This window comes from Vidua macroura, chromosome Z (assembly GCF_024509145.1).
Source record: "Vidua macroura isolate BioBank_ID:100142 chromosome Z, ASM2450914v1, whole genome shotgun sequence".
NCBI lineage: Eukaryota > Metazoa > Chordata > Aves > Passeriformes > Viduidae > Vidua > Vidua macroura.
Genome location: NC_071611.1, coordinates 52,505,994 through 52,650,172, shown reverse-complemented (window position 1 = coordinate 52,650,172; position 144,179 = coordinate 52,505,994). Strand labels below are relative to the sequence as shown.

General features: G+C 37.9%; 2 protein-coding genes and 2 long non-coding RNA genes across 15 annotated transcripts; 3 read left to right on the top strand and 1 right to left on the bottom strand.

The window, feature by feature from the left end:
* The first annotated feature begins 25,981 nt into the window (after window positions 1–25,981).
* Window positions 25,982–64,149, top strand: PTBP3 (polypyrimidine tract binding protein 3). 8 transcript variants are annotated; one of them, XM_054003693.1, is made up of 15 exons: window positions 25,982–26,158; window positions 29,729–29,820; window positions 40,893–40,964; window positions 43,569–43,732; window positions 44,603–44,749; window positions 47,718–47,882; window positions 51,374–51,454; window positions 53,631–53,799; window positions 56,538–56,615; window positions 57,262–57,392; window positions 60,020–60,053; window positions 60,688–60,780; window positions 61,305–61,521; window positions 62,555–62,632; window positions 63,315–64,149. In XM_054003693.1, the coding sequence occupies exons 3-15, from the start codon at window positions 40,940–40,942 to the stop codon at window positions 63,445–63,447; spliced, it is 1,515 nt and encodes a 504-aa protein (XP_053859668.1). In that variant the 5' UTR covers window positions 25,982–26,158; window positions 29,729–29,820; window positions 40,893–40,939; the 3' UTR covers window positions 63,448–64,149. The 8 variants fall into 8 exon arrangements, with proteins under 8 accessions (XP_053859668.1, XP_053859669.1, XP_053859664.1 ...); XM_054003694.1 differs by having other exon boundaries at window positions 51,344–51,454; window positions 56,571–56,615; XM_054003689.1 differs by having other exon boundaries at window positions 51,344–51,454.
* LOC128822115 (uncharacterized) lies at window positions 35,565–39,967 on the bottom strand. 2 transcript variants are annotated; one of them, XR_008441359.1, is made up of 4 exons: window positions 39,828–39,967; window positions 36,910–36,975; window positions 36,444–36,546; window positions 35,565–35,717 (listed from the first exon to the last, which is right to left on the bottom strand). It is a non-coding gene; the product is annotated as an uncharacterized LOC128822115 (long non-coding RNA). The 2 variants fall into 2 exon arrangements; XR_008441360.1 differs by lacking the exons at window positions 36,444–36,546; window positions 36,910–36,975.
* Window positions 64,150–67,519: 3,370 nt separating the features above from the next.
* LOC128822598 (uncharacterized) lies at window positions 67,520–76,893 on the top strand. Its single transcript, XR_008441507.1, has 5 exons — window positions 67,520–69,465; window positions 71,264–71,346; window positions 71,530–71,595; window positions 73,492–73,661; window positions 76,741–76,893. It is a non-coding gene; the product is annotated as an uncharacterized LOC128822598 (long non-coding RNA).
* A 3,871-nt stretch (window positions 76,894–80,764) lies between these two features.
* Window positions 80,765–124,963, top strand: SUSD1 (sushi domain containing 1). 4 transcript variants are annotated; one of them, XM_054003767.1, is made up of 17 exons: window positions 80,765–80,965; window positions 82,826–82,957; window positions 84,431–84,586; window positions 85,227–85,379; window positions 85,544–85,612; window positions 86,705–86,881; window positions 89,438–89,617; window positions 91,618–91,797; window positions 97,181–97,275; window positions 98,925–99,114; window positions 100,102–100,196; window positions 101,249–101,435; window positions 112,179–112,272; window positions 113,370–113,625; window positions 117,196–117,235; window positions 119,318–119,411; window positions 124,620–124,963. In XM_054003767.1, the coding sequence occupies exons 1-17, from the start codon at window positions 80,887–80,889 to the stop codon at window positions 124,651–124,653; spliced, it is 2,211 nt and encodes a 736-aa protein (XP_053859742.1). In that variant the 5' UTR covers window positions 80,765–80,886; the 3' UTR covers window positions 124,654–124,963. The 4 variants fall into 4 exon arrangements, with proteins under 4 accessions (XP_053859742.1, XP_053859743.1, XP_053859740.1 ...); XM_054003765.1 differs by having other exon boundaries at window positions 80,766–80,965; window positions 122,172–124,963; XM_054003766.1 differs by lacking the exon at window positions 85,544–85,612 and having other exon boundaries at window positions 80,768–80,965; window positions 122,172–124,963.
* The last annotated feature ends 19,216 nt before the right edge of the window (window positions 124,964–144,179 follow it).

The window sequence follows — 144,179 nt, the reverse complement described above, 5'->3', positions numbered from 1 at the left end:
TAAGTTATGAGAAAAGTTTAATCGTTCTTGACCTGAACACTTATGAATCAGGTCAGGAGGTTTAAGCTGAAAATATTGCAGCAATTCCAAGGAGAGAACATCAAAGTCTCTTCCTTTTTTCTTATTAATCAGTAGATAAAGGAAAGCCTTCCATTATTAAAAAAACAAAAACAAAAACAAAAAAAAAAAACCAAAAACTAGTGGGAAACTTAATTATTATTAATTTGAAGCCAGGAGACAAGTCATACATTCAAGAGCTAAAGAGTATGACTTCGATAAAGCAGTTGTGAGTATGTAAGACGTAATCTTTTTGGTAAAATCTTGTTACACTCATTCAGCATGTGTTGGCTGAAGCCAAGAGAAACTTTTAAGCAAGATATACTGATAAGTGTTTTGGCTTTCCCTCTTGTTTTTAATAGACTAAATCCATGTAACCTGTAGGGAAAGAATCATACAAAACTACTTCTTATTTAAAGATTGCATGGCATTTCTCAGGAATTGGTATTGGGACCAGTGGTCTTTGAACCTCCTTTTTAGTGCCACAGAGTGGGATCAAATGCACTCTCAGCAAGTTTGCCAATGACTCCGAGCTGTGTGGTGCAGCCAGCATGCTGGAGGAGGGGGATGCCTTCCAGAAGGACCTTGACAGGTATGAGAGGTGGGCTTATGCAAACCTCATTAAGCTGAACAAGACCAAGTGCAAGGTGCTGCACCTGGATCAGGGCAGTCCCAAAGACAAACACAGATTGGGCAGAGAATGAATTGAGAGCAGCCCTGAGGAGAATGGCTTGGGGGTGTTGGTGGCTGAGAAGTTTGACCCAACAGTTTGCATTTCAGCCTAGAGAGCAAATGTCCTGGGCTGCATCCAAAGCAGTGTGGGCAGCAGGGTGAGGGGGGGATTCTGCCCCTCTGCTCTGCTCTGTGAGACCCCACCTGTAGTGCTAAATCCAGCTCTGGGGTTTTCAACAAAAGAAGGAGCTGCTGGAGTGAGACTGGGCCACAACCCCTGCCAAGGCAGGGGGCTGCACTAGCTTTAAAGTCTTTTCCAGCATAGACCATTCCATCATTCTGTGATGAAGATGATGATTTGCTGTTTTGACAGAGTAAATAAGGAGTAAATAGTTTTGACAAAGTAAATAAGGAAAGTCGAAGTTGTACTAGTCACTGAAGACTATATCCATGTGTCTAATCCTTCTAGCATTTAAGTGTGTCTTTTCTTCCAGTGTTTCAAACATCTCACAGACACTCATAAAGCTGAGAGTTTCTATTTTCAAGATTATAAGAAAAGAAACATTTCACCAATATGGCAGAATTTTTTGGTTCATAGAAATTGTAGTAGGATAAGCTGCTATAAGACTTAGAAATTTGACAAATTTATGCAAATTTGTTTTTGTTTGTTTCTAAATTAAAATATAGGATATTCTTTGGTTGCATTTTGAAAAAGCATTACCATTTGTCATTTCCTATGCAGCTCTCTCAGGCTGATTTGTAACAATGTTGTAATTCCACTAGGGAAATGGACCGAAAAAATGTGCTGCATAGCAGAATGCTTTTGTTTTCAATGTATAGCAAGAAATTTCTGTGAAATAAAAACTGCATTAACAAAGCCGGCACTTGGCCACAATTGACTCCATTCTGTTTGCTGCAACCTGCATCACCTGCAAGGTTGTTTACTTATGGAAAGAGGTGGAGTACAACTTGTCCCACTGCTTGTCCTCAGGAGCCTCTGGTACTGGTACAGAATATATAGCCTAATCTCAGCTTCACACTGCAGATTTTTTGTGTCATTCCTACTTGTTATGAAAGGGTGACTCTTACAAGTGTACTGCTGTATCAAATTGCCTTAATACTTAGAGAGAATTCCAGTTTCCTGCTTTACCTCATCTGCTCCTCAGCCTCTTCATACAAAAGCATAACTCCCAGCTATGTCAGAGAAAAAATCCAAGTGAGGGAGTGAAGTGGTGAGGGAAGGCTATCTCCAAAACATTCCACTAACATTTATAATTAGAGTCTACTTTTAAAAAGGCAACAGAACACCTCCTTTGTTTATATCTTGAAATAAACTGTCAATGTAATGCTATTAGAGTTGCTGCATCCTTGGTCTTCAGGCACATATGCAAGGAGGAGGGTACAACGCCTTCCTCCCTCATTCCTTGGACAAAGGATTAAGACTATCTAACTTTTGTGTTAAAATTTAGAAAAGCAAGTTATAATGACACTTACTATGCATCCTAAACACAGAGAGCAAGTGAGTATTTGGTTCATTAAAGGTTCTCTGTATGGTTTTCTCTTTGATAACTTGCAAATCAAAACTTCTAATTTATTAGAAATTGACAATAAAAATGCAATACTGTACCTTTCACAGCAGTGGAGAAGATAGGTACCAGAATACTGAATTAATTAGTCATTCCATGGGGTTAATATATCTGAAGTATGGGTGAGAACCACAATTATAATATGAGTTATGAAGAATAAAGGTTTGAAAATGAAGATATTATGAATAATTTACTTAAAGAAGACAAAGTCAAATTAAAAGCTAGAACCAAAGAGAAACTTTATATATTATGTGCTGTTTCTTTTGCTAACAGGTGGTTTATTTCTGCAGTGCTGGTATATAAGTTACAAACTCTTAAGCAGAGATATTAAAAACAAAATATTTTCTGTGCAGCATTTCCAGCATCAGAACCAGAGATACCTACCTAATTGCCACCTTAAAACTTTAGCTCATCTCCTTTAGAAAAATGATTTGTATTTTACAGTTAGCACACAGTTTTAACCATGACCTGGAAAAGAAGGAACAATGGAAATAATCTGTAAAATGTCACATAGAAGAAATACTGCTGTATTTATCAAATGTTTTTGAGACCTGACTGAGAATTCATAACCTGAGTGAGAATACTTTCTGGTTTCATTGACTATGGTCCTCCTGAAATATAACTATGGGTAACATTTGAAGAGTTATAAATAAAAAGTTAATGCTTCACCTGAGAGCTGAGCAACAGAACAGAGACTTGTAGCTGAGTCTCAGTCCTTTTCTCTGCAAGTGTGTTTGGCCCCAGTGGAGAAAAAGAAAATGTAGTATGTTTGTATAATTTCATGTTATTTTTGGACTTCCATAGGGTTTATTCACCCTTGGTAAGTATGTTAATAGAAATGAATGTGGATTAGTTAGTCTATTTGCACTTTGCTAAAGGCTGAGGGTGAGAAAAGGTAATTCAGATGTTAAAGGATTTTCAGTAGAAGAAAGGGTTAATACAGGCTGAGTGGTGTGCCTTGAAGAAAGGACTTTGAAAAAGAGTGCAGCAAAGACACTGCAAACTGTGATTCTTTTGGCAATCACTACCATGAGGCATGTTCCAAAGGAAAGATTTTTCTAAAAGAGGAAACTAACAAGGAAATTGCTCCTGTCTGCCACACCACTGCCCTTCTGATGAAAAATAGCATTAATGGTAGTTGGAGAGATTTATTGCCACACAGATCTTGCATTGAATCAAAGCATGACTGTCACATTTTTTAAAAAAACCCACACAGACAATCTCATTGTGGTGTTTCATAAAAGAAGGGAGCCTCTGAAATAACCCTTTGAGAGGCTTCTGGACAGGAGAGCTGCTTTTCCAGTTGCTCCAAGTATGCCTACCACTGGGGTCATCATCCATGACTGACTGGGTGTCTTGTCTATAGCAGATTTGTTACTGCAGGTGTTCACTGGGGTTTGAGGAGTCTCTCATAATCAGTCAAATTTAATTCTAATATAAACCACTGGCCTCCTGAACTCAGACAGATGTACTCTCATCAACCTTGCTTTTAGTGTAGGAAGAATTCTCTCCCTTTGTTGCCACAGTGGCGTGGGTCTGTGGCTGGAGGCATGGGCACCTCCACATGTTCAGGTGGCAGCAGGATCTAGGATCTCTGCCATGAGCACCTGACTGAGCAAGCAAAAAAGGGCAAGAGAAAGCAAAGAATAGGCACTGCTTGTAGAGGTATACAAATAGGTTGGTTTCTACTGAAACACCAACATTAGGTAATGATAGTTTATGTAAAGACTAACTACACACATTGTTGAGGGGTAAAGGCAGCTGCCACCTTAGGGTGGATGTTTCCAATAGCTGTTCTCAGTTACCTGCATTCACTGATTATTTATTTTAAAATCTTCCTTGCAATAATTTCTCTCTGATAAGAAATAAATTATCTCAGCTTTCAAACTTGTTCAAATATTGATTAACACCTGCAATTTCTGTTTCCTAAGCTTGTATTGTTGAGAGGGTTCTTATAAGGAGTTACCTTCCTCACGTCTTCTGTAAAGAGCCAGGGACTTTTCCTGTCCTGCTTGCAGAGCAACTGCTGAACCCACACAGTTTACCTTCAATATACTGGGCCTTGTACTGCAGTAGTTGCACATTAGCTGATGTGCCTTCTTACCAATAGGGATGCAAATGACCGCAGGCAGTGTTTTAGCTTAACCACAGCTCCCTTACTTCAAAGCTGATCACAGCCCATGTTCCATTTCACTTTCTGAATATCAATAGAATTTTTGGTCCTTACCCTGCTAGGAATATAAATGAAAGGAATAGTGCATCTTTTGTTCAGGCAACCTACCCACTGAACTTACTTACCGCTTACTTCTGCACGTTTCCTAAATGACAGACACAGCCCTGTCTCACACAGCCTCTATGATGACCTAGGAAATTATCATCCATGTGTACATCTCTATGTAGGGCATCTCTATGAACCATAAAACATGGTCTCATATATTGAAGCAATACACTGAGATAAATATAGCACTGTTGAGCAACTTCACAATCTTACTACTACTGCCTGTCTCTGTCTGTGTGCCAGTCACTTGAATTAATATCCCAAAACAGACATGTAAGGATTATGCTTCAGTCTGTGACTGAACAAGTTGCTACGAGCATCAAGCGGGCTGGAATTTTCCCATGTAGCTCTTAAATCCTTAAGCAGCAGAGGGAAGATCAACCCTTTACCATTTGATACTGAGCCATTCACTAAATACAAATGTACATGGTAACTCAGAACAATTCGAAGTCAGTCATCTGTGAATGAGAATACTTGTGGCTAGAGGCTTAGCTCCTACAGTAACCCAGTCTTTGTCATTCTGGCTTTTCTTGTGTCTCCTTGTACTTCTGCAGATTTGTACTGATAAGACCAGATGCTGTGCAAATAGCAGAGTGCAGCTTCTTTCTACCTTTCCTCTCAAGATGCTGCTGCTAAGACTTTCATTCTGCATGTCTTGGTTCAGCTGATACATTTTTTCAAAGCTTTATTACTCTATATAAAACAGCAGGGATCAGGTAAATGCCAGTTTTCAACTTCTTTTTTTTTCTTTTAACTTCTAATTATTAGTGATTAGTAATTATCAGATTATTGGAGTTTTCTGTTGCTTATACTGCTTCAAATGGAACCTTGTGAAAGGAAAACTCTTTGCTAGCTACTAAATCATTCAGCCTTTTTAAGATCCAGTCCTGAATGTTGTTGATAATTCCTCATTGAAATTGAAACTCAAACTTGAGTGCAAGTGCCCTGGAAACTTGAATAAGCCATCAAACTCAGTGAAGAGAAAGATAAACTTTTGCTTGGTGCTGTGCATTATATATGTATATGTGTATTTGTGTTTGTCTTAAACTTAGTCTTAAAAATAATGAGAATGAGAATAAAAATATCTGCACAAGGAAAGGCTGCAGGATCAGTAAACTAGTCTATCTGTAACACACTTTTTTCCCAAGTGGAATCACTCCTTTGTAGCACTCCTGCAGATTCTGAATATTAGATCTTTCTTATTTTTATGTGTCAACATATGTCTTGTTCTTGCTCATACTATAAAAATTAGGAGCAATACTCCATGATGAAAAGGCATCCTATGTAATCCTACTGTTGTGTAAATCAACCAGTGACTCAATTAGTAATTGCATTCAGCAAAGAACAGGGCAGTATAGGATTTATCCTGACATTTGTCACTTAAACAGATAGCCTAATTTTATTCTGAGCATGCAAAGCTGAATAAATAAAGCTAATTACCTCAGTGAGGTAAGGCATCTGGCAGAGAAGGAATCTGTGCCCGTACCAGTTTCATTTTTTTCCTAGAAGAAAGCGAGAACAAATTACTGCAAAGAAAAACTTCCCCCACCACACACACACAGACACATAATGATGTGTGTGAAATAACCACAGCTATTTGATGCACCATGCAGCACCATTGCAGAAGGTTAACAATGGTTCACCAGGAGTGGGTGTTTCTAAACTAAGATATGTTCTTGTTAATACCAGACAAAGTTCTCCCAAATAATAACCAAAGCACTACTTGATCAGCCAAATGTTTCCTGCTACTATGCATCCACACAGCTGTAAACTCTTCCAGCTACAATTCCAGGGAAAATTCAGGCTGTGAACACTTCCACTGGATGAGGCCAACAGCTTCAGCCTTCTGATCCATGTAGAAACCTCTCTAGGTAAAGGCACACTTTCTTTACAAAGAATTGCCTGAGAGGCCATCTTATAGAGCAGTTATTTTATAGATCAAAGGGAAAAGACAGGAAATCAGAATTACTAACTTCTGATCTATATGGTATTCTAATGAACAGGTTAAAGAAAAATTGTTAGAATATGTTCTAAGATGTCTAAAGCACTTATCTGAACATTATTTAACAAACAGTAATAAACCAGAAAAAATTTAAAAACCCAAAGCAACAGACCCACAAACAAAACAAGCAACACAAAATAAAATAAAGAAATAAAACTTTCCAAAACAGGGACATAAGCCAAGCCACTTGAAAAAATATCAATTAGAAATTCAGGAGGAGAGGAATTTAAAACAAATTAAGAAACCTTGTTTTTTAGAATAAACATAAGGACAGCCCTACCACAGTGAAATAATATCAAATACCAGCAGGACTGTCAAAAATAAACAACATGATTATTTTTGACAAAGGAAGTCAGTTAATAATAAGTCACAGTGAAACACAGCGAATGAAGAAAGATGTGATGCTAATGCTTAGAGCAGTGAGTTAGGTTTATGAATATTCTTGATGAACAAATATTTATTGAAGCATGAGAAATATAAGATAAGCATATTCAAATACATGGGATCAAGACTGAAGCAAACAAGTTCAAAGAAATATTAGTAATTAAGCTTATTAAAATAAAACTAAAACCTTACACAAAATGATGACACAAAACTGTGGTTTTTGGATGTGATTGGTTGAAAAAAGTCAGTCTACAACCAGATATAATACGTGTTAAAACTAATCTAAAATAAGGGGACAAAATACAACACAACCCCAAGCCAGGAGAAGCTGGTGAAACAGTTTTCTTTGTTATCTAACTGACACTACAAGATCATAAAATATTACTTCTCATTAAACCAAAAAGAATCTGAAGCCAGCAGATACAGAAAGGGAAGTGAAAACCATTAGAATGACTCTAAACTTCTTTTAGTGCTGTGTTCTTCCTTAAAACTCACTGGAAGCTGAATTGCTTTCTTCTAAGAACCAGACGTCCCTTCTCTCCATTCACACTATGATAAAAATTGTCTAAGAAAGCAAATAATCTGGGTCCTTCCTTTTTATAACAGTGCATTTCCCTTCTCCTCAGGTGATTGATAGGGTGTGCTTACAGATCTCTTCCACAATTTTCTGCTAGTGAACATGTGTTCTTCAGAAAGAGTTAACTTGTTCCTGTCCAGCATATATTTTGTGATATTGAACAGGAATCAACAGATTTTTATTACCAGTACTATGCCAACAGCTATGTGGAGTTTTACTGTGATATCAGTATGAGGACAAAGCAGCTGAAATGGGATTGCAGCTGAAAAGTTTTTTATAAAGCAGTATGCAGTGGCTCTCTTTGTAAAAGCAATTCAGACCAGTAGTGGTACAACTAAAAGCAAGCTTCTTCTCCTTCTTGCAAGCAAGACATTTCCATGATAAACCTTTTGTTAGTCTCTGTTACCTAATTTTGTATAGTGTCAAAAGGATTATTTCTTTTTTTTTTTGCCAGTACAGCTACACTTAACTGAGCTGTGTTCAGCTATAGGCGTAAGTAATCTTCCAGATTCCTTAATCTGCATCATTCATGGCAGCAAAAGCTTTTCAGTGTTGAGCACAACAAAATAACAGGCAATCTCATGGTTGGGTTATTTCTATTTTGACTGTGTTTCCACTTCGCAGCAGTGGTGAAGACAATGCTCTTTGTTGACTTTGTGGATTCTGCATGCTTTAGCTTATGTATGCCAAATACAGAAAACCAAGAGGAAAACATAGAAGGAATAGCTATGCTATAACTTCATAGTAACATATCCCAAAATTAGTTGATATATGGGGAATACTGATTGCAACATCTGCACAACTAAATGCAGATGGCTAGAAAAATTTGTGACTAAGCCAAGTATCCACGTGTAATTTCTTATTTCTGTTTGATATCTCACTGATGCAGATCTTAAAATTGTTTTTAAGAAAGCCAAGCCCACAGAAAACCAAAACAAAAAGCTGAAATAGAGTCATTACCTTCTTCAAAGTGAAGTTTTTAATAAGTCTGTAATAAATTACCAGTGAGTACAGCTAGCATAAAGGCCAGGCTGACAAAATCTCACTACATAACATATTAACTAAGGTGCAGCCTTCCCTTTGTACATTCACATACTTGAGCATACAAAGAACTGAAGGGCCAATGTAAACATGAAGATTAATTAAAAAGATTCCTGCTACATTCTTCCTTCATTTGATATGCTGAGGCTAACTGCAGATGGGGGCAGACCACTTGTGCCAACCACAAAACTCACTGTTTCCATTTCCCAGTGCCTTTGAAAATGAGACACTCTTATTTCTACCAAAATTGTTTGTACAGCTTTAAACCATGCAAGCTCTTACTAAATGCACCTTATTTTAATGCAGTCCAAAGCATCAGATTATGAGTAGCCATTTATGCAGAAGAAATTACACATTCTTTAAACATCTTGTGAGCCATCTAGTGTTCCTGGCCCTGTAATTTTCTTCAGGAAGCTCTATTTAGCTGGTGTTCTCATAACTATGGATCTTGACTACAGGATGGGCAAGGAATGCAACAAAAAAAGCATTTCTATCGGGTGAAAAACACCATAGGAAAAGGGACTGGATTTCAGCATTTGTCATGCTATCAGCAGCAGGGAGAAATTAGGGCTGTAATATAACAATGTACTTCTTTATGAAGGATGTATCAGAAAAGACATTTTAAAACAGGTAAAAATAGGGTATACTCTATTTCAGTGAGACTAAGCAAAGCTGGCATGCAAGACAGTGCAAAGGACACTGCTGGTTTTCAGCTCCAGCTCAGCTGTGTCACCTTGGGCAATTATTTCTATGCATGTTCCTCTGCCATATTTTATCTTTCTGTATTGTGAACTGTAGCAGGCAGAGGCCCTGCAAGGCCTCCATGGTGATCACTCGCCTAAGATAAGAAATGCAGAGTCACGATGACTGGACCAGAGTAGCCTCTCTTCTGCCCTTGTTATTTCTCTGTAAGGCTATAGGTCGTTTTCTCCTCAACCCTGGCCATTGGACAATTTCCAGCACCCCAAAATCCTACATAAACTCCCATCTCTGCCCTATTCGGCAGAAGAGCTGTCACTGGAAACCTTTGCAGGAGCTGCCAATAAAGACACCGCTGTGGAACTCCATACAGACTTCTCTCTCTATCCCTACGTCTGCCGAGGCACTTGCGAGCACAGAGCGAAATCACTAAAAGCTGAATTCACCAGAGCTGAAATTACTCCAGAGTTGCTCACTAAGTTGCCTGTGGCTGGGAGCTAGCCTGAGGGCCCAGACACGCTGAGCTGATCAGCACAGCTCTATCCAGGACACCTATGGCAGTGGCTGCCCAGGGGGCTGGACAGACCCCTGGGACCCCAGGCTGCGATAGTGAACTCCACAAGATAGACCTTTTCCCCCACTACTTTCAAGATAGCTGCGAAAATGAGCCATATTGCTAGCACAGGATAGGAATACTCTAAAGTACCAATGATCATTGATCATACCAGCTTTAATTTGTCCATAGGAAAAGGGCCTACATCTTGGGGAAAAGTGAGTATTCAACAAAGGCTGAGAAATAGTGTCTCTTTGGAAAAAGAAATTTTAAACAGAAATCAAGGTACCATTAAAATCACGTTTCCCTTGCTTTAAAAGAAGGCTTGTAACGTCAAATACTATGTTCATTCAAACGTGCATAATTATCAGTAATAATCATCAAGAATGTTGCTGCTGTCTTGTACAAGTGTTTACAGAAATTAGCTGCAGCAAGATTTACATTGGCATGTTATTAGTTCCCACATGCACGGCACTGTTAAAGATCATGCTAGGGGTTGAATGTGTCTCCAAATACCTGAGAAACACTTCAGAGCCTAAAGCGTGCCCACTCTGTGGTGCTGTAACCAGAATATGACCCTTCAATTTTACAAGTTACTTTCTATAACATTTATCTTGTAATTCTGACATCTGTGAAGAAGGCAGTGTAATGCAGCATAATTGTCCATGGTTCAGCGTTTTGCAGATCTTTCAAGACAGAATATCTGTTACTCAAGTAGGTGAAATACACTTCAGATCTTCACAAAATTATTATTTCCCTTGCTTGGTGTGCATTTAAACATTTTGAGGTTGAATAAGGTTTCTCCCCAGTTGCCATGATGCCCTCAACAACTTCTGACCCCAAATGCTACCACATTTAAAGCTTGTGCCTTGGAACTCAGCATAGGCTTTGAACCTACAGAAGGATCTGCCACCTAGATGAAACCTCAGTTTCTCTCTTCTGTTACGATCTCTTTGCTTATGAGATGCAGACATGCAGCTTTATATTGAATGGAAAGGAAAAGGAATGGCTGGAGGGCAGCTGTGAAACAAAAGTTGCCTCTCTTCCATCCTTCAACAAGTGTCACTTTTGTAGGGCAAGAATGAATGTCTGATTGTGCTCTCAGTGTCATACTGGAGATGAACGCAGAGCAACTCTGCCAAAGCAGCAGGAAATTTGAATGTCCTATCACTGTTCATACAGATAACAGACTTGAAATAGTTTTATTCACAGCATCCTTACAAACTCTTTCAAAGAACTCCAAAACAGTACTAGTGTTGGAAACACCCTGAACAATTTGTTTGTACATGTCTCTGGCAAAGACACATACGCCCATCTATAGTGCTCTGTCCCAAGGAACCACTGAGACTGGTCCAGCTCCTTTCTGGGAACTTGGCAAGAGTTAGACAAAAAAAGTAACAATTTGGCACGCTCTGGGTTTTGTTCTTACTCAAGGTTGTGCTAGCAGGAATTAACAAGGGTGCTTACTACAGATAAGGTCTGACTTTGTTCTGAAGTCTGCTAGAGTGAGGTGAAGCACAGACCACTGTGGCACTCTAATCATCTTGGAAGGACACAATTTCATAGGTAAAGGAACAGGTCAGCTACATGTTCAGTCCTGTTCATGTAAAATGTGCTGGAGGTCCCACTGGGTTCTGTAATACTGACTGAACATTAGGAAAACTGGACTTGACCCTAAGTGCGCATTGTTAAAAAACATTAACTTTTTAACAGGGGTTTGTTTGTTTGCTTGTTTGTTGTGAGCATGTGTGCACGTAAATCTACTGGAGATTTAAACAAATGGCAAGGTAACAAGAAATAACTGACTTCAGATGAACAGTGAATCTGTTCCAGGCATGCAAGATTTACCCTGAACACATCTATGACAATTCTTGCATGCACAAGGGTCTGAATATGTGGACTTACTAGATTTAAATTTTAAAATACACATAAATATGAACTGAGTAAGACACAACCATAAGGATTCTCTCAAAACCTCATGTATTTAGTATTTAATATTCTTCAAAATAGTATTATTGTTAAGAAAGATTTAAGTAGTTTCCTTAATATAATGACCTCTGGCTGGAGTTTTTCAAGAGACATTTTCAGGTGCTCCCCCATGAAGATAAGAAAGTAAGATAAACCAATTCTCTTTGTCTCTCTGAGTTTACAACTACGCTACCTTGGTTTTAGCTACCTTCCCTGCCCACTGCTGCCAAGTACTTCTTAGTCACTTTTACAATAATAATACAAGAAAAATTTATGTTTAATTAACTCCTCTCTGACACAATACCCCTTCAAGATTTCTCATAAATCATTCTTATTGATACAACTGATCACATCTTCTATTCTACAAGTTCTGAAAGCACAGCTGGAAAATAGAAGTAGAAATAGAAACACACTTAAGATTTTGCCCAGTGTCCCCAGCACAGAAATTAACTCTTTGCAACTTTGATCCAGTATCTCATAGAGCCTGAATTAAGTCCTTGAATCTCAGTACAAAAGACTTGCAGACTTGCCCTTACCATAAGTCAGATTAAAATGACTGCCATCCAGTGCATTGTATAAATTTAAGTTCTATTTACAAATATTACATTTTTTATTCCTTCAGACTGTAAAGAGCTCTCAATATCCCAATATATTATAACTGAAATAAGGCACATCCTCTAAATCTGAAGTCTTCATACTATGGTCAAAGGATATTTGTACTTGAAAATAATAGGAAATAAATATTAACAAGTATTCCTACTCCAAAAGGAGTCCAAAAGGAGGAACATAAAAAAAAAAAAAAAAAAAAAAAAAAAAAAAAAAAAAAAAAAGAAACATAAAGAGACTGTGTACTGCAACTGCTTGACAAAATTTCTCAGTTGTCAGACATTTCTGAGGAGAAATAGGATGACACTGGTGAAGGGGAGTAGAAATGGGTCCCTACTCAGGGAAGTAATAAAAATTCCTCCTGACCACCATCACCTACCCAGGTGCCACTTCAGAATAGGTATGAGGCCCTGGATCTAGAGGGTCAGCCAGAGGACGTAGAAGAAAACTGATCTTCCTAGAGAGCCTCCCAATTATGCTTAATCTGTCAGATGGATCACCACCTCTGACATAAAAAAAAAGAAAAAAAAAAAAAGAAAAAAAAAAAAAGAAAAAAAAAAAAAAAAAAGAAAGGTGGTTGTAGTGGGTGACTCCCTTCAGAGGAGAACAGAGGGTCCCATATGTTGACTGGACCCACCCCACGGAGAGGTGTGCTGCCTCCCTGGTGCCCAAGTATGGGATATTACCAAGAGATTCCCTGGGCTGATTCAGCCCTCTGATAATTACCCACTGCTGATACTCCAAGCTGGCAGTGATGGGATTGAAAAGAGGAGTGTCAGGGCAATTAAAAGGGACTTCAGGGCACTGGGACAAATAGTTAATAGGACAGGGGTACAGGTAGTGCTCTGCTCAGTCCCTTTTGTGCAAGAGAAAAACAGTGAAAGGAAAAGGAGAGCCCACACTGTTAACAAGTTCCTTAAAGGTTGGTGTCATCAGCAGAATTTTGGATTCTTTGATCATGGGGCAACTTTTTTAGCACCTGGCCTGCTGGAACTGGATGGGCTCCATCTCTCTGTTAAGAGCAGAAGGATTTTAGATTATGAACTGGGGGAACTTATTGTGAGGGCTTTAAACTAGGTTTGAAGGGAGAAGGGGATGCAGCTGGGCTGCCTGGAAGCAAGCCCACAGGTGATAAACCTGAGTTAGGGGGTTGCTAGGGCATGTAGGAAAAAAATTAGAGGCCAAAGCTCAGTTTTCACTAAATTTGTCAACTTTTGTAAAGGATAATAAAAAAGTTTTTACAAATATATTAATGGCAAAAGGAAGGGTAAGACCAACCTTTGTTTTCTGCTGGATGGGAAGGAACTTAGTAACTGCAGATGAGAAGGCGGAAGTGCTTAACACCTTCTTTGCCTCAGTCTTTAGTGGGAAGACAGCTTCCTCTCAGGGCAACTGTCCTCCTGGGCTGGTAGATGGTGTCAGGGAGAGGAACGATTGCCCTATTATCCAGGAGGAGGCAGTCGGAGAACTGCTGAGCCGCTGGATGTTCATAAATCTATGGGCTTAGATGGGATCCATCCCAGGGTGATGAGGGAGCTGGCAGATGAGCTTGTGAAGCTACTCCCCATCATTTACCAACAGTCCTGGCTCAGTGGTGAGGTTCCAGATGACTGGAAGCTGGCCAGTATGACCCCCATTCACAAAAAGGGTGGGAAGGAGGATTCTGGTAACTGTAGGCCAGTTAGCCTGACCTCAGTACCCAGTCAGGTTATGGAACAGTTTATATTGAGTGTCATCGTGCAGCACTTACAGGATGGCCAGTGTATCAGACCCAGCAGTCTGGGTTTAGGAGGGCTAGGTTGTGTTTGACCAACCTGATCTCCTTTTATGACCAGGTGACCTGCCTGGTGGATGCAGGAAAGGCTGTGGATGTTGTCTGTTTGGACTTCAGCAAGGCCTTTGACACTGTCTCCCACAGCACACTCCTGGAAAAGCTGGCAGCCACGGCTTGGACAGGAGCACTCTTTGCTGGGTTAGGAACTGGCTGGACAGCCGGGCCCAGAGAGTGGTGGTGAACAGTGCTGCATCCAACTGTGGCTGCTCACCAATGCTCAGGGTTCTGTGCTGGGGCCAGTTCTGTTCAATATTTTTATTGACAACATGGATGAGGGTATTGAGTATTTCATTAGTAAATTTGCAGATGACACTAAGCTGGGATCGTGTGTCGATCTGTTGGAAGGTAGGAGGGCTCTGCAGAGAGACCTGGAATGGTTGGATGGATGGGCAGAGTCCAATAAGATGGTGTTTAATAAGTCCAAGTGCCAAGTCCTGCATTCTGGCCACAAAAACCACCTGCAGTGCTACAGCCTGGGGACGGTGTGGCTGGACAGTGCCCAGGCAGAAAGGGACCTGGGGGTACTGGCTGACAGCAGATTGAACATGAGCCAGCAGTGTGCCCTGGTGGCCAAGAAGACCAATGGCATCCAATGGCTTGTGTCAGGAATAGTGTAGCCAGCAGGAGCAGGGGAGCAGGAGCATCCTTCCCCTGTACTTGACACTGGTGAGACTGCACCTTGAGTGCTGTGTCCAGTTCTGGCCCCTCAGTTTGGGAAGGATGATGAGACGCTTGAGTGTGTCCAGCAGAGAGCAACAAGGCTGGTGAGGGGCTGGTGGGAATGCAAGCCCTGTGAGGAATGACTGAGGGAGCTGGCATTGTTTAGCCTGGAGAAAAGTAGACTCAGAGGTGACCTTATCACTCTCTACAACTTCTGAAAGGTGGTTGTAGTCAAGTGAGGGTCGGTCTCTTTCTTCAGGCAGCAACTGACAGAACTAGAGGACACAGTCTCAAACTGCACCAAGGGAAATATAGATTGGATATTTGGAAAAAAGTTCCTTATGGAAAGAGTGATAAATTACTGGAATGGTCTGCCCGGGGAGGTGGTGGAGTCACCATCCCTGGCTGTGTTTAAAAAAAGACTGGATGTGGCACTTGGTGCCATGGTCTAGTTGAGGTGTTAGAGCTGGGTTGGACTCAATGATCTTGAAGGTCTCTTCCAACCTAGTGATTCTGTGTGTGATTCTGTGTGTATGATTCTCCAGAAGGAGCAAAGTAAAAGTCTAGGAGGATGGTGGATTGTTTCATTAGTGTGTCTTATCTAGTCAAACACTGGCACAGGCTTCCCAAGAGGTGGTTGATTCCCCAAGCAAGAGCCATTTGGAAAATGCCCTTAACAAAATGCTTTAACTTTTGGTTAGCCTTGAAGGGGCCAGGTAGTTATACAGGATGATCTTTGTAGGTTCCTTCCAAAGATTCTATTCTATTCTATTCTATTCTATTCTATTCTATTCTATTCTATTCTATTCTATTCTATTCATTATCTCTTGTTGCTTATCTGGAATATACTAAAGACTGAGTCTTGTGGGCCAGTTGCTGGGCAAACACAGAGTGCATGAGTCGCCCTGCCCTAAAGAATGGGCAACCCAAAGAGAAGCAAGAGGCTGGGTACATGAAAGAACAGACCAACAATGCAGTCATTAATAGAGCTGTTAATCTTATAAATTATGATTTTGACAGATGTTCATCACCTTTTGATAGCATTATCAGAGATATCCAACTTCCCCAAATGAGCATCTTCTCCCACCTGTGTTCAAGTACAGTCATACACAAAGTTGATTAGTCATTCCTTAGAACTAGATGAGTAAAATGAGAAGAAAGAAAGAAGAAGAAAGAAAAAAAAAAAAAAAAGAGGGGAAAAGAAATTCTCCTAAAAGCTGTGCCAAATCTCTATTGGTCAGGTCCTATTCCCCACACTCACTTCATCTTTTGCTAGATTATCACCTTTTCTTTAGTGTTACTAGGTCAAGTGTTTGTAAGATGGGACTAATCTGAGCTGGCAGAAGCCATCTTCTTAAATAAAACTAAGGGCACCTTTTTCATATTATTTTCTAGTTCAGCCTAAAAGGAAAAAAAAAAAAAACACAAAAACAACTCCACTTCTCATATTCATTTTGTAATTTTCTTTCTCACCTGACAGTTAGTTAATAAAGCAGAAGAGAACTATGAGTGGAAATACATCTTCACACAGGCAGATGTAGCCTTGTAAATCTGGCAGGAGTATGGATGGCTCCCTGAGCAGAAAGGACAGAGCTTATCAAAAGATCATTCAGCAGAGTCTATGAACAATTTGATTAAAGAAAGAAAGGTTTAAGTCAACAGTACACACTGTTACCAGCAGCAATTAAAAGCTCTTCCAATGGAGGAGGCATAAGACCAAGACCAAAATGACCAGATTTGGTCTCAGTCCTTCAGCACTTTTCTAACATTTAGACCATGACCCAATAAAGGCACAAACAGACACTATGCTACAGCCTAAGAAATTTTGGCATAAATGCTTTATGCTTATACGGCTTACTTATTATTTAGATCCACAGGACTGCAAATAGAGAGATTAATCTTCAGAAATCACCCATATGCCATGACCTGTTTGTGAGCACAAATGACCAAAACACATGAGCAAACTTGAGTTCAAACTCTGCAACTCTGTGAATTCTTTGGTACCAAGTAATTCCAAAGAGTTGTGGAACAGAATTGTTAATTGTAGTCAAAAAATACATACAAGTAACACTGTAACACAAGTAACATTCAAGTAACACAAGTAACACAAATTATCCTTATTCCAGGCATCAAGAAATTAAACATACAGCAGCTGTTTCCCTGGTTTAAACTCCTCACCCAGTCATGTGTATGCCAGTAAACTTAGCTATTTACAAAGTTCATTTGAGCTAGTGCTTCTGTATCTGTGAAACAAAGCCTATAGAGCTAGAAACAGTAATTTGCTAAGTATAATGTGTGAATGAACTCTAAAACCACACTAGACCATCCTAATGGACAACTAACTAATGACAGATGTATAGAAATAACAAGTGTGAACATGATACTCTTTCAAAGTATTCAAAGTCTGTAAGGAACAATATGAATTCTAAGAAAATTCAAATTGTCAGTTATCTACCAAAACCAGATTATTTGAATATTTGGAAAGAAAAAAAAAATAATATAAGTAAGCTACATACATAAAATAAAGATCTGTTCCAATTGTTAGGGCCATGCACTGATAGGAAATTTGGTCCATTAATGAAACTTGCTTCCATAAACACTGTAAGAATGTCAAGAAAATTCTTCAGGGAGAAAAAAATGTACTGTGTGATAACAATATTCCACTATAACAGTTATTAGCTAATTGGCCATCTTGGAAGCTCTGCTATTTCCCTGACACTTCCCAATATGCTACAAACAAACAAAGCTTACTAGTGGAGGGTATTGTTATGTCAAGCTGTAGAATAAAGGCACCTGGAGGTGCTAACAAATTTATTACACAGGTGTTATGTCAAGATGTAGCAGAAAGGTACATGAAGGAGGCAACAAACCTGTTATACCCATGTGGTGCTGCTCACACAATGAAGTACAAAAGCTTCTTTACAGAAAAGATGTGATCATTTCTCCATTATTAGGCACAGCAGTAGCCTCAGTTGAATAAAAATTGAGAAAACTTATAAAGCTTTACAGAAGATAAGTTGTACCAGAAATCCATGTCACAGAATGCTGAGATGCAAGTACAATAAATTAGGCTGTGTCCTGAAAAGCAGATGGTTAAAATAGGCAAGATAGGTGTTTCTCTTCCATCAACAATCAAGTCAGCTAAGAAACCCTAGGCAAAATGATTTCCAACATTCACAGCTTCATTACCAAAAATATTACATCCTGAAGATATTCTCATTAGCTACATTAGCTACCTCATAACTGTAAGTACTGTTAAAATACGAAGCAACTAATACAGGCAAGCCACTTGCATCTGGGGAAAAAATTGAGTGAGAAAAACATGAGACACAATGTTTTGATGTTATCCAGAAGGCTTAGGGGAGGAATCTCTTTCAACAGAAGATTATATCACTAGTCTGTGTCCCATCAGGGGAAAAAAGGTAGGAATAGTTCTTCATCCAAAAGCAATGTCTGCTTTTCCAACAGACAGTCTGCTTAAAGGAAACTCTGACCATTAGTTTCCTTCCAAACAGCCCTTTACCACTAGTGAAGATGAAAACCTTTCTTCTGGTTTCTCTTCATCTTGATATCCCATCTTCTTTCTTTGAAATAAACAGAGTCAACAGGAGAGCCCATACCCAGAGCGATCCTGTCAGGTGCCTTGATGACAAATAGCCTCCAGTTGCCCTTACAAGCCTCTCTCGGAGCCTATATCTACACCTTCTGACTGGAGCCTCCATTTAATCTCACATCTGTGCCTTCAGTCTGTGCTTAGCTACATCATAGGTGCACTTGCCTCTACTGTGCCTGAATTATTGTTTGGATTCACCTGCCTCTGGTGCCAGGGGACAGCACTGTATTGCCAAGGTCACTGCCTGGCCTGCCTCGTGGCTGCTGTCCTCAAACCTGCTTTGGGAAACAGCCTCTTCTTGCTGCTACCTGACCTTCCCATGATGAAAAGACACTTGCTTTCCTAAAAGAGCTCCACTTGTCCTTACAAATATGTCTATAACTTCTGCCTCTGGAAGCCCTCCTTAATAACAGTCCTTAAATGCTTCTCTGATCTGTCACATCCAGTAATATCTAACAGGTCTGTAAATGGTGGCAGTGAGTAACTCAATTCAGCATAAAAAATGCAATGGGAAACAAGATATAATATTCCCATATAATTTCCAAGTATGTATTATGAATTAGATTGAGAACATACCAAAATTTTTGATGCACCCTCAAAACATACCACCTCATTAGGAGATAAAACACCTCATTAGTGATGCATTACATACATACCTGATTCATACTGACTGGATCCTGGGAGAAGGGCAATGAAAAGGACTAAGAATTAGATCTTTGTTGCCATACTCACTGCATGGACTCCTATTAAATTTTTCTACTTTTTTTGTCTCAAGGACAAAGGGTGTCTCAAAACAGTCAGATACAACAGGAAGTGTTTGGTACTGTCTTATCAGCATTGAAAACTGGTCATCCTGAGAGTTCACACAGCAAGTACTCCTCTTGCTCTATGCCTGTTGTTTGTCTCCTGATCCTCTGCTCTGCGATTTAAATGGCTATTTGTCCTGGTTTAGGACAAATTAGGGGAAAACACCTCCAAAGGAGCCCCTTATAGGAAACCAAACCCTCCGCAACTTCCCCCCACCACCGGGTTCAGGAGGAATTCCTTCAGAGGGGAAGTGGAAAAAACTTGTTTATTAAGGCACAACAAAAAACACTCCCCAGCACAAGAGAATTAGCCCAAGATGACTACAGATGTTTTCACCAGTCCAAGGGGGTTGAGCTGTATCTCTCTTCGTCGCAGAGGGTACGGAGCTTCTTTCGCAGACCCCGGGGGAGCTCCTGCCCGGAGTAGGTCCGATGTCTTCGGGGGGGGGGGGGGGGGGGGGGGGAAGAGAACAACGGAAACCGGGGAAAAGGAAAAAAAAAATGGCAAAAAAGCAAGCCAGCGAAAAGCAGAGAAAAAAGAGAGGAAAACAGAGCCAGCAAAGCATGCAGCCAGCAGCAAGCAAGAGCAGCAAGCAAGCTAAGCAGCAAGCCAGCAGCCAGCCGCGGGGGGGGAAGGAAGACAAAACAAACTGAGAACAGGGAGCAGAAACCACGATTGGGATAATGAGCATGAAAATGTCCTGTCCCCACGACACTACTTTTGAGTTTAAACATGGATTTGGGGTGATCTTCTGTGTTTTCTCTGAACTGGCCAATGCCAAATATTTATTTTAAAAACAAAATGTATTTACCTCACTGGGAGTGGGGGCTGTATGTTCCAAATTTTACAGATTCTGTCAGTTCTATGCACAAACACTGATTTTGGAGCATAATTTTACATCCCAAATTTGCTACATTTTGCATCAGCGTTTTCCTTTAAGGTCTAGCAACAATCTAAAATTTTATATCAACAATCATAAAAAACAATCATAATATCTTTCCATTTCTGCCATTGTTAAATATTACACACCATTTCAATGCTCTTGAAACCCAAACTCTGCCAAAACCTTCTGTTGTTTTCACCTGACCTTTTGCCACCTTCTAAAGCATCCAAAGATCTTGCCAGCTCTGGACTAATTTGAACAGGCTATAGTTAACAGGTTAGCTATGCTGTTTCCAGCACTGTTAATTTAGTTAGTACATTCCATGAGGCAGACATATATTAATTTGTTGATATTTGCCAATAAATGCTATTTAGGTTTAGTGCGATCTTACAATGATTCTGCATTGAAATCAGGAGATAAAACATGGTCTCAAATGGCATGTGAGTCTTAACTAAAAAAACATTTTCCTCATGCGAGGTTATTACAAACTTTATAGGGAAACAGTGTAGCTAAATTATCTAATGATATCTTAATGCATGACTATGGCAAGAGCACATATGTTTTAACACATTCTCATGCTTACCTGAAAAGAAATTTCCCAAGTTTATCTCAGGAAAGAAAAACAACAAACCCTCTCCTTGTCCCACCACTCCTGCAAAAAAAAAAAAAAAAAAAAAAAAATGATAGCTGCTGCTGAACCACAGCCACACAGTGATTTCAGTCTGATCAAAACTCAGGTTTTTGATAAATACAGCTTTTAGTACCTTACTAAAACAATTTCACCTTTTTCTTCACTGCCAGTAAAATTCTGTTAAAATTTGCACCCAGTTTTCTGCAATGCATCAGACCTCTGAGTGGAAGACACAGAATGGTAAATTTCAATATGTAATTGTCACTTTGTGTGGTTCCCTTAAAGGAACTGATTTAGTCAGAGAAAGCATCTACTTACATTTCACTCTAGAAGTGATCAGCAGAGTCAAAGATGCATCTTCTATTTCTGACGCTCAGCGCAGTAAGCAGTTAGGTGGTGTAGCCATACCCTACCAGGACTTGCCAGCCTGTAGAGTGCACAGTAAACCTGAGAGGGGCTGGGCCTTGGAAGTCCTTGGCTGCTCTTTACAGATGTCTGCTCTGCTACACTACTGTACTAATCCTAAAACCAAAAAAGTGGAGGAAGTTACATTTTTAAATGCAGTTTGTGGAGTTACTTTGCAGTTTAGTTGCACCAAAACAGCTGAGAAGCAGGTAAAATTGCAGTGAATTACAAGGTTTAATCAGGACTGTTATTTCTTGAACTACAGCCTCTAGCTGAAAGCCTTGTGTTGTCAGGCTGGAGTAAGTCAAATGACCTAGTCAATGACTACCCTGCTAAGAAATCTCTTAGTTGTTTTGGGTTTGTGGTTTTTTTTTTGTTTGTTTTGTGGTTTTTTTTTTCCAGGAAACTAAACAAAGGAGTTCCTACTAGAAGTGGTACTGTATAGTAATCTCAGAAATATGATGTATCTGGTTATGTAAACATAACATATTATAAAGAACTGGAGTTTTACTAGAAGAGTTACCTGAAAAACAACAATGTATCAAATTATTCCGGGTAAATAGGAGCTACATGAAATGGATAATAGGTCCTCATTGAATAGAGAGAGGCTTAGAAGACCTTTTAGCTGCCAAATATTAATTTATGTCATAAACACTCAAAACCATGGAATTACAATTACAACTCCAATACACAGAAACAGGTAATTTGGTTTTGGTTTGTTTTTGTAGTGTAAGCAAGTGTTAGCAACATGGACAACAACAATATCAATAAGAGAAAAATACAGAAAGTGCTAATTTCTTTAAACTTGATCAAATAATATCAAAGACATGTAATTTTTAGTAAAATATGGTGTTGCTAAAACCAGATAAACATAGCTTGTTTAAAATAGATCAGGTTGACTAATTGCATCTGTCTACTCATATTTGTATGCTGAGCAGACAAAATATTGTCCACCCAGGCCCTGATGCTATAATTGGATCTGTGCATACAGATACCTGTTCTTCCTCAAAATTCTATCTAATTAAATTACACTACATACCTGTTTAAAGTAAACAAGACCATCATTCAGTTTATATGTCCATATAAAAGAGGCAGCTGGAAACAACACATCCATTCAAGACAATCATACACACCTAATTTATAGACACCACAACTCCATGGACTTCCCTAAAGTTGCAAGAAACATGAGTTTGACATAGGTCAGGAAGAATACAGTTTAAATTAATGAGAAAAAGAGAAAAAGCAACAGACATAACCAATCAGAGAAGCAAGCCGAAATTAATAAATAGAATAAGGAGACCAATTAAAAACAAACAAAACAAAAAATGAACAAAACCTCCAAACTGAAAACAAACAAAAAACCACTAAAAGTGTGACAGATGAAGTATGACTAGAACTCCCAAAGCCCAAGTTTGCTTCCTAGAAGTGTTTTCCCTCACATTATCTTTATCTCTCTCTCTCCCCTTCACTCCTTGCCTCCCAGGAAGGGAATGATCAAAGTTTTCTTCCTTTCTGTTGTTCCCTACTTGTGCTAGCAACCAGCTCACAGGCCCTATCACAAAGGATTTATTTTCTTTTTCTATTATAACAATCTATCAAAATTTCTATTGGCTTTGTGAATTGCAGTTGAAAGTTAATTTAAAAGCATTCTTCAATGGCAGCAAAGTCTAGATTACTGGCAAAACATACTTCTTTCTATTTTTATAGTGTACAGAGCAATTACAGGAGAACCCTTATAGTATTTTTAAATTACGTTGTATATTTAACTTGTAACAAGAAACATGTGTGCTAAGGGATGAAACTGTATGTCATTTTTCACAATCTGACCTCTAAAGAAAAGTTCTTTCAAAGGACTCAAAAATCCTTTATTTTTAGATTTATATACATATAAAAATTTAATTACTAACACATATAAAGTATATTCCAATACATTGGAAATATTGAATATATTAGTATATTCTCATATGTGTGTATGTATGTTCTCATATTAGCATATCTAAAATAGATACATTGATATTTTTACTTCCTTTTCTCATAATACCTGATTCAAACATAATAATTTCTGAGTCTGCTGTTATGTCTAAAATTTATTTTTGACCCTTATGTTAAGACTAAAATTCATTTTTTTCAAACAACTACTCCCCAAAGTACTTCTTTGATCATGGTGACTTATCTTGTTCCTGTAGTTAGTGGGGGAACAGAAAAGCAAACTTCTAGATACTCCTGTATTCTTAGGAGTGAAGTCTATCAGACTCACAGGACATCCAAGAACTGTCCTGTAATTGTAATCCATTTGATTGAGGCTATGCTTTTCTTTAACAACATAGCCCAGAAAAGGAGTTTGCTCAGGGAAGTCCACCCTACACAGGACATAACCAGAGGAACACAATTCCTTGCAGTTACATGAAACACAGATGCCACTATCTGGTATCTCCAGGGCACCTCTTGCCCTTGGGTGCCCACTTATAGGGAGCATGATGTAGACACAGCACACAGACCTTGCCCGGCATCATCCAGCTTCCCACTCTACTCTCCAGTCAGGAGATGAGACACCTGTCCGCTGTCCCACCTATGGATCTTGGAGGCAACAGCTTGAGCTGTTACTTTGTTTTTTAGTTATTGCACCCAGGGGATATGGATGTCTGAAACTCTGCTCTGGGAAACCTAGGGTGGAGGTGGTGTGGAAATCTGGTGTTACTGTGTGAGTAGGGGGGTGTAGCTGTGAAGGGGCCTGATCCCAGCTCAGGTGGTGCAAGATTGACTGCCAGAGTAGCTCCTGGTCAAGTAGGGAACTTTTCTTAACATATGGCTCAGTGAATTTACAAACCCACACATCCAGTTTTTACATGGATGTGGCGGACCACCTTTTAACAGCGTGGGGCGGAAAACCTTTTAACAGTGTAACAGCCAGAGCAGAGGCTGTGCCACATGGAGGGATGGCACAACCAGCATCCAGGTCAGGGCTGTTATGAACAGTTTCCAGGTGTTCCCCAGAGACGCAGGCAGGGCTTTCCTAGTTCCCATGGCAACACTAAAAGAAAACTACTAACTCTAGCTAAGTACCGATATTGAAATGCTAATTAGCTAATTGCTCTGTTTGTTTTCTCTAAACTACCTGGCCTCCCACCCCTCCACCTGCCATTCTGGGACTAACATGCAAATAAAAACCCCTTAGGATCATGGGAGTATTTTTAGGAGATAAAAATGAATATAAATCAAAAACTGAACACAATAGAGGAGTCTAGATAAATGCCCTAGCTGAGGAAGAGGGAAACACATCCCCTGACTGGCTTTTAACCATCGCCATCACCTAAGAAGGAACAGACTATATTAGGCTCTGAGAAGCAGGGAGATAGAGACAGAGAGCCCTGGTGCTGCCACCATGGAAGGAGTGGGGACAGCTGTTGTTCTGGACTTCAGCAACAGACTCTGCACACCACGCCTCCTCATCCTCGGGCCACCGGTGTGCCACAAGGAAAGGAGAAAGGACAGCTGCTGCTCGGGACTCCAGTGACCGGCTCTGCCCGCCGCCTTCCTTTCGGCTGCCTGGGAAAGCTACGACCGCGGGGGCGAGCTCTGTGTCGAGCCCCCTGCCCAGCTGATCTTTTTAATAAAGAGCTGAACATTAATAAAGGCATTAGCCCTGTTCATTTCAAGGGCTGGTACCTGAATCTCATCTGGTGGTGTCAGCTGAGTGGCCGGCTTTCTCCCTCTGTCCTGGCTGCTGTAGGTGCTCTGTGGGACCCAAAGGGCAGGAGGATACTGGGAACCTCAAGGGATGGCAAAGTCCCTGACCCGTGTCTGCCGCCCTGAACCTTGCAGCGCTACAGGCTGGGGGAGGAGTGGATAGGAAGCTGCCTGGCAGAAAAGGACCTGGGGTGTTAGTTGACAGATGATGGAACATGAGACAGTAGTGTGCCCAGCTGGCCAAAAAGGACAATGTTGTCTTTGTCTTGGCTTATACCAGCAATAGTGTGGCCAGGAGGACCAGGACAGTGACCATTCCCCTGAACTGGGCACTGGTGAGACCATGCTTTCAGTCCTGCTTTCAGTTCTGAGCAGGAAAGACAGTGGGGTTCTGGAGAGAACCCAGGGAAGGAAAACGTAACTGAGGAAAGGTTTGGAGCCCAAGTCTTCTGAAGAGTGGCTGAGGGAGCTGGGGATGTTTAGCCTGGAGAAAAGGAGGCTCAGGGGAAACCTTATCACTCTCCTCAACTCCTTGAAAGGAGAGTGTGGCCAGGTCAGGGTCGTCCTCTTCTTCCAGGCAGCCAGGGACACAACAAGAGCAAAAGTGCCAGCGGAGGACATTAGGAGAAACTTTTTTCACAGAAGGCGTGATTAAAGTTTGGAATGGGGCTGCCCAGGGAAGTAGTAGAGTCACCGTCCTTGGAGGTGTTTAACGAAGGACTGGACGTAGTGCCATGGTCTAGTTGACATGGTGCTCGGTCACAGGTTGGACTCGATGACCTCAGTGATCGATGCCATGCTCCCGCGCTCCGGGGCGGGCGGTCGAGGCCGCGGCACAGCCCGACCGCGCCCCACAGCGGCAGGACCGCCGCACTGCGCAGCCGCCGCGGAGGCAGGGGCCGGGGAGGGGCGCGGGCCCTTGGTGCGCCTGCGCCGCGCTCCGCTCCGGGGCGGCCCCGCCCGCGGGCGATCCCCGCCCGCCCGCCGGGCTGTGCACGGGGATCCCGCTCCGCAGCCGCGCCGGGGCCGCGCTGAGGGGCGGGGGGCGGCCGCTGGCCGAGGGGAGCGCCCCGAGAGTTCCACCTGGTGCCGCCTGCGGCGGGGCGGGGCGGGGCGGTGACCAGGACATCCCGGCTCCTTCTTCCCCGGAGCAGCGGGGGTGGAGAGAGAGCGGCTGGGGGAGGTCCTCTCCGCCCCCGTCGAAGGAGAGGAAAGGTGGGTGTCGGGGAGGGGCCGGGCTTGGGGTGGGGATATTCCCGAGGGCTGCTCCGCCAGGTACTTGTGGAAGGAGGAAGCTGGCGGCCGTCGGCGACCTGGAGCTGAAGAGCCGGACGCTGCCGCGGAGAATTTTGTGGTACTCAGTGCGTGCGGGTCTCGTTTGCGTTCACTTCCTCTCTCTTTTTCTCCCAGGGCGGCCGGAGTCGCGTTTTCCCCACGGCCGTGGCCAGGGCAGGTTTCCTGCCCCGCGGGGGCCGTGGCCCCGCACCCGGGCCGGGATGCGCCGCTCCGCGGGGCTGGACGCGCTCCCGTCCCTCCGCGGGGCGGAGGTGGCGGCCGCCGCTCGAGGCCTGTGCTTTCCCGGGTTTTAAACTTTATTACGGAGTTACCCCTATTAAGGTGGTAAAAAAATCCTTTGGAGCGCAGGTTTCTTAGCGGTGAGTTTTTGGGTATTTGCGGTTTCACGTGGTAGTTGAAGTTTAGTACCCCGAGTTTGGGGGGTGCTTGTCTGTAGCAGAGAAAACGTGGAGCCGCTGCTATTTGCCTGGTCGCTGGTGCCTGGTGGAAGTGCATATGTGGAAGCGAACTGATTGACATCTATTCTGCGGGATTAATCAATAATCAGAATGGTTATTCATGTAATGCATTTTTATAGACCTTACTGAAAGCCTTAACTATGTAGCAGATTGTTACAGGGGTGAAGTTTCTACAACTTTGTCGTCCTCAGAAGATAAAAATATTTTTAGCAACTCTGAATTACTGTGCTCCCATTGCTGGGATAGTGTGACGGTAGCTGGCTGTTGTATGACTTGAATAAAGTTTCTCAACTTGAAACTAAGTAATAAACCCAAGTTCATTGTGTGTACTGCTAACTTCCCTTTTTGCTTTTTAAGTGAACATTTGATTACTGATATTTTTCCTTTACATATTGATATTTCAAAATCCAAAGTCTGAGTAGCTTGGTGGGAAATTCAACTGTCCTATGAAACTAACCATGCCTAATGTTTATTTTTTTCATTGTAACCATACGCAGAGGTTAAAATAGAAATGTTTACAGGAATCGGCACTTACAACTTCATGCAAAGATGTAGCTGTTACACTAACTTAAACGTGCATCCTGCATCTCGGTAACATGTAAAACCTTTGCTGTTCTTAAAGTCTAGGTATTGTGATACAGAAGTTACAGCTTCTTTTTTCCTTGTGATGCAAAAAAATTCCTGATATCTTTTAACACACTGTGGTAGTAGAAGCATTTATAGGGAGACATGTCTTTATAAAAGACATGCCTTTTATAAATGCTGTGTATGATTAATCAAACAGCAAATAGTCTTAAGAGGTATCTTTTTGAAAAATTGAATTAAAAAATTATACTGAGTAATTCTGCTATGATCAACATTTTTTTCACATTTGCTTTAAAAGTGCATGTTTCAGTATTTCAAGAGAAAATTAAGAAAGTTCTCACTGGAGTGAAATTTTTTTTATTAATTTGTCAAATGTGTTTGTGCAGGAACTTGTAATTTTGTTTTTTTCTTTGTTCTATTTAAGAATACAGTTTTTTTTTTTCCTCCTTAAGTTGTGGAATTGCTGTCTAATGTGGGTGTATGATTCCTACGTTGTCATACAACTAGTACGATGACCTCTTTTCCCAAGTATTTTTTTTTTAATTTTCATAAAGGTTTTATTATTTCAGTTGAGAAAGGAAGGAAGAAGAGTCATATGTCAGTTTGTATACTGCCCTGAAATACTAATAAAGATAAGTTAATGTTGACATTGTTTCTGGTTTGGGTGATGTAGGTAAAATATATGTAGTTCTTAAACTGTACAAATCTAACATTGCAAAGTAGAACTTCCATATTAAACTTTCTTTTGAGACAGTGAAACAAAGACTATAGACAGATTAAAGGTGATTTAGCTGAGTTTTTTTTTAAGAAATTTTCTGAAGTAGAGCCTTGATATGTTTCAGTGAAGATACAGGTGGTTGGTGATAACTGCAAGTTTGGGTATGCTGTGAGATGCTAAGTGCTGCCTGTGACACTACAGGAGGATCTGGGTGATGTGGGAATGTTCTTTTTTTTTGTTAGAAGATACTAAATACCTTCTGAGAAATGTATGCCATTGGTTGATCTCCAAACTGCTAGTTGAAAATGCAAGCTATTGAGATGTTGGTTAAAACTGCCCTAGTAAACCTAAAGTAAAACAATTTTTCATAAGCTGTCTTGTGACTTTTTAATTTCAAGGGCATTTAATAATAAAAAAAAACTGTAAAAGAAGAAAAATTACACTTTCATGCTGCTTTAATACAGAAATGAAATAGAGGCATCAATTTCTTTCTGTGGAATGCTGAGGCTAATTGAGATCCAATCCTTATATTTAATAAGGGTGAGAATATGTAAAAGTAAACGCAGAGAAATAATTTTTATTTGAATCAGAAAATTTCTGTAGAGTGCTGTGAGAGATTAAGTCTTATGGCAAAGAAATTGATTCTTTATTTAACCTTATTATGTTAGCAGGAGTATGTGACTCAAGTTAAACTTATAAAATTCAAAGGAACCAGAGTGGTGTGAACTGTAATTTTTTTGTTGGCTATGAAAAGCAGACCAGATATGTACCTAGACCTATGGTTTATAGTTGAAGTTAGTGGCCTCCTTGTGGGTTAGTAAGAGGGAAGCTCAGAAACACTAAACACAGCAGCGGTATTTTATTTTCAAATAAAATTCAATCATTCTGGTACCAGATTAAATCTTCAGGTAACAAGACTTTGGAATTCTGGAAGATGATGCTCAAGCTTTTAAACCACTTCCTTAATTATTATCCATAGATTTCTGGCTCAGAAGCCTTTTTAAAAAATTTATATTCTACATAGAATTACACAGGTTTTTTTCCTATAGTTGCTTCATAAATACCTGTTTTTAACCCACTTTGAGTTATGTGCTTGTGGAAAACATGTAGTATAGCCTAGTATGAATGAAGTTATCTCTCCATCTGAGCTTGCTGTTCACTCCTAAATGTTGTTTACTACTACTGTCTGATATAATCAGAAATGGAAATAATCTGTCACAATCAGAAACACGAAAATAGCACAATATTAATAAGTCTCCTAGTTTCCCTAGCAGTTGTCAAATTGCTGTTCATTTGATTTAGTCTGTAGTCAAGACAATTAATCTGCTTTGTGTACCCTGTCTGAGGAGATAAGCAGTTGATTTGGGTTCTACAAGAGAGTATTTATCAGGTTTTCTGCTGAACTAATCATGTGTTAAGTGATAAGCACAAGTGTGTGTTTGTCAACTTTCTTTTAGAGAATATCCTGATTAAACAAAATCTTGTGTCAAAACATGAGGATGAGAGTTAGTTATATCATAAAATTACGCCTGCAGCTCTTGTTTTAAGTTGCAGTTCTTAATTCTTTTACACTCATTAACTGTTGCATGTAACAGCACTTTTGCTTTTGGTTTTCCTGCTTTTGACCACTGTATATATTTTGTAATTACAGTTTCATTTGGTGCTGCATATTTTTAATGAAAAACTATATTTAAGAGCCTTTTTTTCCTTCTTCTTTTCTCATTTCAGCATGTGAAAATTGTGCCTATTTCTTCAGGTCTGTGGATGTGAGTTTTACATTGGAGCTAGAAGCAGCATTTTTGACACTCTTTGCAGAGTGGGTAGGTGAAAAAGTATTTTGTCTACTCCTGTTGATACCATTCTTCCCTGCTCTTGCTGTTTTCCTCTTGGCTGAAGTTGTTGAAACTCAGGTCTGCTGCCAAAAGAGCAGCACCATCCTCAACAGTGCATTACTGCACCTCCTTCATAGTGTGGCAACTGCCATATGTGAACTGCATGGTAAAATAAATTATTCTGGTACCATGCTGCCTTGCAGTTGTTAGTCACTGAAGTGAGAGCTGTGAAAACACAAGGGTGAGGAATGACATGACTGCCTTTGCTCGCTCTAGCCATAGATCAGCTTAAACTGATCAGGAAACCACACCCTGAATTTCTTGTGAAAGCCAATGGAATGAATGCTCATATGATTCAATAAACCAACCATTATCTTTGCAATTAATTTCCTTAATCACACTGAACTACTAGTAATTTAACTTGTTGCCATTATTATTCATTAAAAGACATGGTCTATTACAAGGGCATTTAAAGTCAAGGAGAAGATATATTATTCTTTCTGCACAGTGAGTAGTAGAAGCAAAGGAATCAAAATTATGTTTGCATATGTGCTCTCTGTGAAAGTGTGCATACTTCACAGAGCTGCAGAGGTGTATGGTGGGCTCAGTGCTCTCTGTTATGATTTTACGATTTAAATGAGACGGTACTATTTTCATGGAAGATGGAGTGCGTTAGTCACGGGAATAAGGATGATCCAAAACCAGTTCACATATAGGCAGAAATCAAATCTTACCACATCATCTGCTTTGGGTGGGACCAGACTGTATGGCAAAATCAGGGAGTGGTAACCCTTTCCTTGTCTGTAGGTTGCATGGTAGCTACAACTGAAGTGGCACATGAGAAGGATGTGACAAAATTTTAGAGTATTGCTCCAGCTTTTGATCCATCTTACTAGGTGATTCCTAGACTGCACTACTTTGGAAAAGACAAGAAACATTTTTAAGGCAAGAATTCAAGGCACATTTTTGAACATGTCCAGAGTGATAACATACTTCAAGGGCTGCATTTGAATGTGTAAATTATGCTTCAACACTTTTGAGATACAGACTCCCCTGTCTTAAAGATCTTTTCCAATCCAAATGATTCTATGATTCTCTATGTCTTCAGGCTTTTAACCATAGTGTTTTCTAGGCTATAATGCTGTTTGGGAGTCAGCATGAAATGCATGATGGTGCAGTGATCCCAAAGACCACTGAAAATGAGAAGAATATAGCATCTAAGTATTTTATTGACTTGTAGCATTAAGAGGTGATGTAGTTTAATTAATAAATTGCATGTAATCCCTCTTGCTACTTTTAGGCCTTCTTTGTCTTTCTGATTGTACTCCGCTTAATTAGGTTTTTTTTTTTTTTTTTCTTTTCCCATTTCTGTAGGTTTTTTGCTGGTTGACTTCCTCACTTTATTACACGTGATAATTAATTTTCTTACTCTTTTGATTTGTCAATTCATCTGTTTCTATTTTCTAGTGTCTAGTTTGTCTTTCTTGCTCCGTGTATACAGGCAAGCTGTTTGTTCTGGTCTTGTGTTACCAGGAAAACTACTCTAGCTTCACGTCTGGTCCTTCTTCATCTCAGTTATCTGTCCTTTCCCAAAACACTATCAGTGTTGAAGTAATTATTGTGAAGTTATTTAGTGCACAGTATATGACCTTGAATATGGTGGAAACTGTAGTGCAAAACTTAGTTTCTGTGGAGGAAACTTCTTGAACTCAAAAGTAGGTGATATGCTCGTTTTTAATTTGATTTCTGTCAGTGCTAGAAACTTCTTTCTGTGTAATAAAACCTGGTAGAGATACTGAGTTGTCTTAATTGTCATTAGTTTGAAATTCTGTCATAGAAGAGTCTCTTTCTATATAATTTTCTTCTGCTGCGTACAACCCTGTTTGTAAATGTACAACAGTTTTCTAAAGTAAAAAACAAATGTATGGAAGTAAAATTGAGTGCTTTAAAAATGTGAAAGTAACTTGAAAATAACTCTTTATTGATGAATCTTTCCTACAATGCTTTATAACATACTGTCTGTAGTGAAATCAGTTTGCTCATGGTAATTTTTGTCTTGCTGTCACATAAGTTTCAACTGTATGTGTGTATATTTATATGTATGTACAGTAATGCAACTTCTATGTATTTGAAAAAGTCACTCTGTCTATACTGGTGCTCTGCAGCATCTGCTCTATATAGCTTGTTTTTGGTGTATAATGGTTGCTCTCTGTAGGGCTGAGGATTGGACAATAAATGCAGTCTTTGGTGTAGAATCCTGAAGTAACAACATTATAATTCATTAGAATTTTTTTTTATTTTTGTGAACTTTATTTTGGACACATAGGATTCAGCTATTTTGTATACAAAATTGGTATTTTTAGTGAATGTGTGTAACAAGTGTAGCCTACCATGTTGTGAAGGGTGTTATACTCTCTCAGAGGAGCTATTTATCATGGTACTGGTTGCTGTTTCAGTGTGTACCTTTAAATGTAAGGAGAACAGCTCAGAACAGACACACAAAGCAGTGTTTCAGCAGGATCCAGGGTTCTCAAAGCATTCAATCCAAAGACTAGATTTGAACTGTCCTAGACTGGAAAGTGTTAGTCATTCAAATTTCAACCAAACGGTCAAATTTAAAACTGTAGACTTTCCAAAGGTGAAGTTGTTTTATAACCAGTCTTTTATAAAGCACAGAGTATTAATAGGGTGCGTGGATTTAATTATTGATAAAATTCATGAGTTGTATTTGCTTCATAGGTTTTCTTCTCAAAATCATGTTTCTTGTGTAGCTGGTTGTATGTTTTACTGTTAAATCACTTCACAGTATACTTTAATCAGGGAAAAATAATTTTTTTACCAACTAACTTGTGTGTTCCATTGAGAGGTAGAAGAAATGAAGACTGTTAGAGGATATATCACTGTGAAGTAAAACTGAAGGGAAAAGTTCATGTTGTGTGACTGGTGTAATATTTAGGTGAAGGAATGAGCAAGGAGAAGAACTTGGCCTTGTCCATGTATACTGAAAATATGAAACATTGATTTCAACAAAAGATGCATGTTTTCTGGGTATGGTGGAGATGTAAACAAAAATAGGGGTTTGTCGATGCTGTGCTATCTCCTGCATCTGCCAACAGGCTTGAGATTATGACTTTCCTCTCATTTGTGCAACTAGTGTATTAATACAGAAGTTTTCTTTTAAAGTATGATCCTTACAGGGACTAGTTTATTACTAATTTTTTCCAAAAGATGAAGTGAAGGTGGGCCCAAAAGCACAGACCACTGCATGAGAAAGTTTCTTAGAGTAAGAAACTTTGCTAAGGAAGCAGAGAGGAAACCAAATACACATGAGATAGAAAGGACAAGAACTGTGGGGTTCATAGTTGTGACTGTGTTTTCTTTGCATACAACACTCCTAGAAAGCATTAAGGAGTAATTAAAAATTCAACTTGTGAAAAGAAATATTGAATCTGTTGTTGATCTTGAGCATGTGCTAGAACACATATTCAACTCATAATTTGTGATATGCATCATCAAACAGACTTTTATTTCTTTCCAACCTCTTTAAGTGTGCAATTCTTAGAGCTTTTAGTCTTAGATTTAAATGAGTGTTTGTGCATATGAATTTTCCTTAAAAAAAAAAAGTAAAATTTTTTCTCTTTTGGATGAAATCTTTAATTGTGAAGCAAAAAATTCAATAGTCAAAAACCATACAGTCAAGAATTTGTGTCTTTAGAGTGTCACAGTTAAGTTGAGACTGGAAAGATCATTTTTCAAACAATTTGTTGGGTTCTGAAAATTTGTAAGTTAAAGTAGTTGCATGCTTTTGAGTTAAATGATTGATCAGTTAAGAGTCAAATATTTTTGGTATCTTCCTATGAATCTGTGATGGTTTTTGGATACATGGGATGTGAGTTTCCTTCCCCCCATCAATATTATTTTCTTAAACTAAGCTGTGTATATTTACTTCTGCAAAACAATAGTAATCAAGTAACAAAAGTAGATGTCTTTTATGCTGCAAGGTAGAGCTGCTGCTAAACACAGTATCCTGGAATCTTTCTGTTTTCAGAAGGAGCTAGAGTTAAAAATGAATGCTAAAGGGGATGCTGCAGGTAGCAGTTTTGCAGAAATTTTGATTGCTTTTATTTTCTTTCTCTTTCTTCATGCTGTGCAAGTTAAACTATTTCCTTTGCAAGAGGAAATAAAAGAATCCAGAGTTCATCACATTTTTACTTTTATCACAGTGGGTTTTTTTTCTTCCTTTAAGCTATTTACCATCACCTTTGCGTAATTTGGTAACACCTTTCGATCTTTTTTTCAATTTTTTTAATATATGTCATTAGATAGCATAAGTGTTGTTACAGATCTGTTAGCAGTTAATTTAAATGGAAGAATATAGCCTTTCTTTTATAGCCTTTCATAAAAATGGATTTTTTTTTTGAAACCCCTCCTGGGTTTTGCTGCTACCATGTTGTTTGGCATTGGTGTCATGGTTTCTTTCAGCTCTTCTTCTTTCTTGATTTTAACCTTTAATAATAAATTAGAAACCAGATTGTCAAGTTATGGTACTTTATAAGGCTATGTAAATTTTCTTCTGGCCAAATTCAAGAGCTTATTGGTGGTTTATTTGGGATCCTGGATATTTATGGCATGACTTGTGCATAGTGAAGTATAAAATGATGCAAAACCATACACAGTGTGGCATTGTATACATACATTTGTGACTTGAAGTGTAAAACCTTTAAATTTAAAGCTTAGTATCTTCATCTTTACATCTGTACACTTCATTCATTATGGTGTTTATTTGTAGATATGTTCCCATATTCACTTGCTTATTAAGAATTAGAATGAAGACTTTTAGTAAGGATTGTGTTGAGTGTTCTATTGATAATTTGAAAAAAAATATATGTGAAAGGAGTGTATTGCAGTAACTTAAGTAAATTTTCTTTGCAAAAAACCTGTGTTAACTCTTAAGGAAAACTTCACATATTTAAAGCTTAAGCTAGTTAGGAAGCATAGACATCAGTCTTTGTTTTCAGTAAAGTTTGTACTTATCCTGTCAGAAAACAATATTATTGGAAATTTTAAATGAGTGATGATATCACAAAGAACAGCAGTCATCCTTGACAGTTTCAAAGAAAGCTTTGCCTCTGTATCATGATGCCTGCTAGATTTCTGGAATATTCAGTATGGTATATGGCTTATTGTTCTTTTGGATGAGTTTAAGGCTTTTACACTAAGTAGAGGTATTTCTGACTTTTAGAATAAAAATACGTATTTTGTATTAATTAAAAAACTAAACTTGTTGCTTTTAATTTTACAGCTCTTGATAATCACACGCTCAAGGTTGCTTTTGCATATTTTGCATCTTCAAGAGGAAAATGTTATTGCCTTATGTTCTTGCCCTGTATCTAGCATAAATGCAAAGTGCATAATATTTTTCTCTTAACATTTTAATTACTGTTACATAACTCTTTGAAGGTGTCCTGTACCTTGTTACCAGTACAGGAGTGAGCTTCAGTAGTTGACAAAACAGGCAGTGGAGCAAGCTGTGTTGCTGGCAGAGCCAATGAGCATTCAGGCCTACAGAAGAGTAGGCGTCAGTGCTAAGACAGTGTTTCTACGGTGACTGGTGATCAGTAGCTTGAGCCTGTGTTTGGGGAGGGAGTCTTTATAGCAGAGTAAAAGAGGCTTGCTTATTTGTGATCATTGCCTATAATTTATTTCTTCTTCAGCTTACTGAATTGGTAGGCTTTATCTATGTATGGTCAGTTTATTTTTAGTACAAATACATGGTTTTGAAATTTCCTGTAGTTTGGCTCCACTTTCTTTGAAATCTTTATTTTGGCACCAACAGCATTGTACTTCATATTAAATCCCCATTTTGGAAGTAGGAGCTGCATCTCCTTTGCAAACATGAAAGAGGAAGAAAGAGTAAATAAGTATAGTAATTATCTAAAGACATGCTGCAGAAATAGAAGATAAAGGAAATTTTTATTCTTCTCATGACCCTTAGCTTTTGTTTTCACAGTCAGATTCTATAAAAATTAATAAAGTATGCAGTAGAATGGTTAGTTCAAATATAATTATGGTTTATCACTGGTATAGCTTTAAATTGTCATGTTTTGAAATTTACCTTTTTTGGACAAATTTCAAGTAATTAATTTGTTCTGCCATGTAGAATCTTGTACAAAAATGTACAGTTTAAATTTACATGCATGGAGAGAGGTCCTTATTGAAAGAATTATTTTCCATTAAAATTGCCCATGCTCTTTTTTCATAATGATGATCATATTCCTTCCTTATTGTTGACATAAAAATAATAGCATAGAAAGATGACTAGCTAAATTCTAGGAAAACCATAAATACAAATATAAGTTTCTCTGCAATTATCCCATTTTAATTAATTGAACTGTACTGAAGAATTTGTGGCTTCTAGAAAATGAGGGGGGGAAAAATACAGCAGCTGAACACTAAGGGGAAGGTAATAAGGGAGTTATTTCAAGCTTTTTTAGAAATGAAAAGATTGTTTATAAAATTCTGTAATTCCAGAAGTAATGCTAAATAGAAACCTGCCATAGTTTTAACACGTGGACATGTTCTAAAGAAGGATTTTGCAGTACTATTCTTACCCTTGTGTTTCCAACTATATGTGACTCACAAAGATTTTAGGAACTTAGCCTTGCTGACTTTCAGATGTTTATGTTTTTTGCTATGAATGCAGTGGGTTTTATCCTGTAATTGCAGAATCATTAGCATAAATTATTATCAGAATTTTAAAAATCATAGAACAGCTGAAGTAATTTCAGGACAGGTGCCTGTTGCTGTAGTCAGTTGTGTAATATGCCTTATTTAGTCAGGGAAATTGATCTGGTAGGTACAGAAGAATACTTTCTTTCATTAACCTATCATTGAATGCCACACTTTGTGGTGGCCTCTTACTGAACTGTTTACTTGGCACTATAGATTACCTGTTTTTAAAAAAATTTCCAAGATCAAACTGAGCTTTCTAAGCAACTGGTTTCTAGTTCTTACTCAATAATACAAGGAAAGAATAAACTTAATCTAGCTGTAGCTGTTCTGTTGCTCTTGCCTTACCTGTTGCCAAGTAATAATCCTCAAAAAATGTAAAAATGCTGCCTTGAAGTAGGAGAGGTGGAAAGTCTAATGGTGTAAAAAAAAAAAAGTCTTAAGATGTTTGGAGATGATTAATGTGTTTGGAATGATGGAATAGAGGAGGATGTTGCAGCCTTGGTTTGGTAGCTGTCCTTGTTTTGAACTATTCCATTTACCTTGTTTACCACAGTATGAAAGAAGGAATATTTCTCATGTAATTGGTACAGTCCTGGCACTCAGAAGGCAGGTGCCGCTTTCTGTGAGTTAGGCTTTGTGCTGGAAGAAGTGTATATCGGGGAAGAGTTAGGCAGCATGGTTATTTGTCCTACCTGCCTGTTCACTTTCACTGTGTGGCCTCATGGAGAACTGGTGCAAGTAGCTTGCTGAGGCTAAGCAGCTGTCTTAGCCCACATAGTTGTGCTTTGAAAACTGAAATGGATGTGATGGCACAAGGGCAGTGTGAGCTCCTGTCTCTGCTTAAAGAAGTGCTTGTCAAGTGTCTATGAACTGTGGACAAGGAAGGATGTCAAGGCAGCTTTATAAGCAGGATTTGGCTGTTCTTTTGACTGTTTTTCAGCTGGACTTAAATAGTGGATAACTAAGAAGTAACCAGTATACAGAGAGATTAAGGGCATGGTAGGACTCTCTAGCCTCTGTAGAAAGATTCAATTGGAATCCTGTAAGATATTATCAAGGGCACACTACCCTATTGTGTGGCCTTTTTCAGTGCTAAAGACCTTGCAAACCCAGAGCAGCCTGTAACAGGTCTTTGTCACCACATTAAATGCTTCATGTTACAAAGTATTTTAAAAATATCTCTTTCACTTCTATGTGGGAAAGAAAGATTGGACAAACGGTCTTTACAGACTGAAGTTTTGAAATTCCTTTGTGTATTCTATATGAGCAGAGTTGTGAAAACACTGAAGAAGTAAATGTCTTTTTCATTAATCCAGAGTATCTCAAACATATACATTTTCTACTTCAACTTGCACAACTGCCATGGTGTCAATTTATCTTTGCAATTTTCTAGAACGTTTTTACATTTGGTTTATTTTTGCTTTCAGTCAGTGACTGAGAAGGCTTATCATTTATAAGCTGGCTAAATAAGGAGATGATGAAAAGCATCTTTTTAGTATTCTTATACTTGAGAAATACCTTGGTTAGCCACCTGCAAAAACAGTGGAATTCTTAGCAGTTTTCATATACTACATCCTTCTAAGGGGCATACTAATGCTATAGTTAATAAATGTGCTATAATTGGGTGGGTATGTAACTTGGTATTGATGCTAAAAGTTAAAAATTGGAGTAGTGTTTCAGTGGAGCATTCAGACAATAACAAAAAGTATAACCAAAATAATCAAGTAAGATTCTAAATTCTTCTGTGAGAAACTAAGTTTTGTATTCAGGCTCTAGAGTTAGCAAGCCTAGGCCAGGGCAATTATTTTACAGTGTCTTGATTTAATGTTTAATTGTTTTGTTTTTTAATGCAAACATAGTTAAAAGTATGTACATTTAAAAATACTCCTTACATCAGGTTACATACGAAGACAGTTATATATTTGAAATTATGATGGTTCCCTGTATTGTAAGAAGCCCAAAGCTTTGTTGATTTTTTTATAAAACAGTTACTTAGGTGATGAGCTTGGGGTTTAAAGAGTTCCTTTGTGTTTTGGCTGCTGTATTGGGTTAACGGTTGTCAGTGTAACAGCAAAATCTAGGGAACTGTCTTAGGATATAGTGACTGAATGATGTGTCAGTTTTAAGTACCAGCACATATCATGGATGAAGGTTGTAATTTTGGTATATTTTTCTCCTGTTGAAGCTGGTTTAGTCCACCATCCTGGAGTAGCAGTTCATTGTGTGCTGCAGTGAGCTACAGCTTCAGTTTTACAGATACAGGCCAGTTGCACAGAGAGTTGTAAAACAGGTCACTGCAGCCATCTACATTGTGTTTCTTTTTGTGTGTGTTAAAAATGGAAGAGGTTGAAAAATATTTTCCTCTGAAAATGTCTGAAGTGTTTTTTTTTAATACCAGTGTATATAAAATTAAATATTAAATTGTAAGAATACATGTTGGACATGGTAATGCACCACGTTTTTTTCACAGCCTCCTGGAAATATGCTGAGGTTTCTTCTGTTGAATAAATGCTAAATTAAAAAACAAATTAAAGCCTCCACAACAGGAGTTGTGTCAATAACAGTTTTTCTTCCTGCCCTCCAGTAAATAAAGGGAAGGTTTGGTGTAGCAAAGGACTATCATTAATACTTTCTACTACTTTCTACTGCACATGCAGCTTTTGTTTAATTAGTATGATATGCATTTTACAATTGAAATATGCTCTTTAGATGTGCAGTACCTGAGTGCTGGTATACTTAATGTAGTGCGAATAGGTGAAAATTAATATCAGTACTGCATGTTAGTTACATTCTAGTATCTGTGCAAGTGCAGTGTGATATGCATGACATCTAGTAACCATTTAATTGACGTTTCTTTAAAATATAATGTTTATATTTTTTAGTTCTCTTAATGTAAAAATGATTTTGTTGTTTGTCACAATTAGATGTTGTATTTAAATATACTGTTAAGATGCAGTTTCATGGTTAAAAATAAGTCTCTGCTGTTGCTGGAGAGGAATGAACACACTCATGTTTTCTTCTATCCACACTATCACCTATGCTCCTTCACCAGCAGCTAAATTTGGCTGAAAAGGTTTTTAAGCACCCTAGCCTAGTTGTGTCTGTTGCGAATGACTTTCCCACACTAGGGAAGCAGCAGGAATGCATGATTAACGAAGATGAGGAGAACCTAATTGCTCCTTTTAGCACAGACCCCATATAAGCCAGTACTCTGAGCAGTGTTTTTGCAGCTGATGCAAGCCAACATGATAGCTTATCCTTACCTCTTTCTTTGCAGTGGATCCTGCCACTTCTCTACGTCTCTTTCAGCTGAATAACTAATCTAGCTCAGCTTAGAATGCTGGTAGGCTGGAGAATTGATTAATCTCATAGGAAAACTCTTGGGCACTCGACTTGATGCAAAATAAACAGTTCATGTGCATGTGGGAATATTGCACCAAGGACAATGGGAAGTTCTCTTCCCATTGTGAAGTAGTGATGATCTCATTGTGATGAGAAGCTGTTTGGATTAACTTATTCCATCTTGTAGAATCATTCCCTTGATCTCTATTTTTCATTAAAATGCTTTTATGGAAGAGAGTGGTGAAAGTTTCAGGAAATGTAACTGCCTTTCAGAGGTGTTGTGGTACCTTGTTTCTTGTTGGTGTTTTGAAGCTGATGCTTGGCTGGGATATTACAGCAGTCTTAATGAGTAAATGGGCATAACTGGAGCTAGATGCTGATTTTAGAATGAAAGACCTGTAGTACTCAAACTCTTTTTTCTGTCAGTAGTTCGAGCCTCAAATTGTTAACATTCTTAAAGCAAATACTTTGATCTTTGTCCTAAGAATTTGATGATAAGTCATATGTATTTTTAAAAAAATGTACTGAAACCAATTTGTTTTTTTTTTTTTAATGTGCCATGGGTGTGTTTAAATATGTCACAAATTAGTTTTGCTTACGGTGCCCTGTGTCCTGTTGCAAATGCAGACTTTACCTGTGTGGCTGTGCATTTGTGGAAGTAATGTTGTATTGCAGACACAAAGCCTACAGCCAGCTCATTTCTTTTCTTAAGCATTTATTATTCTTGGTATTTTAAAAAGTGAACTGTAGTGGGATAGATTTAAATATGAAGTGTAACACAACTGAATTTGCTGATTTATTGAGACATGGGAAAAAGTTAGGTTGTTGGCATTTTTTTCCTGAAAAATAAATTCCTGACAGATGTGGGTATTGCATATAGGAAGCAGGTGTTCTTGGGAAGAATAAGTAAAGGGAATTGTTGCACTTTTATACTGAGCTTTCTCTGTAACAGCTTTTATTATTAATCTTGTATTTTATTTCTTTAGTGTGGTCCTGACAAGCTGCTTCTGGTGTCAGTTACAGACCTTCTACCATGAGCAATTCTACTCCAGCTACAGGTACACGTTAAAAAAAAAAATCAAAGTTCTTCAACTGTTCTTTCTCTGTGTTGTTTCTTTTCCCTTTGTTTTGTGTGTGTGTTGAGGAAGATGCAGTAAGTATATTTGTTTGTTTATCTGTGATTTTAGATCAGACAGGAAGTTGAAAGTGAGAGAAACTGGTACTAGTTTTGTTACTATTACTTCCAGCATTAGGTGTACATGGAGTGTTAATGACCTATGGTTGCATGAAGTAACTTTATGTCAAATAAATTAACTAAATTATGACATAGACAGTTGCCTGTCAACAGTGGTTTCCAAATAGTTTATTTTATATCAGGGCAAAGGATAGAGCAGATCACCTTTTGGTAAGTGTCTGAGACTTGCTATATTTTCGGTGGGGAAGAAGGAGGAGTCTGAGGAGCTAACTTGAAGATTTTTCTTTTTGATTTCTTTGACTTGCACATGTCAGGTTGTTTATACTTCTGCTGATCAAGTCAATGTGATGTCCAAATATTTCTGCTTGGCTTGAAATAGGATTAGATTATAGCTCAGCAATGTAATAGCTGAAATATGTATTATTAATTAACAGTGCAATGACTGATCCTTCACAGTGGTATCCAAGATGTCTAAATGATATAGAGGTTTTTGGGATATATTAGTAGGCATTCTCACTAATAATTGTAGAAATCTAAAATTAAATATGATCTCTATTGAAATGCATGTTTTTACCTAATACGGCTGCTCCAGCTGCAGGACTTGTTTTTTGTTGTTATGTTTGGGGTTTTGGGTTTTTTTTTGGTCTGGTGGGTGACATATCTAAAATGTGTACCTCTCTACCTCAAGCTACTCAGGGAATACATTTGTACCAGTCATGAATTGTGATTGTAATGAACTTTCCTTTGTACATCAGGAACCAATTTTCACTTTGTCCATAAGGCTTCTTTTAGTCTGTCTAAAAACATTTTTTACTTTCACTCAATTGAGAGTACAATTCAGAAGGGTGATCACCTTTGGCATGCTTTAAAGAAATGTTGAATCAATTTTGAAATTTAGATGTTGGACGATACGGATGGTTATCACTCTGCATCAGAATTAATATCAAACCAGAGCTGGAGAAAGAAGCATGGTTTAAAAAACTATGAGGTTTTATATTTGAGATGTGCTAGCTTTTATTGCCGATTTAGTAACTTAGCTAAGTTTTGCAAGAAAATAAACACTTCAGTAGTTTGCCAGTTAGTTCCATTTTGTCACCAGAAGGTACTGCTTCTCTCATATAAAACTAAAGGCAAAATTCATACTAGGCTTCATTTCCTGCTTTCTTTGGTCAAGCATTCCTTGACTTAGTATTAAGTCAGTGACATCTTGTCCATTTTAAACTGAAAAGTAATAAAATAGGTTGTTAGAGTTTACTCGTAATATGTCCTGTCGTGAGTTGGTACCAATATGTGTTTAATATGGTCATGTTTGTCTCAAAGTTCGCATTTTTCAGAATGCATCAGAGCACATGAAACTGTTTAAAATTTCTTGATGGAAAAATCAACGCACAACAGACTTTTCTGTTTTGCAGCTGGGAGAATTGTTAAGTGTGGTATGGCTGGGGCTTTGATCATCCAACTTGAAATTTTACAGGCTTCCATTAATAAAAACATAATATATAATAATAATAATATATTATCTGTAAATATCCTTATGCAGAATGACTTGTGTGAACCAGTTCGCAGCCTTAGACTGTATGCAAAACCTACAGCAAAATCTGAAATTTCTTATAAAGCTCATACAGAAATTTCTTCCCAACCTTTTGTGTTTCTCCTTGGAAGGCTAAATGCAACAGATTAGTTATTAAGGCTATCTCTCCTGCCTCCTTTGCAATTGCTTCTAGAACAATATGCTTGTTCCAGATATGGTGTTCTGCTTTAAAGTGCTCTCAAGGATACTGAGTAATGTTCTTGAAATGTAGTCATTGGTCACTTACCAATCCAAATCGGTCCCTTACAGGATCCAAATAGGCATATGTTCAAAAAAGCCTCACTTCTGGCAGTATATCAAAGTGGAAGATGTAAGAGTTTGTATGGATTTCATGCTGTCTACCTTTTTCAAACTTTTTTTAAAACTTAAAATAATTTGGAACAGCAGGCTTTCTTTAATAAAGTAAAAACAAACCCAAAACCTTGAGTTAGCAATTCAGTCACAGAAAGATAAGTTGGTGATAAAATGAAAATTAATGTATTACCTCCCAACTGGGACTTTCCCCTCTTTAGTGCAGCTAACATTTTGTAAATATCTTCTGTAGGCATTTGGGGAGAAGTTACGGACCTCCCATTAAAAAAATCAAAACAACAGCAAATCAAAACCAAATCTTCAAGAAATAAACAAACAAGTCCAAAGCAAAGCCAGACATACCCCACCCTCCCCTTACTATCAAGATTTGGAATAGCTGATGATATCTTCTTACACTGTCCTTTTGTTAGATATGAAATATCCTTTCTTAGGGTTCGAAGAACTAAGTACCTAAGTTAATGTCAGTGCTGAGGCAGCAGTTTCTCTCCTTTAGGTTTTGATATGTACACTGTGCAATGGATTTGTCTTGTTTACTTGTTTGTTTCCCTCCCTACAATATTTTAGGTAATGAGAAGAAAAGAAGTAAAGGAAAAAGATCGCCATGTTCCCCTTCACGTGTCCTTCATATTCGTCAAATTCCAAATGGTGTTACCGGAGCAGAAGTTATTTCATTAGGTCTCCCTTTTGGCAAAGTAACCAATCTCTTGATGCTAAGAGGAAAAGGTCAGGTATGTAGTTTTCAATGTTTCAATAACAAGAGCAAGACTGAAGATGTGGTTCATGTTATGATAATTTTGATCTTGACCTTGAATGAAATGATTGCAACAATGTCTAAATATTTCATTGATAGCAGAAGACTTTAATATTTTTAAATGTGAAAGGATGTTTTGAAATTTATTTTAAGTTTTTAATATGCTTTTGGATTACATAATAAACTAGAAATTTGTTAATGATATTGCTAAACATTATATCCACTTTATGTGAGAATATATAGATGATAAAGAACTACATTGTCACTGTTAATGACATATGTCTTCAAAGAGCCTGCCTGCTTAGAGTTATTAACATGCATGTAATTTTTTGACATCTGCTTAATCTTGTTAGTTGTGGCAGAGTAGTTCGTGCCATGAAGAAACACAGAAATCCTAAAAATAATAAGCATTCATTCAAAAAATTGTCAGGAGCACTGAGCTGGATTAATACAATGCATAAGCTAATGGATGTTTTAGTGTTCTGTTCCAGCTTTTTCAATCAGTTTGCATTTCAGCTACCTAAATAATAGTGCTTGATTTCAGGAATTTAACAAATTGATTAACAGTGTAGTACTTTTAGCAGCTTTGCTTCCCATATATCATACTTATTCCATCTCTTCTTAAATTACATAGTGTACTTACAATGTAAAATTTTCTAAGAAAACCCACAAATTGAATAAAACAGCCTCATAAAAATGCACACACAAATGCATTCTAATACTGGGTAAATCAGTATTGTACTTTCACATAATCTTTTTCTAGTGAGAGTGGAATTGGGAAAAAATGATGCTCTTTTCTCTCCTGTAAACAAAACCAGCATTGAAATCAGCTATGTATTGGTTGCAGGCATTTTTGGAAATGGCTTCCCTAGATGCTGCTGTTTCTATGGTGAACTACTACACTCCTGTTACACCTCACCTCCACAATCAGCCAGTTTATATTCAGTATTCCAATTACAAGGAACTTAGGACTGACAATCAACATAATCAGGCTGTAAGTACAATATTTCCATTTAGCAGGATATAATTGCATGAGTTGTGAATGCATGTGTTAATGCAGAAAGTATTAAGGTGTTTTCTGCTTCTCACGTTACCCTGTGAGTGATAGGGCACAAGAAGATGGAAAGGGTCTCAACTAGGACAGTTGATTCCAACTGACCCAAGGAATGTCCCACACTGTGTGATGGTGGGCTCAGCACTGAAAGCTGGGGCAAGGATGAGGATGGAGGGATGTTCAGAGTTGTGGACTTTTTCTTTCCAAGTAATTGTTACTCTCAATGAAATTCCTACTTTCTTGGAAATGTTTAAACACTTCTCTGCCATTGGGGGAGGTGTTTAAACACCTTGTTTTGCCTTACTTCCACATGCAGCTATTGCTTTGCCTGTTCAACTGTCTGTGAATGAACCCATGAGTTTTCTCACTTCCATGCTTCCAATTCCCTCTCCTATTGTGCTAAGGGAAAGTGACTGAGCCATTGTGTGGCACTTTGCTGCATACGAGGGTTAAACCACAACACTAGTAAATAAACAGGCTGCTCTTTGCTATATCAGTAGACAAATTCTGATATATATAATTTCAGTAACTTCTTACAGACAGAATCTTCTCAAAATCTGTAAAATTATTGTGAAGGAGCTCAAGTTCAAAAGTAGTTCATCATAATGACAATGAAATCAAGTGAAGGTGGCAGGAGGACTGCTTGTATGAACAAGGAGCTCCTGATTGGGCTTAAACATAAAACAGAGGCATAGGAAAGTTGGAATCATGAACAGGTGCCTCGGGAAGATTATAGAGCATTAGCTAAACATGCTCTATAATTAGAGCATTATCTAAACATATGGTTAGGAAAGTCAAAGGCCACATGGAGTTGTCTCTGATGAGAGTTGTGAAAAGCAGTAAGTTTGGTTCCTTGAGGTGTATCAGCAGTAGAAATAAGATTTCTTTTTTCTAAAAAAACATGTAGGCCTGCTGCTGAATGGGGCAGGGACAAAGGAGATGGAAAAGTCTGAATTACCGAGAGCCTTCTTGGCAGCGTGGTGGTTAAGACTTGCCTTGGTATTACCAAGCATATGAGAAGAGTGGAAAAGTCTTGATGAAGGAAGTAGGGAAGAATCATATTAGAGAACATTTAAACTAATTTGATAAACAAAAAGTCTATGACCCTAGTGAGATACACTGTTGAATGCTGAGGGAGCAGATCGATGTCATTGCAATACCAATGTACAATCTTGAAAATGTCATGGGAGTTGGAAAAAGCTACTGAGGACTAGAAAAAAGAAAGTCCTTCCATCTCCTATCTTAAGGAAGGACAACATAGAAGATGAAAAGAAAGACCTGGGGAACCACTGCTTGATCAGCCTGACTTTGGTCCCTGGATAAGGAATGGAGCAACTCATTCTGGAAACTATCTCCAAACATTCTAAGGAGAAGAAATTGGTTAGTCATAAAAAATAGATTTTTAAAAGGACGTTATGCCTGACCAATGTGATGGCCTTTTATGGTGAGATGGCTGGATTGGTGGACAAGACAAGAGGATATTGTTTATCTTGACTTTGGCAAGACTTTCGGTTTTGTTTCCAATAACACCTGAATAGATGAAGTGATTAATACAGTCTAGTTAAGTGAACTGTGAAGTGATTTGAAAGGCTAAAATGGTTGTGACCAATGGCATAAAGCTGGGGTCCGGTCACTGACAGAGTACCCTAGGGGTTAATACTGGATTTTGGATTCCTGGATGAATTTCAATTGACCTCACATTTAGATACATAAGTTATATACTGTGATGTGTACATCATGATTTTTTTTTTCTCTGTAAGAATGTTGACATTAGTGATTTGGGCATAAATCATTCATTTGTGCTGGCACAAAAGTCACACAAGTCTTGCAAGCTTGTCAGTCTGGTAAATATTACTTGTCTCTTTCCTCATCTAAGATTGCTGTATTGGTTTGTTATCTGTGAAACCAAATAAATAACAATATTTTTGTTTTAAGGATGTGGTTTGCATAACAGCCTCAGGAAAACTATATGTATATTTGCAAATAAGACTCCTTGGGTCTCTTTCTAAGTATTTTCAACTTGATATGTGGCACTTGCTTTCTTCAATAACAACATTGTCCACTTTTAAAAATAAGCTGTTTGGCAGTTATATTTGAATTTTATCTAAATTTTAAAGAGAGCCTAGTAGGGTAGCTGAATACTGTTACTGTTCTAGTCCCTAGGCTGAGCCCTGAAATACAGATTATTTTGCAGGGTTATATCTTTCTGAAACTAGGTAACATGTACCATGTGCCCCATTTAATCTGTCTTCCAAAGAAACAGTGTAGCTGAGACATGACTTTAAGTCACAAGACTGCATCTGGAAAGGAGCATCTCTCCTAGTCCTGCTACTCACAGGAGGTATGAAGACCTCTTTGGGGAAAACCCATGAAAAACAAGTAAAGAGACTTGTGTAATCACAGAAGTCTAGTTTAAGGAGTGAGACTAGAACCTATTTTTTGTGGTTGATAGTTTTGCTCTGAAAGAAAAGTAGGGTGTGCAGGTTTAAGCTTATCCCAACCAAATCTTAGTTCCTGATGAGAATTAAATCCTAGTAAAGCAGAGCAGATAGTTTTTGGTATGCTGACTGGTTGTATGTCTATCACAATATTACAATATTATCATCTATAATATTGCTAGAAAAACGTCTAGAATGACAATAGTTTACTGAATCAAAGAAAAATAGTTACAAAGTAGTAGCAGTTTAACAAAAAGAAAAGTTGTAATTCTGTGAATTACAACACAGGGAGGAGCACAGAAAGTAAGAGTTATGATTTATTTATTAATGTGGGATTTGAATCAATAATATGAAGGAATTATGGTTTTATGTAGTTATTTTTTATGTCCTTTTTATTTAGGAGAACTTTATTTCAGTATGAATAATTTGTATGTAAAGTAACTGCACTCTTTGCTATGACTTAATTTCAGAGACCCCAACCTGCACCGCAATGTGTGAATGCTGTGCAGCACGGAAACCTGGGTATTACAAGTGCTCTTGCTGCTGAAGGTGGGGTCCTTCCAAGTCATGGTTCTGTTCTTCGAATCGTTGTTGAAAATGTTTTTTATCCTGTCACTTTAGACATACTGTATCAGGTAATGAGGACTGCTTAAAGAAGTCAAAATCTGTTCCAATGTTGCTATTGTAAATAAATAAATTCATTTTTTTTAATACCTGTGGTTCCTGAATCTTCTGACTGAGGACTGTCTCTTTAAAATAATTTCCTGAATTTGGGAATCTAGGCTTGAAATAGTTGTACCTAAATGATATTCAAGTAAACAGGACTTCAGTACTCAGATTTTCATGTTGTCTCATTTAGTTCCTTGCTGTGGAAGTAGCAACAAACTTGAACTCTTAATTCTGCTTTCATGATGAGCTAGTGAATACCTAACTGAATGTTATGAACTTGCAAATCCATATTTTAGCACTCTTTTAGCTGAGTAACCTTTGTAGTTTGCTTTATATTTAGGGTTTTATGTTCATTTTTATGCCTCAGTGCAAGTGATGTAATATACAAATTGCTTGTTCAAATTAAATGTTTTTGATTGTTCATCTTTAGAATGGCATTTGTCTACCTCTGAAAGCTTAGAATAATGGTAGGCTGTAGTTATGAAAGACATTGCTATAAATTCTGCTAGGTGTTTGAGCTATGCTGTTGAAAGCTCTAAGTTTAAAAATAATAACTTTAAGACCACTTCTTTGTGTCCAAAATATTTGTTGATACTTTGCAAATATTGCAAAGTTTTTTATACTTGAAACTTTTGTAATTAGTAGTAATTTATGCAGTAAAAACCATGGCCCACATATGAATTTCTTAAATAATACAATTTAGAACAACTGGGATGATTTTTTAGGAACCTGCAGTCCTTTCCTGTAGGAAGATTCTTTTCCTGCTCTGCTAAGGTCTCAAACAATAGTTGTTTTTAGCAACACTATGTTTTTCCTCTTACCTCTTAAAATTTTCTGTTTCTCTGTATCTCCTTACCATGATATTGATTAACTAGCATACATATTAGTTGCCATTTGGATCTAAACCTTTGTATGTGTCTTGGAGTGTTGCTCACTCATTACTGAACCTGTGCAAATACTACATCAGCTGTTTAGGATTATTATTGCATTCAGAATAACCTCAGAACAAGCTCCTGTGATTATGGGAGCTGTACCAGTTCTAAGAATGCAAAAGCAAAGAGGAAATTAATACTAATTTACTGTCATTTGATTTTAGTCTACTTCAGTGCAGCGCAACTATATTTTCAGTATTTGAATTCCTCTCACTCAACTACTTTTCCAATATATCTTGAAAATTTAGCAGTATTTAAAAAGGGATCTTATTTGGAGTTCTTAATAGAGGACAATCTCCTCTAATTAAAACAGCACTTTGTGCCCAATAGCTACAATCTAACTTTTACTTTGTGTGGTAAGGTTAATGAAAATGAGTATTTTCACTGACCAGTATAGCATCTTATGGAACACTAGTAGGCAAGTTGTCATCCCATACTTGGATTGTATTTTTTAAGTTGTCTTACCTGTCAAAAAATTATTTTTTTTAACCACAATTCACCTTAAAATATTTATCATAAGAAGCTGAAAATTCAGTGTTATTTTTGCAGAAACAAAGTTGATATATATATAGTGTGCTTAGGCTTAAAATCAAACAGAAAGGAGTACATTAAATCTCATTACCTTAAAAAGGTCTATTAAGTTTTCTGGATAAACATGGAAAAGCATATGTTGAGAAGCTGTATTTAGGCATTTCTTAAGAGGAAGTGTTTTATCAACAGGAACTCAAAGACTAATTTTAAATTGCTGTGAAAAGGTTTTTGTTCTGTTTTCTACAAGTAAATGATGACTTCAGCATTAAAATCTTGTTTCTGAGAGATGGAGAAACTGGGCACAAATGGTTGGTACATTAGTCTTGTATCACTGATTCTAGGCCTAAGAGGCTGGCAAGAGACACTTATACTCATCTTAGACTTTTCTTTCCATTGCAGGTTTAATATTTCTCAGGGGTTTCTGCTTTCCTGACTTTGCATTGATTCTAACAGTTTGTTTGAAAACTAATAGTATTTCTAAAATTCACCTTTCCTCTTTGACTGGACATTTTTTTCCTGCACTGCGTGATATGTCCTAGCTTTATTTTTGTCCTCACTCTTTGTGGCATTGCTTTTGTTTAAACACCTTCATGTAATGCACACTCTCATTTTGAATGTATATATATTTAAACTCAGCCTTTAATAGTATTTCTGCAGTGCTTATGTTTGCAATAAATCAAATGCCATTTAAGTATAAATTATAGGGGTAGGTTCAAATGTAGGTCTTTGTCTTGCTTCTTTCCTCGTTGTTTTCTATGTAAGTGGTGGGTCTTAATAAGCACATCAATTAATTAAATTGTATTTTATTCAACAGATTTGCAGAATTTGTCTAATGTAGAGAACATAAATAAATAAAACTTGACATGCAGTTTGCAGTTCCCATCTCAGCTGACTTCCAGTAACAAGGAATAATATCAATAGAAATAGATCCATCAGGTCAACACATGGCTCTCTTGTGTACTTGAATAAATTCTGGGGGTTTTGACCATGGGATAATCTATTCAACACCTGTTCCACTGACATCTGATGTGATGTACCTTTCTCAGAGGGGAAAAGGGTTCTAGTGTAGGAGTTAGTGGGGCTTGTTGACAGCTTTAAACTAGCTTGGAACAGGGAAGGGGAATGTGTATAAGGTAGAGAACAAGAGGCTGGAGAGCAGCTCTGTGGAGAGAGACCTGTACATCCTGGTTAATGGCAACTTGAATATCAACAGTGTACAAGGTCTGGAGGGGAATCCTTATGGGGAGTGGCTGAGGGCACTTCATCTGTTCAGCCTGGAGGAGACTGAGAGGAGACCACCTTGCAGTTACAGCTTCTTCAGAGGAGAAATGGGAGACGCGGGTACTGATCTCTTCAGTGTTGTGACCAGTGACAGGACTTGAGGAAATGGAATGAAACTGAGTTGGGGAATGTTTAAGTTGGATTGGAAAAGGTTTTTCACCCAGAGGGTGTTGGGCTCTGGAACAGGGAAGTGATCACAGCACCAAGACTTACAGAGTTCCAGAAGCCTTTGGACAATGCTCTCAGGCACATGGTGTGACTCTTGGGGTGTCCTGTGCAAAGTTGGGAACTGGACTCAATTGATGATCGTTGTGGATCCCTTCCAACTCAATGTGTTCTGTGATTCTATGACTTGCGAAGTCCATTTCTCAAACCTCAACTCTGATTTGTGTTATCCACAATTTATCTGCAGACACTTGGCAAATGCCTGTTTGGACTGTCCTTCCCTGTTTAGTTGATTAGACACTGCTAATTCTTCAAGGAAATTTTATCCTTCTTTCCCATCTTTTGTAGCCTTTCTTTAATTTTTTTTTACCTGAAACAAAATTCTGAGTTCACACAATTTTTGTTCAGCTCTCAAAACAGAAATATTTTTCAAAAATTTATTTGGAATATTAAATGCTAGTTTTTAGTATGCATGAATTACTCACTGCTTCTTAAAGCCCATATTTTTTCCCTAACAGATTTTCTCTAAATTTGGCTTTGTCTTGAAGATTGTCATGTTCCATAAGAACAATCAACTTCAATCTCTGCTCCAATATGCTGAGGCAATGAATGCATATTATGCCAAAATGGTAAGTATAGTGTATTCAGCTTGATTTTGTTTGTTTGTTGGGGGGATTTCCTTGCTAAGGGACAGGGGAAGCATTAGGAATATTTTGACTGTTAACTTTGTGATTTCTCACTATTCTAACACTCTTGCTGCGCATTAATACATTTGAGATCTCTCTTTAGTTAAGATGACAGCACTCTATCATCAACTGCAAACAAATGTATAGCATATACTCAGGACTTGAATGAGTCTGTCAAAACAAAAATCATTGATGATATTCCCTCTCAGTCTTCTTGAGGCTGAACAGGCCCAGCTCCCTCTGCTTTTACTTATGAAAGAGACGCTCCAATTGCTTAATCATCTTTGTAAGTCTACACTGAACCCATTCCAAGAGCTCCATGTCTCTTTTGGACTGAGGAGCCTACAACTGAACACAGCAGTCCAAATGTGGCCTCACCAGGGCTGAGTAGAGGGGCAGGATCACCTCCTTTGATCTGCTGGCACTGCTCTTCATAATGCACCCCAGGATGCCACTGGCCTTCTTGACCACAAGGAAGATTGCTGGCTCACAGGCATCCTGTGGTCCACAAAGATACACAATCTTTGTAAAGCTGCTTTCCAGCAGATCAGGCCCTAGTCTGTGATTTGCATTTGCCTTTGCTGAATTTCAGAAGGTTCCTTTGTGCCCCCCTCTCCAGGCTGTTGAGATCCTTCTGAAGGGCTGCACAGCCCTCTGGGGTATCAGCCACTCCTCAGCTCCGTGTTGTCAGTGAAATTGCTGACGAGGCCTCTGCCCCTTCATCTAAGTCATCTTTAGTTCTCATATAAAGGGAGCAGGAGGTAATAAATAGTCAGATGTGTAGAAAAGCTTTAGCAATCCTTTCATGACACCTGTGATTCAAGTCCCAGAGAGGCAGACTAGAGACCTTTTTAGACCAATGGTCAGGTCAGCAGATGGGTGCCTCTGTTCACTGTGGCAGGGCATCATCTACAACAATTATACACTGCTTCTGGGTGTTCTTGGGCACAGGATCCATCTGCTCTGTTGTTTCACTTGAAATCATGCGTAGGTCTGGGACTTGTATTGGAAAAGACCCTTAAGGTCATTGAGTCCAATAATAAACCTAATGCTCCTAAGTTCACTTCTATACCATGTCCTGAAGCACAACATCTGCACATCTTTTAAATACCTCCAGGGTTGGTGACTCCACCACTTGTCTGTTCCAATGCCTGATAACCCTTTTGATGAAGAAATTTTTCATAATATCCAGTCTAAACTCCCCTTGCAGAACTTGAGCCCATTTCTCCTTGTCATGTCATTTGTTTCATGGGAGAAGAGACTGACTCCTACCTTGCTACAGTTTCCTTTTAGGCAATTGTATAGAGAAGTAAGGTCTATCCTGAGCCTCCTTTTTCTAAGGGCTGTCAGCCCCAGCTCCCTCCAGCACTTCTCACGGGACTTGTGCTTCAGATCCTACATTAGAGTCCCTCATGTAAGGGTCAGTTCATGGAGTTAAAATTTACAAGTTAGTATTCCTATTACCATCTGATATTGTGTCTTGAATGGGAGAGAAGTAAGATTAGAGAAATAGGAAGTCAAGTCATGCTTAAAGCTGTGTTTTATCCAGTTGGCACAAGGTGATACTGGCACAAGGTGATGTTAGTATTACAAGGTGATGTAATACTAACTAGTGGATTACACTAGAGGTTTAGGTAACGATAATGGCAGCATAATTGTCTACTTGGTGTTTAGAAAGAGGGCTTAATACCAGAAGGTGAATTACTGCTTGGGTTCAATTGCAAGGTGAAAACTTCATAATGGTGGAGTGGTTTGGATTGGAAGCAACCTTTAAAGGTCATCCATTCCAAACCCCTGGAGTGAGCAGGGTCACCTTCAATTAGATCAAGTTGCTCAGAGCCCTGTACAGTGGGCATCAGCCTCCTCTCAGGGCAACCTCTGCCAATGTTTCATTACACTCATTGTAAAAAAACTTCTTCCATGTAGCTAATCCAAATCAACCCTCCCAGTTTAAAACCATTACCCCTTGTCCTATAGCAACCTGTCCTACTACAAGATCTGTCCTGATCTTTTTTAGAGGCGACCTTCAAGTACTGAAAGGCTGCAATAATAATATAAACTTGTAGTGATGGCTGCCATAATGTATTTTATCTCTGAAAATGTAATTATTTTTCTTCAGTCTCTGGATGGCCATTGTATCTACACTGGATGCTGCACTCTGCGTATTGATTTCTCCAAGTTAACTAACCTAACAGTGAAGTACAACAATGACAAAAGTAGAGATTTCACTCGCATTGACCTTCCTTTTGGTGATGGCCAACGAACCGTGGAGACATCCTTACCCTTTGGTAAGAAACCTTCACTTCTAGTGCTAAATACACGCTGAGATCATAATTTTTGTGTCACATTTATGCTTTGGCATCATATCAGGTTCATAGAGGGGTACATTTTTGTTTGCTATGTCCAGTAAAATTTGTGTGGAAAGCATGAAGTCCAAGTCATGGTAAATGAATACCTGAAACAATAACATGAGGAATACTAGTGGGCAAATTTTAAAGTGTTGTAAAAAAGCTACAAAATACTACTAAAATGCTGTGAAATTGTATCATTGGTACAGGTAATGTAGTAAATATTGCATATCAGAAATTGACACTGGCTGCCTAAGGCTACTTGAAAATAAATGTTTTAAGGGTATAATCTCATATTTGTTGATATTTTAGGATAATTGAGTGCTGCAAGAAACAAAACTGTAAGAAAACCCAAAATTCTATACGTATTTATACATGTCTATACTCATCTTTTAAAATATAAAATGTAAGACATTTTTTTTAAATTTTAGAAGTCATTTTGGCATAGAGGAGACAGTGTCTGCTTGAAGTGAAATGCTCACAACACAATTTGAGCAGTTTTAGCTATTTTTCTCTCTAATGACAGCCATTAGCAGTAATACACAGCTAAGAACTGTCTTAGCTGTTGAATAGATATCCAAGTGCTGTCCAATTGATTATCACAGTAAGAAATGTGGGAGAATAATTCCCTATTTTCCTTTACTTTTTTTGTGGCAGCTAGGGCAAATACTGGGTTTAGTTTGATTTTTGGATAGTTGAGTTAGCTTAGATTAGAATAAGAAAGCGAGTTGCACTCACTACTTTCTTGATTTTTGTCTTTACTGCTCCCCTTAAATGCAGGCCTTGGATCTTTATGTAATGGACAAAGATCATTGCAGTGTGGGGCAGAGGAGAATGGTGGAATTTGCCATACAGCATTATAGAAATGTGCTGTTACAAGTCTAATATATTCTAACTAATTAGGCTTGCACTATCTGAAATGTCAGTGGAAGGGAAAAGTACAATTAGAGTAGTTTATTTCTGTGCTTCCATGTTCATTGGCATGTTCTGAGAAGCTTTAGTTACAGAACATGAAGAAAAGATGTTCTAAGTCATGTGAATACCTTCACTACTTCTTATTACTAGCGGATGTAGTTTTGATGTAGAATTATAAGACAAAGCTGGTAACTTTCAGAATAATATATCTGTTTCTTATTGCAGATTTGAAGTTACCTTAATAGCAAAACTAAACTGTTCTTGAAACTTGTTTTTCTTCTTTTTTCTTTAATTTTCTTTTGCTTTTTGTGGAAAAGATACTGCATCATAAATAAACAGATTTTGCACATATTTTGCATTTAAAGAGTTCTTGCATCCAGTGGGCATAAATGCATGAATTGGCTTGCTTAGAAAGCTAGGCTGATAGCCATGAAGGAAATGAATTAAAAAAAAAAAAAAAAGGCAACAAAGAATTCCAGATCTTTCTCCATTAGCTCAGTTTGACAATTTTTACATTCTTATTTTGGTATCAGGGTGCAGTATGCAGGTCTTATTTGGCAGAATAAAATCTATTTCTTCATTAATATTTCCATTACCGTTCTTGTATTGTGAATAAGTGATTAATAACTATATTACCAGAACTTGTCTGTATAATTTCAAAAATTTATTTACTTGCTTTGGTGTGATAAATGTGTTCAGTTTTTTGTATGAAAGATACTTTTTTTTGCCACAGATAAGAGGTGTGATGTGATTCAGTATTCATGAATACTTGGTCTATAGTGTCTGTTACATTTCTTTTTGTAATTCATAATAGATACTTCTTTTGGTATTGTATTATCCCCATTGATAACCATTGATAACCATTGATAACCATAACTAGCTCTATTTTAGTCAGTGATGTGGAGGTCTGAGAAGTAAAACAGACATATTACCAGATATTACTTGAAGAATGTCTTCTAATTATACATGCTCTGTTTGAAAAAATTAAAATCTGGTATGTCCTTACATATGAATGAATCCACAACTCAAGCTTGTATCTAACTGCTTAGAACACAACTTTGTGAGCTACCCTGGGTAGCACTTGACTCCACAAACTAATGTGGAAAACACTGAGCTATCTTTGATGCTGGGACTCTGTATATGTTGCTATTCCAAATCTGTTTAATGCTTGTGATTTCCAGGGAAACTATAAAAACCACTGATTATTTATAAAGTTACACAAACTGGAAAAGTACATCTCCTTAAAAAGCAGGATATATATGCTTTATGCATTTCAGCAGCTAGTAAAATTCAGAGATTAGTTGTAGGAGTTGATATTGTTTACCTTATACAGATCTTAGTATTCAGGAGTTGTATGTAATCATTGCAAAACATCTTTGACTGTATTTACTTGCAGAAAATTTCTAGAATACATATCCATTGTATGAATAGAAACCATTGAACACAGGCTTTAATGGATACTAGTCTCTGCTGTGCCTTCCTATTCAAACTTCTCTATTTTACATTTTGCCCTGACTCCTTATTTTAGAGAGGAATGTTGAGGCTGACCAGAATATTTGCCTTTAAAAGTGGCTGAACATTGTCTTTGTAAAACATAGAATCTTGGATTTCAATGAGAGTTTTAACCCAAAAGTTGTATAAATATCTGGAATAATGTATAAAGTCAAAATAGCAACACTGATAGCTGATTCTGATTACTGAAATCTCTTCTGTTTTCTAAAACTTTAAAAATCTGCTTTAAAAAATCTGTCTGTTCTCTCTAGCCACCCAAAATATCATATTTCCGTCATATACAGGGCCTCCTGGGTTTGCCCCAACCTTGGGCTTTCCTCAGGGAGCAGGTAAGTTTGTTTTCTAAAAATGTGGTGTTTGTAGTTATGGCTCATCTGAATACATCTATTCAGAGCCATTTGTTTTAAAATATAGCAATCAGAACACAGTATTAATTTGAGTAATTGTAATTCTTTCTCATATAAATACTCAATAAAATAAGTTTCTGTAATAAAAACTATATCCTGATACAATTGTTCAATAAGCAAAGAACCTAAATGCCATGATAAAGATTACCTGCAAGAGAAGAAATTAAGCATTTATTGTTTCTCAGAATCATAAAACTGCTATGACATTCAAAGCAAATTGAGGGAACTCTCTGCTTTTCTGGCTATCAAGTGAGAAATAGATAGTTTTTTAGACTGTGATCTTTCCCTTTCTAGCACAGGACAAACTTGTGTGCTGAATTATTTTTTTGCTTTCTTGGGCTGCAATTTATGTCCCCTTTTGTTTGGGTCTAATTGTGTAGCTGAATATTTCTTTTTTCTCTGAAAGGGAGGTGCTTCCTGCTTTATTGGTCAGATACTAGTAATAACTAAATTCCTTAAAAGTATTTTAAAATTGGATATTGATGCTTTTGCCAAATATAACCTGCTTGTGTGTTCTTCCTTATCCACTTTGAGATATTGTCAAGTGATGCTATTTATACCTTTCCAGGTCCTTCTGTTCTGCCTGTTCCTGGAGCACTTGGTCCTCTCACGGTCACCACATCAGCAGCGCCCGGACACATGACTATTCCTGATATTCCAGGAAACTCCGTTTTACTGGTCAGCAACCTCAACCCTGAAGTAAGTTTGATTGGAGGAACTGATGTGTCACCTTGTACCAACTGCCAGAATCCTTGCAAACTGACATTAGCTGAAGGAGTAAGAGAAATTCTCTGTGCTGATAATACAAAAAACAGGACAGATCTATACTTGTTTTAGGTAGTTGGCAATATTGGTGAGGTTTAAAAACTCCTGTCGTCAATGAAAAGCTTCCTAACACAATTTACTTTAGGAACCCTATGTTAGCAGGGCAGCTAGTAATTAGAGGGTAGTCTATGGTCAACTGTAGGAAATGTTTGAAGATGTAAACAACATACGTATGATAATTTATTGATATCTCTGTTAGTATGACTCCTCTGTGTGCTTTTTTATCTGTAAAGAAGGCAAAGGATTTTTCCTTACATTGGTTAAAAAACAAGGAATTAAATGGAAAGGAGGAAACTGAAAAGGAAATAAAAGCATGCCAAATCAAATACTTTTTTAAACATGTGTAGGATCTTTCTAGTTTTGCAACTTTTTTGAGATTGAAAAAAAAGAACACAGATACATTATGTTATTGACTTCACTCTACATTTATTTAAAAAAGTTAATAAGTATCCATGTTCACTTTTCATAGTACCACATAGATGCTGTTTCCTATGGTGGCAGTAAAATTACCAAGGACAACTTAGAAAGTTATTTTTGTAGTGGAAATGACGTAAGCTGGTCTATAATCTTCCTCATGTTATTCGAACACTGATCAGTTCTTAATTAAAAGCAATAGACATCTTTGTAAAAAATTAAAATCAAGCTTTACCAGGGCCATGACTTAAAACACAATTCTTTTTGACTATTGATAAGCAGTTCTATTGCAGCAATGTAAAATTCTTGTTGCGCACACTCCATACATTTACTTAACTGTAAAACTTCAGGAGTTATTGGCAAAATTGAAGTTGCCTTCATATTCTGAGGTTTAAAAATCTGTTTACCAGTTTCTTTAAGTAATTGTTCTATTTCTGGTTTTGTACTAATAGCCAAATTCACAGTAAGCATCAAAAACCCAGCTGTAGATAGGGCTGTGAGACAAGTTACTTTTTCTTTGATTTTACAATGTATCAGGGAGTTTCTGATGATGGCTGCAGATGTACTTTCTGCAGTTGACAATTTAAGATTATTTTCTGAATCTGAAAGGAGAGTGCCTCTTAAAAATAAGCATACGTGAAGCATAGGTCAGAGCTCTTTTTAGGACATTGATGCTTTACATAGTAAAGCGAAAGAAGTAAACGAAAAAGTAAAAGTAAAACGAATCATAGCTAAGAATTCATGTAGAACTTAGTGCTGTAATGCATGATACAGTATCCATGTATTAAGAAATGCTCAACTTCTTGAAAGGATAAGAATAAGAATGTACTACAGCATTAATTGTTGGAAATACATTTCTTGGCAGTTCTGTAGCGCTTGTTCTTCAGTATTGGTTGTCTGACCCCTGTCACTCCTTTTTCTCTGTATAGAAAATCTGGTTGACCTTATTGTGGTTCATATTTCTCTCCTGTTGCAGGGTTTCAGTGTGCATTTTAACATTCCTTCATGACTTTTAAATTATCTGGTTTTGTCTTTCGTTTTCCTTCGCCCCCTTTTTTTTAAGTAGAAATATTTCAGTCTCATTTGAATAAAAAAATTCTTTTTAAAAACAGAAGTCTCCATCCTGAATTTAAATATTTCAGCCAGAAGAATAAACTCCTGATGAATTTAGATTTTACATTGATAGTAATTGTTCTCTATCACTAAATGCTGATGATAAATGGGTATGGCCTTACACTTAGGCTGCAATATCTTCTATTTTTGAATAATTTAGGTATGTTTGGTACACATTTGAGAAGTTGAGTTGAGGAGGAATAGGGCTAGAGAGTGTGAGTAGTGCTTCTCATATGCAGATATTTTTAGAACTCATTTCTGGCAAAACCTTTGCCTCAGTTGAAAAAATTTTGGCTGCATTAGATTGTAAATTATCTTATTTGGTTCTTGGCACATAAGATTTGTATTGAGAATCACTGAAGAGAAATTTCTTTCAATGTTTACCTTTCTGTTCACAGCTTCTAATTAAATACAATTTAAGTACTACTTTCTATATGCTTCATACATAAAGTTAAATTCTCTGTGTCTCCCTTTAGAATGTCATGGCCATGTAGAGGGATGGGGACAAAATTGAAGACAAAGCAAACACATTTTGAAGCAACTGGTTTTAGTTTTGTTGGTATTGTCCATTGTTTACAATATACAAAAGAGTTCTTTAATGCTTTATTTTTAATTTAACAAATGTTTTTCATTCTTTTCATGGAATGAGCAGGTAGCTTAGAAAGGATAAGGTCAAATAATGAAGCTACTTAAAAATTAATAGCTTCTGCAGCATGACAGAATGAGTCTTGAGTGATGAAAATGCATGAGCTGCAGTGTTTGCTTGTTTACATATTTTACATGTGCATAGCAAATGTGTATTAACAAGAGTGCCATACACTGTGATTATTGCAGGGAATAGCTTTTGGAGAGACAGGTTTATGTATTAGTATGCAGCATCTCTTCCATTATTTTTGTTTACCATGCACTTACAGAATAGATGTTTTCATTTGCATGGCTTTAGAAATAATGTACTCATTTTATCATTTAAACAGGCCATCACACCTTATGGACTTTTCATCCTATTTGGTAAGATATGTCAAATATACCTTGACAAACCACAGGGCTAGTGGTTATTTTTATTTATCTGACCCATGCTGGTTAATTCAAACTCCATTGCTCTGTGCATGTCCAGGAAATGCACTGAGAGAATACACTGGTTTTAAAATGGCAGTAAGTTGAGTCATTATTTAAAAGCCACAGATGCCAAAATGGCAAAACAGTTAGTGTCAGAAGAATTTTGGTGTGTGGTCCAATTTGTTTACTACAAAAAATGGGAAAGCAAAATAAGATGAAAAAACAGAGGTTGCATGAGAGGAAATGCTGTACAGAATTGGCTCATACATTAGTTGCAGGGGACAGTGTTGGGTAGAGTTAATATTTTAATATGCCTCGTTTAAGAAGACTTGGGCAACTATTGCACTACTTAAAAACTGAACACAAGCATGCAGTAGTTTGACTGGGATCTGGGGAATTTTCCTCCACTTATGAGCCCCAGAATATAATAAACAAACTTTGAAACTCTCCTTGTACTAATATTTTACCCAACCTGTTTAATGAGGTATTATTCTTTGTAACACTAATGTTAGTCAAAAGAATTGGACTTGGCCTTGTGCTTTTCATAGTAGTACTCTGAAAAAAGTTCCTTTCTGGATTTCCGCAGGTGTGTATGGTGATGTGCATCGTGTGAAAATCATGTTTAAGAAAAGAGGAATTGCTTTGGTTCAGATGGCAGATGCATCCCAAGCTCAATTAGGTATTTATTGATTTTTAAGGCACAGTTATGCTTCAAGCTAACATGAGTTTAAAATAAAGGAGGAGTTTTTCATCTGTCAGTGACAAGCATAAACAAAATTCATCATTACGCTGCATTACTACATGCAAGCTTTGATAATACTCTTAGTGGTTTAAAAAAGTAGTACTATGAATCTCAATCTAGTAAATAATAGAATTAAAGTATACAACTCTCCTGTCATTTATTTTAATAATACATGATATTATTTTCCTGTAATTTATCTTACATCTACCTATTTAAGAATCATCAACTGATCTGTATTGAAATGCTGTTTTGCATTTTTTTGGCAGTTGAACTGGAGATTATATTATATCCTATACCTTTTTAAAATGTAATGTTGTGACATAGCCCACCTGGTAGATGTGGAAGTTGCAGTTTAAATTTAGAATGTGAAATCTGACACTAAGTAGAAAACAGTTATTAGTAGTCAAAGACTTTTCTTCCCCTCCATTAATTCCTGTTCAAATTACATTTCCACTGGTTAGCTATCAACTACTTGAATGGACAGAGGCTTTATGGAAGGGTCATGCATGCTACTCTTTCAAAATATCAGACAATTCAACTTCCTCGTGAGGGACAAGAGGACAAAGGTCTGACAAAGGACTATAGCAATAGCCCTTTACATCGCTTTAAGAATCCCTGCTCTAAGAATTTCCAAAATATCTTTCCTCCATCTGCAACCTTGCATCTGTCCAACATCCCGTGAGTATCTGCATGTGTCATCTTCTTGGAAAGATGTTTTTTAGCAACTGTTTGTCAAGTTAAGAAGTCTAATATAAGTTTTGGTTTTCTTTCCTTGGCCTTTTACAATTCATTCTGCTGTGGATCATTCTGTAATTCATGTAATTAGCAATAAGTGAATCCTTTAAATGTCCCTTTATTATCATTAGCAAAGAGGACAACTGAAGGAGTTATCATCTTTGAGTTTTGATCAATTTATATTTTCTTGAGAGCATGCTTTTGGTTTTTGACATACTAAATCACATGTCACAAATTTTCACAAAGGTTAAAGTTGTGTTTTTTGAGGTAATGTACATGACAACAAATTCATCATTGACATTGTTATTTAATATAGATACAGTATTTAATAATTCTAACACTTTTTAAAGAACAGTTTCTACAGAACTCAGGTGTCTTACATGAAGGGCAAGATGTGAGTAAGTAAAAAGTATTTAGTGTGCTCTTTAAGAGTGAAATAATCTTTTTATGTCTAGAATATTATCAGTAGTATGTGGAATAACAGCCAAACATAAGTTTTACAGGCTTCTCTTGTTTGGCAGCTGTGCAAGGAGGAAAAAAGGAAACTATGGAATTTTGCCACAGTAAGAAAGTAAATTGTAAGACACTTTGAAAACAGCTTTTTGAGTAAAATGAAAATCTTTCAAAATTGAAAATATGTGATGTGCACTTGCACAAATTGCAAGATGAAATGTATTCCTTAAGATTTTAGGAGATTTTCATGCAATCTGAATTTTACTGACAAAGGAACAGGGTTGGATGAAAAACAATAGAGTGTCTAAAATATTTTTGTAGCAAAATGTAATACTAAAATGTAGAGTAAATGCAGATGTTTTGGGCTGAAGTGTGTGAGTTGATGGAGATAAATTTAAACAGCAAAAACTAGTTTAGAAGCCAAAGTTGAGATCTTGATATTATTACAGAACTCTGTGCCCTTCTACAAGTTAAGAGGAGTATGCTTTTGGTTTGTTTGTTTGTTTTTGTTGTTTTCAATTAGGCCTTCTGTTACTGTTGATGATTTGAAGAACCTTTTTACAAGTAAAGGATCTACTGTGAAAGGCTTCAAATTTTTCCAGTAAGTTCTCTTGTAAAATTGCTAAGCAAGCTTTCATCCTAGAAAATAGCTAATTGCTTTTTTGTGACTTTGTGTGTACACAACTACAGGCAAAATTCTATGTATATATAGCTATAGGCAAAGTGGTACACCTACCATGATTTTTATGATACTTTGCCTTAAAATTTTAAATTGAATGCTTAACATAACTAAATTGAAAATATGTAGCATTTTGACAAATTCCATGTGTATTCAAAGTAAAACAAGTTTAAGGAAAGTAAATGCTTACTTCTTGAAAAAATACAAGCTTTGTGAATGTAAAATGCCATATAAAAAATGACAGTGATGACAATGTATCTACATGAATTAAGGTTAGTTGGCAGTATTGTTTTAGTACAATCATACCTGCTAGAATAATCCCATCTTTATGGACAATACAAGTATTTCTTAGAGGTCTTCAAGCCTTATTTTGACCTAGCTTTTTGAAGTCCAGTGTAATGAAAGAATGACATGACTTTAAGCCACAGATTCACAAAATTTATGTAGTTTTTTTATCTTTGCATTTTAGCACATGCATAAACACTTGTACTTGCTGTACAAGTGTGTGTGATATAGCTGAGGAAAAAAAACCACTTATGCCACTTTTCTGTTTTGGCTAGTGAAAATTTAGTTAGGATTAATAAGTGTTTTTATTGTTCTTCAGGAAAGATTGCAAAATGGCTCTTATCCAGCTGGGCTCAGTGGAAGAAGCAGTTCATGCTCTCATTGAGCTTCACAATCATGACTTTGGAGAAAACCAACATCTCAGAGTTTCCTTCTCAAAATCTTCAATCTGAATTTTCCCTTTATGGCTGCATAATGTTTTAGTAAAATCTTCAAATAGAGACTGAGACAGCTCTGACCAACTCTGTCTCTTAAAAGAAAAACCTCATTCATACACAAAGAATTAAGTGATGATTTTTTCTGATTCTAGCTGCAATTATGTCATCCATAGAAAGATTCTTCTGTGAAATCATTCTAGCAACAATATTTATCAGCAAATTTCCTACTTAAAATTATATTTTGAGACCATCCTTTCAGCTTTTGTTTGAAATCAGCCTTACAAAACAATTTAGAGTGCTTTTACAATGTACCAAACATGTATGTTTAATGAAAAGGTAAATCTACTCTGCAGATTAAACACTAATTTGAAAAAGTGCTTGGGTTTCTTGAAGCAAAACAAACAGTAACTGTGAGTATCCTCTAAATAGTTTATGTTTACCAGGGTGTGTCTTCATACTTTGGTGAATCTTTACAAATAACTTGTTTATAAAAATAAAAAGTCTGTGCTGTTCTTATAGATTAAATTATTAGAGAAAAGGCAGTGCCTTCTCTCTGTGAAATAAAAGTATTTGACGAATTTCTTTAAGGTGTGGTATTGGAGAATTAGTTTGGCGTGACTGTGGGTTGGAAGTTTGATGTCTTATTTCTACTATGAAGGGATGTGTAACAGTACCTTGGAGAAAATAAAACAAGAAAATGGCCTTGATTTAAAATAATTTTTTACATTTCTCTAAATAATTAAATGTTTGCAATCTTACGGAAAATATTCAGGTCTGTGATGGTTTCTCAAGTTTTTAAAAAGTTATTTTTGCTAAGGTCATCTTTCAGGGCAGAAAAATTAAACCTCGAGGTTTTTTACCACTCTACAGTCTAATACTTAAATTACTGTGCATTTACCTAATTTCTTATTTTGTGCCTTACTATATGTGTATTAATACATTAGAGTGTTACCTGAAGTATCTTGCAAAAATATTGTGGGCTTTGTGAAAATTCTCCTCTTGGTCTTTTTGTAAATGTTTTCCATGATAAGTCAAGATATATATTTTTTCATGAATTAATATTTTGAATTCTAGTTTCTTGTGCTTTCTTATGGAGATTGGATGTAGATGGAAATGAAGTTTCATTTGCTGTGAAATCACATAGAGATTCTTTAAATTTACCTAGTTGAACTTCTCTGATAGTAGTTCTTCACTGATAAAAAATTCAGACCCAGAAAAAATATACAAAAAACCCAAACAAACCTATATAGGAGGGCCAAACAGCAAATCCAGTTAATTTTCTGGACTTCATCTGACTTTTTGAGAGGCACTGGCTTTATCAGAATATTCTTTTGGGTGTCTGCATTTCTTTATTTTTAATACTTTACAGTATTAAACTTAAATTAATAGAATGCTATCTTTCTTTCCTTTGTAAGTATGAAAAAATGTTTGATACTGAAACTTGATTCCTCTTTGGGGAATGAGCTGAGATGCAGTTAGAGTTTGCCATGAGTATACAGATGAATACAAATGACTTCTGATCGTATTTTAAAAAGCTAAATTTCATTTTAAGAGCTTTTTCTCCCCTAGTGTTTTCTTTCACATAAATTAATTGAAAATTAATTTAATTTTACTTACCACATTTTAAAGACCTATTTCTTTCAAACATGGCATTTATTTACTTCTAACTATTGCAGAATTTGTTTCTGCTGTAATTTTTTGCCACTTGTAATTGTTTTTATTCGTCTGAATTGTATGACTTTTTCCTTTCTAGAAGAAAGAGTATGTTTCTACCATGATCTGAGTATTCGGTAGTGAGCTTTCTCAAATTTTCTCTCTGAATTATTTTTGCAAAATCACCCTTATAGTAGCTTGCCAAATACTACCTTATCTATGTAAATTGATTACAGGTGTAGTATTAAGGAAACTTCCCTGCCCAACCATTTGGAAGCCACTCTGGCAGTCACTCTTTCACCACCTGAGCTGGGACTGAGGCCCTTCCCAGCTACAGCTCCCACATTCCCACAGTCAGAACAGGTTTCCTTGCTGGGTGGACCCCAGGTTTCCCATAGCAGTATCAGGCATCCCAACCATTAAAACAATTTAATCACAGTGCAATAACAAACTATCAGCTCGGGCTGGTGTCTCTGGGGAGGGACCCAGAACAAAGGATCCCCTGGGCTTTTATCCCCTCACCAGTCTAAGCATGGGAAGGTCTGGCATTGTCAGCTCCTGCCATGTCTCAGTGTCCCCTGGCTGGGCACAGGTCCCTGGGCACTTGTTGTGCCCAGGGTTGGCTCTTCATGGCCTCTTTGCCTGGGCTCCCCCAGCTTGAGCTCAACCTGCAGCTCCACTGCAGCTGCACCCCGAGCTACCTCAGTGAATGTGTTCCTCAACAACAGCAGCCAATCTGACTGCATAGATGTAGCTATAATAAGTGCTGTACAACGCATCTATATAAATATGCAGAATGTACTATGTACTGGAAAGTTCAACTGGCTTAGGAATAATGTTCCCCTAAGGGATGTTATCTTTTGGATTTCACAGAATCACAGAATGGTGTGGGTTGATCTTCATGAGGTTCTCACAGACTCAGACTGCTCAGTCTGTCCAGATCCCTCTGGATGGTATCCTTCCTTTCCAGGTGTGCTGACTGCACCACACAGCTTGATGTTGTCAGCAAATTTGTAGAGGGTGCAGTTGATTCCACTATCCATGTCACCAACAAGGCTGTTTAACAGTTCTGGTACCAATGATTATCCTTACAGAACACTGTTCATTATTGGTCTCCACTTGGACATCAAGCTGTTGACCACAGCTCTTTGAATGTGGCCATTCAGCCAATTCTGTTTCCAGCTAGAGTACCACTCATCAAATCCATGTCTCCAGTTTAGAAACAAGGAAGTTTTGTGAGACAGTGTCATACTTAGCACAAGTCCTGGTAGATGACATCAGTTGTTCTTTTCTTATCCACCACTGCTGTAACTCTGTTGTAGAAGGCCATTAAATCTGTCAGGCATGATTTGGCTTTAGTGAAGCCACCTATTGCATAATCTTACTGAGAACCAAGGTGGGACTTCCAGACTTACAGTTCCCTGGGTCTTTCTCATTTCCCTTTTTACAAATGTAGGCTATATTTCCCCTTTCCAAGGAAAGCTTTAGCTTTCACAGTTTCATAGACTTAGGCTGCTCAGAAAACCTCTTCTCCTCCCAGGCTATATGTCGTTACTTCCACCCTCTGTAGCCTTTTAGTGTTTGAGTTCATCCAGGAGTTCCTTGTTTTTTCCTTCATTTTTGCCTGACTTTCTCTTTGAAGGGATAATCACTCCTGAGCTTGGAGAAGGTGATCCTTGAATACCAACCAGCTTTCTTGGGTCCCTCTTCCCTCCAGGGCTTTATCCCATGATACTCTATGAGGTAGATCCCTGAGGGTGCCAAAGTTTGCTCTCCTGAAGTCCAGGGTAGTGAGCTTTCTGTGTACCTTCCTTGCTGCCCTAAGGATCTCAAACTCCATTTTGTGGTCCTTGCAGTCAAGGCTGCCCTTGAGCTTCACCAGTCCCTCCTTGTTGGGACAAAAAGGTCCAGCATAGCACCTCCTCTCCTTGGCTCCTCCATCAGTTGAAGAAGGAAGTTATCATCAGTGCATTCCAGGAAGCTTCTGGATTGTTTATATGCTGCTGTGTTGATAGATATTAGGGAGGTTAAAGTTCCCCATGAGGAAGGTTTGTGTATGTGAGGCTGCTCTTCTCTGTAAGGGGCCTCATCTTCTCTGTCTTCCTGGTCAGATAATCTGTAGCAGACCCCCACTATAAAGACACCTGTCCTTTGCTTGCCTTTAATCCTGACCCATTAACTCTCAGCCAGCTCCTCATCCATCCCCAGGTGAGGCTCCATGATCTCCAGCTGGTCATTGACATAGAGGGCAACACCACCTCCTTGTCTACCGTTCCAGTCTTTCCTGAAGAGCTTATATCTATATCCTTCCATTCCAACACGCTACTCTTTGGAACCATCCCACTATGTGTCCATGACATACCAGTGAGGTCATAGGCATGCCTACATGTCTAACTCTGCTTGTTTATTCCCCTTCTTATGTACTCTTGCATAGGTGCTTTGGAGTTGAAACTAATGAAGCTGACTTACTGGCTGGAGTAGCTGGAATTCCTTTGCGTTGTTGTTCACGTGCTTTTCTGCTGATCTGTGATTCCTCTTCAGGCTCTGGGCATCTATTGCTGGCACTGGCACCAAATTGATAGGAGTGGGATGGACTGAAGTTCACTTCCCCTGGCATCTTTAGATTAAAGCCCTTCTCACCAGCTTGGCAAGCCTGTGGCAGAAGGTGGCCTTCCCCTGTTCTGACAGATGGATCCTGTCAGCCCTCAGTAGACCCAATTTCTGAAAGCAAGTCCCATGGTCAAAGCAGACAAACCCCTGGATGGGACACAGCCCCAGAGGCATTTGTTGATTCACCAGATTTGACTGGCCCTTTCAAACACCTTCCCTTTGACTGTGAGCATTGATGAAAGACTGCCTGTGGAATCTTAAAAATTTTTAGCTTAGGAAAAATCTGAATGTTGGTATTTATTATATTTGCTTTTTGGATTTGCGATACAAGGATTGTGTATCTTTTTTGATTCACCTTTATTGTTCTGGTTTTGCAACCAAATTATTCTTGCCAGCATACTTTTAGATTTGTGTGGATCTGAAAGATGCTGCCTCTTAGTGAGATCTGCTTTTACAAGACATGCAGGTAAGCTTTGAAACTGGACAGTACATCTTAACATTTGCTTAGCAGCATGAAGGCACTAGTTAAGGCTACTTTTTCCCTTTTAGTGTTCCACCTTGAATAATTGGAAGCATAAACATAACACCTTAGTTATTACAATGCATTGTTAGTGAAGACTCATGGCAGAAGGAATACTTTTTATACTTGTGCTTGACTCATTAGTGCCTGGTGCAAAAGCACAGTTGCATCTCAGTTCTTGATTCTCTAAAGCTCTTGATATCTGAAAAGAAGCAAGATTTGGGAAAGAATCATATTCTACAGAGTCTTAGGGTAATGTGGATGGAATAGGACCTCCAAAGGCCTTAGCGTACCTTTCAGTCAGATTATAGACAACTTTAAGCAGTTACTCAAAAAATTGTCCATGTAAATTAAAAAAAATCAAATGGAACAAAATCTCTGTTCTTTGCTGTTCCGTTTGGCGATCCTCACTGTGGATTTGCTTCCTTAATTTGTAACTAGGCTTTAAACATACTACAGTCTATGTCTTTTGCCTTTTTCCCTGTTAGCTGTGTAACTCTGAAGAGGATTCTGGCTTCATCTTCTTTATACTGTGGCGTTAACCTGTTAAAGATATGTTTATAATTTCTTTAGCATATGTTATTAATTTCTGTTTGTGAAGTATCTGGTAACATGCACAGTTTAAGTTGGAATTTGGGCACATGGTGGGGTTCTTTGGGGCTGTCTTGTGCAGGGCCAGCAGTTGGACTCGATGATCCTTGTGGGTCCCTTCCACTTCTGCATATTCTATGATTCTGTGACTGTATGGTTATGCCTCTGTATATGTCATGTCCTTGAGTCAACTCTGAGTTACCTCCTAGTCCATTTTTTTTGATGGATGCACGCTTGGTTTAAAGTATAATAAGACCTTTTTAAAAACCCAGGAGCAGCTAAGTGCCTTTTCAAATGATCCTTGATTTGTTATATAATGGTAAAACTTCTGCTTCTTTTAATTTCTGCCAAACTCTTAAAACATCAGAACCAATTTCTGAAATTTTGACTCATAATTTGATTCAGTTGCCTTGTCTGCTGGTCCTGTAAGTTGCACTGGATTGGTATACTGATAAATCAAGGTCCTTTTTATTCAGAAGATATTCCAGATATTCCACATACCTGTGGAAACTTGCCTATTTGTGACATTTTTCTGATTACAGGCAGCAAACCTGTGTTTGTGTGCCAAGAAGACTATTAGTCTTTGTGGATGGTAATGCCAGTGAGGTCTGTTGGATCAATTATCTTGCCCTCCTCTGATTCATGTCAGTAGGCAAGTGGTAAGCTGGGGTTTTTTATAAGAGATGTAGACCTACTAGTTGCCATTTTATGCTGTTAGCTTATACTTCTGTTTTTCAAAGCTGAGAGGTCAGCTGCCTACAAAAAGCATTGTTTTGCCTTAATCTTTGACCCTGGTACATTGTTAGCTAGAGCACAACTACTAGACTTATTACTTATTACTTATTACTTATTACCAGACTTGTTACTGTTGTGCTGAAATGATACTAGTCAGATTGCACAGAATTTTTTCTTTATCTTCTGTCTTCTGAAGTTTGGTTTGCTATATACAAGATTGTTTGCCTGCTCTTTTCAAAGCAAATCCTAACAGTTTGAATGTAGAATTTCTGAAGTATTCAACTTCAGGATTTTATTGATGGGGGATGTGATATAGGAACAAAATTGGACCAAAGTTTCGTGCCTTCAGTAGTTTTATTTGTAGGGTTTTTCATATCTGTAGGTGTCTTAAGTATAATAAAAACATTTTTACCCTCTGGAAAATGTATATTTATATTGTGAAAAAGTTAGTATTGTCTACTGACTATACAAGAAGTGAACTACAGCTGTTTCAATACAGATTTAATTATTCTACTGTCTTTCCTGTAACAGTTTTTTTTTTTTTTTTTTTGTACTGCAATATGTAGGAATCCAAGCATAACTCACTTTATTTCCAGTTTCAGATAATAAAGACATGCTGTGCTTGGAGCAGTCCCAAAGAAATTAAATGCTTACATAATTAAAGATCCTTGATAATGAAGAAAGTTTTTACTTTAGCAGATTAATGTCATGACTGTAAGCAGTTTTTCAGTTCTTGGAAACTGTGCTTTATTTATGAGTGGGAAACTACTACACATAAACTTGATTTGAAGCACTTTCCGGTTCTTTTTGAATATGTTACCCACTTTCTGCAGAAGTTCACCGTACAGCTGCAGAGCACAAGACGAAAGTTGCTAACGAAGCAGATTCTTGCATCAGAATGTCACTTCATTCTCTGACCAAAGACTGTTCTGGATTTACTGAGATATATGAAAACCTGTTTTCTCTCACACTTCTTTCTGATGGGAAGACCCAATGCAAAGTGGCCACTATTTGAGACTGTTACTGATGGTAGAAACAGTGGAAAATGGATAGTGAAACAAATGGTGTGAAAGAAGGCAAAAAGTTAATATGTTGCTTTTAGTACTGTATTCAGGACACAGTAAACATCTCTAAGAATTGCTGTTGTTCCCTCATTTCACACTATCTGTTCATAAAAGTTCCCTTTCAGTTTATAAAAATGTTCATCTAACACAAGAAAATACTGTAAATATTTGTAACATCCTGTTGTTTGTGTGTTTGTTTGGTTTTTTTATCTGGCAAAAGAGTGTTTGGGGAAACAAATGGAAATGTAAAATGTTTTTATATAAGAAGATTGTCTGTATATTTTAATAAGCAAAAGCTTTCATTTGTAAAGCATCTTGTGGCATTGCATGAAAAGTATTTTATATCTGTGGAGATGACTTAAAACTGAAAAGATAAAAGATGTATTAAAGAAACCTATTTTATGACTGTGTAGTGCATGGTGAATTTGATTGTGTTTATGCTGTAATATATTCTGGTTTTTAGGTTAGTGTGTTTTCTGATTCCATGATATCTATACCCAACTAATTTCCTAACTCTAGTTGTTGTAGCATGTCTTTTAATAAATGTAATTATGGTTGTACTCTCTTAAATTTTCCTGTGTTCTTGTCTATTTGGGGTTTTTTGGTCTTACAATTATGCAGCTAATAATACCTAATTTTCTATTTTTTTTTCCTGCAGCATCCATGGACATCTAAAATAAAAGCTTTTCATACCAAAAGTATTTTAAGAGGATTAATGCACATCTTCAGCAAGAAGCGAAGGTCAGCAGCACCTAAACTTTTTCCTGAGCGGTGCAGAAATTCCTACTTTCTGTAGGATGGAAAATTATTCTACAACTCTAAACCAATACAGTAGTTGAGTATTTTGTTATTTGAGACAGGGATGAGAGGCTTCAGTGATGAGAGACTTGGGGCCTTATTGTTGAGAATTTCTTCATCTTTTAGCACGCTGTACTCTTTTCTGGTCCTAGGATTGAAGTTCATATCCTTTGCACAAAGATTTAAAAGAATGTAAGTAGCAGCTTAAAAAGATTATCTGCTTTCAGCTTCCTGTTTCTCAACTGTCTTGTTGATTGCTTTTCTTTCATACTCCTTTGGTTGCCCTTCTCTGTGTTGCACAATACTAATTTAGACCCTCTTATTCTTGCATCCAAAATTCAGGATTGATGGTAAACAGATAGTAATCTAAGGCTATAGATACAAACATGAGGGGAGTGCAACACCTCTTTCTGAACTAAAATTTTCAGCCAGTGTGGCAAGGATTTAATTACTGCCACCCAGTAAATTATGCAATTGCCAGTCTCTGAGTGTAGATGCTTTTGTGGGGAGAAAAATCTGACTCAGTTTAGACTGAATTGAAGGTTTAAACAAATTATTCTTTAAAGGCTAGATACGAAGTCCCCATGTGTAACTCTTGATTTTGTCCTTGATACCTAAATATTTGATAAGCATTCCAGGGAAAATGCTAGCTTTTGGTGGCCATAATCTGGCTTCTTATTTTTTTGACCAAGTCTGCCCGAGAATGTGTGAGAAAGTGAAATTCCTGACTGTTGTCTTCTCCCATTACTCCTTAACCAAAAAGTAAATCCCATCTTGAATTCTTGTCTCCTATTGTTAAGCCCGCAATACAATCACAGTAACTTTTTTTCCTTAAGCAGTTTATCTAAGTGTCCATCTTGGAAAATGAAAAATTAAATACAACTTTTAAATAGCACAGATGTAGAACTTCTGGTACCAGAATTTGTTCTGTTCCTTGCAGGCTGAAATAGAAAGGGCAGTAACTGGTGAATTTGCCAGCATCTGATTTCTCATATGGTTTGGATCAGCCCCAAAAGGTTCCTTTATAGCCCTAGGGTTCACCCATTTACAGAGCTGGAAAGAAGATCACTGTATGCTTTGAAAATACAATAAAAATTCCCACTTGCATTTTCTTAACTGCGCTGAGATATTTGTACTTGAGTTCTTTGGCATATAGCAGGTGAGTACAAGGATTTCTAAACAAAATATAATGAAAGCAGAAGTTGTGGTAGAATATGTAGGTGAGAGAAGGTGTGGGGCTAGAGGCAGAGGGAAGAAGAGACCTGAGGAAAGTGAGTTATCTCAGAGACCATTTCCAGACCAATGTCTTTGCTGTTGAACATTAACTCATCTCAGATGCTGCAAAAAAAACCCAGAGAGAAACAGTCCAGTGACAATGAGAACAAATGTCTTTAAGGTAGTGCTAAGGTAGCAGTATGAGCTGTCTGGCTCCAAAAAAGTTCTTATAATGAGACTAATATTTTAGTCTCAAGTTAGTGATCATTCTTATTCCATAGTATTTGCTGCTTAGTTCTAAGACAGTTCATCAGGATAACACTTTTAGGTCCTGAGTTTTATTTCCAATCTGCTTCAAGTACAGCTACTCTGTCCTTTTGTGAGAATCAGAGCTTTTAATGGAAACAAAGTATACCTTCTGTAATTCCTCCATTAAATCTACTATGTAAAGTGTTTTTCTAGCTGTGCAGCTTAGGGAGATACAAGAAGGCTGGAGAGTGATTTTTCACAAGAGCAGTAAGAAAGAGAAAATGGCCTCAAGATGAATGAGACTAAGTTTGGATTGGATACTAGGAAGAATTTCTTTACTGTAGGGGTGGTGAGACACTGGAACAAACTGGCTGGAGAAGTTGCGGGCTTCCCATCCTTGGAAGTATTCAAGGCCAGCTAGGATGGGGCTTTGAGCAACTTGGTCTGGTGGAAGGTGTTATTGCCCATGACAGGCAGGTCAAACTATATCATCTTTAAAGTCTCTTCCAAGTGAGACTATATGATTGTATAAACTGTTTATTTTGTGCATGCATATTTTTTGTACAATGCAGGGTCTGTAAGGATTTTTATTACGGGTTTTCTGTGTTTCTTTTTTCCCTCCAGAGCCCATCTTGGTCTGCAAAGCCACATTGCTCAATGTTTGGAAACTTTTTTTAGAGGATGGGCTGAAGGATATTGCATAATGCTGCAGGCTTGCAGCTCTGTGGTTGGATACAGGTTCCATTTCTACTCTGCTATGGTGCTGCCTAACACATACCTAGAGAATATATTCAGTAAGTATCACTGCCTGTAAAAAGAAAATGGAAGCTTCTTTTAAAACAAATACGATCTCAACACAAAAAAATTACAAAGGCTAAAGAAATTAAGGTAACTCTGCTATTCAGTACTATGAATTCTGTTCATGATCTGTGAAGAACTGTCTGTAGCTCCATGGTCTGTTTTAGTCAGTGTAATGTGGGTGGGTGCTGGAGAGGAGGGTTGTGGGTTCTTTTCTAATTAAAAACTTCTGACAAAAGCCTGAAGTTGTCAGGTTTAGTTCCTACCAAAAAACATGGCACTGTTACTGGCTGACATTTCAGCATTACTGACCTTCTCCCTTTCTTTCCTTTTCTCCCCTCTTCCAATTCTCTCTTATGGCCATTTTATCCAAAAGCAGTGTGAGATTTAATAGCAGCAATACTGTACCTTCAGCAAAATGTAATTTCTGTATATGCAGAATTTGAGTCATCTGGTCATCAGATTTGAAGTATCTTGTGAATTGTGTAACTAAGGTTACCCATTGTGAAAAGCTCTGAAAGTAGTTTTTCTATTTAAGGTCACAATAAATTTCTAAGAACAGTTTGCTACCCAAGTAGTCTCTCCTATCACATCTATTAACTGAAAGTGGTTTCTATACTTTTCTTCATATGTGATGTTTGGTTGGGTGAAATGCTCTTTTCCTTTTTGTGTATATGTTCTCATTATGACTGAGCAGCTTAAAAATCTGTCTTGCTGAGGCTTTAATTATCTTTTCAAAAGCATACAGGGTTTATACTGTTGCTCTTTGTGTTTCAATAAGTTTATCCTCTTTCCCAGAGCCTTCATTGCTCTATCAGATACTAAACTGGTTGAGGATTTTTGATAGCAGACCTCTCCCAATCAACTCCATCATTGTTGAGTGTGTTTGTTTCAACAATAAATGACTCTGCATTATGCTCTTTGAGCATTAGGTCTTTCAATGTTGATTCAACCACAGAGACATGAAGGTTAATAACCAACACCACACTTCTTGATGCTGAGACTTGTTATGATATAAATGTTTTTTTCTTTTTCTGCTCTGGTTTGGCACTGCAGGTTACAGCCTGCCTGACACAAGATGGCCTGAGATAATGTCTCCTTAAAGGCATGCTATATGTCCTTGTAAGATTCCCAGAGAACTTACTGGAACACTTTGTAGAGCTCTTTATTCACCAGTCAGTGCAGAACTAGGCTACTTGTGTGAACAGTTTTTCTTTGAGGTAGTTGTTCAATCACTGTGTACGTCTAGCTTTTACACAAACTGCTTATTCTCCAGGGCTTAGATTCTCCCAATTTTATATTATGGGAAGATTGCATTTTTCATTTAGGTTTTTTTTTTTTTTGTTTTTTTTTAATGCATGTGATTTTAATCAAGGCCCTTCAAAAATATTTTTAGGTCATTGTTGCCACTCATCAACAGGAACATAGATAAGGAAGAGGTTACTTTTGAAGGGCCTGACCATAAGATCTTAGCAGCAGCATCCTGTCTTGCCTGGGATATCTTGCTCACTTACTGTCTCATGAAATCTAACAGGAAAATTGCTGATGGCTTTGCAGATCAATTGCCTAGAAACATTGGGCTTGATTAAGATGCTGAAAGTAACTTTTGGAATCCTGCTGACTAATCTTGATTCTGTCCCTTTCAAAGACTGGGATCCAGTCTAAACAACCACACTCTAAACTGACATACACATAACTTCTTACTCTCCAAGTGATGGAGCTGTACTTTCAGACAAAGTTTAAAACACCCTTTAATAACACCCCTGGTTGTGTATCAAATGGGTATAAAATAAAAAATCTGTAATTGTAATTAGACAGTGGATTCATGTAGCACATAGCAAGAAAAAAATTCTCAGCGTCGTTCAGGCCTAAATGGCCAGTCATTATTTACTTCTCACAAGCTTACATTATTTGAATGTCAAGTTTTTCTGCTATATGGAAAGTTCATGAGCCAGTGGTGCCCTTGTGGCCAAGAAGGCCCATGGTATCCTGGGTTACATGGGAAGGAACAGTGCCAGCAGGTCAAGGGAGGTGATCCTGCCCCTCTGCTCAGCCCTGGTGAGGCCTCACCTGGAATGCTATGTCCAGTTCTGGGCTCCTTAGTACAAGAGAGACATGGAGCTCTTGGACTGGGTCCAGTGCAGGGCAACAAAGATGATTAAAGGACTGGAACATCTCTTGGAAGGGCTGAGAGAGTTGAGCATTTTCATCCTTGAGAAGAGAAAACTGAGAGGTGACCCCATCACTGTCTATAAGTATCTGAAGGGAGGGTGTTGAGAGGATGGAGCAAGGCTCTGCTTAGTGATGCCAAGCAATAGAATATGAGGCAGCAACTGATGTACAGAAGTTCCACCTGAACATAAGGAAAAATTTATTTACAGTGTGAGTGACAGTGCACTGGAACAGATTGCCCAGAGAGTTCATGGAGTTTCCCTCAACTGAGATATTCAAGAACCATCTGGATGAAATCTGCCATGTGCAGATAACCCTGCACGAGCAGGGAGGTTGGCCCAGGGTCCTCCAGTGCACCCTTCTAATCTTTCTCATTCCATGGTTCTGTGATTGTAAGACAAACTTGATTTCTTGCAGATATTATTTGAACATAAATAGGGCTTTCAGCTTTGCAATTTGAATGAAAAAGGAAATAAAAAGACCAGGTGGCCACAGAAATGCCAATCTTAAGTTTTTATTACAATTTATAACAAGGCAGAAAGGCCATCACTCAGGGTGTATTTTGCCTCTAATTGCCAGAAAATAACAGAGTTACACCTAATTTAATATTACAAGATCAAAGTGCTGGTTTAGTAACAAAACAAAAGCACTCTCTTTTTTTATGCCAATGAATGCATAATTTTATGAATCTAAAATCCAACTTACTCTGCTAGCTTTGTATTCTCAGGGTCTAAATATACAGTAATTTAAGATACTTTCTAATTGAGATAAAAACAGCTACTTTAAATTTGATGAACAGCATGTAAAAGTTTAATGGCTTACACAACAACGCAGAGAGTAAGGCTGACATATTTACTATGAAAAGTTTGGTTACTAGATTCCCTTTTCTTTCCCGCTACACAGTGTTGATGCAAATCTGAGATTGCCTGGTGACAAAATACAATTGGTCCGTGGAGAAAGAAGCCATGGCAAAAGAATCCCCAACTGCCTGAGCAGCTTCAGAATGGTTTGGTTTATTTTCTCTGGTCACAGAACCACAGAATGGTTGGGGTTGGAGGGACCTCTGGAGATCATCTGGTTCAACTTTCCTGCTAAAGCAGGTTCACAGGAACATGTTCAGGCAGGATGGCCAGGAACTCGCACGACACAAATATAGAATTTATCTTCATAGATAATATAATTTGACAAGTTGCCATATTTCCCATCTAATGTTTCTAGACTTGCTTTAAGACTCATCTTGCCCATAAATACAGCAAAGCTGATGGTGAGAGAAAGCTAATACAAGGACAATTGTGTAGTCAGTGGGATTTGGGTTTTTTCCTGTACCTATCAAAGATATTGTCATTAATTTTTGCCTTTTTGACAAGCTGTTATTAAGTTCTATGCAGCTTCAATAGAAAGGCCAACACCCCTGTGGGTGAGTTTGGAGAGCCTGGTAGAGAAGAAAGCATGAATCTTGTTGCCAAGTTCTTTCTCTTCAGATTTTAGCAGATATTTTAGGATCTGAAAGGAAAAGATGTCTGTTCATCTACTTGGAACTGAAAAAATCACAGCATTACTTTTTATTTATTCAGTTATTATTTTTAAAATGTATGAAGGAAGTGCTGTTACTGTTTCTTTCTGAACTTTTCCTTTGTGCCTCTCTACCTCTTTTCTCCTAACTACAGGCTTCAGTCAGCACAACCCTCAAAACAATGACACAGCATGAAACAATCAGAAACAATGGCTATCAGCAGTATTCTTGGATGACATTCCAAGATATGAGAACACTAGGATACTTCTCCATAAACCAATATACATTAAGTCCTTGTGGTTTAAAAACTTCTAAAAACTGGGGCAGGGTGCTGTGGCATGAAAGCTTCTACCAGAGGTTATGTTGCACCGTACACAGTTATGGAGGAATACTATCCCTGTTACATATCTAAGTAGGAGGGAGAAGTGCAGAAAGGCAGAGAGGGGTTATCTTATCAAAGCTCCCAGTGGGTTTGTGGCAAAGCCTAGTTTGGTCTCCCATGCTAAAACCCACAGATAGCAGTCCTTTTGCTCTGGAGAACTGCTTTTCTGATTAGCAGTAACTGTCAGCAGGCTTTATCACCTACCGTGCCCTTGTTATGAGATGTACAGGGCTCTGACATATGTCACATTCAAGGCCTGTCCTCTAGTCAAATTATATAGAAACATTCAATATTTAAGGTTCAAATTCAGGTATCCAAAGCTTTTGCAGAAATCTCATTTACGTTTTCATCTTGACTTTATCTGCTAGGAGTTGAGACAGTGACATAGGCACCCTGAGAGTACAGACAGAAATACTGCAAACAACTTGAGTGATAGTAATTCCTTTAAAAACAATCAAACAAGATACTACTTTACTTCTGCACAGTATTTACTGAAGCATTTTCAATAGAAACTGAAGAGGGTCAGCCAATCTTTTCAGTTATTTCTGAGTATGTTGAGTTATTTTCAACAATTGATGTGTCTTATTTTGGGAGCTAAGTGGGTAACCAGAAACCAGTTATTAATTTGATTAATTTTAAGTAGTCAAGAGAGACAGAATTCCAATAGAAGAAATCTTCCATCAAGCTGTAGTTACTCTTTTCATTGTCATTTGGAAAGAAGCACTTGATAGAAAGTTGTTCAAGAATGCAACTGCACAATGAATAGCTGAGTGATCTGTTAACAAGGATGAAATACATTTATTCACTCTGGCTGAAGATGTTTGCTGTATTTTTGAAAATGTGTTTGCTGAAAGAGCTATTAGTATAAAATATTTTGTCTTCATGTGTCAAGATAAGTAGTGTAGTCTATGCCAAAAGTGCTTAGGAAGAAAATTAAAGTGATTTAGATGATGCGGTGATATTCATTGTCTGCAGAGGAGACAGAATAAATACAGATGCCTGAGGAGATGTTTAATCCAGCTTGCCCTTCTGATTTTCAATTATCTTCATTTAGACACTTGAAAGCTAAAAATGTACAAGAAACTTCCAAGCATCTCTGGATGAATTGTATTACTCTCACCATCACAACTCTTTTCTTTTCACAAAGAGGAACAACTGAAGCAAATACTGGTACATACATCTTCTGGTTAATTTAATATTAGGGATGAAGGAAACACTGTAATTACAAAATAGGCTTCCTTTAGGTTTGACCATGAAAAGATTAAAATTTTTATCCTATCCAGAACAGAAAATATAGGTAGATATTAGTCTGTGTTTTCATTAGAGAGATTTTTTACGTGAAAAATGTAAGATTTGCCAAAGATGTTAAGGATGAGCATGTTGGGACACTAGTCTGTCTTACCCTTCTGAATCTTTAATTATCTTTCTAACCCAATTAGCTAGGGTTTGGTCAGGTGACCTCAAGGCAGAAGTGATCTGTGATGAATCTCACTGGTGGGTTCAAACCTGAAGTAGTGGAAGAGATTGTTTGGGAATGCTGTGAATTCTACATCACTGTCAGCATAAAGAGATTGTTTGGGAATGCTGTGAATTCTACATCACTGTCAGCATAAAGAACAAGTTAGACAAGTATGTCAGGAATCATAGAATTGACCTTGTTGTAGAGTGGAAAACAGAACAAATGACCTCTCAACATCTTTTAACACTTATTTCTTATTACTGTGCATTAAATTTAAAGTAGCCTTTGTATGTAGTTTAATTATTTGGTTTTGAAGTATGTCTTAAAGAGCAATTAATTGTGTGTTTGAGACATGTTAGGCAGGAACATAACAAGGAGGTCAGTTCCAGTCTAGGTCCTGTACTTTTTTCAGCTGATACACATCTTTGTTACTTTCTTTAAAGAATATTTCTATTATAATTTTTATTTTGTTATTTTTATAAATATGATGTGTTTCTTCAGGTTTTGTGCTAAAAATGTTTTTCTGTTTGCTGTATGAGGTGTTTATAATTATAAAAAGTTGCTTCCACTACTTTTTGTGAAAAGAATAGTAAGAATTGCAGTGATTAGTAGGTCTGCTACACAGTAGACAGCTGAGGAAGTGAAAAAATGTAATTTCCAAACCGTTTTAATATGTTGTGCAGAACAATTCCTCTTCTTCTTCAGGAATCTCATTAGAGTTATCAAATATGCGACATTCTACTTTTGTGTTTGGCTCCCCCAATTCCTAACCTTGGCATTCCTCTCTTGTGGTAACTGGGCCGACTGCATTTGTAGTTGAAGTTTATGCAGCTTTCTGAAATGCAGGCTCACGGACATGAATGACGACTCTGAGCGCTAGGGCTATTACTACTCTTCTACAGCAGAAAACTCTTCAGGCAGCACTACCCGTCCTGCCTAAACCTGAGGTTCGGGGGTTAATCTGAGCGGTGTCTAAGGCCTGCAGTGAAAAAGCTTTATTTAAAGCAGTAAGGGCTGGCCGTGTACGGCTGCACCAGTTTTGTACAGCATAGGACTGATGGGCCAATTTCGTGCCGGGGCGCGGCGGCGCCGTGCGGGGAGGCAGCTGCGACGCCCTCCCTTCGGGGACACACCGAGCGCTCCCGGCCCCAGCCCGAGGTGCTGCTCGGTCCCGTTTGCCGGCGGCTGGAGGGAGTCTATCCAGCTGCCCTTCCTGGGAATCATAAATAATCCTACCATCTGTTCCTCCCCCTGCCCCCGGGCTATGGACAGCAGCAGCCCTTATCAGCCTTGCCACCTGCCTGGCCGGGGCAGAGGCGGTGTCCCGGGAAAAGAAAGGGGTTGTGCCGGGGAAGCGAGGAAAAAGAAAAAAAAAAAAAAAAAAAAAAAAAAAAGGGAAAATAAGAAAAAAAAAGGGAAGAAAAGAGAGGGTTTTGCGGGCAGTGGGGCTGGGGAGGAAAGGGGCCTCGCTGAGGGTGAAAGCCCCGCGGGGACCGAGGGCGCGGCGGTGGCGATAAGGGCGTCCCGCCCGCCGGGAGGCAGCGCCAGCCGCCCTCCGCCCGGGACCGCGGGCTCTACCCGGCCCTCGGGCTCTGCCCTGCCCTCGGCTCTCCTCCCGCCCTCCGCCCCCAGGACGATGCAGAGGCACCGGGGCCGTGCAGCACCGAGGGGCGCGACGGCGGCGGCGGCGGGGACATGAGCTCGGGGGGCGGCTGGGCCCCGGGGCCGCTCTTGCTGCTGCTGCTGCTGGCGGTGCCGCAGTGCGCGGCTCGGGGTGAGTGCGGCCGGGCGAGGGGACTGTGAGCTGGAGCGGGGCGCCAGCCCTGCCGCGACGTCAGGTGCACGGCTTGACGGGTGCTCATAGCTGTGGTGGCAGAGGCAGCCCGTGGTGATGGCGGAGCATGGTGGTGTTGTGGGCAGCCCATGCTGGTGTGCGTGTCCCGGTATCCCATGGTGATGGTGGCGGAGCAGCACGTGGTGAGAGTGTTGGAGGCAGCTCACGGTGGTAGCGGAGCATCCCGTAGTGGTGATGATGGTACCCGTGGCATTGGTGGCGGAGGTGGCCCTGGTGGGTGCTGTCCTTTGCGCTGGCTGGGGTGTCATCTGCTGACGGCGGAGGTGGCAGCGACCTCGTGTCCTGCCGGGCTGAGGGAGCCTTGCCACGGCGGGAGCCGCGCCTGATGGAGCACATGGGTAGGATCAAAACCGTGAGGGGACTGTAGTGCTGGTATGATCAATTGTGTGTTGTGAAGGACAAGTAAGTAATAAAATTTCAGCTGTAGTAGTAAGGGGAGGCGGGGGGTGGAAACACGTTTTTGTATCTCCTGAAGCAGCAATCTGAGGAGGATACTTCCATGTCTTATCAGAAGATTGAGGTATCATGAGCAAGTTCTCTCCGTGGCCGTTTGTAAATTTAATTTTCTGTTCTATGTTGGCTGCCATTGCATGCTGACAGTTTTTGTTTTCTGCTCTTATCAGAAACACACACACACACTCAAGTATATAAAAGCATGGAGTAGGAATCTAGGACGCTTCCCACAGTCTTAAACACTCATAAAAACCCTAAAAAAACTGAAACCCTATGAATGTGGAAAGGCAGTTTTATCACAGTGATAAATTTTATACATAAAAAAATACTAGAGTGTTCAGCTGCTTTCTCCTTCCAGTTCTGGTTATATCTTTAGACATTGTAGATTGTAGAATTTTGTCAAAGATGCTAAATATAAAGTCATGTTAGTATTCTTATCAATTTCAGCTATCTTAGAAAAGTAAAAAATTCCATACTTCTGTGTCAAGCACCATCAGACATCAGCTTGTGCATTATTAGTTCTTTATTTTATAATGTAAAAAGGCATCAGCATACACATGCTTTGTCTACGTTAAATCCATCCTTTCTGCCATTTGTCATTTGAAAAGTGAGGGTATGTGTGATAACAAAAAGAGCTTATAAAAAATGGAAGAAAATGAAGATAATGCCCTGAAAGTATGAATGCAAAGAAAAAAAAATTATTTTATTCTCATTTCATGTATATTTACAGCCCTGTCAAATTATAGTAAATTAGGTTGTGTGCTTCTCAATCACTTTTAATATAAATTAATTTATAAAATTACTTTACTGTAAGTAATTTTACTCCTGGCAATGTTAGCAACATTTTTATGAATAACATTTTTACCATATTGACACATGATACAAACAGATTGCTAACTATCCCATGTCTATCTGTAAACAATAGAAAAAAGCACAACAAAACAGAGGAAACAGAAATAAAGACAAAAGAGAAACAAATGCATATGGAGAAAAGATTAATAATATTGGATAAACCTACTTACTATATACCTTCTAAACCTTTCTGAAACCTGAAAAACTCTTTTCTTTTGTCAGAGAAGGGAAGGATGGACAAAAATGCTCAATGTAGTTATTTTTAATATTTTCTGTTTATTTTTAATCTTTAGTCTTTTAATACAATAGCTGTGGTTTTTCTACAAGTTTCAAAATGAGGTGGGAGGAGGTAGTAGTCTATTCTATATGTTTTAATCTGGATTTTATCTCCACCTTCAATTCTGCGCTGGTTATCCTACCATGCCACTTGTAAGGTATTTTTAAAAAGGTAATTGTGGCTTTTTGTCCTTAAAGTAATTGTGAAAAGATCCATTCCGGATGTCTGTGCAACTTGCCACATTCATGCAACATGCCAGCAAAGTGGAGGAAAAAGTGTTTGCATCTGCAATTATGGATTTGTAGGCAACGGAAGAACCCATTGTCAAGGTAAGCTGCCTGCTTATAAAATGGAAAGAAACTCTGTAAATTCCTAAAATGCTCCTTCTCAAGTAATTTCAATGAATTCTTTGAAGTGTGCTAAAAGCTTTATCATTTCCTGGAAGAATTTCCCATAGAATATATTTGGATTGTTTTTCCTCACCAAAAGACTTGTACATATTCAGAAGTGCTGTTTAACGTTTTGTTACTGTGGTTGATAATGTCCTTCTAAGACTATCTCATATCAATATGTGAATCAAAGGACCATGTCAAACACTCTGTCTCAGTGTCTGTAATAGCTTACCACTGCTTAAAGAAGGTGGTCCTTCACCAATGATCTCCTCCTCCCTGTCTCTTACCCTTCTTTCACAAAGCACTGGGAGCTGCTGGATCCTGGACAGAGTTCAGGTATCTCATTGTAGGAAAACCATAGAACTATAGAATGCTTCAAGTTGGAAGGGATCTTAAAAATTACACAGTTCCAACCCCTTTGCTGTGGCCAGGGACAGCTTCTGCGAGACCACGTTGCTCAGAGCTCCATCCAAGCTGGTCTTGAACACTTTCAGTGATGGGGCATTGGGGCATCCACAACTTCTCTGGGCAACCTGTTCCAGTGCCTCACTACCCTTACAATGACGAGCTTCTTTATAGTGCCAAATTGAAATCCATCCTCTTTCAGTTTAAAGCAATTCTTCCTTGTCCTAGAACTACAGGATGTTGTCCAAAGTGCCTCTCCAGCTTTCTTGAAAGTACTCTTTAGGTACTGGAAGGCCATAAGAGCTCCTCAGATGTTCTCTGTTCTAGACTGAGCAAACCCCAATCCCTTCAGCCTTTCCTTGTGGGAGAGGTGCTCCAGCCCACGATTATCTTCATGGCCTCCATTGGACTTGTCCCAGCTGGTCAATATCCTTATCTTGGGCACCTCAGAGCTGAATGGAGGGTTCCAGGTGGGGTGTCACCAGAGCAGAGCAGAGGGGCAGAATCCCCTCCCTCCCCTGCTGGCCACGCTGCTTTGGCTGCAGCCCAGGACATGTTTGGCTTTCTGGTCTGTGAGTGCTCATGGCTGGGTCATGTCCAGCCTCTCATCCACCAGGACCCCCAAATCCTCCTCAGCAGGGCGGTTCTTGATCCATTCTCTACCCAGACTGTAGCTGGTCTTGGGATTGCCCCCACCCAGGTGTTCCATGAGGTGCTATAATCAGTGTATGCCATAAGGAAGAGTAGAAGGAGAGAGCAGGGCCCTCTGGTTTCAGCAGCTCTTAGACTCTTAGATAACTTAAGCTGTGTCACAAAACTGTATCCACATTTTCATTCAGGGACAAAATTTTCTGTTTTTCTTCAGCTTATCAGCAGTGTTTACATCCCAAATAATGTATAAAGGAAATCAGTAAGGAGAAGTCTGGTTATTTGACCATGAGTGAGGAGGGGAGGACACCCCACTTTTCTTAATCTCTCTCTGATGTTTTTTAAATGTGCTGACAGATAAAGATGAATGCCAGATTGGAGCCAGCAAGATCTGTGGAAATCATACACTGTGTCATAATACACATGGAAGTTTTTATTGTGTTTGCCTTGATGGATACCGAGCCTCCAACAACAATAAGACATTTATTCCCAATGATGGCACAAACTGTACAGGTAGACATCACAAATAATTCTAAGCATGACAAATCCAGAACTGCACAATTTTTTCCCCCCCCATCACTGTAGAATTTGTTTTCTGACACTATATCAGAGAACTTCTCTTGTTGATGTGCTTGTTTGATATCCAGGTTTCTAACAGCTATGAATTAGTTCCATTTTGAACTCTACTTTGTTACAAATCATTGCTTCACAAACTCATTCAAACAATGATCTTTTCAGAAGAAGCAGCAGCAGGTAGGTTAACAAAATAGGATGATACTTAAAATTCCCCAGATTGTAATTTTTGTGTTTAGTGTAGATTATTAGCCATTTTCTTGTCAGTGATGGACTGTTGTAACCATTTAAGAGATGTCCAGGTACAGGATTTTTCTGGAATTGTTTGAACAGCATATAACATTGGAAACTATTTATCAAGTAAACCAACAGTAATTCTAAAGATAGCTAGTGGCAAAATTGCAACAGTCCTCTTTCCAGATGTTGAAGATGAGACAATCATAAGCTCTTTATTTTCCTAGAAGAGCTGTGAGAAGCTATGTAGAACTCTTCAAAGAAGAGTTAAGCTTGGGCCATTTATTAATTAATTAAAACAAAAACCCCTTTTATGAAGTGCATCTATTTTTCTCTGAATTTTTAGATATTGATGAATGTGAGGAGTCTAGGCTGTGTGGTCACAATGCAAGATGTGTGAATACTGAAGGAAGCTACATGTGTTACTGTAATGATGGTTATAAATTAGAAACTGGAGAGCGTTCTTTTCGTCAAGATGGAAACATAGTTTCATGCAAAGGTGAGAATCTTTGGGTGCTGTTTTTGCTAGCAGATAAAATCACGTGTTGCACCATAGTGTAGTGCTTGTACTGGCCTGTGCTTCTCCAGGGCAGAAACCCTTTCTCTGGGCTTTGCTTGCTGTATGTCTTTTGTTTTTCTCTTCTTGTATTCAGTTTGTTCCAGTGATGTCAGGATCCCAGAGTCAACACCAGATATTCCTACAGGTTCTCAGCAGTGCTTCAGATGTGCAAGGTCAGAGCAGCTTGATAATATTATGAAAGTAATGTAGTTAGTTTCTGAGTAGAAAGGAAATGTGTTGTAATCCAGTTGTTTATATAATCACACTACATAAAGGGGAAGAGAAGAGAAACTAAATAGCTGATAAGACGGGTTAGATGAATGAAAAAAGCCAGGGGACAGGAATAATAACATAACAATTTAGCTATTTATTACATACTGTGCCTCCTGCATAAATAAACAGTTCATATTGCCATAACAGAAAAAACAAAGCCAAGTTTCCAATTTGAAAATCTATCTTTAGTGTCAGTTTTCACAGTAGCAAACTGCTAGCAATGTAAGCTGTGGATATCAGAGTGTATAATGAACACAGGCATCCCAAGTGAAAGGAGCTGCCTAGATTATATTCAGCTTTTATTTCTGAATTACTGCCAGAACCATCAGTACAGCTCACAGCCTGTAATTGCTCAGTTTTTCTGACTGGAGTGCTCCACTTTGTTTGCCAGAATTGCTGATAACCCTGCTTCTTATCTCACTGACTCTCCTCTCCGTATTCTGTGGCACAGTAGAGTGTCTGTACTGATTGTGTTTCTTGCAGAGTTGCACAAGGGAGCCCTGTCCAAGCAGATGTGCTGGAGGAGTGGAGCTTTTGTATGCAGACTGTTTCAATGAGATGAAGGCTTTGAGGGGCAGAACATTTAATTCCAATTTATCTCTTGCAAAGTGCTTCACTTTTCCCATGCACAGGGAAATAAAGCTGTGAGTTGGGGCCTGAAATTTTCCTGAGATGTTGAAGTATCATTCAGCCATTGCTGTAATGAGACTGGCTCATGCAAAGCGCCATCACATTGAAGTGTCTCATCTTTGGTGTTGTGAATGGCTCCAGCTGTATGTTAGTAAAGGTGTAGCTCAGTAACTGCTTCCCTGTGTTCCTCCAACTGTGGCCAGGACAATTCTTCAAATCTATTATTCTACCTCTTTGGTAAGCCCTCAGATTCATCAGATCAGGAGTATTTTCTGGTGTGACCATCCAATTCAGCTGATTTTAAAGCAATCAAGTGTTGTGATTTATGTACTGTGAGATCTTTCAACCCAGTCTCTTTGCAGAAATTGGATGTGGTTCCCCTCCTGAAATGAAGCATGGCTACATTGTGGGGAACTCCAGCTTGCTACCAGGAAGTGCAGTTCATTATGAGTGTCAAGAAGGGTTTTACAGCAATGAAGGAAAATTCTCATACTGCACTGCAAATGAAACTTGGGAACCTGCTACTTTAAGCTGTAAAGGTGAAAAGAGTCTTACATCTTGCTTAAATTCTTCATTAAGGGGATTAATGCATGGGAAGTGTGAAAGACAGTAGACTGTTTCCACAATCTGGAAGTGTTTTTTCAAGATCTGGTTATTTGCAGAAAAAGAAGAAGACTAAAGGACATGTTATTGTTTACCTTTTTCTTTAGCGTAGTGACATTTTTTTATGCTAGTCCCTGCATTTTTACAGACACTGAAGTGTGCCCTTTTGCCTGTGAGCTGAGGCCTAGAAAACAGCTAGATTTCTTTAGCATTTCACGGGAAAGGCTACTCAGTTAGAATCACTGACGTCTCGTGAAAACATTAATTTTCCTGACATCTTGTGAAGTTTTGTGTGAAGGTTTGCTGTAGATGCAAAAGAGGGCATCATAGCACTCCTCATCTCTGGGTAGTCTTCATAATTTTAAGAACATTTGTGCATGAATGTCCTGGTTCACGGCAAATTTGGGAGAGAATCCCTGAAGGGCTTCCTCTAGAAGGCAGATTCAATCGGCCCCTCCCCAACCAGTTCGGGAAAAATACCTCCTTGGAGAAAAGTGGAAAAAATTGTTTATTAAAAATAAAACCTGAAAAATATTAAACAATAAAACCTCTTGCCGCTCCAAAGAGAGAAAAACTCAGAAAATCCCCTCCTCCCGGGGCTGCAGCTCGGCTCACTCAGTCTCTTATCAGTCCCTCCAGCACTGGAAATGCCGCAGCCCAGGCCCAGTCCACTGGGCCACAGGTGCGAGCTGCCGGTGCTCTTCTGGGTGTTCAGTCCAGAGCAGGTTTGAGCAGGTCCAAAGAAAAGGAAAAAAACCCCACAGTCCAGGGAACTTCTTTGCCTCAGCTAGCTAAAACTAACTAAAAGCAAAGGAGAGCTCTGTCTCACTGTCTGTCCGTCCGCAGACAACAGAGTCCAGGAGCAGGAATGTGGAGGATTGAAATGAGTGCAGTTTTTGAAAACAAACTCCACACTTCTTCTCTCCCCCCTTCACTCTCAGAACAAGTCTTAAAGGTGCAAAACTTATTATTCAGCATAAAAAGAACAGATGATTGGGGATGAAAGCATCATATAGTCAACCCAGGACAATGAACAAACACTTGCACATCTCTGAAGAGTTAAGTTTCCTATGACTGTCTTTAAAACATGTACTTACTTTGGTGTTCTAATCATCCATTTTCTGGCAATATTACTGCTTATGAGTGCAGGACTCTTTTTGTATTCTTGTGAGTAGTTAGAAAGCCTTTGTATTAGTTACATGGTACTTGAAGTGCTAGCTCACAGAAGATACACTGTGTATAGCAATTCTATACACAGACAATTCTCTGTAGGGGAGAATTGTCATCCTGGAAATTGTCACTTAGTGAGAAGAGTTCATTCTTTCTCTGAAACAGTTGTTTTGTTTTTTTTTTTTCCAATTCTTTCCCTTTCTCTCTCTTTTTCTTTTCTCCAAGAATGGATAGAAATGTAACATTTGTGGGGAGTGAATAAATTAAAATAAGGGTGCTAAAACAATGTGGCTGGGAAAAGCAAAATATTAACGATCACTAGAAATTAATAAGAAAAGATAAAACAATTTTAAAACAATGCAAGTAACACTTTCCCCCACCCAAAAAATAAATATAGGACAATGAATTTGAAAACAAAAAGAGAGTGCCCAGAGTCTCAAGTGGTCCCTAGAGAAAGATTGTGGAATGCAATTCTTGCGAGTTGTTGATACATTTTTTGTTAATGTTTTTCAGAAGTTGCTTTTTCATGTGATTTTTTTGAATTTTTACAATCAAACAGTAGGTCAGGTCAGACTTTCTCAGCATATCTTTTATGGTTAATTGAAATAAAATACATGATACACCAAGAAACAGCCAAAAGTCTGAAATGTCAAACTTATTTTCTCCTTGTATTGCAAGCCCTTTTCCTGTTTTCAGTTAGGACTTCTCTTTCTAAAACCAGCAAGTCTCATTTTTTTTTAATACTACTGAATGTACCTTTAATAAATTCTTCCTATGTGTGTGTGTGCTACTTGACTTCTTTGTTTGAATATTATGTAGACTCTTGCCTTAACAGGAAACTTTAATATTGTATGTTGTAATCTTTCCTATGATTTTGCATTTTTACAGTTTTTGTACACTTTTTGAAGTTTTGTTTTCTAAAGGCAGTTTCGCTCATTGGCCTTCCTTTGAGTGTTGCTCATTGTGAATGGTATAGAAACACCTTATCCAATGTAATCAGGTTTGTAAAAGCAGGAGAGTCTAAAGATTCAGAAGAAAATCAGGAATTTCTGTATGCTATCAGCTAGACTGAGGAGGGAGTCAAAGATTTAGCATGCTATTCTGAGAGAAAGACAGAAAAGTGTCCTTTTATTTGGAAGCAGATGTTTGGAGTAGCTACAGCGCTGTCAGTCATAGTGGGAATATTGCAGAGGACCTGAGGAAGTGTTGTATTACTACAGGAGAAGAAGGTTAGCTGGTAAGATGAAGAAATTCTTATGTTAGTGCAGCTGTCACTGCTCCTGCTGAATGACTAATAGATCTATCTTCCTTCATCTCCTCAGGTGTGGACTGTGGGGTTCCACCTTCTGTTTTGAATGCACATCTAATATCTGTGAGTGGGACCACATACAGAAGTGAAGTTACTTACGATTGTGTTCATGGTTACCTGATGGCAGGTGGCAGTGGCACTGCAGTCTGCAATGCCAAAGGACAGTGGGATGGCCCTGATTTGGTGTGCAAAGGTAAATAAAGCCTGCCTTCTGATTTGTTTTACTTAGATACTGTTTAAATCACTGTAATAAATATCAGTCATCCTCTAGGCATTCAGTTTATACAGTCTTCTGACATAGAAAGTTGTCACAAAACAAAAACCATATATTGAACAGGGTGTTTTTTTTAATCTGTGTTGCTAATGAAGTTGCAATCAATTGTTAAAAGTTAACATTCCAAGAACATAATCCCAATGCATGTCAAGCATTGGGATTACCATGAGATGCAAATACAGCCTAAATTGCTGACATTTTTTCCAGTTCAATATCCACTCTACTTTTCTGATAGCAATTGAAGCCACTATCAGGAATTAAACTGCTATAAATTATTAACATGCCTTCAAGATTCCTGTATTTGGACAATTTCCCATAGGAAATTATGATTGCTCATACATGCTGTTGCTATTTGAGATGAGTCAAGTCTCTTATAATGCTATGATTTGGAAGAATGTAGCCGAAAGAGTTCCTCAGTAAGATGGAACACAGCGGTACATTTGAAAAAAAAACTTTTTTACCTTTTTTTTTTTTTTTTTTTTTTTTTGTGTCTGGGCTCATATTCTTAATTAGGAGACTTTAGAATAATTACACTCTTTAGTCAGTTTTCACAGCTTCACTTTTCCACTTGTTGGGTAAGCAATATCTTTTCAGTTTGATCCAGGATCAAGCTTTCAGTTTATTGCAATCAAATGTAGTAATTTTTTTGAATGCTCCATATGTATGTTATAACCACTCTCTACTTTTAGAATGACCTTTAATATTCTTGTTCTGTGTCATGAGTGTAAGGAGAGGTTTGAACTGTTACACGAGAATGTGCTTCTGCATTTCAGTCTGCTTACAGAATGGCCATGGGCAGGTAGCTGGAACAGGAGTTTTTGTGTCTTGTCACATACTGTCCTTCAATGAGTTAAGCATGTGCTTACATGCACATTAGTTATTCAAGGCTTGTTTTGATGATTTATAGTAGATACATTCATACTTATTGGTTTATGAAAAGGAAGTCATGATGATGGAATACATCCATTGAAATATATATGTTTAAATTTTTCTTTAAAGGTTGCACAGATCATGATTCTATAAACTTTGGTTTTTACTTCTTTGCTTTCCTTTTTATAAAATAGAATTTCAGAATCACTTAAAATTATTGAATGGTTTTAAAAGAACTTGTTTGCTCCATATAAGCTTTAATGAGGGTATCATTTTAATTCTTACAGTGTTTGCTTCTTATAACTGAAGTGATGTAGAATCTTTTATTGAAGTATAACACTCATTGTGAATTGAAAAGCAGATTTTACCCTAAATAATACTGTTCCATCTATTTGATCTTCACTTTTTATTCTTTTTGTTTCCTGTTTTTATTATTCAGCCCCCAAAACCTGAGCAAATTAATTAAATTATTAGTTCATTATCCTAGCTTTCTAATTATCTGTAAAGTGGTTTTCATAATCTATCAAATTTTCCCTCAGAATTGCTCATTCATCTTGTCTGTAGCAGCATCTTTTTTCAAAACTTGAATTAAATCCACTGACAAAGGAAAATGACTATAACCTTCTTGATGCTGCTCTTTCATGACACTACTTGGACCATGTTTCTTTTTTAATATCTACTGTTACTAATGGTATGTAAAATAAAGGAATAAATAGCATGTGGAGGATAAGAGAGTGTTGTGCAAACATAGACTTATTAATGAAAAGAAGATCCTTAAGCTTAAAGATCCTTACTCTCCATTTCTAATCAGGACACTTTCTTTTGTTTTATGGGTCATCTTGGAGGATAAATGCCCCACCCTGCTAGAAAGTCTTCAGCCAGAAAATTCTGGGTTTTGATGAACTGGTCTGACTTTTAGAAATCTCTAAGAAGTGGGAAAAAGCAAAATGTGACTTGCTAGGACAGTTCATCCCTCCATCTTTAACACTTGGATATGTCTTGCCTGTTTTCATTTCAAGGTTTTGTTTTCCTGTTTTTCTGTGTTCTAGAGATAGACTGTGGCAAACCTTTGCTGATTCCACACACGACAATGACCTGGGACAACTCTACCACTCTGTGGAGCAGAGTGTACTATCACTGTAAAGAAGGATATTATTTCAATGGAGACAGGAATTTTTCAGAATGCACAATAGATCAGTCATGGGAGAATATTACATACGTATGCAAAGGTAAGTATTACAATACAAAGTTGCTGTTTAAATTGTAATTTAATTAGTTTGTCATTGCTATTCTGAAGTTAAGAACAGAAAGAAGGATGAAGGCAAGAAATCCTCTTCTAATTTATGATACAGGGAATGTGGTGGTACTTTTGGATGGAAAGGTCACAGAAGAGAGTGTTAACAATACAGCAGCTTCTACTGGATGCCACAGATCTTTCTATAGCTGTCTTGCTTTTTATCTCAAACAGAGAGAGACTAATGTAACTGGAGTTTAATTGCTTCACTGAGGGCCTTCAGCTTTAGAAGCCCATGGAGTGTCACCAGAAGGGAAGAAGGCATTTAACAGTATTTTCTTGTGACTCTAATACTGTAAAATGCACTCCAGTGAAAGTAGTGGAAATTTAATTTGAAGCCCTTTTGCTCTCTCGTTGTTTGTTTTGTTTTTTGTTCTTTTCTCGTAATGACCAAAGCAAAATTTGTTCATGGTTGCCTTTCCAGCCTACATCTAGTTGTCTGAATTTCATTCCAGAATTATTTTCTTATTAAAGAATGAGTCCCAAGAAGGGAGATGTATATTAAAGGTGTTGTCATACTGTGTACTTGGAAGCAGGATGTACTGACATTTTATTAACAGCAACAACAAGCAGATGTTTTGGACTATTACTGTTGTGCTCATTGATGTTTTTCTGTGTCCTAAAAAGGAGCTGTCTACTACTTTCTCTATCTAGTTCTTAAGTAGAATGCTGTCTTTTGCAGAAAATAGTGTTCATTTAGCTTTGAAACATCTTCATGGTTTTCAAAATGACTATAAATGTGTCCTTGACTGTTGGCACTTCACTTCATACAGAGTTGCTATATGAGGCCTCTCTTCCCTCACTTGACCTCTTGAGCATCTATGGTGAATGTAAAACATGTGACATCAAGTAAAATGAATATGCAGAAAAGCAGTCCTCTCAGCTGTTAAAGTGTCCAAGTGAAAATGGAACCACTATTGTTAGAAGTCATGATTCATATTTCATTCAGGAAACTCACATGACTGTATTTTGTGAATTGATTTTGAAGCCAACATTGTGTGAAGTGACTAAGTTAGTCAGGTCTGTCAGTCTTTGAAGTGCCAAGAGCTGTTTTGAGCTCTCTGAAGCTTTGAAGGGCCTGAACTTGCAAACTGAACTCATAGGATTACCATGGATTTCAGCAAGAGCTTTGTCTGATTCCAGCCCTAGTTGCTGGAACAGAGGGTCAAAAAAGTCAGTTATTGTCAAGTAGAATGGTAAGGAAGGGTTACAAAAATAGCCTAACTAGTCCATACTTCTTTAAAAAAATTAATCATCAACAAGAAATTGTTACAAAATCTTGCATCTTCTTGACTTCTACATTTTTCATATTCACTGGAGTTAACAAATTGCTTTAAAATTAAATGAAATTTCTGTTTGTGCAGAGATGACTTTGAAATTTACATGCTCTTAATGGCATGTGACAGTAACACCCATTAAAATGAGAGAAAATTATTTACCATTACTAAATAATTTATGATAGGCATTGGAAAACCAATTGCCTTTTCATCCTGCCTGAAAAATTTCATTAGAAATAAGGCGGTTAAGAGAACATCTGCAGGAAATTCTCTTTGACAATTAATTTCTTCATTTCTTAAAAAGTGATTGCTATGGATGCATTTTATTTGCATTGTTTGGTGCATTGTCTGTTCAGATATATGGTAAATATATATGTGTGTGTGTGTATACAAGTACTTTTCTAAGTAGCTAGTTTAAATACTGAAAAATGTCTTTACAAAGTTAATGTTACTTGTGATTCTGATTGGATTACACCATCAGTAAGGTAAGGCAGGAGTAAGCTGGATTACAGTTTTTACCAACCTCTGATTTATACACATAAAATGAGGTGATTGACTTGCAGAGAACAGACCAGCAATTAAAATACCTGTTGTCTAGTGTGCTCAGTGTGTGAGCCTGGACATCTTGTGGAGCTGCTCCTCACAGAACTTCTTTCCCTGTGGAGTAGAAGTGCTTGGTTTCCCAAAATCTCGGAACAGTTAGTGTTGGAAGGACCTCTGGATATCATCCAGTCCAATCTCGCTGCCAAGGCAGGGTCACCTAGAGCAGGTGACAGGAACGCGTCCAAGTGGGTTTGGAATGTCTTCATGCTTCCCTGAGCAGCCTGTTCCAGTGCTCTGCCATTCTCAGTGTAAAGTTCTTCCTCATGTTCAGCTGGAACTTCTTGTGTTTTTGTTTATGGCCATCGCTCCACATTCTGTGTCTGGGCACTACTGAAAAGAGTCTGGCACCATCCTCTTGGCACCTGTCTTTGAGCTTTTTTCATTTATTAATTGCAAAAATGTGTTTTGATTAGTAGCAGATGGCATTTGGAACATTGTTCACAACTTACAGAATTGAACGGGTAAAAATATACAAAGAAGTCTAATACCTGGGTTTTTTTCTTTCCACTAAATTGCTTGTATGAATGGGGATAGGTAGCAAGAACTCTGTAAATGAACTTGCATGTGTGGGTTCTCTTTTAGCTACTTGCTGAAGATAAATGTAAGAGTGGAGCTGATTCTATCTGCTTTCTGGTTAAAAAGTTGGTATCTTTGAATTTCTTGACATAATTTCTCCCCCTCCAACACTCACTGGTGCTGTTGAAACACTTTGCTTTTTTTTTTTTTTTTGCATTCTACCATTTGTGTTGTGCTTACCAGCACCTGTCTTTCCTGGCTGCCAACAGCCAGGTGCTATTTGCATCTCTCTATCCTTTCCCAAAGCTGCCTTTCTCTCTTTGACTCCTCCAGGATTTCTTTTCACCTTTCATCTCTGGTTCTCCAGGTATTTATTTGCATGTTGTTTCTAGGACACTTTCTTTTGGGATGGGAAAAAATTGTGAAAGTAACCTGAAGATTAGTGGGGTAGCAGTGAACTTCACTGGCCTTGGTTTATCACAAGTTAAAATTTATAGTGCTGAGATACAGGCAAATGCAAGGTCTTTGCTTCTCCCATCTTATTTTTGAGTTTAAGTATAAGCTGTTGATCAAAATCAGATACATTTAAGACCTGGATGCTACTGTGTGCTACTGTGTGTTTCACAAACCGAGTTCCTAAGCTCTGTAAGTCACTGGCACTGTTCGATTTCACAGTAGAATGACTGTTTCAAGGAACCTGTCTCCCTCTAGTTGCAGAATGTTTTTTTCAGAGAAATCTTTGTGCTGCTATTGGATACTCTGTTTATGCTACTGGGATTAATGTTAAACCAAGCCCTTTCTGTATATTTGGTTGTCCAAACAAAGATTGTGTGATCAGTAAGAGTAGAGGACAAAAAGCGGTCTCCTCGGAAAGCTGAAGACTTTGTTGTGGTAATTGCTTTGTACAGGTTTCCATGCTCTTTCACTCACATCCATTTAAAGTGGAAACTTTTGAGAAAAGATCTGCCAACTATTCTGTGAATTTATGGTCATTGCCCGGTGGCCTTGTCCTCAAAGTTCAGAAAGCATAACAAAAAAGTGGATGTATTTACAGAAAAAAAACAAAACTACTTGTTCCACCTTCTTCCTTCCAAGGAGGTCACTGTAAAGACTTCTTTCCTTGTTTAAATACCAGTGCAATTCCTTTTGTTGTTTGCTGCTTTGTTTTCCTTTTTTTTTTCTTTAGCTGTATTATATAAACTTGTAAGTCAAGTTGCAGATTTTCTTGCTAAGAAGTCTTGCAGACTACTCCCTCTCTTGTCCCCCCTGCCTACTTGTTATGCATTTTAATTCAGATCTCATGGATATGGAAACATTTTCCCTCTGTGCATCCTTCTTGCTATCCACTCTTTTAATAAAACTGTGTTTGATTTAAAGAATACAAGAACAGAACATAATCTTTTGGTTTGTGATGGTACAGAAAACTGCCAAGTTTCAGGCAGTACTGCGAAACAGATAACAATAACAATAAGCAGCCCTTAAATATAGTTAATCACTCACCTATTTGTAAGAAATTTGTTTTAAAGGACACGCAGATTAATCTCTTTCTTCTGTCCTGGAAACATGGAAGCTTTCAACAACATTTCCATATACAATGGATGTAGAATGGAGGAGTTAAGATTAGTTGGAAAATGAACTGGTCTAGTGAGTGAGGCATGTATTTGTTGAATATATGGAGAGGGGGATAATGTTAGAAAACAGTTTTATGGCATTTCTAATAATAATAAAAAAAGAAAAAGTGCTGCAAAATACATTAACAGTTGCATTGTAGTTCTAAATAGCTGCATAAGTATGAAATGCAAGAAATGCTAGAAACTCTTAATATACTGATTTATTTTAGTGCCAGCTTGATGCCCACATGCTACAAGGGGGGCCCTGTGAGATGGTAATGAAGTTTATATACAGAGGAAGAGTGCCCTGACCTGTGCTTGCTTTAACATCAGAACAATACACTAACTATTTTGTGAATATTCCTTGAAGTATCTACCAATGCTATCCTATAAATACCTTTCAATTTTTCAGCAGCTAGTAAGTGTTTTTCAGCTTAGCTTCTATATCAGGTTGGGTCTGTATGACTTTGGTCATGTAGTGAATTTAATAAGAAAATATGGTAGTAGGACAAAGGAATGACAATTTGAAGGCTGGTGAAGGAAAGAAGTAGGTATGTTCACTATTGATCTGAGTTGTGACCAGAAGGAGCTTTGTTCTTAGCTATATGAGAATATTATCTCATCATGTGAGAGCAGCTGCACTGTGTCTAATGGCAGCAGTAAGAGAGCTGCTGAAAAAAAACGTGGATGAGCTGACCTTCCTAGCTGTGCTGTGTCTCTGAGAAAACCTGCTTTTCTAAGTGTATAAATTAACAGATGTGTGTTGAGGGATGTATCTCTGGTTGCTAGAGCTGTACTTCCTATATACTTGGTTCTGTGGGCTCCATTGTTTTAATATAGTATTTGTTTTGAAAAATGTTCTGCGCTGTTATTTAATTTTATTTATTTTACAACAAGAAAAAAATGCCAACACCTTTTAAAAAGCAACTCCAGTCAACAATGAACCAAAACTTTGATTCAGCTACAAATAAACTCTTTTCCAGTCTAACACAGAAGTTTTCTTAAAAGTTCCTTGGGTCAGTTTATGTAATCTTGGCTGTATGTTTAAAGAGTTCACAGTCTTTAGCTCAGGACATACTTCTTCAGTTAGCCTGTTATTTTAAGTTTAGGAGCCAACACAGTTAAGAGAAAGCCTTCCGCCTAACATGTGCTTATCTTCTTTGGTTTTTTTCCTGTTTGGACAAAACAAAACAAAGCAAAAAAAGCCCCAAGACCAAACCACAGGAAAAGTAAGAAATAAGCAATTGCTCCAAACATAAGATATGCATGAGAAGTAATTGTTTTCTTTCTGTGTTCATGCTTTTGGTCACAGAGGAGGAATTATTTAGTAATTTATCCATATTCAATGAAACATGTGTGAGGTGGCAAAGGAAAACAGGAAGACTGGGAGTGCGGGAAACATACACAGTAAGTAATAATGGAAGTATTTGAGATTGGGAGTAACTTTGTCCTGGTTATATCTGCTGATTCAGCAGTAGATATCTGTATTGTGGGTTTTGTTGGTATGGCAATTTGTCTTGATCTTCCCAGTGGAACACCTAGATACCTAGAGGTGACTGGCTGTGCTAGGAAAGAAGAAAATTCCTGTCCTAAAGGTAGGTGAAAAACTCAGGGTTCAGAGTCTCATTCCAGTAAATCACCTAAATGCCTGCTTGAATCTGTAAGAGATTATAGCATAAGTTTATGTTTTAGTGAAGTTCCACTGAAGAGCTCAAGCTCACATTGCCACAGAAAACACTGCAGAACTTGGGTTCTGTGCCTGTCTTTGACAAGCATCTCAGCTGAACTGTGTCTCACTTGTAGATACTGGATATAACATGTTTTAAAATGCAAGTTATATCAAAATAGTGTGCCTTGCTCAAAAGTTTCAACTAATGTATATCTGAACATTTTAGAACCATTTTTTCTTGGAAATTAAAAACAACCGTTGTAAGGACTTTTCCTTTTCTTCTTTTTTTTTTTTTTTTTTTTTTTTTTTTTTTTTTTTTTTAATTTACGTGAGCATAAGAATAAAACTTAAGGCAATCCTCAGAAACAAAAGTTTGGTCAGTGTTATTGAAGGCCAAAACAACATGATAAGAATTCCCATGTTTTCACAATAACCTCCCAAGAAAGGGGTTTTTGTGTGTGTGTGCATGTGTGTTATTTGGTTTTGTTTTTTTTTCCCCCTTTTTTTTTTTAGTATGTACAGGTAAGGAAAAAAATAAAAGGGATTATTTAGGGTGTCCAGGGTAATTACATAATGTGGAAAACATTTCAAGGTTGGGTAATAATTTTGGAAAACAACCCATCATTCTCCTCCAATGTTATAACCAAAGTATTTTTAGTTTGCATACTTTTATTGAGCACTGCTGAGATGGAAAACACAGCTTTCCAGTTCCCCTAACAGGTCAAAACTGTTTTTTATGTAGACAATGGTAATTGGCAAGCTGTGGATCTGTGGTATAATATGCTCTGTTCATGTGCTTCTCCTGAATTCTGCCATCTGAAATACACTTCAGAATAGCCAGAGAAGGTGAGCTTTGTCTGTCCCTTCATGTCATACAAGCAACAGGTTGCTTTTTCACTACACTGGGACAATCTTAGACAAGCTTGTCTACTGTTGTTTGGCGTTCAGTCTTACTACTGCTTCTGTGGGGCAAGGGGGAAAAGCTAGCAAAAGGGAAAGAAAGTAACAAGTAGATGTACTTTCTATCTGTGTGCTGTAAACAAGAAACAATATTTGCTTACACATTGCTATTTGAGTTGGAGATCTTTGTAGGGTCCACAGTAGATTAGGTTCCTAATAAATTGGATTAGATTCCATAATAGATCCTTTCTATCTGTTGTATAGAATATATGAAATAATATGAATAGTTTTAACAGCCAGAAGAACTAAAGATCTAGTTCATTAAGACATCCCGTAGCTAGTCAAAAACCTGTATATTTTCCTTGAACTGATACTCTGAACCAGATGTAATCCTGTGTTCCGTTTAAGAACTAATAGGATTAAATAAGCTAGTATTCTGAATTTCGGAGAGCTACAACAAATTGCACTATTACCTTTGTTTCAATAGTTTCATATACTGGGCCAAAGATTGGATGAGAAGATATTCTCAGAAAATGTGATATTTAACATCAGTACAAGTGAAGATAATCCAATAGTGTGTTTAGATCTGGACTCTGGAAGCAACTACATGGTGAATATAACTACCATTTCTTCTACAAACATCACTGTCTCAGTTACAGTAACAATTCAAACAAAGGGTAGGTTGTGTTTTGTATTCTATGTGCTTATAAAAGAACTTACTGTGCTGCAGAGTTCACTGATTTGAGTCTAACAGATGGGAAAAGGCGCTGTTTCCTAGACTCCATAATTCTTTATGCTGGCTAGGCACATGTAGCCACTGTCAGCATCCTCTTTTTCTGCAAGATGTTTTTCTTTCTGCTCACTTGGCCATTGACTCTATGAGCAAGAAGAGCAGTGGCAGAAAGTCCCCTTTAGAAAGATTTGCAAAATTTACTTTTTCAGGACTTGCCTTCTGGCTGAGGCAGGATTGGTACAGAATTTTGGTCCATGGTACGGTGCCTACTGGTTTCTGGTTTTTGCCTTGAAACATGATTCTCTGCTTGTAGGAGAATTCCCTGTTGCTTGGCTATGTGATACTAATCTAAGTGGTATGAGCCTTACAAACAATGCTCCTCTGTTTACCAGTGATTAACAGGGTTCTGGCAGTTATCAGTAAGTGTACAGAAGTCATGTTCTAGCAGTGGATTTCTGTAGTATTTTAGTCATGGAGATTTTAGGCTTGTCTTCTGACATACTAATTCTGGTGAGACAGACCTTGAGAAATAATTGCTTTTGGAATCCACAAAAATGCTTTTACTCACATGCTTTTTCCTAAAGGGCATCAGCTATGACAAATTGTTCTGTGATAATTTTATCTACATCAGGAGGCCTGAACCCTTGATCTTTCTGTCATTATAACCTTCTAGGACTGGACAAGTAAATCATGTGTTAGATTTCCTGAATAGCATGCTTGGGTTTCTCCAAAAGCTGATTGCTCTGGAAAATGATCATGCTTTATTTACCTTGTTAATTCAAAAAGAAATGATAGCCTACCTCTCTGTCTCAGAAGAGAATGAAATTTAAAATTTAAAAAAAAAATTTATTCTCAGCTACTCATATTCAATTCAGTTGAAGAAGGTAGAGTTTTTTAAGTAAGTTGATCTCTTTTTAAATTGTCTCTACAGTAAAGGAAGCTTTCAATAACGTGTTAATTTTTAATGATACCTGCTTGAAATGGAGGAGAAATGTCAGGGGAACTGATGTGGAAGACAGATACTCAGTAAGTGACAATCTATATTTTGAATCTAGAAAGCAATTTTCATCAATCAAAAACCTAATTTTTCAAATGCTTAGTGCTAGCAGTGTTCCTTTATATAATAATGTCTTATAAAACCCCAAAGAATAATCTTGCATAGCAGCCAAAGAAAGACCATGCTCTCTTGTAGTCCCGTTTTTTGCTTATTTTTCTCATACTTAACTCTCCTTATCTATACTTTCAAGTTTGCTATGTTCAGGTAAACAACTCACACAACTCTATTCCAGTTCCACTGAGTCAGTTCTCTTTGCCTTGTGGTATGCCTTCAGTCTGCCCTTATCCCAGTGGGGAATTTCTACATTAACTACTTCTGCCAGGATTCTTGACCACCTGCTGTTGTCTCAAATTTCCCTGTGCCAGGAGACAGTAAGAGATTATCTGAAGGCACAGGATCTATTTAAAGGAAACTTAATGCACAATTAATATCCAGCAAGTATTTTTGTTTCACATTAACAGAGAAATCATTTGATCAGGAGAGGCCTTAGGTTACTGATTTCATGATCATTTCAGTCATCAACAATAAAACAAGAAATCCTACTGAAACAAAAGAAAAACCCATGAACCTGTAAATTTCGCCAGAAATATATGTGTCTGTAGACAAATCCCAGAGTGTAGTTGGCATGGGTCAAAATAACTTGATTTTGTCTCAATCCTCAGGGTGAAACTGGAGAGGTGTTTACGTGAGCTTAATTTTATAATTCACCAGGAATACTTCAATGAAAGTGAACTGTTACTGGAAGCCTATATGTTAGCAGGAAATATGGTTTAGGGGAAATTAATAAAAAAGAGGATAGACTAGGAGGAGAAGTGAAAGAACTAGGAAAATACCAGATCTGATCAAGACAAACCAACTTTTGGAATGATTGGAATTTGAGAAACTATCAATGTCTACAGTGTTGGCACATTGTAAGCAATGTTCTCTTCTGCTGTTTCTTCTAATTAAGAGCATAACATGGCTGAATGCAAGTTATGTATTATAACATTTCAGTTTTCATGCTGTGATTGTTTGGTTACAGTTTCATGTGCAAGGCCAGCGTTGGTATCAGAAGAACTTCTTTCAAGAAATGACCTTCGAACTTTCCACACACAAGCAAGCTCCTGAAGTTTGTTTAGATTTGCAACCAGGCACCAATTACTCTGTTAATATTTCCATGGTAGCTTTGAATTTTTCACTGCTTGTTTCTATGGCAACACGAATTACAGGTAGGTCTTGCCATTTATTTTATATATTTACAAAAGCACGTAGTGGATGTAAGAGACTCAAGTGAATCTGCATTGTTATCTCAGTGTTGTGGGGTGAGTTGCCAAAGTATTCTTTCCATGCTCAAAATTGTCCATTGTTTGTTTTCATGGGTTTTGTAGAGTTCAGAGCCAGAAGGGGGACAAACATTGAGATGCAGAGTGGTAATGTGTCATTTTGGGACATCAGGGAAAAGATAGTTTGGTGGGCTGGACACAAGACTAGTATCTAGGACAGCTGAGTTAAATTCCCCACCCCGTTAGAGGCCAGGTCACTTTTTAAGAAAAAGTTCACTCCACAGTGGAGTTAATAGCTCAACTACACTTTGTTTGGGTATTTGTGACAACAGAAACAGATACCACTAAAGTCTGCAAGAATCCAGTGTAGAGTACAGGAATCTGCAAGTACCTCACACAGATACTTTGCCTCTAATTGGCAGAGAACAAAACATAAAAGACATTTGAGCAAATAAGCTTCTGAGGGAAGAGCTTCGGGTTCACAATTTAGCAAGATGTATGTCACTAAAATGCCGTGATGAGAAACATCTTACGGGTCTTGATTTGTTTCGAACAGTTTTCACCATCCCTGTACTGTCACAATCTCTGTATTAGGTGAAGTGCAGTGCAGTGTTTGATGATGGTATCTCTCTTCCTGTCAGGGACACAAATTACAATAGGTAAGGAACATGAAAGCTCTCTGAGCGTCTGTAACTCTGTTCAGCCACTAGATGGAATCAATTCTCTTCTGACTGCTTAGGAAGAGCTATAGATTTGTTTTTTGAAATTGATAGTATTGCTGTATTTTCAGTAGTAGATCTAACGGTTTTAAGCTTCATGAAAGGTAAAACATCTCTTGTTTCTTAAAGCTGATGTTTAAGATTTACAATGACCTGTGTGTTTCTTTTTTTTTTTTTAATGAAATTAAATTACAGTAATGATTTGGTAATTCCTTGTCACTAGTTTCTTAACTGTCACTCAAAAGTAGTGCCCATGAGTTCATGTGTACATGTGTCTTTGTTAAAAAAGCTAGTAAGATATCTCAGAATTTTGTTGATAGTGGTAATTTTTGAATACATACTCAAAGAAAAGGAAAAGCTCTTTACTCTGTCATCCTGTGGTATTTCCTCAATTCTGCAGGATTGCATCAGATCACTTACTCAGCAGAGCTTTAGAGGACACTTTGCAGCAGGTGCTGTGAAATGGTATTTGTGTCTTGGCAGGTGGCATATTTTCCTCTCTGCTGAGTTAGTGTTTAACAAATGCATGTGCCTAGCCCCAGGAAAAGTCTTTGCATAAAAGTTAGGTTATTTCAATTTTGAAAGGAGACTTTACTACACCAGCCCACTTATACCTAATAAACAATAAAAGATGGGTGTTGCTCTGTCATATTAGGAGTCTTTATCAAAAACTTGGTGTGAAAACATTTCTTATTTTCTGACCTCCATGGAAAAAACATAAAAGTATGTATTTTTTAAGTTTTTGCAGAAATTGCAGAAAATTAAAAAGGCAATAATAATCTTGCTGCAAAACTTGCCAAATAATGGAATTTAAATAAGATTAGTTGTTATCTAAGATTAAAAGGATCCAGCTGAAATAATGCTTCTGGCAGTGCTGCTTTGACTTCTGTGTCTTATGTCTTGGAATTGCATTACCTATGCAAGCAGCTTAATTTATATAAAAACTATAATTTAAACTATTATTTAAACTATTTAAACTATTATTTTCATCTTCATTTGTTCAGTTATTTTGTAATCATGTATGCATTTTCCATAGCGGATGGAATGATCTCAATTTATCTGCCAAATTAATTCTGAGTAGTGGCTTTATTAACTCTGGTGCTTTTCCAGCTAAATGGTATTGTAAAAATGCAATATATGCCTTAAGCACAGAAGCTCTAGGGAAACTGAGACTTAAAAAAGTGTTTTACTGATTATGTTCTCGTGGGTTGTTTGAGGTTTCATATGCCATCCTTGAAGAGGTACGTGATCATTTGGTCTGTAGCCACAGCTGGGGGCAAATTCAGATCCTTGATCCTTGACTTTTACAAACCTTCTACATTTTGCGTTTGGAAAATCTTAACTGTGGAGTTTTGAATAGTGTGAAGAGATATATCCCAGACAACTGGATGATCACTGCCTTACGGATCTAATTTCCTGACAAGGATAGTGACTGTGTAAATTTTTATACTGTTGCAGAATACAATAAGAATGTAAATGCTAGCAACAAGTTTGGGTATTTTTTAAAAAAAACCCAAGATTTGTCAATGCCTCTTATGAAAGTTACTTCTATATCCTGAATATCTCTATCTATGCTCATATTCATCCTGAATGAGGATATGTTATATCCATATTATTTCTAAAGAAAAAAATCCAAGAACTTGGACCTAAAAGCCTGTTTTTCTCCCTGGCAAGTAGCATCCTCAAAAAAAAAAAAAACTTGGTTTTGCCTGTTATCTTGTGGATGGTAAATGCAGTCTAGCAGATGCTTTATGGATCATTGTTAGAAGCATCTTGCATAGTCTTTTATGTTGTCTTAACGTACTTTAAAGAAACTCTTACCACTTATCTACTGGAAATAGGAAATTGAGTCATTTATCAAAAATTATTAGGCAGTGATTATATTGTAGCTGTAAAAGGATGGTAACAAGATTGTCTTTTAAGCAAGAAATCTTGTGCCCCTTTCCAGAGAAGGAAAGGAGTGGGCATACTTGTGATTATACTACTTACACATGGCTCTGTTCATTTTCCTTTTGGAATATCCTTTATTAAAGCATGCTCAAGGGAGGCATTGTTCTTAATTTCACTACCTGTTTTTACATATGAAATGAAGATGATTGAACCATTTTGTAACCATTTTTTCAAGTGTTTGAAAAACAAAAAGATAAATAAAGAGCTAGGTCTATTTTACTTTCACTGTTCTGAATAAGAGTAATTTTTTCAGTTCAGCCACATTAAAAATCTATTGATATTTGAATCTGTTTTTGATCTTTGCTTTGAGTAGATTATTTATGAAAACTCTGGTGTTTTGGGGATTCATGGATGCCTATATTTTTACAGAATCTGGTTAGCTTTTTTTTGGTTTAGAGCAGACCACTATGACTTAAGACATAGTAAGACCAAAAGTGTTTCTGGATACTAGAAATAGATCTTTTGTGCCTGAGTTACTGATTACATTTCCTTCTTGTAAAATAATTGATATTAGGTTAAATTATTATTTTTCATTGCTTTTCCTCATCTTGATTTTCTGCTTAGAATTAAGCAGTATTTTGTGTTTGCTCAAGGCATACTATTCACACATGCTGCAATTCCTTACATATTTGTACATGTACTTTCCAGGGGGTTTGAGTAGGCTTGACCTTGAGTCTGTGTGCCTCAGATAATTTTAGTACTTTCTATGTTTCTCAGCTGCTATTCTTTTTGGTTTAGCCCAGGATTTACCTGCAGGCCACGTACTCGTGTGTATCTCATCTCTGTCTTCATATGAACATGTGAGTGAGAAAGTAGACTCACAAGCAGAGAGTCTAGAAAGTTACTTGAATAAGGAGAATGTATTCCATCACATATTAAGTATAATCTTCTAGAGCCCTGCTCCTTTGTCTTGGTGTGTGGAAAATGTACAACAGATCAGATTGTGATGTCTAATTTTTTCATCTGCCTATGGATGTACACATGCACATAAAAGATAGACTATTGTTCTGATCTGATGTAGGATGGAAAACATTTATACTCATTCTTTCATAAAGGGAGTTCTTTAAGATCTGGAAAAAGAGGGAAAGCCCCAGATCTACTTTCCCGTGAGGAAGTGAAAGGTGTGGTGATCTCACAGCTCTTATTCTGACAGCACCAGAGCACCAGCATCATATACCTCCAGAGAAACTGTCCAGTTAAGTGTGCAGCATCAGAGCACAAGAATTGCCAGGAAGGGAGTTTCTGATTTATGTAATGAGGGAAGAGAAGTGATGAAAACATGAGCATGATTACTTTTTTCTTTAATGTAGGGGGAAATTAGGTGGCAGTCATGTAAACAATTTCATATATATGCATACACTTTTTATTTTTGTGCAGAGATTATTTAAATGCATGATAATTCTGTTCATATGAACACCACTTCACTATAATTTTCCTGAACTCCTCCATAATAAGAATTTTTCATGAGTCTCTGTGAATTCATGAGCATTCAGATAATTTCTCTTATTCTGTTTACAAAGCAATTGATATCGGTGACACAGTCTATGCTTTATAGCCAGTGCTTTGAAAGAGGAATAGAACTCTGATTTCCGTACTGTTTGCTTTGGGTAGGTTGCTCACAGAAGAGAAACAGTGAAAAGTAAACATGGTGTCTTCTGTCAGGCCTTCTAGTTGAAAGCATCAAAAGCACCTTTCTGAGTTTTCCTTGACCAAATTTTCCTCCTCTCCCATGGCCAGGTATTGTGAAGTACCTTCATCTTGGTGCATATGAGCATATGCATATGTGGCCAGTCTCCTGTGCCACACAGCCCATTAAAGCAGTTCCAGGTTCCAAAGGACAACTACATTTGGCCAAGGTCCAGGAGGAAGGGAGAGCTGCAGAGTGCTGAGCAAAGGCAGGGGATGTAGGAAGTGGCTGGTACTGTAAGCCTGGGTGCTCACCCTGAGAGTCCAGCACAGTGCTGCACCCCTCTGCTTACCCAGGCAAGGTCCTGTGATCAGCTTAGGAAGTGGGGTGAGAGCAGTGATTGCTGTGGCAGGGTCCCTCTTGCACTGGAATTAGGAGGCTGTCATACCAGGTCCCCTCTTGTGGAAGGACCAGGCAGGCCCCTAACCCAAACACCATGAGCCAACAGCACCAAGCTCCCATTCTGCTGTCAGACCCTGAACACCTCACCCTGGGTCTACAGAACAGCAGATGTGAGCACTCAACACACCTCATTTTGTTCCTGGAGATCACAAGGGAAAGGTGCTTCAGGAAGAACCAGAGCAGAAGACAAGCCATAGGAATATTCAGGCAGGGATGAGCCAGGAGATGGGGATCACCCTGGTTCACCTACACACGTGGCAGCAGAATCAGGCAACCGTAACGCACCCTAGAGATGATCCCTACAAGAAGCAGCGAGATGTGAGCGAATTTAGTTTTAAAGGTGGAGTTCCTGGCCCGGAGGTGCTCTGCAGCTGGAATCGGGGCCTCTTCCGGCCCTGCTCTGACACTGAAAACACCCGATGGGGCACGAGCTGGCTCCCTGTGGTTGTGTGGCTGTGAATTCTCAGTCACAGGTGAGGGCAGGGTGGCAGGTTGCTTGCTGGCATGGAGGAGACTGAGAGGTGCCAGCCAAGGTCCCCTGGAGCACGTCTCCCTGCTTTCGGCTTTCTTTCCTTGCCTGGGACCGTTTTACTTTCGAAGGCGTGCTGGCCCTGGGCGCTGCTGGCCCTGAGAGAAAGAAAGGCCCCTTTGTGCAGCAGAGCTCAGGCTCCCCAGCTGTGGGCCTGTGGCACACGGCTGCAGCAGAGCTGGGCCTGGCTGGTGACAGCGCTCTGGCTCCATCTGCACTGCTGCCTCACTGAACTCATACCTTTCTCATCATCAACAGGATGGTGTGACATTCAGCCACAGAGCAGGAGAACAAAGCCACAGTCAGCAAAGGGAATCACATGAGTGGGATTTCCAGAAACTACCAGGCTTTAAAAAAGATCTAAATTACTTTTTCTGTAGATGTGGTCTTGATTTATTTATTCTCCTTCCTTCTTTTTGCATAATGTTCCTCTCTAACCGAAAAATCTCTTCTCACTCTGTACTAGAACAATTATATTTAGATATGTATAGTTAATTTCTCTTCAACCTGTAATACAGTAAACAATGTTTTTTATTGTATTAATATCTCTACCTTATTTTAGTTTTACTTTTACAGCAGTATTTTTTACTTCCTTGTTTTAAAATTCAGCAAAAACCTTTTGGACATAAAGTCCTCAAATAGCCATTTGATGCCCAAAAGAGACTGGAAATAGAGCAGGTATTTGTTTATTGCAGCGCTGGGGGTGAGGAGATATCTCCACCTAACTCACCCACTCTTGTCAACTGCTGTGGCATATTTATATAGATAGTATTGCTTCGTGTCACTATGTCACTACAACATCATCACATATGTGCCAGAACTAATTTACATTGTATGATCTCATGGTTCAAAAAAGCTCTTTTGCACTGTGGTTGTGCCTCCCCAGTTTGGGGATCTTTGAGGTCTTTGATGAAGGCTTCCAAGGTCTTCCTCACATCTGAACTTTTCAGCTTTGTTTTCAGAGCATGCACAGTTACGGTGTTCCTTGTCTGTTTGGTCCTAACCTGCCTAAATTCTTTGTTCTGTGGCTAACTGGCTTTACATTTGCCAATTTCTCATTAGTACTATACTTATCTATCGCTGAAGCTATCCACCTAGTGTGGTTTTTTCTTCTTTTTTGTCTATTCAGCATTAAGCAGCTAGTTAACCATGTACTACTAGTCATTACATTGTACAGAAAGTTATTTTTTATCTGGTTATATAGGTATAAAAAGTTATGATTCAGGTTATATAGGTATAAAAGGCTATGATTCAGGTTATTTATGTATAGAAAGTTATGATTCAGGTTATATTGATATCAGGTTATATAGATATATCAGCTATATAAGCACCTTGTGACTTTGACCTAAGTTATGTAGGCATCACGTGAAAGAAATACCGTGTTTGCAAGGAATTAAGATCAGGGAAATGGTCTTGTTTCATTAATGGGTTGTTTTATTTAAAACCCGGCCTTAAGAAGAGTCTTTGATTTGGATTCTTCGAAATATCAAGTTTGGTGAAGAGTTGCCATTTGAGTTTAGACTTTTTTGTTCAATTCCATTACTGTTTTTAAACCTTTGTTATTGCCCTTAAAGTGTAACACCAAACAGGCTTTAGCTCCAGCACTGAGGCGTGTGATGATTCTCAGTGTTGCTGCAGCAGGAAGCACTTCCTGGCGTGCACTTTATTCCCTGTAGCTTTGTTCAGGTTCAGAGAGAAAATCAGTAAATGGATGGATTCTTGTTGTAGAAAATTAGCCTTTATATTAAATGTTCAAGTGTTATTAATTGGTATGACAAGGAAGTGCTTAGAGTAAAACAATCTCTGGATCTCCTTCATTTTTTGCTATGCTCTTCTCTGTTTTCCTGATGTTGGTACAGATATGTTAGTCTGTTCTGCTTGTGAAGACTTAAAAATTTTAATTCTTTCAGAAAGACAAAGTGCTAACAGAATGTGAACAGACTGGAGGATCTTGATTTCTTCACGTAGTGCAAGTCCTTGCTTCTCTGTAGTATTCCCCTTTTCCCTCCAACTGCTCTGTGTGGTTGGATTTTTAAATCTGGTAATAATGTTGACCTCCCAGCAGACTTTTTTTTTTTAAATTATATTTTTAGGTGTTTAATTTCTGGCAAAGTTCTTATTTTATTAAAAAAGTCAGAGTGGGCAAATACTGCATATGGAATAACTCCTTTAGAGTTTATTTTCTGATCACCAAAAATTAAACTAATCTTTCAATTATATTATTAGTAGTATTATTATTACTCCTTCACATTGCTACAAACTGTTCACTCTTTTTATTAAAACAGATTGTCTTCTGTGTGCTTGATGTTTTTAATAACTAGTATTTTTTACAAGAAACTAAACATAGCAAATGACTCCATCCTTTAACAGCATTATGTGTTTTTTTTCAGATTCTTTTCTCTTTTACTCACTTACTAGGGCTGTCAGTTCTGGAAGGCTACTTATTTTCATAATTTATATTTTCCTGTCAAATTATAGAAAATAGAAAAATCAGTTATGACCTTAGCATCTTCTTGTCATCTGAGTCCACATCTGTTTCCTCTTGTGCTGTTTATCTGTAAAAACAATGGAAAACCGTTGCATGCAATGCACATTCTGGCTGGCATTAGAGAAGAAATTCCCAAGTTTTTCTTGGAAATTGAAAAATTCTTTAGAGAAATTAATAATAGTGTCTTGTGGTGATACTGAATGTCAAAGGAAAGGAAGATAGAAGGAGTACACCAGATAAAACCACCCTGAGAGATGTATTCTCCTGTCACTCTGTCTATTGACAGTGTGCTAAGGAATCACTGAAATTAAGAGATAATTTCTGTCAATTAATGTTTGCTTATGTTTGCAAAGTGCAAAGAGCCTAAAGATTTGCTGTCAAATATTAGTTGTTAATTTATTTTGTTCAGATAGAAATTCTGCCTGTACCTTTTACAGTATCTGTGGCAGCAGATGTATTGAAAAAAACAGGAGCAAAGACTATTTCCTGTTCTTGCAGACGGCCATGTAATATGTTTCATTAACTCAGAAAACTCTCAGAAAGCATTTTCTGCCCTGACTCTACTAGAGGAAAGCAAGTAATTGTAGAACAATTGCTTTCAGAGAATCATAGAATATGCTGAGTAGAGGCCCACATGGATCGTGAAAGTCCAGCTCCTGGCCCTGCACAGGACATCCCCAAGAGTTGCACCATGTGCCTGAGAGCATTGTCCAAATCCTTCTGAGAGTATTGTCCAAATCCTTCTTGAGCTCTGTCAGGCTGGTGCTGGGACCACTTCTCTGGGAAGCCTGTTCTAGTGCCCAGCCACCATCTGGGTGAAGAACCTTCTCCTGATAGCCAGCCTAAACCTCCCCTGACACAAATCCAGACCATTCCCTCAGGTCCTGTCATTGGTCATCAGAGAGAAGATATTAGTGCCTGCTCTTCTGCTTTCCCTGAGGAGGAAGGTGTAGACCGTTATATAAGTCTTACTCTCATTTCAGTCCTAAACGTTCATGGCTGGTTTTTTCACTAGTAGTTCACCCATAGCCTGGTTTTGAAGATAACCTGGTAAAGGGAACTACCAAAGCAATTTATTTGGGTAGGTGAGCTTTCAGGAGTTTCTCCTGAGGATGATTTTTTTTCTTGCTAGGGAAGCTTGTATGGCCTGTTAGCTTTATTTTGGGCACACTGTGCTTAAGTTGTATCCCCTCACAAGTTTAATCTGTGTTAAAGCAGAGATCATTTCAGATTTCCTCTTCATATGTTACAAACCTGAAATTTTGTTTGCCTCATATAAGAGGATTTCTTTATCTATCTCTTGCTTGTATCCTGTGAGCTGGTTTCACACAGCTCTATCACACTGATGATTGGAACTTCAGGCACCATGAAATGGTCACACTTGGGCCTTGTGTACCTTGGTGGTACTATTCTAGTGTTATGTAAGCCTGTTTCTTACGCCTTTTAGAGCAGCCTTTTGGATTTTTTCTTTCTGTTGTCATTTTGGTGCCTAACAGTCATTCTGAGATGTACTAATATGCCATTCCTACTACTCAAAGGCAATTAGAATATTTAGCATAAATTCTTGTTAGAAGTCCAGATGTATCACCTTGTATTTTGTACTGGTGAATTTAATCCCAGTTTTGAACAACAACAGCTGTTAGGGTGGTTCAATTCTCATTTTGCAAAATATCTGTGTTTCTAACATAGAGCAGCAAAGTTTATCTGTAGATACTGGGATTTTGCACCATGAGCGTTAACAAAATGCTAGTAGTACTAACCTCTAATAACCTTCCTGCATCCCAGTACTTCTGCTTTAACATGATTTTCTAGCTCCCTTTTTAGCAGTTACTTACACTCTTGAGAGTTTTTCTAACAATCCTCATTTTCTCCTGCAAAACTAATGATTTTCTATACTTCAAAAGATATGTGCAGCTATTTGTATTCCAGCTCTTTGAAAAATCCATGCATCTCAGCAATATTTTACCTGATGTCACTTAACTTTGGGAAATCTGCATTGATTTTCTTTTGTTTCTCTCCATGATATTGATTGTTCTTTCTAGGTCTGAAGCCTTGGTGTTCTGTACATAAGCACTGCATTTGTTACTCTTCAGATACCACATCAGATAATACAGTCAGATATCACATCAGCAGCCTAATACACTGGTGTTCAAAAAGCCTAGCTGTACCTGTATTTACCTGTGCAAGTTCTTTCAGACTTCTGGGCTAGATGGTGTCTGTGCTTCACACTCTGCCCTCTTGGTTGTGCACACTGAGGCTACTTTAATTTTTGCTTCCAGGCTGGTAGTGGTAATTTCCGTATCAGTGAGCAGCTGTCATCATTACAATTGAAATTAGAGGAAGAACTATGTGTTCAGCCTTGGCCTTGATGCAAATTCCCACTAAAACAGATTAGAGTTCTGTATCCATATTGAAATCCAATTTAAGGGCCTGGAAATTGCTACCTGACTATGAGCAGTATCTAAGGAAGTTGCCTTCTTGAAAGTACTTTTGGCACTACTAAATTCTCCTTTATCATACCATTGTATTTCTTGCAATGGGCTCTGTGCACAGTTTCATGTTTTTCTTCTCCCTGACCATTTCAATTAGTCTAGTAAATAATACTGCTTACTCCAACAAAGCTTTCATGGCTCATTTCTTTGTAGTCAACCACCATTTTTGGGCATCTTTCTTTTTCCCAGCTAGCAGAAGTACAGGGGCTGCCAGATCACCATGATCATATTTGCTCTGTGTTCTTCTTGGCCAGTTTATGTTGCCTGCAGGCTTTAGGTGTTTGGGGTTCAAGGCTCAATTGAGGATGTTTTGGTGGAAAACCTAGCTAGCAATTGAAAAAGGAACTGAAAAGTTGCTAGGAACTGATGCCTGGAATATTTCTAAAACCTTTCTGAACCGCAGGTGTTCGTTCACTTTTCAGATCCCCCTTTCCCAGAAGTAGAATTTGTTGCAGTTAAAGGTTCTGCACCTTTGCTCAGACTCCGGAAAGCAGAAGATCAAAATGGACCAATCAGGTTTGTCTTTGTGCTATTCACCCTTTCAAAGAACATTCTGCAGATTCATGTTACATACAGATTAAAACTGTTTTGGGTGACAAGATTATTTTTTTAGCAATGTGAAAAAACTTAAACTGTACAGTTTCTCTCCCCTTAGCAGAGTAATATTTAGCTTCAGGCTTTTTGCTGTTTTCTGGAACAAAATCCTAGTTTGGATAAATGTGACCTTTCACAACTGGCTTTGTGGTTTGATTTTGTTTTACTTTTCCCTTTATCCACAGTGAGGTTACAGTAGATCTTTATTGATGGATACAAACACACCTCTACTGATGTGATTTTTCTTTTCCAATGAACTCATGCAGTACATTTTTCCCCCCAGAGGCAGAGGAAATAGCAAATAATGTCCTTATTTATGCATATTCTGAAGTACTGTTTTCATAGTAGTGTATTACTATCAAAATGTATTTCTAGAGTAAAAGGATTTACCCCTTACTGAGTGCTGTTGGTGACAGAAGGAAAAGGAAACTCAATATTACACTGAAGCAGAAAATACTTGAAAGTTAGTAACATCTCATGTAATGGCTGGTGTAACAGCCTTAATGAATAGTCTTCCCGCAAGTGAATATGATAGACTAAACATTGTTTTGAGAGGTATGAAGACAGATTTGATTAATTTTTTTTAAATGGTACCTATACTCTCCTCCTTTCAATAGAAAAAGTCTTGTTTCTTTGAGTTTACAAGTAATTTTTGGAGAAAATGGTATATTATTTCATAGGTGAACTTCAGTGTGAGAAGGAGGAGGAGGAGATAATCTGAAGTATGAAGGTTTTATGTTCTTCTGAATATCAATAAGCATGTAGCAATAACATGAATGTGCTGAGAAGACCCAGCTCTAAGCTGTGCATGCAGTGCATTTTGTGAAGTGGAACACACACACACACACAGAGAAATATTTTAGTATAAGTGTTCATATTGGACATAGTTAATACAAAACAGTTAAGAGGCTACAAATAGAAAAAAACAGTATGGATTAATGAATATCTGATGCTTATTTCATTGAAATGAAGGATAATGTTTACCTTTTTTGTTTGTTTGTTTGTTTGTTTCTCTCTAGTCTTTATCAAGTGATTGTGCTTCCTCTGGATTTGCAAAGCACTTTTATTTGTGACTCCTTTGATGCTACAACTTTCTTTAGTAACACCACTGACACTAAAGGATATGTGGCAGCTGAATTTCAGGCGAAGGATGTTGCTGATAATATGTCAATTGCTCTTGGAGACAGACATTATTATGGGAAGTTTTATAATGCTCCTTTAAAGCTGGGAGAAGAGTATTGTGTTTTTTTGAAAATAATAAGTGAATGGAATAAGGTAACGGATGTTTTAAAACCTCTTCTTTACACCTCTTGAATGAAATATTGCTGGGGGGAAAGATGAAAATGTTAGCTGGGTATTCAATTTTTTATGATACTTTGAGGATCTCCTAGTTGACAGAATTAGATTAAATTTGAAGCTCTTTAAATATCTCTTAACATTCCTTAGTGGTACTTATGTCATTCTAATGGTGAAGCAACTCTGCATACCAAAAGTCAAACAACGGAAAATAATTAAAAATCAATGGCCATCCCTGACCTCAGTAATTGAAGGTGTCTGTATTGGGCCAGAATTTACTAAAAGAGATGAGAACTTGAAAATGACTCCTTAGCAATGATGAATTCGCCCATTTTAATTTTTAATTAAATATTTTATAATAATGTCACAATTCTCCAAATGACATAGAAAAATATATTTTATCAAATGTTGTTGTCTTCCAAAAGGCAGTAAGTGTCAATTCCAACTCCACTGAGAAAGTCTTATGAAAAAAAAGCATATTTTTATAATTAATTTTTCATCATTTTAAAGTAAATATGTATTTTTAATTAGAAACAAAAAGTTTCTAAAATGTGCATATCATCTAGTTTTTCACTTTTATCTATCTCAGGAGTCAACAGTTTTAAATTTTTGTATAATATAAGTTTCAGCAGTAGAAAATTTTTCTCTCATGGGACAGGGGATAACTCTTTGTGTGCAAAACAGTTCCTGAATGTCAAATGAAAAAACTGAACTAAGCTAACTCTAATAAAGAAAGAAACACCTAAACAGTGCCTCCTCTTGCCCTCAAAATAGAGATTTTAGGACTTTGTGTACACAGCACAAAGCAAGAAGGCATGCAAAAACTGATCCATGAGTAACTTATAAATAATTCTCTACAATTTTGGAAACCTACACGCAAATCTCAGTAAATTAAAACAGCTTCTCTTAAGAAATAGTGAATAAAGTCCTCATTTATGCATATTCTAAATTACTGTTTTCATAGTAGTATTTTACTATCAAAATGTATTTCTGGAGTAAAAGGATTTACCTTTTACCTGTAACTGCCTCAGTTCCAAGTCAGTGAAATAATACAAGTGCATGTAATAAGAAGATTCTGGTATCTACTAATCTGTGCAGTACTATTTAACAGTCGTCTGAGAAATTTTTATAGCAGAAATGAAGTGGTTTCTGATCCTGATACAAGTCAGTTGTTTGCCATAATTCTTTAATTAATTGTGTGAGGGGAAAAGTAGGAAAATGACAGTAGAAGACATTTTATTTCATGAATAATATTATTAACATTGACATCCAAAATATCTTGGAATTTGGACAATGAACTGTGTTCATAGAATACATATTCATAGAATTTCATAGAAAAATGTGCTCTGTGGAGCAGGATTGTTAATCAGTTAAATGTATACAAGTTTGGCCTCTTTAAGTGCTACTAAATATATCTTTGAGCTTAGTTTATTTATTCTTGAGTTTTATGCATTGGCTTCTCTAGCTCTTTACCCTCAGTATTTTCTAATACTGGGGTATTTTAGCTTCTTTTACTTTTGTGGAGGTTTTTGCTGCACAGAACAAAATAGATTCTTACACATCTTTGCCAGCCATTTATTAAGCTGATTCTAACTTACGTTATTCTTTCTCTTTCTTATGGATTGTTTCCTGATCTTTCATTGCTGACATTTGCAGACGTATTTTCTAGGCCACTGATTTGATGGATTAATATTACACTTATTTGTAAAGGTCACTCTTACTTCCTACCTTTAAAAATACATCAGCTCCTTAGTGTACACTTTCCTGTATGGCTTTTGTTGGTTGACGAAATACACAAAATTACATGCAACAATTATGAATCATTACTGGGATTGCAAATATCAAACTGCTTTTCTTTGCACCTCTGCTTCTTTAAAATGGAACTTGGACTGGTGGTTCAAAAGTATTCAGTTGTCTGCCCTTTTATCTTCAGTTGTCATATCCTTTTATCTTCTGCAATTGCTAGTATTAGAAGGCTGAAAAAAATTGGAATTATGAATTGCAGGTTGTTGGGTTTTGAGACTTCCTAAAAATGTGATTACTTAAGTAACTGCATTTGGATTCAAGAGCTCAGTCTTCTTTTTTAAAAAATTGCTTGGCCCTCAATTCTTAATACCTGTGAAATCAGCATTTCTGAAGTGTCTTTTACTTGTTAGCACATTTCCATTTAGACAGACAAATTAGAAATAGATGTAATAGGCTCCTAACTAATGTTCTCATTATTCCCTTTCATATTCTGGCATTCTTAAGTCTCCTTTCATGCTAAAAATGGTGCAATTTGTATCATCATGCTGCAAAAATTGTTGCTTGGTTTTGATTTTTATTAGCATTATTGCTGAATATCCCTAACATATTATCATGTTCATTTTTCCATTGTTCAGATTTGGAGGTCCTGAAAAGGGTGTCTGCTGTGAGGTTTTTACTTTCCATTTATTTTTTTGTTTCTCTGAGATTCATGGGACCTCTGTAACTTCCCTGATAGGCAGGAGATATCTGATTTTCTGCACACTAGAGTGTGTCATGAAGGTAACTATTTCAAAATGATGGTACTCACACCACTGCCCCAGAATCTGACATTTGATTGGGTTTCTACACCCACCCTTTTTCTTTATCTTCTCACTTCTAAGAAGATTTTTCTTGTCAGTCTTTTGTCTTTCTAACTAATCAGAAAATTCCTTATAAATAATAGGTTTAAGAATCCTTGAGATTCCACAATTCAGAATGCAGACACACAGAAATGAGATTAATCACACAAATGTGCCTTCATCCTTTTATCCAAATGCTTCAAACTTAGCCTTCTTTCTCAAACATACTGCTATTCAGAACAACATAATACACACTTTGCTACAATATGAAAAATGCATGTATTGTGTATGTATTATGTGAAAGTCTGTGAAAGTCATTTAGCAGGAAACACTACAAAAATACACTTCACAGTAATTACACAAAAGATAACAGAACCTAGAATAGAACTTTTTGTGTGTTTATGATTATGAAGAGCTGGGGGAAAATGCTCTACAGAGACCAAAGCTTTACTGTAAAATAATCAAACTTGCTTAACAAGTCAGCAAAACCAGACCCATGATAAATATTTCTTTAATTGTAAGTATTCTATACAGTTATTAAAAATTACCATGCATGTTATCATAACTGAAGAAAATGCTACATCTAGTATGTGTAAAATAGGCTATCAGATACTCGATTTTAACATATATGTTCTGCATGGGAGAGCGTTAACACAGCATATTTAGCCTTATCTTCACATTTCATAAATTCTGAACCCTTATCAAAGCAATGTCTAAGATCCTTCCGTGGATGGAAGGTTGTGAAAGGAAAGGAAGAACAATGAGCTAGCCTTTCATCAAAGTTCTATGTCTAATCTTATTTTTATAATTTATAATCATTTAAGACAATATAGAGGCTGCTACCAAGGGAATAACAAACTCCATTCCCAATAGTAATTTTTTTCGATGGCGGATCTTTCAGAGGGTGTTAGTAACAATAAATTTTTCTCATGAGAAACAGTGATTTTTATGTTTTCTTTTTTAGGTAAGAACACAGTCCTGTGCTGTTTGGGCACAAATTAAAAGTAAGTAAATTTTTCCTTCAGTAAAAAAGTCTAAGTTGTCATGGCTTTGTTTGGCAGCATAAACTAATAACTGCTATGGCTGTTTCTTCTTTTGCCTTTCATGATCTGTTGACTTCAAGGATTGAAAAGATTAGAGACAGGAAATTTTCCTTGCTCTTCACTATTCCATTCCAATGGATTCAGCAATTCATTCTAAAATGGACTTTCTTGTTTTTCCCTGGTTTTCAGTGTTGTTATTTCTGTGCATCACATCCAAATCTTTACAACAACTTTTGTGCACAAAGGATTTGAAATAGAAAATAGGAAATTTTGGAAGCCTATTTTAAGATAGTTCTATATTGTCTTAAACATTTAAAAAATCAATCAAAGAACAACAACAATAACTAAAACTAAAAATGTATTAAAAAAACCAACACAAAAAATTGGAAAAAAACCAACATAAGAAAAACAAACAAAAACCCACCCAAAACAACAACAAAATACAAAAAACCCAACAACAACAAAAACCAGCAACACATCGCTGCAATACATTTTAGCTTTTAGAGGCCGTATTTTTTATTTTTGAGTGTTCAGATGGTCCATCAAGAATTTTACAGTCTTAAAAAAAACAGAAGATACTGTGCAAAAATGAAAAATATGGCTAATTTGTATACTGGTAAGTATAGTTTCTTAAGTATATAAGTGGCATTACTTTAAAACCCTGTAAATTTCTCAGTGTGGTTTTATTTTGATTTACTTTTTGACTTTAAAATATTTCCAATTAATGAGTTTACCTCAGAGGAATTTGGAATCCACTAGAGATCATATTTCCTTTCTTTCCACCATAGCTGCAACTACTCTTCACTGACCTCATGTCTCAGCCAAAAACAAACATTTGCCTCCCCTGACAAAGAAAGCAGCACCACTGGAGTCTCCTATGAGCCCTAAAATTTGCTTCTGTGTTGAAAATCTCACAAATTTGAGTTAGAAAAGGCAGTAGTGCTGGGAAGTGAGACAGTACTTTGGAATGATGTCAAATCATGTGGTGCATGGAGTGCTTGAGGTGCATGTCCTCCATATCAAATTATCACTATAAGTGATCTTCTGGTGACAACTCTGTTTATTTCTAGGTTTTCTTTAATTACTCTCTCTTTAATTATTCTTATTACCTAGTTCATTTACCACGACATTTAGAGTATAATGTAGGCAGTTCATTGTGGAGACTCTGCTAAGTTCAAGGGCTCCTTATGTTTGATGGTTCCATTGCTAGGACTGTTTAGGCAATAGCTGTAGAATAACTTTGGAAAGACAGAAATCTGTTCTTTTCTGAATTTGTCATTTATCAACATGCAGCACATCATCAAAGACTGTCTTACAAAAAGCTGGATTTCGTTTTGAGTCCAAAAGAATGAGCATAGGAAGAACAGAGTAGGACAGCTCAGGTCTTTGGCTTTTGGTGTAAATACATTTGCATTTATATTGAATGGACATATAGTCAAAATGTCTCTTACCCTAATGCACTTCTGCAGCTGGAGAGGCTGAGACTATTTTTGGCTTGCTGAATCATTTGAGAAATATTCCTTAATTCAATTTGTGTGGAAGGCAAATCTGTAAATTAAGTCTAAACTAAATGACCCTGTTTCAGGTGCCATCTAGCTACACATTGTGTCATAGATCATTGTCATAAAAATGGTAGAAAACTGCATTAAAAGCACACTTTTTCCTGCCACAAAAAAGTTAAAGGAAGTTTATGGTTTTTTCATGATATACAGTCTACAATATGGAGGGAAGACAATTCTGTAACTTTTATGGAGGGCTGGGATCTTCTCTAGAGTTGTGTAATTTGTTGATGGAACCTGGTGTTATAGTTCTACAAGGGCAGGTATATCTTTTACCAAAAATAAGCATCATAATAATTTTTTAAACACTCTAATTAATCTTTATTCCTCAACTGTATGGTAACTACCAGGTAGTCAGCTCCATTACTCTCATTCACTGAGCTATAAGTCCACCATCTGGGTTTTTTGCTATACTTCAGCTATGAGCAGACTGATGCTGCACTATTTGATTGGTTTGTTTGAATTGTTTGATACTTTCTTTCAGATTTATCACCCACTCTGCAATACATGACTGCTGTTGGATTAGGGTCAGTGGCTGCTGTCTGCCTTATATTGTTCGTGTCATTCTCCATGGCACGGTATGTGATGTTGCTGCCTCCAGTCTTGCAGTCCTCCTTCATGTGTTTTTCCTTTTCAGATAGATTTTCTTGCCAACATGCTTGATTTAGGCATCTTGGGTGCTTAGAAACTCTAACCAAGGGTGCTTTCAGTGGCTACTAATGCTGTCCATTGCTTGAGCTAAAGTCCTCTGTATCTTTGCAATTACTGGCAAAGCATCTGAAATGTGCAGGGCTTATCTTAATAAAGGAAGGATTTAAGACAGTGAATGGCATCAGGACTTTAGTACAGAAGTGTTCTGATTTAATGGGAATTACATACATGAAGTTTATACGCTGTCAAAATGTTGACGCACTTTGCTTATGTACAGAGCTAATTTTTTGTCTTCCCAAATTTGTTCAAAAGGCCTGAAAATAATTGTTTTACCTAAAGGCCATGATAAAAACATGTTTAAGTTTTTTAGGAGATTTATTAATTCATGTTTCATGATCCTTCAAGCAGGGTCAGTAACTTCATAACTGTCTTCCTTTCAAAGTTAAAACAAATATGCAAGTCATTTACTTGTAAATGCCTACATACATGTAAAACATCTTCACTAAAATCTATGCCTTTGTTGTTGTTTCAATATGCATATCTGCAAGAATAGTCTTCTGATATATTTCCCTTGAAAGATCAGGAGCCTCCAGCTTGGGGATATGAAATATAGCATTGATTAGTTAAGCTGCTTGTTTGGTGCTCTGAAACAGAAGGGATTGGTAGTATATAGGACTGAAGAAAGTAGGTTTATTTGGATTGTTTGTGGTTGTCTAAATTTCAAATCAGTTCTTGCAATCAAAATTCTGAATTAGAGGTTCCATGGTCTCATTTTTTTCTTTAAGTAACTAAATAAACAGATCTCAGGCTTCCCTTAGCAGTAGAATGCAGTGGTAAACTTGAACTTGCAGTCTTGGTTGTTTCTGGGGATTTTGAAAACTTTATCAGAGTCAGCTTTGATATTTGAGAGAGAAGGGGCTTTTTACTGTCTTGCTTTCTAAAGTAGCTGACTCCTGACAGAGGACTTATTGCAGGAGGAAAGGGTTCCCTGGGCTGTCATGATGTGAAAGTCTTCTCAGTTATTTCAGTTTCTCTGGCAAAAATGTGGCAGAGGGATATTAGTACTTTTCAAAACTATGTCAAATCAATTAGGTTCACAGTGATAGGAGAGTGATTTGAGGTATGAGACAGTACTGGAAGAATCATGTATGAGTAGGAGCCACATGTGAGAGAGAGTGCAGAGAAGATAGACCCTGAACTTCCACTTCAGCCTTCTTTCAAAAGGAGTGAGAAAAAATGAAATCCTTAGAGAGCTGATTACATTGAGTAAATTTGACAGTGGTGTATTGTAGGGGACAAGGACTTAATAAGTCAGCAAATATCTTTTAGGCCCTTGATCCCATGTGCAGAGAAATTTTTGAATCCATTCTCCTGTTCTAAGAAATATCAGACATAATCATTGACAGAAATTAAAATTGCCCCATCCCAGCAGTAGGCAGAGAAGGGAAACCCTAGATATCAGTTGTGATAAGAACCTTCACAATGCTCACAAAGAAATATCTGTAATATTTTAAATAACAAATGTGCTTTTAGTTATAATTAACCATCAGCTTAAAGCATTTCTGAATAAGAATGTGATTTGAAAAAAAACCCACATGCAGTCAGCCTTCTATCCTATCCAGTTGTAAAACCATGGTCCTGTTTTAGACACTATACTCCAAAACAGATGTGGTCTAGCAGGAGAAAAAGAGAGTGGAATTTGATAAGAGAGACCTGGGATCTATTTAATCTAAATGCAAACAGAGCGTTCTAATGGCAGGTTGCTTAGCCTGGCAGAGAAATTTCTGCCAAGAAGCATAATATGTAAATATACAAAATGCTACTACACAAAGATCAACTTTCTCCTGTTGGTAGTGCCAATTGTACATGTACGGCATACCCATGTGCTTCTGAGCTGTAGGAGAAGGAGGCATGGGAACAAATTGCTGTGAGTGCAGCTTCTGGGTGGTCTGCAAGAGGAAGTTAAACAAACTTGTCAGTAATAAAATAGCTATGGCTGATCTTGCCATGGTGTCAGGTGAATAGTCTTGGATTATTTCTTGGGGTCTCTGTAAGCTTCTGTCACAAAAAGCCACTGTATCCAAGTGCTCACCAGCTTACCACATGTCTGCTGTCTCAGGAATTATGTTTCCACAATGGGTCAGGGTGTGAATTCCTGCTTGCATGGTTGCTGACAGCAGTTCCAACTGTTCCTCGATAAGTAAAAGTGTGGAACTGCGTTCACAAAGTGAAGTCTGACTTCTGATGTCCTTAGATTTTATACTTTTCATTTTAAAAAGTGCATTAGCCCATAGTTATAATTATTAAAGTTGCTCTTCATTCATACACCTTGCTCCATTCCTCTTAGTTCTTTGCTTTCTTTTGTATGTGATTGCCCATTCATATGCATAAGGACAGTGCCAGAACTCCAGATTTCTGAAGATCTGCACTGGGCATCAGTGTTGTTGATGCCAAGGTTAACACAGGTCAGGTAATCATCTGATAACCTGTGGGAATGCTTCCTACCCATCTCACACTGGCTGTAGTGATCAGGATTTGTAGCAGCACCGTGCATCTTCAAAAACCTTCAGAAGCATTGTCATATATCTAATCAATATGAGCAATACAAGTTCCCTGTCAGGTCTGTGCTTGAGCCTTGAATCATTTGTAAGATTTTTTTTTTAACCAGAACTTTTTTCTCTCTCCAGCTCTTGTCTCCACAGCTCACTGCACCCCCCACGTGCTGCTGTAGCCTGTGAGGCTGTACATTTATCTACCACAGTAGACATGGCACAAGCAGGGATTGCATCATCATTCCTAGAGACTGAAAGTGTCTCTCTTCTCTGATGGTTTATTCCCTGAAGTCAGCATAGAAAAAAATCATGCTCTTCTTTCAAAGCCAGCATGTGTCTGGTATCTGCATGTCACAAATGTACTACAGCATGGACAGTTTAAATGTGTTTGTCACTGGAGTGAGATGTTTATTGTCTTGCCTTATTCCAGATGGTGTGGTGTGTAAAGGAGAACCTTCCCTCACAAGCAGGTTATCACGCATCCCATGTGTTGGTCACAGTCTTTCAGCTATTCCAACTGCAAGAGTGCCTGATAATGAGTGCTTGTATTGTACTTGATTACATGAATAATCCCCTGATCCAGCTGAGACTGTTTGAGGATTAACTGCTACTTTAGATACCTTTGCACACATAAACTGGCCTATTATGAACGAAAATACAAATCTACCCTTATGCAAGATAAAGTGCCTATTGTATTTCCAATTATAAAGGTAGAACAGTTCTGTCAGTCACTTACAAGTAATGATATATCACTAACATGTACACTTGCTAGCCATGAAGTTGCCACATTCAAGTGGTGTCAGCAACTGATGTGTTCCAGAGATATTGCAGTCATTGCTCATAGCAATTAGCAGTAATTGCGAATAATATACCAATCTATAAGAATGCAGTTTGCTCAAAATATGCTTGCTTTAATGGCATGTGAAACTAATTTTAGGAAGGACTTTCCTGTGTTAAGTGCATTTCTTTTAATCTCTCTTCTATAATTACAGCTGAGTAGAGCCATTAAATCATTGTTTAGTTAATTGGCTGGTGTGTAACATGTGGTTAGAGTCACTTAATAAAGTACAATTAACCAATTTCCTATGGCATACTCCCAGTTAATACATTTTTTTCTTCTGTAAGAAAGAATCAAGTGGCTTTGATTATTTCCACTCTTCTTCAGAAGTTTCTTTGTTATATGTTAGCAAAAAAGATGTCAACTGGTGAAATAAAAAAGCAGGAATTTTGGTTTTGTGATTTTTTTTCCTAAGTTATGTTTCATGTTATACCACTTTAAATATATGCTGCACATTTTTGGAATTGTTAAGTTTCTGAATTGCTAAGATTCTGATGCCTACTGCTCTTATAATTTTAGATGTTTTGTCTCTCTATGACATATAATTAGGATCTTTTTGGGTTTAAAGTGCAACCAGATTTCATGGTTAGAAGCAAAGAGGAGTTACAGCCAAAAAGAGTTTTCAATTGCTGCATCCAGCTGAGAGTGCTTTTCCAGGTCTGGGCAGATATCATTTCTGTTATCCAGCATTTCCAGAGCTGTCCTCCAAGTTACTAGTTAATAGCTAAGTTAACACCTTTGTCTACGTTAGAGATTAAAAGTTGATAGCATTTTCTGTTGCTAATTGAGAAAGGATAACTAAACTGTTCATACTGGGAATTCATTTCTCATGTGGAATTCATTCTCACACATTCCATGCCTAATTCCCTTTCTCAATAGAATAGATTGCAAGGTTTGGTATAGATTATGAACTGCACCACTTCGTTCTGATTCAGTCTCCTGCTGTTCTGATCCTTAGAGAGAGTTCATGAGCAGCTGTTCCTGTGTAAGGGAGAGCTGGAGAGGCTGGAAATTGCTTAGACAGGCAGATGTGCCATCCTTTGTGAAAAAACTGAACTTCTTTTTACATTTTACTGAGACCACCAGAGTTGCAGTATGCTACACTTGATCAGGACTATAAAGTCTATCTTTTTAGTGGGTACAATTGGAAAACTGGAGGTCTTTGTCAGGTTATTTCTTTTCTGTGTGCCTCTTATTTACCTAAGTTGTTTTTTCATAAAGTAAAGTTTTCAGAGCAAGGTTTTTTCCTTAAAAAACATCCATACTTCTGCTGGTAGTTAGATAACATATTTAATGACTGATTTGGTCATCTCCACACAGTGTAGCTTCTTGAAACCCTGGAATGGACTGATAAGGGAGAAGAGATGAGGCAAGACTCTCTGTCATCTTCTATTTTCCACAACAGCTACAGTTCTGCAAGTTTCCCTCATTCCCTCTGTCTCCCTTGTCACTCTTGGCAGACCTACCTTTCCATCTTATCTTTTTTCCACCTATATTTGTTTTAGTTAAATGTAGAAAGAATAGAGAACTAGTTTAACCTTGCCATCCTCAGATCGATATGCAAATGTTAACAGTTTTTTTGTTAGAACCTTGCTCTATTGCTCCCAAGCTTTTCTGATGAACTAATTGCAATGTCATAACCACACTCTCATGTTTCCAGAAATTCTAGAGACATTTCTAGTACCTTCAGCTAACACTGAAATTTGTTTCTTTTTTCCCAATTTTTTCTCTGCTTCCTTGGATAGGTTTTCGACGCCCAGACCAAGTAAGGTTAATTGAACTGAATCTACTCTACTTTTACTGCTGATCTGTACCACTTCATGATGCTATGTTGAAATGTGCTATATTGAGAAACTCGTTGGTTTAGATCCATACCAATGTCTGCACTATATGCGGAGTGTTTTAATCCTCTCTATAGGAAATGGGAAATTGTTAGTCCTGGATAAACAAGTCTTGTAAGCTTAAGTGAAGCTATTTTTTCTGTTTTATTTTATAATTGTGAAGTAACACAGGATACTGTAAAAATACAGCACTTATACAAGTAATTGTGATGGTATATCAAATGAAAAAAGTTTTATTGTAAAATACAGTTTCTAGTACATGTCACTGATGGGTCCTTTAAACCTTTTGGTGCAATTTCTTTGTTTTGGGCATGATGAAGACAGCCAGAAGTCAGCCAGGCTTGTTTGTTTCAGTATTTATATTGTCAATCAATTGTACAAACAGGACCAGATAAGTGAGCTGGTGTCATGGTTTTAAGCCCACAATTCCATGGAAATGAAACACCTTACAGCCACTCACTCCATCCCTCCCTTCTCCCTGCAATCCAGTGTAAAGGGGAGGAAAATCAAAGTAAAACTTGCCTGTTGAGCTAAGAATAATTTAATAATTGAAAATAAAGTAAAACACAATAATAGTGGTGAAGAAGAACAGTGAAAAGAGAAAAAACCAAGTGGTGCACAATGCAAATGCTCACTGCCCATTGACAGATACCAGACCCACTCCTGAACCCAGACTGGACAGGCTTCTGGGTTACTCCCCCCAGTTTATGTACTGGCTAAGATGTTCTGTGGTGTGGAATATCCCTTTGGACAATTCAGGTCACCTGTCCAGCTATGCTCCCTCCCAGTTTGTTGGGTTTTTTGTATACCTCCTCACTGGCAGAGCATGAGACAAGGGAAAAAACAGTCCTTGATTAAGTATAAACACTATTTAGCAAAACCCAAAACATTGGTGTGTTATCAACACCATTCTTATTCTAAATCCAAAACACAGCACTGTAACAGCTACTGAGAAGAAATAAATTCTACCCCATCTGTAACCAGGACATCCAGTCTGCTCCTTGTGTTTGTGTATGTTCTCAGATTTAACTATTCTCAATTACCATTTCTATTTCCAAGGTCTTGCATGATTTTGTGAGGCCCTTTCATATTCAGCATGGTTCAGCTAGAATCCAGCATGGGCTCACAGGTCTCTAGCTCAGATGAGAGGATTTCTGCTCCTAGTGATAGAACTGCCAGGAAGTTATGAAAGTCTGTGAAAAATATAACTGTTACAATCCTTTCAAGGAGGGAACTGGTGTCCTTGAACCATATACTGGGTAGGTTCTGTGAAATTAGCTGGTGATCCCAGTGCTGAGCTCTAATATAAGGGAATAAGTGTCAGTGTTGCAGAAGTACTACAGTTCCTAGCAACAGAAGAATGACTCTTTGGACAGCACAGACACTGTCCTTTCATTTCTGATAGTGATGAGATCTGAGGAGTCAGAACACAATGATTTAATTTGTGGTATTGCTATTATGGAGCAATTTCCATTTTGAAGTTAACAAAATGACACCATTACAGTCACAGAAAAAAAAAGGGGAGACTTGCTCTCAAGTTCTCTTTTTCCTTCTCCCCCCCTTTCTCAAATTTTTTGTGTATTTTTTCCAGAAATACTGCCTTTGTTCCTGAAATCTTACAGTGGAATAAAGAACAACAACATTTTATTAGTGTTTTCCCAACCTTGAGGCAGAAAAATTTATGCAGTTCAGTTGCAGTTCATGTTTTATGTTCCCTGGAGTCCTTGTTGGATTACCATGTTGTACATTATACATGTATGATATGTATATGTGTGTGTGTGTGTGTGTGTGTGTGTGTGTGTGTATTTTTTTTTCTGTTTGTGCCATTGCATTTAACTAACTGAAGATACAATCAAAATTTCCCAGCAAGAATGGAGAAACTTGGTTTCCACCCCGAGACTATAAAAAATGCTAGTAGAATGAGAAACAACAGAGAAAGAATTATAGAAATAAAGCAAATTCTTAACAGAAAGTAATTTCCAAAGGCCCAGATTTTCTTGAGCAGGTTTTAGCATGGAATATTTTAGCCTGATTTGGTAACAGTTCATATAAAAGTCACTCCTGCAGCCATCCTGGGAGAAGTGAAAAGACAGCAGTCTAGTGAAGATGTTTCAAGATAATGACCACAAATCAGCTGTGCCAATACATTAAATAAAGACTAATATAACAAGAACAAAGGGTAGGGTTGGTGAAAGCCATCTCTCAGCTGTCCCTTTTAACTGTGTAAAATGGCTGTCTCAGTTTTTCTCTTGATGAAAATGTTAGGAAGTTTCATTTTGTTTGGTATTCCTGTGAATTCTGACCCGTTCTGGGTATTTTATTTTCATGCATTCATTTGTCCAGTCTTTTCATATAATCTGGAGTATTCCTTCATGCACAGAAAAACAGAATCAGACCACTGTGGAATGCCAAATTAGTGGCAATTGTAAATATCTGCTGAGAGGGACAGGGACAAGGCAGGAATGTTTAACACATTCTTTGCTTCTGTGTTCAACATGGATAATGAATCAAGGGGGTCTCAGTACCCTGAGCTGGAGGGTCTCACTATGACTGAGAATGATCAATTCCCAGTTGACCCTGAAGTTGTGCAGGATCTGCTGCTCCATTTGAACATCTACAAATCTGTGGGCCCTGATGCACTTCCTCAAAGATTTAGATTATGTCAATGCAAAACCTATCTTGATTTTTGAGCAATTTTGGGAATCCAGAGACATCCCAGGTGATTGGAGCTGATGAATGTTGTTCCAGTATTCAAAAAGGGTAGGAAAGAGGACCAGGGAAACTACATGCCTGTCAGTTTCACTTCAGTGTTCAGTAAAATTATATTGAAAAACACCTGAAGAGCAACACAGTCACTGGTCAAAACCAGCATGGCTTCATGAGGGGAAAGTCCTGCTTATAAAACCTGATTTCCTTTCATAACAAGGTAACCCATCTAGCTGATCAAGGGAAGCCAGTTGATGTAAACTTTCTGGATTTCAGTAAAGCTTTCAATATTGGCCCTCCAGTATTGAAAAACCCTTCTGGAGAAAATGTCCAGCTCACAGCCGAATAACCACATTATGTGATGGGTGAGCAACTGGCTCAGGGGTCAGGCACAAAGGGTTACAGTGAATGGGGTGACATCAGACTGGTGACCTGTCACTGGAGGGTTCCACAGGGCTCCATCCTCAGCCCTGTGCTCTTCAACAGCTTCATGAAGGACTTAGATAGACACTGATTTCTTCTCTGTGGTAAGCAGTGACAGGAGATGAAGAAATGGCCTGAAGCTGTGTCGGGGCATTTAGGTTGGGTATAGAAAAAGGTTCTTCACCCAGAGGAGAGGTTGGGCACTGAACAGGCTCCACAGGGGAATGGTCACAGCACCAAGCTTGACAGAGTTCAAGAGAAATTTGGAAAATACTCTTGGGCTCATGGTGTGACTCTTGGAGACAGTGTTGTGTGGGGCTGGGAACTGGACTCGATGATCCTTGAGGATCCCTTCCACTCAGCATATTCTGTGATTCTGTGAAAGAGTGCTTCAACAGCAGTTCTGCATTTTTACAGTATACCAATCTCCAACTGGCAAATGAATATTATTATTATGTGATTATACAGCATGTTTCAGTATGACGATATGAGTGGTTTATAACTTAATGAAACCTGGCTCCTTCCAGTTCAGCTAAGTACTACCTTAACCACATTACTCTTCATGGCTTCAGTCTTCTAGATGTCAATTTTTATTACAATAAAACAAATTTAAAACTGGGCCTAGATCAAGGTATACTGAGGAATTAATTTTTCTCCCCCAGATTTTAATGAAATTCCTTTGAATTTATGGCATCACCCACATTCTCACTCTGTGCCATATAACTTAATTTAGTGCAATGAGACATATATTTGCATTAATTTAGAATCTTGTTGGGGAAGATGAAATAGGAATGCCCTATAAATATGATTGCCTGGCAAAAGATTTAGAAAATACAGATATTGAGATGAGAACAAGATTTGAGATACCAAACCTTAATTACTGAGCAACTAGAAAACAATAGTATAGCCAGATTGAAAACAATCCCCCCTTCTGATTAAACAATGCCCTTTACCTATCAATAGGTCCATAGGTCAAAGGGAATGTTCTGTGTCACCCCCCAATGTATGGTTCATCCCACACCTGTAACCCTCCCCTGAAGTATCAGGTATCTGTGACCCCATTGGCCCAAGTCCTGTTCCAGCCCATGTTGAAGCCCCCTGATAAGGTGTGGCCGAGGGACCAGATGCTCTCTTGGACCTTCCTCTTGGGACACTCACCTGAATCCCTCTCTCCCTCTCTCTCCCTGGGCCTGCCACGAGTTGCGTCTAGCAGCTCCAAGCAGGGCCCTTCACCTTTTACAATAAACCACATCTTCTAAGACCTGACTTCAGAGATCCCTCATCTCCATCCATCCAAACCGTCCTGGAACCCAGTGTTCCCTGCAGAATCTACTGTTATGTTTTAATTAAAGGCAGAAAGAGGAGACCAGGGAGGTGAACACATTGTGTATTTTTTCAAATTTTGAAACAATAGGTGTAAGAATGTTTCCTGGCATAGCCACAGCAGTATCCACAGATTCTTCAGCAAGACTATTATTTATCCATTGTTTGTCTACACAGGAGGTCAGTGTGAAGCAAGGTGGATAGGAATTCCCAGCTGCACATTGCCTTTGTGCAATTTTCTTTATTGTTTGAAGATACAATTCCATGCTTTATGTGTGTGTTCCTACTTGAAAGACTTCTCTTTTTTTAATTTGTCCAACAACAGCATATGAGATGAAATAAGATTGTTAGAGTTAGTTTAGAATCCTTTGATCTGCTCTGCTTTCTGCTGGGACTCCTGGGGTTTTTTTCATTGCACAACCTGATAATTACCACAAGGCTATTTAATATTTTTCAAATAAACCAAATTTTTTAAACACTTTTTTCATGTATTGACTTTCGGCATTTAGCAATGAAAAGCCATGCCATCTTTGACAAGGTGCAACAAATATTTCTTTGTCAATTATATGACTTACTGCAAGTAGCAGCTCTAGCTTTGCCCAGCTTCATTCTCCAAAGCAAAAAGCAGAGTTCATGCATTGAAAAGGGGCTGCATTTAAGGTGACAGAGTAAGGCTTAAATTGCAGTGATTTTGTAATCACAGGAGTGATGAACCCAAAAGACTCGGTAGAATATCAGCAAGCAAGAATAGTAAGTTAATATGAGAAGCAATCCAGTGTAATGCCATTTAGATGTCACTTGGTTTTGTGCAAACATGTCACAGCAGACAAGATTAAGGCAGTATGATAGTAAAATACTTTTGCCTCCAGGCATTTTATCTGGTACTTGGACTTTCCCTTCCCAGATATTTTCCTTGCAAGTCTGCTTTAGGTATTGACTAATTGCTTCCTGTGTTTAGTCATATCCTTTTCTTTTAGTTACAAGCTTTCTCTGTATAGGTAAAACTGCTGCAGTTCAGATATGCTTCATTATAGGAATAAAGGCATGGTGAAAATGGTTTCAAATACTTTGACACAGTGTCTGGAAACTACAATACTTAAAAGAGATACTATTTCTCAACAGTCTAAATATCAGGTGCTGATTTTTAATTTTTTTTAAGACTTCCAGTCCCTCTTAAAAATCTTACCTCAGCAGTCATTAAGAACATGAAACTCTTATACTGAACTTCACTTCTACATCCCTTTCCATTTTTAAGGTATATTTTCCTATGAGTGGCATATCAGCCAAGACTTAGAATCACAGAATCATAGAATATCTCAAGCTGCAAGGGACTCATACAGATGATTAAGTCCAACTCCTTGCTTTTCACATGATTACCTAAAACTAAACCATATGACAGTGTTTAAGAGCTTCTTGAACTTGGACAGGTGTGGTGTTGTGACCACTTCTCTGGCCTATTCCAGTGCCCACCCTCTCACTGAAGAACTTTTTGCCTAATGTTCAACTGAAACTTCCCCTGATGCATCTTCATTCCATTTCTTTATCCATTTCCATTGCTGGTCACCTGAGAGAGAGATCCCCCTCTGCTGCATGTCAACATGTCCCCCTCTGCTGACTCCCACTGCCCTTGTTCATAAGCTTGGGATTGGTGTGTCCAAATGTTGTTTCTGCACTACTTATTGTAAGCAGCTGTCTCACAGGCTTAGGTTTTCTAAAGAAATGACCATGTTACAAACTCTGTCTCCCCACAATAATATCTTTGCCTACTGTCTGTGTTAAGGCACATTCAAGAGCAACAGGAATATTAAAATTGTTGTGTTTTGAGTTTGGTGAAAGCAGGCAATTGAGAAGGGCAAGAAAAGAGTCTCTCTACTTGTCAGAGCTAAGAGAATCTACTGAGCTAATAACTGATGTTCTTTCCAAGCTTTATAAATACAATAGAATCCATTGCACAGTCAATTCTGTCTGTCTCTTGCATGGAAACAGCAACGAAAAGCTTTTACTGTTTAGTATGTGATTAGTCTCCTGTGCCTTCTAAGAGCTGAGTTCATTTAATAATACTACTCAAGTTATGTTAGGAATTCAGGTCAGTAACAAGATACAAATCCAAGGAAAACTAAGCTTGATTGAACCCAGTGTTCATAGATCTGCTTATTATCTAAACTCTTTCAGCATCCTTGCAGACTGCTCTCTGCAGACAGATTTAAAGAATTATAGAGCAATGGTTTTTTTTCACTATTCATTCGCAGTCTGTTAATTCTTAAAACCTGTTATGAGAATCAGAAAATCAGTGGAGCTGGAGATGGCTGCCATAAAGAATCACAGGAGTGTTTCTCACTAGATAAGAATAATGACATTCTCTGAAGTCATCTATCCATATTTAAGAGAAAAATTAATTAATATAAGTGCAATCTTTCCATAAACAGGTTGGCTCTGATAGTTGCTGGTCCACAATGATGACACATAAGCAAAAGGACACTGGTTTTCCCCAACTCTGGTTTTCTGGGAAACATGGACACAGCATAAACAATATCTAGAGAATATGTAATGTATGGAAAAGCTAAATCCTGGTGTTCATATGAATAGAAGAAACAGGTTTATGCAGAAATGCATAACTGAACAGAAGATTTTAAGAGTGAATCAAGATAACATTTAGATTCTTTCAGATAAAAAAAGCCTTTGAGTCTCAGATATTTACAGTGGGCTTTCCAAGATGTCCACTAAAACCATTCTTTTCACATCTCATTTGTGCTCTTACCCATTCTTGTTCTTTCAAGGAACTGTGCTGAGAATGAAGGTACCTATGTCTGTAACACTCTGTATGAGAGACTGCAGATTAAAGGTCCTTGTTTGTGTTAGCAGGAATTTATTACTGTTTTTGCAGCTTGTAGTTTATATGCTAAATTTGCTGTTGCCTGACTTTAGCAAAAATGTGCTGATTTTTAGTTATCTAGGGGAACTCTTCACTTCAACCTTAGCCTTCTCACAGCTATAGAAATCTGGCTACCAGCTGCTGGAAAATCACAGACAACAAATGGTCTTGAAACTGCAAGAAGCAGAAGTTTCCTTTCCTGCCATCCACAAATGCAAATCACTATAATCAGGCTTTGTTTTTCAAAATATAAAAGGAGCTCTCAAAACCAATAGAAATTGTTCTCATTCCTACCTTTGACACCCCTGGGCAAGACTACCACTGTTTGACTTTTGCTTTGTTACCTTTTTTATCTTGTGTTAATTTTCTCCTACATTGTAATTTACATTAATTTCCTTTTGTCTTTTTCCCAATGGAGTCAACATGCAGTGGGAATATAGGATTGCCTTTTTTTCCCTCTTCAGAGTAAGGAGGGAAAGGAATTACTCTTTCTTTTGTGGGGAAAAATAAAATCAGTTAGACCCCTAGGAAATATATTCTAATTAAAAGGTCTTCCAGCCTGATGATCTCAAATGTGCTTGCTGTGACATTTGCTCTTTTGTACTGTTTCACTTACATTTCAAATCAAGACAGAAAAAGTGCATGGATGTACTTTAAGTTTGGAACTTTCTTCAGCAGGAAGAAAATCAGAGAGACATAAAGTGCCTCTTAATGCAACTTTGATCCATATGTTGTAATTTGACAGTGATAAATCTTTGCTGCTTGTTCACAATAAATAATTGATCTAAAAAAAAAAATTCTAGTGAGAGTTCATATTCTAAAAAATGCAATAAGGAGTCATATTGTCCCAAACTCCTTCAGAACATCATCCCAAATGTGACTGGCTCTTTTGCTATCAGAATTTTGAGAAGGAACAGATTCTTCTGCTGCCAGTCATTGAATCTGCCTTTTGTCATGGCTCCCTACAGGCTCTGAAAACACTTGCTATCACATTTGAGAACATATATTTCAGAATCACAGAATTCATTGCTTGTCTAGCCTTTTCATTTCTCCATGGCACTCTCGACAGATTGTCTGTGACTCAAGTCCAGCACTCATGGCAGTCAGTCTTTCTAGTGGGTCTGACAGGAAGAGTTACCTGATACTTTCTCATGAGAGGATCTTTGCCATTAGATTTTCAGTCAAGGGATCAGCAAATGAAAGCAAGTGACAGAACCTCTGCAGGTTCAGGCTGTCAGAGTCTGCAATTTTTATATGTGTCAGAAGGGAAGCATTGCCACAGTTCCAATTAAAGACCCAACTGGATAAAGAGGAATTGACCTGAGACCAACCAGAGGAATCCTTTTGTGTAATTGCTGAGCTTTTTTTAAAAAACTGTGATGATGTCAAGACCATTTCCTGCAAATAGATCTCCTTCTGAGGGAAGATTGAATGTCTGCTGTTATTTTGAAGTTGCAGTTTCTAAAAATGATGTGTCAGGTTCAGGGAGAGACAGCGTCCTTAAATTATTTAGATTTCTTTTTGGAAGTGTACACTTCCCTTGTGAAAAAAAAATACAAAAACAAAACCATAAAATCTTATTAAGAAGGAAAAGCATAAGGTAAATAGATCCCAAGGTGTTGCAGAAATACATTAGGATTTGCACCAAGGCATTGTTGGTAAATTTTTCTTGGAAGGTTAAGCTGGGGCATGTGCCTTTATGGAAGGAAAAGAGTGTTTTGGATATGGGACTTGGATACGTGTTGGTGGTCAGGGCATGTATGTTTGCCTCTGTGCAACAGAGACACTAGTACCCCTTTGAATCATTTATAGATTCCTTTTTCTTTTCCTTTTTGTAAAGGAAAGAGGTTTTTAAAAACAAATATAAAGCTTTGTTTATGAAAACATTATTAAAACTGATTTTGCTTTTTCAGAAAAAAAAAATGTAGATTTTATGGACAAATTGCATTTTTAGGCATTCCTGTATTCACTTTATTTGGTTTGAACTGCTGCTTCTCCTTTGTACTTAGGAAAAACCGTGTCAGTACCCAATGCTCTTTCTTCCCTTTGTACAACAAAATGCTTATAATGTTTCCCCTGCTGCTTATCTGGGGTTATTTATCTTCAAATGCCCCTCACTGGGATGAAAAACCTTGTGTCTGGTTCTGAATATAGATTATTATCTTACAACCATGCCTGTCAGTCCCTATGTGTTCTTTATATCATATATAGATATGCTTATCTTCTTTTCCAGAGAACCCACAACACTTTGCCACAAGAAGGCATGAGGAACAGAGAGATTAGGTATTGTCCTGACTTCCATAGAATTGGTAAAAAAAAAATTAAACTAGAGCTATTATCATTTGACTCTCAATTTTGTATCATGAGCACTGATTTAGACAGCAAGATTAAGTAAGATTAGATAAAGTAGTTTATGTGTTAAAGCTTTTTATTTTGTAGATAAAAAACTTATTTACTTTTTTTTAATATACCTTTACAGCTGCCAAAAGGGTGTGTTTTTGATCTGAGGTGAACGTACTTAAATTGTTATTCTAAGTAAAATAACAGGTGGTCCCTACAGTTTAAAGCTATCAACCCTACTAACGCCCAACATAACAATAATACATCAAAAAATAAAAATAAATACATGATCACTCCAACACAAATTTACTTCTCAGTGTCAAGACGATGTAACCTTTTAAAGACCTAGTTCTATTATTTCTGTTTTAACACCTAGAATAGCTACAGCTACACTTTAACCACATTAGTTGTTAACTAACCAAAGCAATAACACATCTATAACTTTAAATAGGTTGCTACTAGAAATAGACATCATTAGACATACCACTTTATGAAATAAACAACTATAAATTTTTTGTTATTAACACATAGTCATTAGAGCATCACTAGATGGCTTAGGTCATTGTTGAAGACTAGATTGCTAATTTTGTTAGTGATTGTAATTATTGGCTTGTGTCTTCCCTACCTACTTATATTTTTACAAAGAGCGCTACAAAAATTCTTAACAACTGTGTTTGTAGTTCAAATACAAAAAGGGAGAAGTATGGATAGGCTTAGTAGCTGGTCTACAGGCCACATGACTGAGTTAGCAGAAGAAGAAATTGTTAAATATGAGTTTATCCTGCAAGGAAAAAACAAGGCCATTAGCATAAAAACGGATAGACACATAAATGATATTTACAGTTAGAGGATACATGCCTTAGTGAGCAGCGTACGTGCCTGAATAATAATTTGTTATAAATTCTTACCAATTAATTACTGACATTAATTGCTTTATACCAATAAAATACAATAAGCTATTGCTTTATCCCATGAATATAATAAATTGTTTTGATGTAACCAATGACTTAAGATCATGCTTTGTAAAGAGTATAAAACTTGAGAACAACCTGTAATAAAGAAAAAGCCATTGTTGTCTCTACACAAGTGTGTGTGTGTGTGTGTATGTGTGTCCGTCTCAACAATGACATTGCTATTCCTTTATTTTCTGATAACTATATTTTGTGGTTTAAAAGCTGGTTCTACCATACATACCTGTCTGTGATCAAGGCCTGTTTTTCATACCACAGGTTGATTTTATTTTACATTGCTGAATGAAGAGGTTACATAAAGAGCTTGATAATATAGAGGCATTTCCCATGGATTTTTATCCACCAGTGTGCTTGTGATTAGAGTGATACATTTTGAGAGTAAGTAGAAAATAGAAATATTCCATTGTAGGAATTAATGTGTTTTTATTTTTTAACTGTTTTGTGAAAATTATTAGTGTGAATGTTATTCTGAAGGGTATTATATCTATGTATACTCTGTAGCTGCATGCCTGACACTGGTTCTCAGCAAGAGGAGGAGGTCATAGGTCTCTACTAGATCTCTCTTCTTTAGATCTCATCTAAAGAAACTGTAAGTAGAGCACCCTGTCTACATCCTGTACATGTGGTGTCATTGCAGCAGGCAGTGTTACCTGCTCAGGTCCCCTCAGCTTTGATGTGAGCTTTGCAGTTTCAATTGCTTTAAACTGACCACCAGCTAAACCCACAGTACCCTGTTTTCCACAGCTCCAAAACAGTATTGGGAGGCAGAGAAGGAGAGCACTTCCTGTGGGATTTCAGTGGAGTTATCGGCTTCTTCTGATAGTCTCTGTCTGCTAGTGTGTGATACAAGGAAACAGATGAGGAGACTAGAAATATCACAAACTCTAGCATACAGTTGTGATCTGAATACTGTGTCTGTGGCATGGCAAACATCTGAAACTCCTTTGGGCCTGAGGAGCAGTAAGCAAAACAAAAAGCAACCAACTTTATTGAAGTTATAATTTTTTTTTCTCCTGCTTTGTGAGAAACACCTCTTGACAACTGGAAAACAGTGCTAAACTGTGACTGATAATCTATTTTCTGTCCAAAGTCAAGTGACTTGTGGAAAATACAGACATTCTTGAGGGGAAAGGACCATTATCACTTCAGAGAGAGGCCACTGATAAGAAACTCTGTCACAAGAACATGATTAAGGAGGGGAATGAGTTGCTCAAGAGATAAAGCAAAAGCAAGCAGATAGAATTTGCAAAGAGATGAATACACCACTTCTGCTTTTCGTGCTGTTTTTTTCCCATGTCCTCTTTGTTGCAGTTCCTCATAGCCAGTCATGTTGTTAGCTGTCAGTTTGAGGATCCAGCCAGACAGGTCATTTGCAAGTCGGCAACACAGGTGTAGTGATTGCAACATCATGGTCACTCTGAATGTGCTCATGTGGAGAGCAGGAGAAGCTGTATTTCTCCAGAAAAATATTTACCTACAGGGAAAAAATGGTGGAGTGGGAGGAGTGGGGACAGCTGAAGCAGCCTGAAGTTAAAGCTAAGATCATAATTTTCCCTGTAAACATTAGCTGTTTTGTTTTTTTTTTTTCCCTTCCAGAAATACAAAAAAAATTTTCCCCTGACTTAAATTTGGCAAAGCTCAGGGGGAAGAAGGCACTTGTGGACACCTTTCTAACCTAGTCGTTCAGGCATCTATCAAAAGGCAGATTTTCTCTTTGTGACTGAGAGCATGAGCTTCAATTTGAATCTCTCCTCATGCAGAACACCCTGAATACTGTAATGTTAGACACTTTCATAGTAACTATAGAAAGCACATCCCCATCCACCCAGCCATATTCCAATGCTAATGATGCTAAGCTCCCTGTGATCCCCTCCTTAAGGAAAGAAAAGCTTTCAGCTGTTTTTGCTCTTCTGCTGCTTTTTTTTTTTTTTTTTTTTTTTTTTTTTTTTTTTTTTTTTTTTTTTCCCAAAAAAGCAGGGTGTCTGCACCATTTTTATATTCAAGCACAAAGGCAGTATGTGTGCTCCAGCAGTATGCACAAAGGCATACTCAAAGGCAGTATGTGTGCAGGTAAAGCCAGAGCCATGATGTGAACTTGAGCAGGGGCTGCATGCACACCAGCTGCTGAGTTGAGTCTCGGCTGCACAGCATGGGATGACCAGCTGCAGCCTCTGATGCTCATGGGACTGCTGCCTTGCTGTCTTGCCATGTAGAATTCCACCACACCTCACCCATTTTTTTGTCTGGCACTGTAGGCTGCCTGCTGCTTTCACAACTCACATTTCTTTTAGTAAAAAAAGGGCTTTAAAACACTGTAAGTTGAAATAAAGTGTCTCCTCTTTTCTTATTTTGTTTTGTTTGGGAGGTATCTGTGAACTAAGAAAACCAGCTCTTGCTTTGGCATTGCTGACCTGTAGCATCCTTGTTCCCCACACACAGGGTCTCTGTAAGACTGTGACTTTGAGAAGTATGAAATTTGGATTGTTAAAATATGACACAGCTGGGTTTCACAGCCTCATACTATTTTCCACAGATGATAAATGGTTGTTAGTATTTATATATCTAAGGACTTGTACTGGCTTTTGAATTTTTTGACAAGAACAATGGTAATTTTGCAACAAAACCACTCCTTTTCCTATTGAGAAACAGAATTTTACAAAAGGGTTGCTGAAACATACATAAATAGTCATTTTTTCAGGTACAAACAATGGAAGTCCAATGATTTAAAACCACCTATTTTTTTCACAGTTTCCCCATGTAAGGGAAGAGCTGGAGAAATAGGAAGGTATTCCTTTATAATCTCATAGTACTGCCTCTGAGCATTAACTTCACATCCAAAGACAGGCCCTCTGCCTGGTCTGTTCCATTGGGATTTTAAGGGATGCTCTCTAAGGCATTTAGGTGCTAGCTGTTCTTCTGGGGGTAGGTGAGCACCCATAAACATCTGGGTAACTACACACTTACAAACTAGGTTTCTTGATGACAGAGGTGTCTGGAGATGTTTTGGGTGATAGGAGAGTCAAGGGCAATAGCTCTTCTTATTTACTGTGTGTAACTTTTACAGAACTGAAAACAAAATAATGAGTACAGCTACTGCACCCCACAGAAAACTGAAGGCCTAGAAAGCTCTGGCATTACAAGTGAAGAATGACTTTTTATTTACTCTCCAGCAGGAAAGGTTTAAAGAGCAGCACAAAGTGTGTAAGCCAATGCACATCCATAAAAAGAGCAATGCCCTTTATCTCCAATAGGGTGGATAATGCCTAAGCCATAGAAATGTTTATTTCTTGGTTATTAGCCCTCCAGTGTCCCTTTGATACATATATATACATGTAGAGGGGTTTAACGGTGGTTACAATCACAGATCTGTGTCCTACTCTAGCTCTGTATGCAGTATTTATACAGCTTCTATTGCCATGTGTTTGATTACACAGTATTACAGTATATTTTTCATTGCAGCATCTCTATATGATGTAGAAGTTCACTTAATAAAGTCCTTTTGCTAGAGGGAGATTTACAAGTCACCTTTAAAAGATGTGAACTGGACGGGTACTGTTAAAGCACATGGTAGAAGGAGGAATTTGTGAGTATAGTGCCAGCAGAACATTCACTACAGAGCTGTTCCACAGGTCTTCAGCTTTCACCTCCCTAGGGTGAGTGTTATGCCCTCTCTGTCTCTGTTTCTCCTCTGTGCACTATGGGTGGTAATGACTGTTCTTCCACTGAGACCTTGGCAAGGGCAAGGCATTCTCTTCTATGCAGTTTTTTCACAGAGTAAATACCAGCTTGGGGATGCTAGCATCATCTTTATTTTTTCGGTACTTGGGGTCTGGCAACAATAAGCAGCTGATGAGCCCACTGGCTGCAGTGGACGAACTCTAAAAGGGGAAGCAGGCTTGAGGTAGGGTATATGGTACAAAACTGTCAAAAACAGCACTGCAGACCTTCTTGCTTAGGATATTAAGGCTCGTTACATAAATACATGTTATGTCATTTAGAAACAGAGAGAACACTGAATTTTCTGTATCCAGAAAAGACAACATTTTTTAGGAAAAGCCCACTTGTAGCTACAAGCTATCTTGGGCAGACATTAATACTTCTGAAACAATTCTTCTAAGACAGACCCTTAGCCAGAAAGTATTTTTTTCCCTTCAGAGGCACTGTCCCAGTGAAAGCTGAGGTCCAAAAAATGCATGCCTGCAGTCTTATAGGAAAGCCTTATATTTTCTTCACATGGTACAAATGCTTGGAAAAACTAGTGTAGGCAAGTAGAGCCAGATCACCTGCACCAGCTTTACTGCAAAGTAGCTCTACTGTTAGAGGGTGAGTTCTTCCACATAACCCTCACACCTCATGCATGCTCTTCCCTCCCCCTGCATCTGCTCCCCTGAACAGGCAAAATTTTGTGGTTTGGTCTTGCAGCAGCACTTCTCCAACAAACATATTACAAGCAGTTTTGAAGCCATATTGAGTGGAATAGTGGAATTCCCATTCTTCCTTAGGGTGCCATTACTTTTATCCCAGCACCATGAATTATTTCATAAACTTAAAATCCCTGTATTTTAGATGTCTATTCTGCCTTCCCCCCGCCCCCCCCCCCCCCTTTTTTTTTTTAATATTATTGTGATAAATCTGTTTTAATTTAGTTCAGGAAATATCACTGGGTGAGCAAATCAAGACAATCCAAAGAATGACATAGTACTTAATCCTGTTTCACCTAAAGCCATCAGGAAAGGAGTAGGCTTTGTCTTCTTCAACCTGCTGCTAATCTTTCTACAGTATCAAGACTGAGAGCACATTGTATCTTCATCAGTTCATCCAGCGTCACAGAGGAGCTGTTAACTCTTTTTAAGTAATCTGAAAACAAAATGCAGTATGGGTTTAGTGTTTTGGGGCCTTCTTGTTTCATTTCCTTAGAACCAGCCCACATTCAGTAGTATCTGGCAACAGAACTGGTCGTTTCTGGAAATCCCACTCATGTGATTCCCTTTGCTGACTGTGGCTTTGTTCTCCTGCTCTGTGGCTGAATGTCACACCATCCTGTTGATGATGAGAAAGGTATGAGTTCAGTGAGGCAGCAGTGCAGATGGAGCCAGAGCGCTGTCACCAGCCAGGCCCAGCTCTGCTGCAGCCGTGTGCCACAGGCCCACAGCTGGGGAGCCTGAGCTCTGCTGCACAAAGGGGCCTTTCTTTCTCTCAGGGCCAGCAGCGCCCAGGGCCAGCACGCCTTCGAAAGTAAAACGGTCCTGGGCAAGGAAAGAAAGCCGAAAGCAGGGAGACGTGCTCCAGGGGACCTTGGCTGGCACCTCTCAGTCTCCTCCATGCCAGCAAGCAACCTGCCACCCTGCCCTCACCTGTGACTGAGAATTCACAGCCACACAACCACAGGGAGCCAGCTCGTGCCCCATCGGGTGTTTTCAGTGTCAGAGCAGGGCCTGAAGAGGCCCCGATTCCAGCTGCAGAGCACCTCTGGGCCAGGAACTCCACCTTTAAAACTAAATTCGCTCACATCTCGCTGCTTCTTGTAGGGATCATCTCTAGGGTGCGTTACGGTTGCCTGACTCTGCTGCCACGTGTGTAGGTGAGCCAGGGTGATCCCCATCTCCTGGCTCATCCCTGCCTGAATATTCCTATGGCTTGTCTTCTGCTCTGGTTCTTCCTGAAGCACCTTTCCCTTGTGATCTCCAGGAACAAAATGAGGTGTGTTGAGTGCTCACATCTGCTGTTCTGCAGACCCAGGGTGAGGTGTTCAGGGTCTGACAGCAGAATGGGAGTTCGGTGCTGTTGGCTCACGGTGCTTGGGTTAGGGAAACCAAAGTAATACCTGCAGAAAAAAATTTACAGTCCAAAGACTTGTAAACATTAATTGTTTCCTAAATTTGATGATGGACTAAAAAGATGGAGAGTCTGTTTTTTAGTTGTATTTTGCATTGGTTTGGAAAAAGATGCTGAAAAGAAAAACAGAAAACTGTAAACTTTTGAAACATGCTGTATTTTAAAATGTCTAAACACTTCTGAGGCAGCAATTCATTGAGTGCTTTAGAAAGGTTAATACTATAATCTGGAAATGCCTTGGAGAGATTGAGCAAATTCCATTTTATAACACTTATGCTTAGTTGATGAACATGATCGGTCCTCATTTATGGGAGATCGTATAGACCAGGAGAACCAGGAATACACTGCTGCAGTGGTAGATTTCCTTTGTCCTGAAGGTATTCAGGTGAATAGAATGAACGGAGCAGGCTCCAGCTGCATCAAGGCTCTTGACTCTGATAGAAATGGAAATGTTAAGTGAAAGAGAACAACAAACCAATTATGTGTTTTACAAGGACAGAAATTGGTTAGATTCCTTAAATCCTATTATTTCTAATCAATAGAGAAAAGTATCTTTTTTTTGTCTCTGGTAGATGAGGTTGGATCAGATCTCTGTGAGGCTATTCCTGCTTAATTACTCTCTAGTTCTGCACAGGTCTTGAACAGTGCAGAGAGGAGTAAATGTAAATAGCTCCGTATTGCTCTGGATGCACCACCATGCAGGAGGTACCAGCCAGCCCATTTCTGCAAGGATTTATGTTGTTCCTGCTGATGCAGAGGCAGCTTGCTGGACCACTGGAGATATGACATTGAAGAAGTTCATTAGGTACGCAGGTCATGTTTTCAACTTAAAAGAAGAAATAGTATTAAAAACAAAACCCACCAAAAAAAAAAACATTTCTGCTTTCTTCAGTTCCAGTTAAATCAGGCAAAATAAAATCCAGGATATATCCTGCCCCCATCTCAATTCCTGAAAACATTTTTTCTATAAAGAGGTAGTAGGCAGTGCTTTACAGTTAATTTCTGTGGTAGATATCATGTGCCTTATAGCCACAGAAAGGAAATTTGAAAACCCTTGGGGAGAAGGTGGCACTTAAAAAGAATTCCAGATAAAAAGAAGCAAAAAGGTCATAGAAGGTCATAGTAAGCAAAAAGCTGCAGAAATGCACCAAGAGTGTGAATTCCAAATTTAAATGCTACTGAAAATAGCAGAATATTTACCTATTACAAAATAAGTGTAAAATAGTGTCAGAAGCCATTTCAGAAGAATACTTATCTATTACAAATTAAGTGTAAAATAGCATCAGAAGCAATTTCCAGTGTCCTGCTGAAGTCCAGATCAAATCTCTGGGATCATTTCTACAACCACCTGAAGGAACCAGTAGTTCTTATCATAGTAGTAGTGCTAGTAGCTTCCACAATAGTTTTGAAAAATGGATGAAACTTTTAGTCTTAAAAAATATTTCTTCAGAAGTCATTGCTAGAGTTATCCTAAAGCAAAGTTGCCCTTTACCTTAAAATTATTTCTAAAGAAAGAAATTTGCCAAGGAGGTCTGTGAAGCTCACGCACTACTGAACACTAAAATAAAGCTATTCTTTACTGACTTCAAAGGACCAGCGCAATAAAAATACCAAATTTTATCCTTAAGGAAGATTTTAGAAAACTGTAGTGAGAATTGGGATGTCCTGTTAGCAGACTGTGTCCTAGGGTAAATTGCTTTTCAGGTCCTTACTGAACCTCAGGTGCTACTTCTGGATTGTGCTGTTTATTCAGGACTGGAGTATTTTGACCAGCAGTGAAATCAAAAGAGTTAATATCTTTCTATGGTAATTATCCATTTCTTAGAAGTCTGGTAGTGGAAATACCAAAGGGAGGCATTCACAAAGCAAAATAATTATTTGAAAAGTACTGAAAGAGGCAGGATTTTAAAAATGTTTACCTGATTAAGCCACTTCACAGTCAGGTTTCCTTCCTCTATAATACTGTGGATAAACTGTGTAATTCTGTCAATAAAATTTATAGGTCTACTCCAAGAAAGAGAAATAAGGTTTATTGCACAAATGTAATAGTGAGAGGAACATCTGGAAGAGCTTTGATCCTCTGGAAATCATCTTTTACATTTTCTTATACAACATGAGACAGTTTGTAATGTCCAAACCTGTGCTAAATGTGATTTCACTAGTGTTCCACATACCTGTGAAGACTTCAAAAATACTGAACATAAAAACCCCTTGAGAATGTTTGTCATTAACAGGAATAAATATTCCAGCTGTGTTTCAACCTCATGATGAACTAATCCAAGCAGAAAGGAAGAAAGTCTACAGATGGAATATCAGTTGGTCTAGTTCTATGGCTACTACTCTTTTCAGATAAATTTATAAGAAATATTTACCAAATATTTTAAACCAAAAATAATTCTAATTATTCTCCAGGCAAATGGCAATAGTGAATTACTGTTTCTTTTGGGATCAGCTTTGTAATTTACCTACATTTTTTGTTAAACCTATTCTTGCTTAGAGTGGAAAGGTTTAATCATAAGGAAATAAATGCAGCCCAAACACAAAATTTATTGGTTCCTGGAAGGGTAATAGAAAACATTGTTTTGTATTGTTTCTTACTGAAGCTATATATTAATAATTAAAATCTTATATTACAAAGTAGCAGAAATTGTATGTTATTCTCTTAATAGAAATACACAGAACTCATCTAAAAAAGTGTTCATTTAAATAATTTAATTTCATAGAACAATTCTGTCAGAATAAAAAATTCCCTCTTATGCATTCGATAGTGTTTACTTATAGTCCTATTATTTTTTATTATTAATTACAGAGATATATTAAACTTGCACCAAATCCTATTTCCATTTTTAAATAAAAGATTTACCAAATGAAGACATATGACACCTATCCTTGGAAATAAGCATTTCCAACAAATAAACCAGATTTTCTCTTTCTAGAGTTTAATAGCTGAAGTTAAAATTTTTCTGTGATTCTAAATTAATATTCACCAGATCA

What these genes read in the sequence shown, in the direction of transcription:
- PTBP3 (XM_054003689.1), top strand. Translation starts at nt 40,940, where the DNA reads ATGAGCAATTCTACTCCAGCTACAG. An exon ending in CAATTCTACTCCAGCTACAG is followed by an intron (nt 40,965 to 43,568) that starts GTACACGTTAAA and finishes ACAATATTTTAG; the next exon opens with GTAATGAGAAGAAAAGAAGT. An exon ending in ACAATCAACATAATCAGGCT is followed by an intron (nt 44,750 to 47,717) that starts GTAAGTACAATA and finishes ACTTAATTTCAG; the next exon opens with AGACCCCAACCTGCACCGCA.
- SUSD1 (XM_054003765.1), top strand. Translation starts at nt 80,887, where the DNA reads ATGAGCTCGGGGGGCGGCTGGGCCCCGGGGCCGCTCTTGCTGCTGCTG. An exon ending in GATCAAAATGGACCAATCAG is followed by an intron (nt 112,273 to 113,369) that starts GTTTGTCTTTGT and finishes GTTTCTCTCTAG; the next exon opens with TCTTTATCAAGTGATTGTGC. An exon ending in GTGTCATTCTCCATGGCACG is followed by an intron (nt 119,412 to 122,171) that starts GTATGTGATGTT and finishes TTCTCTCTCCAG; the next exon opens with CTCTTGTCTCCACAGCTCAC.